At 43.7% G+C, this 144,179-nt stretch overlaps 2 protein-coding genes, 1 non-coding gene and 1 pseudogene across 6 annotated transcripts in view; 3 read left to right on the forward strand and 1 right to left on the reverse strand.

The window, feature by feature from the left end:
- Positions 1-279: 279 nt before the first annotated feature.
- Positions 280-73,948, forward strand: Ark2n (arkadia (RNF111) N-terminal like PKA signaling regulator 2N). 4 transcript variants are annotated; one of them, XM_075968218.1, is made up of 5 exons: positions 297-433; positions 32,238-33,022; positions 56,012-56,179; positions 65,711-65,837; positions 69,974-73,948. In XM_075968218.1, the coding sequence occupies exons 2-5, from the start codon at positions 32,308-32,310 to the stop codon at positions 70,161-70,163; spliced, it is 1,200 nt and encodes a 399-aa protein (XP_075824333.1). In that variant the 5' UTR covers positions 297-433; positions 32,238-32,307; the 3' UTR covers positions 70,164-73,948. The 4 variants fall into 4 exon arrangements, with proteins under 4 accessions (XP_075824335.1, XP_075824333.1, XP_075824332.1 ...); XM_075968217.1 differs by lacking the exon at positions 297-433 and adding an exon at positions 770-1,043; XM_075968220.1 differs by lacking the exon at positions 56,012-56,179 and having other exon boundaries at positions 280-433.
- Positions 73,949-79,206: 5,258 nt separating this feature from the next.
- On the forward strand, positions 79,207-79,299 carry LOC142849171 (U6 spliceosomal RNA; annotated as a pseudogene).
- Positions 79,300-82,320: 3,021 nt separating this feature from the next.
- On the reverse strand, positions 82,321-82,422 carry LOC142849169 (U6 spliceosomal RNA). The gene has a single exon (XR_012910561.1). It is a non-coding gene; the product is annotated as a U6 spliceosomal RNA (small nuclear RNA).
- Positions 82,423-128,798: 46,376 nt separating this feature from the next.
- Positions 128,799-144,179, forward strand: part of Ark2c (arkadia (RNF111) C-terminal like ring finger ubiquitin ligase 2C) — a 98,553-nt gene continuing 83,172 nt past the window's right edge. Inside the window, exon 1 of the mRNA XM_075968222.1 lies at positions 128,799-129,197. Coding sequence (XP_075824337.1) covers positions 129,137-129,197 — 61 coding nt within the window. The 5' untranslated portion in view covers positions 128,799-129,136. The remainder of the gene's footprint in view (positions 129,198-144,179) is intronic.

Genomic DNA, 144,179 nt, shown 5'->3' on the forward strand with positions numbered 1-144,179 from the left:
GAGTTCTCTTCCCTTGCCAAGTGGAAACCCATCCTATTCTCTCTGGGTCCCGAGGCCCGCACGTGCCCTGCGCCCATTTTAAGGACAGGTTTGCCAAACTCACAGCGGAGTGTGTCACCCTTCCCAGGGCGCGCCAAACCCCGGAGTGACTCTGCAGAGGTGGAATTTTGGGCGTCGGAAGCGTGTGGGGGCCGAGCGGGGCCCCTGGAGGACGGTCCCGCCAGCAGGTGGCGCGCTAGCCGCCAGCCCCGCGCCGTTCCCGAGCCGAAACTTGAACAAGACGTTAGTGCGGGTGTCGGAGCCGAGCGGTTCCCGGAGCCGAGCTGTTGGCTCCCGTGGGAGAGGAGTGACCAGAGAAGGGAGCGGACACCCTGCCGGAGTGACTCTACGGTTCGGACATCGTGCGCTTCCTTCGGAAAAGCTTCGCGAGCGGGTGAGTAACTGGGGAGCGCTCGGGAAGCGGATTCCCGTGCTCTTAAGGCGTTGACCTTGGTTTGCATTGCCTGGCATTTTGGCTCATCGAGACCGACGTTTCTGGATGGAGGTGGCGGGCACAGCAGCAGGGGGTCCGCGCGAAAAGCCGGGAAAGCGGGCGCGCCGCAACCCGCGCTCACCGGAGGGCTGGCGCGCGTCCGTCCCCGTCGCCAGATGGCGCTGCGCGGCTTGCTCCCGGCCGCCCGCCAGGCACTACGAGTTCCCGCCGCCGCAGCGGCCGCTCTAGCCGGCCGGCGCTGCTCTGTGGTTCCGGGCGGAAGTGAGGCGCAGAGCGGAACGGCCTCTGGTGACATTTTCTTGGGGCGGCGCGGACGCCTGAAGGGAATTGGTTTTGGAGGCTGCGGAGGCGGCGAGCTTTACTCTGCCCCCTCCCCCCTGCCGGGCCTCCAGCCGCGCTCCTCTGCTCGCCGCTGGGAGTTGTCTGAGGAGGAAGGGGGCGGCAGGGCCGCCGCGGCCCGAGTCAGCGGCCCGTCTGCGTCGCCCGGGGTGGGCGCGTGCCCCGTCGGGGCGCGCGGGGCCCGCTAGGAGGCACGGACGGCGGGGCGCAGGTGAGGCACGGAGGGGCGCGGGGTAGCGGCCTCGGCCGCCGGGCGGAGGCTGCGTGCCGATCCTGCGAGGCGCTTGCGGAGGCTGAGGGGAGCTGGCCGGGCTGAGAGGGCTCTGCGGCGTCCGAGCGTAGGGTCGCGACGGCGGAGGCGCGGCCGGGACCCCTCGCTCGCCCCGCCGCGGGTGACCCTCGCGTCCTCTACCCGCCGAAGTGCCCTCCCCCCCCGGCCGCTGGCCCCGAGAGGACGGCGGCTTGGAGGGACCGCAGCCCCCAGGCCGCAGAGTTGGCTTGGAACAACTTTCCTGAGCCCGGGCCCGGGAGGAGCGGCGGAGGCAACAGCCCCGCCAGCTCGGCAGCGGACGCCGGCGGGGACCCGAACCGCGGAGAGCCCCCTCCGGCGGTGGCCTTGGGGGAGCGAGAAACGGCTTCCCTGGCTTGGTACCGGCCTCTGGCCGCTCCCGCGACTGGCGGTCCCCAGATGCCCCGAATCAGTGCGCATGGGTCTGCGACACCGACCTGCGAGTTTGTCAACTTTAGTTGAAGGCCAGCGCAGACGTCATCTGACGACCCCCGGATTAAGGACTCTTGCCTTCCCAGACTTCCCAGATTATTAGTCCTCCGCTTCCAGTATAATTTCTCACCGTTTACCTTAAAGCACTCAATTTTATAGCGTATTGTGTTTTTTTATGGAGCGGTCCGTCCCGTCCCCCTCCCCCATCCGATGGTATGCCATTCATTCTCACCTTTAACTACCCCGTCGTTATCACAACCTAGAGGCTCAGCGGTTGAAGGGATGGACCCGTGCAGCCTTTCCAGATCCTTTACGGACCGCTTAGGCAGTTTGTGCTTGCAGTTCTCCGTTTGCGCTTTTTTGTATCTGAGTCTTTGCATCCATTTGGGTGAAAGTCTTACTGATGACGCTTTGTAAAGGTTGAACTACTTAATTATTAATGCATCTGGCCGTTTGCTTAGGTTATTACTGTGTAGTATCGTTAGGCGCATGCTAACCGTTTGAATCACTCTTTTCTCCTCTGGGATATTTTAAGGATGTAAGCTATTAACCTTGTGATGTAGTTTTGCTGATTCTGGCGATCTGGATTTGTCCAGTAATCAGAGCCTTTTGGTTTAACTAGCAGTTTAGACTTACACTTGATGTGTATCTTCTGCTATCTTGAAGAATTATAGTAGTGACCTTTTTTTTCTTTCTGTTTTGGAGACCATATTTATATGCTAATACAATATTAAGTAGAGTGCATTGTGCATAGTAGATTGTCGATAAATGTGTAATTACTAATTAAATTGGAATTAAGGAAGCCAAATTGGACTTGACTTCAGTGACCCACATACTTTCAAAATAATTTGAATGAAATTTTAATTCATTTTTATTACATGAGAAAGAAAAATATTTTAACCTATAAATTGATTTTTTTTTTTTAGAGTGCTTCTCAGTGATGCTGTTGTTTTGGTTTTTCAAGACCCGGTTTCGCTATGTAGCTCTGGCTGTCTCTGTCTTCCAAGTGTTGGGATTAGAGGCATATGCCACCACTACTGTGTAATATTGTATTCTTAATATGATAGCCTACACTCTGTTTCTGTCTCATCCCCTGGCAAACACCGAGAGTGTGTGTGTGTGACAGGATCTTGTGTAACACAGGCTGTATTTTTTTTTTTTCGAGACAGGGTTTCTCCGTAGCTTTTTTGGTTTCTGTCCTGGAACTAGCTCTTCTAGAGCAGGCTGGCCTCGAACTCACAGAGATCCGCCTGCCTCTGCCGAGTGCTGGGATTAAAGGCGTGCGCCATCACTGCCCGGCCACAGGCTGGTTTTGAACTCCTGATTCTTCTTCTACCTTCCAAATGCTAGGGTTCGTCACCCTGCCCTGCTTCATGTTAACGTAGGTGTAAACACCAAAGTAAATGTATGAAATCTGAAAGATGAGAGGATGGAGTCTGGCAGACTTTTTAGAGTCTCACCTTGTAGCTCAGGCCAGTCTCAGTCCTCTTGCCTCAGCCTCCTGAGTGCTCGAATTTCTTTTCGATTTGAATGAAAGTTTTATGTTTGGGTGATGCATCGTTTCATTAAGTGGAGGTCAGAGGAGTCTGTGGGAGTTGGTTCTTTCCCAAGGATTGCTGGGAAGTCTCTTTAACCTGCAGAGCCATCTTGCAGGCTCCATAAGTAAGATTCTTAATGGGACGCACCTCAACTTTGTGGAAAGAGGATTGGATTTTGGAACAAGAAACTTGTCCATCATTTGCTTCATATTAAGTTCACAATTCAGCTTGTTCAACCTTTTTTGCTGTGTATGTGACAGGGAGGGGCAGGGTCCAGACTGGCCATGAATTTGTGGCAGTTCCTCTTCCTCTGCCTCTGAAGTGCTAGGATTGCAGGCATGTGCCATTGCTCTTGGCATTGTTCACTCTTCATGCATTCGTATGAGACTGTTTTATGTGACTAATTCAAGCCCTACATGATAAAGATAAGTTTAACTTTGAAATATAATGCAGTTCTGCTGGAGCTCTGTGCTCAGTGTATGGCCTTTAAAGAATTTGCTCATAGTATTTGTGTTGACATTGATACTTCTGAATTTCTTTATATTTATATTTCTGGTATTGATACTTTAAATCTCTTTACTGAGCCAAGTGTGATGACTTAATGCCTGTAATCCGAACTGAGGCAAGAAGATTGCTTTGAGTTCAAGGCCAACATGGGAGACACAGTGAGATTCAGGACTGCCTGGGTTATAGTGTGGGACTGAACTTCAAAAATAAATCTGTTTACCACATAACTAATAATTTCTGTGAGCTTGTGTAGTTACTCATTATTCAAGAAATTGTTTTGCTGGGATCCCTAACTGTACAGTTTTGCTCCAACATGTGCATAAATATACAGGCTGGATGGACAAGTTGAGCGTTTTTCTCCCATTTTAAAGCTTGGATATAGTAGCAAACCAATCCTTATTTTGGTAATTTTAATAATTATCTCAGACTTTTATTTTCCTGCGTGTAACTAGGCATACACTTGAAACTCTGCAAAAGCTAAAAATATATTGTTAATGTGTGTTCTCTTGAAGCATACTGATTTTAGTATATTACTTTCTTATTTTATAAATTTGTTTTTTGAGACAAGGTTTCTTTATATAGCTGTGGCTGGTCTAGAATTCACTATGTAGACACCAGGCTGGCTTTGAATTCATAGAGATCTACCTGACTCTGTCTCCTGACCACACCCAGTGATTTATACTACTTTAATAAAGATTTAGGGCTCAGTTTTTTTTTGTTAACTATAATTATGTAGACAAAATGAAATAGAGATAATAACATGAGTAAAATGGTGATATCTAGAGAGATATGGAGAAAAAGAAAATATTCATGTGGAACGTACGTGTGTGTGTGTGTGTGTGTGTGTGTGTGAGAGAGAGAGAGAGAGAGAGAGAGAGACAGAGACAGAGACAGAGAGAGAAAAAAATCCACTTTGTAATCTTGGCTGACCTGCTTCTGCCTTCCCAGTGCTGGGATTAAAGGTATGTACCGCCACTCTCTGGCCTTACATGTCACCTCTTTATCCTTAGCCTGAAACTTTTGATTGTTAGCGCGTGCCAGCAGTTCCATAGAGCTTGTGATGGAACAAGCTCAAGAAGCCTCAAGTTTTTTGTACTTAAAAGTCTGAGATAAGTTTCCAGAAAAGCTTCCTAAAAGGGACCAGCCTAAGTGGAATCATGATTATCAAATTCTGAGTTGCTCAGTGTAGCCAGAGCCTTGAACAGAGGGGTGGCTGTGGTAAATAGAGATAGGGCCAAGTTGTGAAGGTTTCTTAGTTTGCTAATGGGTTGTGAATTTTCCTTTAAGATGTCCCTTCCCACCTCAGTTGTAATAAAAACTCAATTAAAGACAGAGTCATCTAGCCCAGGCTGGCCTGGGATTTGTGATCCTCTACTTAGTGTTCAGAGTGTGGGAATTACTGGTAGAAACTACTATACGTCTGATGAAGTAGGAATTCTTTGGTGTATTTATTTTTCCTTTCTGTTTCCTTGTGTGTCATAGTGCTTGAATGGAAAGCAGGGACAACCATGTTGGTTGGTTCCAGGGATGAAATTCTTCAGGATTGGTACCAAGTTCCTTTACCCACTAAGCCTTCTTACTAGCCTAGGAAGTCTTTGGTCTTGTTTTCAGTTTTCTCCCCAGTGCTGGGGATTGAACCCAGGTATTGTGTATGCTAGGAAAGCAAACTGTCACTGAGCTCTCACTGCCCTGCTCCTACTAAATTTGCTTTGATCCTTGATTATCAGGCTAAAGAAATTTGATAGATTTTTTTAATTTAAAAACTTTTTTAGCTCTTTACTTTGTGTGTGTGTGTCTGTCTGTCTGTCTGTCTGTGTCTGACGAGTGGGGAGGTAAGAATCTGTTCTTTCCTTCTACCATGTGAGCTCCTGGATCACAGTCAGGTTGTCAGGTTTGGTTGCTGTATTAGTCACTGTTCTATTGGTGTGAAGAGACATCATGACGAAGGCAGTTTATAGAGGAAAGCAGTGTTTAATGGAGACTTGCTTACAGTTTCAGAGGGAAGTCCATGATCATCATAATGGGGAGCATGGTGGAAGGCAGGCAGGCTCTGGAGCAGTGGCTAAGATAGTGCATCCTGATTTACAAGCAGGAGCCAGAGAAGGGGACGGGAGATTGGGACTGGTGCTGGCCTTGGCTTTTGAAACCTCAAAACCCACTCCCAGTGACACACCTGCCCCAACAAGACCACAGCTTTTAATCCTTCCCCAGACAGTTTCACCAACTAGGTACCAAGTGATCAGTATATGAGCGTTGGGGTCGCTACCACAGGGACAGAGTGTCTGCTGAGCTGACGCCCTGGCCCTGGTAGTTATTTTTTCTTTAGTTGCTTTGAATTTGACTGTTGTCATGAAACTTTATAAAAAGTTTTTGTTAGTCTTTGTCTTTTAAATATACCTACTTTAATTCTTTCAGAACTCATTACTGAACTTAAGGGAAGTGTGGGCAGCATCTCAGAAGAGTGGGATTGCTGTTCATTCGGGTTTCACACTCAGCCTACAGGGCCTTGTAAAAGGAAGGAACAGGGCGAGCTAAGAAACTATCTTCTTTTCAGTGTTTCTGCACTACTAGAAGAGGAAACATGAGAAACATATACATACGTACACACATGTATGCATACACACATATGTACAGACTTTTTGAGAAGTAGTAAGAGCAGCTGACAGTTTCTAATGTGATTTTAAAATACTTTAGCCTATATGACAGATTTGGTCAGTTCTATTCAGGGATTTCTGGATTTGATTTGGCTTCTGTAAATGTAACTCTGTTCTTTTTCATGTCTTTATTTAAAATAAGGAATTTGTCTTTACTCAGCCAATAGGTAGGTATTGTAGATTCATAAAGTATGAACCTGGCTTTATTTACACATTTACCTGAAATTTTTTTCATAGTTATTAGATGAAGATTAATGAAAAGTAAGTCTTATCAGCAAATCCTACTTGGTGTGAATATGGGTGAATTTTACAAAGCAGTTAACTTAAAACCCCATTTACTGAATGCTGAAGTGCTGGTGGGGATGGGTATGTAGATAAAGAAATTGTTTCTAGCTAATGAAATGATTCTAGTGAACCAGATGATTCCTAAGTCCCCTTCCTGCCTTAGAATGTGAGCAGAGGAAGTATACTGTAAGGGGCAGCACTCACAGCAATTGTAGGCCAAAGCTGTTCTTTCCCTCTCTGAGCCAGTCTTCAGTAGGGTGTTGAAAGCAGCATCTTTCTTAGAGACCCTAAGCTTTAAACAAATGACTGGGTACCTTTTTAAATGTACAGCCAGTTGCTGTGCAAACTGCATTTCCTCCACCTGAATTCAGGTCTGTGTATTAATTAATTAGTTTAGGTGGTTGTTCAAAGAGCATCAATGGTAAACCTGTTAATATTTTGGAGTAGCTATATTAATTTGGAGGGGGGCAGTTTGAGACAAGGTTTCTCTGGTAACAGCCCTGAACGTCCTGGAACTCACTTCATAGACCAGGCTGGCCTTGAACTCACAGAGATCCGCCTTAGTTAAAGGCACGTGCCACTATGCCCACTGCTGTATTGAAAAATTTAAAAATGATTTTATTATTCTTTTTATATGTATGTGTGTGTTTATTTGTGTAAATGTGTGCCGCCAGTTTGTATTTTCTCAAGGAGGACCAGAAGAAGGTGTTGGGTTTGCTGGAATTGAAGCTATAGGCAGTTGTAAAATGCCACGTGGGTGCTGGGGGCTGAACTGGAGTCCTGTGGAAGAGCAGTCAGCACTCTGAGCTGCGGAGCCATCCCTCCAGCCCTGGAGCCCTGGAGCAGCTGTTTCTAAGAATGCGTTTAGAATTGTGGTTAGTCAGTAAATTGAGTGTTTATTGGCATGGCTGACATTATAGAACTAAGATCACTGACATTAGAATTTTTTTGTAAATGGAGTTGTCAGATTTTTAGAAACTATTTATTTATTTATTTATTTATTTATTTATTTATTTATTTATTTATTTATTATGTATTCAACATTCTGCCTCCATGTATGCCCACATGCCAGAAGAGGGCACCAGATCTCATTACAGATGGTTGTAAGCCACCATGTGGTTGCTGGTAATTGAACTCAGAACCTCTGGAAGAACAGCCATCGCTCTTAATCATTGAGCCATCTCTCCAGCCCCTAGAAATAACTTAATGATGTTTAGATTCAGTATTTTGTTAGCTGCTTTAAAATTAGATAAAGGTATTAGGGATAGAGAAGTTGGGTGTGGAGTATAAAACTCTAGGAGAACAAGGTTGTTTTCCTTTCCGTGTTAAGAACAAAATCCTCATCTAGTTGATTTTAAAGTGTGTTTTCTGACTGCCTTAGTTTTTTTAAAATAAATTTTTTATTGATATTTATTGAGCTCTACATTTTTCTCTGCTCCCCTCCCTGCCATTCCCCTCCCCCCTTCAATCCTCCCCCAGTGTCCCCATGCTCCCAATTTACCCAGGAGATCTTGTCTTTTTCTACTTTCTACTTCCCATGTAGATTAGATCTCTCTTAGTGCCCGCGTTGTTGTCTAAATTCTCTGGGATTGTGGTTTGTAGGCTTTCTTTGCTTTATGTTTAAAAACCACCCATGAATGACTTCATGTGATAATTGTCTTTTTGTGTCTGGGTTACCTCACTCAAAATAATGTTTTCTAGCTCCATCCATTTTCCTGCAAAATTCCAGCTGTTGTTATTTTTTTCTGCATTGTGTAAATGTACCAGTTTTTCCTTATCCATTCTTCAGTCGAGGGGCATTTAGGTTGTTTCCAGGTTCTGGCTATGACAAACAAAGCTGCTATGAACATAGTTGAGCACATGTCCTTGTGGCACGATTGAGCATCCTTTGGATATATACCCAAAAGTGGTATTACTGGGTCGTGAGGAAAGTTGTTTCCTAATTTTCTGAGAAATTGCCACACTGACATCCAAAGGGGTTGTACCAGCTTGCATTCCTACCAGCAGTGCAGAAGTGTTCCCTTTTCCCCACAACCTCTCCAGCATAAGTTGTCATCAGTGTTTTTGATCTTGGCCATTATTACAGGTGTAAGATGGAATCTCAGAGTTGTTTTGATTTGCACTTCTGTGATGACTAAGGATGTTGAACATTTCCTTAAGTGTCTTTCAGCCATTTTAGATTCCTCTGTTGAGAGTTCGCTGTTTAGGTCTGTACTCCATTTTTTTTTTAATTGGATTATGTGTTCTTTTGGTGTCCAATTTCTTGAGTTCTTCGTATATTTTGGAGATGAGACCTCTGTACAGGAGGTCCCATTTATTAATTGTTTCTCTCAGTGTCTGTGCTGCTGGGGTTCTATTTAGGAAGTGGTTCCCTGTGCCAATGCGTTCAAGTGTACTTCCCACTTTCTCTTCTATACGGTTCAGTATGGCTGGCTTTATGTTGAGGTGTCTTAGTTTTATCCTAGTATAGAAACTTTTTTTGTGTGCCAAGTATTGTACACACCTGTAATCCCATTACTTGGAAGATAGAAGTTTGAGAGTTTAAGGTCATCCTCAGTTGCTAGGTGAGTTTGAGCCAGCTTTGTGTTTGTGAGACCCTGCTCCCCCTAACAAATAAAGAGGCTGTGAGGTGGCTCAGAAGATAGAGGCTCCAATCATGACACTTGACTATCTGAGTTTGATCCCGGGGACTCACATGGTGAAAGGAGAGAATGTACTCCGGCGAGTTGTCTTCTGACTGCCTGTGAGCATGTAGATGCTGTGGTGCTCAAACCCACACATGCACAGCATAAAGTAAAACAGGGTTTATTGAGGAAGGTTGGGTGTTTTTGTTTTGTGTTATTTTCATATAGGATCTCACTTTGTACCCCCCAAGCTGGCCTTGAACTCCAGGCAGTCTGCTGCATCAGGGATACTAGAATACTGGAATGAATCACCATGCGCATCTGATAAAAAGGATTAATTTTTTTTAAATGAATGTGTGTGTGTGTGTGTGTGGTGTCTAAAATAGCTCAGGATGAACTCTAACTATAGAACTGAAGCTAGTCTTGAATTTATGATCTTCCAGCCTCTACTCCCAAGTGCTTGATTTATAGGCCTGCACTTCCATTCCTAGGTGAGAGGCATATTCTTCTTATTTTTTTTCTGAGGTGAAGTCACACTATGTAGCCTTTGCTGACCTGGAACTTTCTTTGCAGCTTTCCTAGTGCTAAAAGGTGTCTGCCACCATGCCTTTAGTTTTTACTTTAAAAGAAATTTTAATTACTTTTTAAAAAATATATGTGTGCGTGAATGTAAGGTATGTAAGTGCAGTTGCCTGAGGTCAGAAGAGGTTGCTGCGTGCCCTAGAACTTGAGCTGGAGGTAGTTGTGAGCATCCTGATAATAGGTGCTGGAACCAAACTCTGTGCAAGAGCCCTAACCACTGTGCCATCTCTCCAACACCAAGAAGCGTATTCTTAAATCGCATTTAATCATCAAGTATTGTTTGTTTTTCCCTGCTGCAAATACAGAACAACTTGCTATTAGCCTGATTTTTGGCAGCATTTTTTTCATTTCTCTTAGGGACCTGAGGCCCAGCATAAGTGCTTATATGGTGACCCATCTTTTTGAACCATCTTCTGGCAAAGCTAGAAAATGGCAAGAGCAAAAATCTTAAATCAAGAAATGTAAAGCTTGTGTCTTAAATTATTTTTGATTTATGGTAATGGTGCTTTAGAATGAGTGCTTTAGGATTTCTCTCATCAGCTGCAGTGCCTTTTGCAGTTGGTAACTTCCTTCGCCTCCTACCTGATGCTGGTTTGTTCACAGTCCTGGTGGAGGGCCAGGTACATGCTAGAAGCGGTAGTATCTACAGTAGAAAGTGATTTGAGCAGCTATTATCACTCTTGACCTATTTATAGGGCTTGTGTCAGTGGAGAAAAGGTTGGCTGGCAGGCATGAAAAGTTGCCTTCGTGGTTGCTGTCTGACAGTTTATATTTCCAGGCTTGTTAGGGCAGATCCAGCATGTTACTGATAACTCCATTCATCTTTATTAATTTTAGTGTTTCTTTTATGTACTCCAGCCATTTGGCACTCATTTCCCAGTCACCTTCACCCTCACAGTAAGAAAGACCAAACAACTGTTAATCACAGTGAAGGATAAGTTTAATACTTTCTAGTGTCATATGGGAGCATTCAGGGTTCTTCATTATTTCATAAGCATATTGTTATTTAGACCAAGTGCCAAATGCAGTCTTCGTATTGTAGTACTCTCTAGTTCCTCTCTTTTTCTTTACACATCATTTCTGAAGAAACTGAAACTTCCCTGTAGTCTGAATTTGTTGGTTCTATTCCTGAACTGGTGGTAAGCATGCTCTTCTGGCTTGTGCGTTGCTAACTGATGTCTTCTGTTTAGAGAGCAGATCTGGTTCAGTTTCTGTGATGTATAGTCTTTGTCAGTTTTTTTTTCTTGGATGGCTAGGAGACTTTATAGTTAACGTTGAGTTAACTACACTGCTCTAAATGACCTAGAACTTGCTATGTAGTTAGGTTAGTCTTTTGGCTCTTGGTTCCAGCTATTAGAGAAATATGTGTATAAGACAGAGGACAGTGTGTAGGAATCAGGTCTTTTCCTCCATTCTCTGGGCCCAAGAGATCAAACTTAGATTTCCAAGCTTGGCAATAGGTGTCTTCACCTGCTGAGCCATCTTGCCATCCCAAAGGTGTTTGTTTTTGTTTATATTTTTATACCATTTTTTCAGTATAGTATTAAAGTATGCAAGGGATTAATTTTCCCCAATCAGTTAAGACAGTGGTGGTTTTATGTTTTTACAGGAATGTTATCAAAAACAGTATTTACAGTCATAAAGTAGTATAGTATTTGTTTATAGTAATAGTCTGTACTAATTGGGCCATAAATCTAGACAAGGGTATTACATACTGCTTACACATCCTGTAGCTGCTGTTTTGAAAAAGTAATTTATTTCTAAAGCCTTGTGTTGTTATGTTATAGGAAAGTCAGTGCTCAGAGAAAATAAGCCAGAATATTAAGATTCTATTTTAATACTTTAAAAAGGGTATTTTAAGAATATATTTTTATTTATATGTATGCGTGTTTGCCTGCTTGTCTGTGTGCAGTGTGTGTGCACATGTGCATGTGTGAATGTATGTATGTAGGTGCTTTGGGGGCCAGGAGAGGGCATGGGAACCCCTTGGGACTGGCGTTACAGTTGGTCAAGAGCTGCTTAATGTAGGTGCTGGGGACTGAACCCAGGTTCTCTGCAAGACCAGCAAATGCTCTTACCCACTGAGTTCCCTCTCCATACCCATTAGTACTTTTGTGTGTGCTCAAACAAGCTCTCCTGTAGCCCAGGCTGGCCTTAAGCTCCTGATCTTTCTGCCTCTATAGATATGTACCACCATGCCAAGTCTCTGTCTTGGTAAAAGAACCCAGGGCATGTTAGGCAAGCACTCTCTACCAGCTGAGCCCTATCCCCAATTCTTGCCTCCGCCTCTTGACTATGTCCTGCCATGATGCTCAGTTGCACTAGTTTTCCATTTGTTTTATATATTAAGAGTGTGAATGAGAGAAGTCATTTAGTGCATTTGATGAAAGCCTTTTGTTATGGTCTTAATTTTTGTCATCCCCAATTTTTTATGTTGAAGTCTTAACCCCCAATGCTGATATTAGAAAGGTGAGGCCTCTGGGAAGTGATTAGGTCATGAGGGATCAGCTAGAATGAGTGGGATTAGTGCCTTTATAAAGAGGCCAGAGAAAGATTAGATGAGATCAGGGGTGTTTAGAATAGATTGGCTATGGGCATTGGAGAAGTGCAGATTGCTTGCTCCCTCCACCACTGAGGATTCAGGAGGAACATTTTGTGAGCCAGGAAACAGACCCTCGCTAGATATTAGATCTGCCAGAATTATCAGAACCTTGATACTGGGCTTTCTAGCTGCTATAACTGGGAGAAATGCTCTGCTGTTTAAGCCATCTAGTCTGATATGTTATAGAGACGGCTTGGATGTACTAAGGAAACCTTTCTTCAAGAAATATTTAAAGAAAACTCTGTTGTGTGTGTATGTATGTGTTTATACACATGTATGTACATATAGGGTGTGTGTGCCTGTGAGCATGCGTACTCCAGTCGACAGTATGCTTGTGGAGGTCAAGACAGCTTTGTGGAGTCGGGGTCTGGGATTGAACTCGGGTGGTCAGGTGTGTGTAGTAAGCACCTTTGCTTACTGAACCATCCCGCCTGCCTAAGGAAACTTTTAAGAATAAATTTAAATTGGACTGAAAATTTAAGAAGGAACCACCTTTAGAAAGAACTAGTTTTAAGCCAGGTAGTGGTGGCCCATACCTTAGATTCCACTTGAGTGGGGGTGGGCAGAGGCAGGTGGAGCTCTGAGTTTAAGGTCAGCCTGCTTTTCAGAGCAAGTTCCAGGACAAACAGGGCCACACAGAGAAACCCTGTCTTGAAATACAAAAAAAAAAAAAAAAAAAAAAAACTAAACAAAGAAAGAGCTAGTTTTAAGCTAGCAAAGTTTAAAACACTACATCATAAAAGATTTTGGAGCCTCAAAAATGAATTCAATGTTGAAAATAAGATTTCAGCAATCCATGTTTGTGAGCCATTAGAAAACCTTATTTTTTTTGTATTACTCTTCTTGCTGTATAGTGCTGGGGATTGAATACAAGACTTTGTACATACCATCTAAATATTCTATCAATAAGCCATATTCCCAGCTCTTCAGATTTTATTTAATTTTTTTTCTTACATTGTGTGTCTGTGTCTTTCGATCTGTGAAAGCATGCCATGACACTAATGAGGAGGTCAAAGGACAGTTTGGGAGTCAGTTTTCCCCTTATACCTTGTGGAATCTGGGTATGAAACTCAGATAGTCTGACTCAGTGGCAGGCAACTTTACCTTATCTTACTGGCTCTTAAATTTTGTTTTATTTGGAAACATATAGAGAAACTGTAGGTCTGGGTAAATGTTGTGTACACAGCTTTTTCTGGGAAGATGATACCCATACATCTACTTAGCCCAGATAGGGAATTCATGACAGAACAAAGTATGGATACCACCAAAGTACAACTTGGTGAATCATGAATTTTATTGGGGTCGCTTATAGGAGTATAGAGAATGATTACTTAAAGAAGCAGAAATAACTGTTTGGTGGTGGCACATGCCTTTAATCCCAGCACTCAGGAGTCAGAGGCGGGAGGATCTCTGAGTTTGAGGCCAGCTTGGTCTTTAGAGTGAGTTCCAGGACAGTCAGGGCCACACAGAGAAATCCTGTATTGAAAAACAAACAAACAAACAAACAGAAAGACAGAAAGAAAGAAAACAAGCAGAAATTACCCAAAGATAGCTGCATCACCAAAGCTCATCTAACACAAAAGCTGGGAACCTGGAGCACACTGCACAGCCTGCAAGCAGCTCAACAGGTTGGGCAGTGTCCTTTCCAAGTGCCTCAGGTGTCCTAACCTCTTACAGGCAGCTCAGCTGGTTTCTGCTTCCTCCAGGCAGTTGATCTGGTCTCAGCTTTTACTGCTTATTCTGGCAAGGAGGAACTAGGGAATCTGGTTGGTTTTAGGGACTTCCTGAAGCTGTTTTGAGTTGCTGCTTAAGGTGCTTCCTTGCAGGATGAAATGTTTCAATCTCAGAGGAAACTGTTACAAAACAAAAAAGAGCAGTCAGTCCTCTTTAGTCTTTTAAGTATATCTACTATACTTAGGTGAAGTGTAGATATTTTCTTACACAAAAGATGTGTTCTGTATTTGTGGACATCCATACTCTAAATAGTGACCTTCAAATAAGTTAGAAAAGCTTATTTTGTGTGTGTGTGTGTTGGGTATTTTGCATGCATGTATGTTTGTACATTACATGTTTATGTGTTCTAGAACAGGAGTTTGTATCCCCTGGAATTAGTTACAGATAGTTTTCAGCTGCTATGCAGATGCTGGGAATCGAACCTGGGTCCCCTGAAAGAGCAACCAGTGTTCTTAATTGCTGAGCCATCTCCTCAGTCTTTGGGTGTACTTCTGGCAATTTGTTAGGTTCTTGCCCCCCCCCCCCCCGTGTGTGTGTGTGTGTGTGTGTGTGTGTGTGTGTGTGTGTGTGTGTAGGGGTTGAGAATTTATACAAAATAACCCTTGGCTTACTTATTTATTTAAGACAGGATCTTGTTTTAAAACTCTGGCTGGCCTTGAACTTCTCATCTTCCTGCTTTAGTTTCTTAAAGGAGTCTGTGGCTGAAGGAAGTTTCATTCTAAAGAACTCTGTTTTAAGCCTTGTGGAATGTAGTTGTGTATTTGTCATCTTCAGGGAAAGTTGATGCAGAAGTCTTGTGAGTTGAAGGCCAACCTGAATAATTGAACCAAACCCTGTCTCAAAATAAAATTAAAAAGGGATTGGTAACGTAGCCCAGTGGTACAACACTTGCCTGGCATGCATGAGTGAGTCTTTGTTTCAGTCCTCAGTAATATAAAAACTTTTATTAATTTCATTTGAAGCAGAGTTGGGTTAATTAAACATTTTTTCTTTCCTTTTTTTACTATGTAGCCCTAGCTGGCCTAGAACTTGATATGTATGTAGACCATATGGCCTGGTACTAGGTGGATCCATTTCTACCTCTGCTTCTGGAGTTCTGGGAATAAAGGTGTGTGCCACCATGCTTTGCTCTATTATGACTGTTTTAACACTGATCCTACCCCAGAAGGTTAAGAGTAAGAGAAGCACTGAGCAAGAAGACAGATAAACCCAGGGTGTGTTGAGTGTGGGCTTCTCATAGAAGAGTAGACTTATTTTTGAGACAGGGTATATTATAGGCATGCCCTAACATACTCAGTTTATGTGGTGCTGGACATCAAACCCGGAGCTTTGTGTATGGGATGCAAGCACTATACCAAGTGAGCTCCAGCCCTAGCCTGAGCCCAAAATTCTTGTCTTTAAAGCATTACAGTCTAATTCATCTTTTGTAGAAGTCCAGATGTTTAGAATGCTTGTGTTTGGTTACAGGAGGGTGCTAGTGTAGCATGGTTCAGGCTTGAATGAAGCAGGGTAGAAATTCAGAAAGTATTCTAAATATATCTTTCTAAATATATCTTGGCCATTGACCTACATATTCTTTTCTTAGAAATGAGTATTTATTTCAGGTTAGTTATGATCAGTAATAAGAATAAATGGATCTCAAAACCCAAATGGAGTTATTTAAAGATAGTTGTCAGTGTAGGTACATTTTGTTTTTTATGTGGTAGACATTAAATCTAAGATATCATGCTCTTCTACAGGGAATCTACTACACTTGAAGCCCCATATTACAACTTTTTAAAAAGCATAAAAATAAGGAACAATGTATCATCATTTTAAATAGAAAAACTGTGTGTGGTGTATCTCTAATCCCAGCACACTAGGAAGGTAGAGGCGAGAAGACTAATAGTTGAAACTAACCTTTAGTTCAAGGCCAGTCTGGGATACATACAACTCTGTCTCAAAATGAGTCCTTAAATCCAAATCAGCAACAAATTGTCAAAAACTAGCCATGAATTTGTGATCCTTTTGCTATAACTTTCACAGTGTTGGGGTTTATAAAGACTTGTGCCACCCTAGCTTGGAAGTATCTTGAATATTGATTCCATTTTCTGTATACCTGCAGGACTTTTCAGAGAATTTGTTTTTCTTTATTTATGAATTTACCAGTTTTGTAGAGGAAGTGGATACATGGTAGGCTTCACATATTATTCTAGAATTGGAACTCATAGTACTAATCTTTTAAAAAAGTTTTTTAAATGTCATCAAGATGTCTACCATACTATATAATTTACCATTCTAAACATTAAAAAATATATGAGTATTGATATTATATATCTGATCTCTAAGAACTTTTCAATTAAAATTTTTATTTAGTTTGTGTTGGGGCATGGACTTGTGAAAGTCAACGGAAAACTTGCTGGAGTTGTTCCTGGGGCTCAAACGCAGGAAGTTTGGTAGCAGGCTTATTTGAGACATCTTACCAGTTCTTGCATTTCTATGATGTCAGGCTCTGGGTATTAAGTAGGTTTTTGTTGTTTTGTTTGTTTGGTCTATTTTGATTTTATCTTTTTTTTTGTCTTCTCCCTCCTTTTTCATTTTTCTTCCCTTATACAGGTTTAAAGAAACTGTAGAATAGTTCTTTGGGAGTTTGAATATGTGTTTGTAATTTGATTTGATATTCTGTGAATTGATTCTGTTTCTGTGTGAACCCAGAGCCTCACACATTGGTGGTAAGAACTCTTATCACTGAGCTACATCTCCAGTTTTGTTTAAAGATGGTGTCTTTTTTGTAGCCTGGTCTTCAGTTTTTGGTCCTCCTTTCCCAGCCTCCCAGCACAAGGATTATAGGCCCATGTTACCATGCCTGGTTTCCTTTGTATGTTTTTAAATTCCCTTGTTAGAAGTTCCTACTTGGTTAAACTTGGGTAGTGAAAACCCTAAGTTGGCAATCTTTTGCTTGCTTTTCTGCTTGCTTTTTCAGGATTTCTTTTTATTTATTTATTTATTAATTTTTTTTTTTTTTTTTGCTTTTTCGAGACAGGGTTTCTCTGTAGCTTTGGAGCCTGTCCTGGAACTAGCTCTGTAGACCAGGCTGGTCTCGAACTCACAGAGATCCGCCTGCCTCTGCCTCCCGAGTGCTGGGACAGGATTTCTTGACCACATAGAGATATACATTTGAATTTTTGAAGACCCTCCCCCCCCATAGGCTTATGTATTTGAATGCTTAGTCATCAGGGAGTGAGTGGCACTGTTGAGAGTTAGGAGGTGTGGCCTTGTTTGAGGAAGTGTGTCGCTGGGTTGAGCCGTGCCATTCTTGCTGCCATGTTCCCTCCATGATAATAATGGACTAAACCTCTGGAACTGTAAGCAGGCCTGCAATTGAATTATTTTATGAGATATCCTTGGTACTGGAATCTCTTCACTTCAGTAGAACAATGACTGAGCTATCTAGACAAGCAGGAGTCAGGCAGTGGCATCTAATTCTCTGGATACTGATCTCCCTGTCTCTGCCTGAAAGCTTCCTGGTAGACCTGTTGGGTGTTATTTTTACCTGGCTCTTTTAGCTAATGGTAGAAACCACTGTGATGGTCCCAGCTCAATAGTATCACATCTGACCATACCACTTTGCCCTGTACTAAGGCAGCTTTCCTTCAGAGTTTTAGCCTTCTTTTTAATGTGTATATGTGTGTGTGTATGTATGTGGTGCTGAGATTAAGGGTGTGCACTACTACTCCCAGCTTTTAAAACTGTTTTTTTCTTTGTGTGTGTGTGTTTAAATTGAAAATTCATAGAATATATTCTGATCATGGTTTCCTCTCCCCATCTCCTCCCAGATCCTCCCCACCCATCCAACCCCACACCTTCTTTCTCTGTATAAAATAGAGCCAAAATGAAAACAACAAAACAAACAAAAAAATAAAAAAGCAGATTTAAAAAAAGAAAATACATGAGAAACTCAGACACACAAAACAAAAACCAGAAACCATAATATACAAACAAAAGACCTGTAAGATTTATTTTTAAAAAAAGCTGAAACAAAGCAATTTGAGACAGAAAATCTACAAAAACACCATTTTGTTTGTGTTGGCTGTCTACTGCTGGGCCTGGAGCCTACCCTTAAATGTGGTTTATATGCCCAGTGGACTCCATTGGAGAAAACTGATATTTTTCATCCCAAGCAGTTATTAGTTGGAGATAGATTATTGATTAGGGATGGGAGTTTGTATCTACTTCTCCTTAGCACTGGGACCCTGTCTGGCATGAGCCTGTGCAAACCCTATCCATGCTGCCATAGTCTCTGAGTTCGTCTTTGTATTAGTCTGTAGCGAGCTGCGTGAAGCCACAACTGATCGAGATGTATATTCAACTCCTGAGATGGCTAAGGCCTGACTTATGCTATTATCATGCAATGATCATCAGCTGCTTGCATATGCGTGGGCCTATGGGCAATGCCCACCTGGCAATCTGGGATTGGCAGCCCATGCCTACTTAAGGGCTGGGAGAGGTTTACCCGGAGAGAGAGAGAGAGGAAAGAAGAGAGAGGAAGGAGATGAAGGAGGAGAGAGAGGAAGAGAGAGAGAGAGAAAGTGAATAAAGTCCTGGAATAAACTGCAGTGAGAAGAGCTCCGATGTGTCGCGCGTCATCCTTGCTGGACGAGGGCGGTATGTGACATTAGTCCTGTTGTGTTTGGAAGATACCTCTCCTGTATAGCTCCTTGAACCCTGAGGAGAGGAGTTTGACGAAGACCTTTCTTCATTTAAGACTGAGTGTAACAAAAGTCTCCCACTCTCTGCACTTACCCAGTTGTCGGTCTCTGAATTGGTTCCAACCTATGGCAAGAGGAAACTTCTCTGATAATGGCTGAGCAAAACACTGATCTATAGATATATCAGAATATCATTAGGAACCATTTTATTGCTGTGTTATTTAGCAGGACAATAGTATTTGGGTTTCTCCTAGACCCGTGTTCTGTCTAATCTCAAGTTCTTGGCCACCTAAGCAGTGTCAGGTATCCATCTTGTGGAGTGGGCCTTAAATCTAACCAAATAGTGATTGATTCTTACCACAACGTTCTGTGCCACCAGAGTATCATGTAGGCAGGATAACACTGGTACTCTGCTATTCCCTTTACTTTCTACCACCTTCTGTGTTTGCCTCCCTCCCTCTCCAGAAAGAGTCCTGTAGTATGAGCTGCGGGCCTCTTCCCACAGCCTGGCTCCTGGCTGCCTTGCTAGCTTATGCCCCGAAATAACAACACACAAATTGTATTCTTTTAAACACTGCCTGGCCCATTATATCTAACCTCTTCTAGGCTAATTCTCACATATTAATTTTGCCCATTTCTAATAATCTGTGTAGCACCACTAGGTGCACTTACCGGGAAAGATTCAGCATGTCTGACCTGCCTGCTTGCTTCATCACTTCTGTCCTGGAGAAGAGCAGCATCGCGTCTGAGCTCACTTCCTCTTCCTCCCAGCATTCTGTTCTGTTTACTCCACCTACCTATGTTCTAACCTATGAGGCCAAGCAGTTTTTTTTATTAATTAACCAATGACCTTCCTCCATCAGAGTCCCCTCTTCCTATTTCCCTAATCAGACCATTTGTACCCTGCTATTCCCCTCTTATTGTTCCTTAGTCCTGGCAGTGGGCCCATTTTACTTGCCTGGTTTCTGCAGTTGCATTAAGCTATGTGCTTATATATGAAGATTTGAAGCAAGGAGTTTCTAGTGAGAGATAACATGTGATGTTTGTCTTTCTGGGGCTGTGTTTTCTTACTCAATATGATTTTAAAAGAATCCATCCATTTATTTGCAAAGTTCATGGTTTCATTTTTTCCTTACAGCTAAATAGTATTCCTTAGTGCACATATACTACACTTTATTTATTATCTATTTGTTGATTGGAAGACATTTTAGGTTCTTTCCATTTCCAAGACATTTAGATTCTAGGGAGCAGCAATAAACATATCTGGGCAAGTATCTGGAGTAGGATGTTGAACCCTTTTGGCATTTGTGAAGGAGTAGTATAGCTGGGTCATATAGTAGATATATATGTAGCTTTTTGAGAATTTTCTGCACCAATTTCGGTAGTAGATACACCAGTGTGCAATCCCACTGACAGGAAACAGGCTTCTCTTTTCCTGGCATCCCTCCAGTATACAGAATACAGTATTCTTTCAAAGGAGATTGATGAAAGCACTATCCAATTGGTATTGGAACTAGATTACTTAAAATAACAGGTATATTATTTGACCCCGTTGTATGTTGCAAGGGAATAGAATTACCTCACCTCTAAGGCCTTTTCTCCCTTCAGATTTCTGTGACAGGGAAAATTTCATATACTCTTAGTGAACAGAAGCTTTCTTATTTTATCAGTAAACTGTGACTCTAAAAATTTGGAGTCCCTTTTTAAAACTAGAAATCCATTTTTATTTTATACGTTTTGTATAAGACAATACAGTTAGAATTAATAAGTTATCTAACACTGGAGCATACATATGGACCAGAAGAGTAAGCTAACTGGTTTATGCGGATCCTGTTTGAGGTATTAGTTGCTTGTTTTTTTTTTTTTCCGGATTTAGGGGATGATTAAGTAGTTGTAGCAGTGCTAGCAATTAGAGTGCCTTGTTCTGTGGAGCAAAATCTTGACTTAAAGTATCCTGTTTATGTAATTAAATGAATTATTATAGTCCTGGAGATAGAACCTGGGTCTAGTACATGGATGCTCCACTGATCTATATTTCTAGCCTAGGAAAAATGCCATTTAATGGGCATTTTTGTCAGCTTACAACATCAATTTGTGGTTTCAACTGAAAAGTCTTTTTGGCAGCAATAAACTTGTAACATCGAATGACTTCAGTTTATATTTTGTCACAAGGGTAAAGGATAGCACAGTTTAAGTTTGTTTTTGCACAAATGTGTTATCATTATAGTGGTGTAAGCGATAGTTAATGATTGCTTAAAAAGGTATGTAGTTGAAAAGGTAAGGTAGGGGGGGCTGGAGAGATGGCTCAGTGGTTAAGAGCATCGCCTGCTCTTCCAAAGGTCCTGAGTTCAATTCCCAGCAACCACATGGTGGCTCACAACCATCTGTAATGAGGTCTGGCGCCCTCTTCTGGCCTGCAGGCATACAGACAGAACATTGTATAAATAAATAAATAAATAAATAAATAAATAAATAAATAAATAAATAAATAAATAAATAAATAAATATAAAAAAAAAAGAAAAGGTAAGGTAGGACATGCTGGGTCCTCAGGGGGTTCATACATTGCTATATTTCCTTTTCTCTCTTTTTCCCCTTTTGTCTTTTTGCCTTTCTGTCTTTCTGTCTCTGTCTCTCCCCCGCCCTCCACCCCTTTGACAGGATCTTACTGTGTAGCTTAGACTGGCCTGGAACTCACTGTAGTCTAATAAATTCAGAGGACTGGGATTATAGACATGTGCCACCACATTTTATCCACGTATTTTTTGTTTGTTTGAGGGTTTATTCTTGTGCTAATCCATACATACTCAAGTTGATTACTTTTCTACTGCCTGTTTTATCCTTTCTATAGTCTACTTTTGTCATCTAAAAATGTTCTTCAAGCCCATTTTTCCTCTCTGAAAGAACTTTCCAGATCTGTCTTGAAGCCTTGTTTCTATTAAGTAACTCTCAAATCTGTCTTTACTGAAGCCACTATTTTCTCATTTAGGAATAACTTTTAAAAAATACTAATTTTATTTAACTCTATGTGTATGTTGTAAGCCTTTGTACCACATATGTGCCTGGGTCCAGAAGAGGCCATAAGAGACATCAGAGCCTCTGGAACTGGAATTGCAGATGGTTTTGGGCTGTTACATGAGTACTGGGAACTGAATCTGGGACTTCTACAAGAGCAGTAAGCACTTTTAACTGCCGAGCCATCTCTCCAGCCCATTACTTATGGGTAGCTAAATAATCCATTTGCTAGAAGCAGCAAGAGATGTAACTCAAATTATCAGCTTTGTTGCCTGAAGAGTTCTTCTCAGGACTCTCCACTTAAGTATTTGGTGAATCTTGACTTAGATCTCAGAAAAAAAAAAATTTGAGGATGAATCAGAATGAAGCAAAGTTGGTGTTTATTGAGGAAAGAACAGTATAGACCCAAGGGGTGGATTAGTGTCTTCAGTGTGTGTGTGTGTGTGTGTTACTTTGAAATTACTTTTTATTTATTTATGTATTTATTTATTTTTGTTTTTTTCGAGACAGGGTTTCTCTGTAGCTTTGGAGCCTGTCCTGGAACTAGCTCTTGTAGACCAGGCTGGCCTCCAACTCACAGAGATCTGCCTGCCTCTGCCTCCCAAGTGCTGGGATTAAAGGTGGTGCGCAGAAATTACATATTTCAAAGACTTACCTATTAATCCATCTCTGGAAGGGAAGAAAGTATGTAGGTTCTTGTAGATTCTCTCAGCACATTTTCCACTATTTGTTGTCATTCATTTTTTTAAGGTTCAAGGCGTATGGTTGAAGATCCTTTTGAATTTCTTGTTTTCATTTTGAAAGAATAGTTTTGTTGGAATTATAGTTTTTGATTTGACAGTTTTCTGCCCCAGCACTTGGAATATGTGGGTCTGGCTTCTGTTTCAAAGAAGAAATAAAACTGAAGTATAGGGTTCCTTTGCATTTGATGTGTTATTTTACCTGATTTCAGTATTTTCTATTTATCTATCTATCTATCTATCTATCTATCTATCTATCTATCTATCTATCTATCTATCTATCTATTATGTATACAATGTTCTGTCTGTGTGTATGCCTGCAGGCCAGAAGAGGGCACCAGACCTCATTACAGATGGTTGTGAGCCAGCATGTGGTTGCTGGGAATTGAACTCAGGACCTTTGGAAGAGCAGGAAATGCTCTTAACCGCTGAACCATCTCTCCAGCCCCTCTGATTTCAGTATTTTCCTCTTGTCTTTTGCTTATCTATGATGTGAATATGTGGATAACTGTGCATTTATCTTACTTGAGGTATTTTTGAGCCTCTTAGATTTTTTTCAATCAAATTTAGAGTATGTGTTAATTATTAATTTCTGTCTGTCTTTCTGTCTTTGACGGCCTTATGTGGCTTAGTCTGGCCTTGAAATTGCTATGTAACTGAGAGAGTCATTGAGCTCCTGATTCTGTACCTAACCTTCCAAGACTTGGATTACGAATGAATGCTGCCGTGGCTTTTGGAATACTTCCCCCCCCTCATTTTTTTCTTGTGTCTTATTCTCTTTTGAGGATTACCATTAAGTGTATGATGGTATTTGCTATTTTGTCCATTCTGTAAACCTTCAAAGTGTGATTCTTCATTTTTCTTGTTTTTAAATGTGTGTTTGTGTGCACATGCATGTGTATGTGTGTGTGTGTGTGTGTGTTTGTGTGTTTTGCTGAGAATCAAGATCAGGGTTTTGTTTTGTGTATGTCAGGGAAGCTCTCTTTATCACTGAGATTGCACACCAAGCCCCTTCCTTAAGTGTTTTGAACATATTTAAAATAGCTCCTTTGAAGTCTTTGCTAAGTCTAACATCTGAAAATTTTTCCTAGTGACTACTTTTTTCTCCTATGTATGAGTCACAGTTTCCTGTTTCTTTTGGGAGTTTTTTTTTTGTTGTTGTTGAAATTAGACCTCTCAGACAAATGTTGTTCCAATTTTGGATTTTGATCTTTGTCATTTTGAAGATGTTACACTTTCTTTGTTTAGGTAACAGATCTGTGAAATGCCTTCACTCCAGTGTATAGCTACTAGTTTCTTTGCTCAATATTTTTTCTTCCTTTTTTAAAATTTTAAGCTTTTTTGTGGTTGCTTTTGTCATTTCTGTTCCTGTTTACTGATCTACAGCCAGTGATTAGACAGTGGTTGTCCATAAACATCTGAGGCTAATAAAACTTCATTCTCTCCTAGTAGAGATTATCTTCTAGAGTAGATATGGGAATACATTTTAAAGCTGAAGTCTTTTCAGAATATAGCCACCACTATTATTTTCTAAGATACATTGATGACAAAGTTCAGCATCATCTGTTTCAGTTACCTTTCTGTTGCAGTGATAAAGTATTGTAAACAGAGACTGCGCTTTATAGTTTCCTGGCCGCCCAGACCCAGATAATCACACAGAAACTGTATTAATTACAACACTGCTTGGCCAATGACTCAGGCGTATTTCGAGCTAGCTCTTACATCTTGAATTAACCCATTTCTATTAATGTGTGTATCACTATGAGACTGTGACCTACGGGTAAGGTTCTGGCATCTGTCTCCTTTGGTAGCTACATGGCCGCTCCCTGACTCCACCTATTCTCTATGTCTCTGTTCGGATTTCCTGCTTGGCTTTACTCTGCTAAGCCATTGGCCAAAACAGCTTTATTCATTAGCCAATAAAAGCAACCCATATACAGAAGGACATCCCACATCAAAATACCATGACCTATTTTGGTTGTTCTGAACCCACATGATAAGAAAACGACTAGCAACAAGGAGTTGATACTACCATGCATAGCAGTGCTGGAGAGCTGTTGATTCAGTAGTTAACATCACTTGCTGCTCTCGCTCATTACTGCATTCAGCTCCTAGCATCCACATCAGGTGGCCCTCTGTCTTTTAAGAGGACCTACATACATGGTGTGCACATAAACTCATACAGATGAATACATGTATACACACATAAACAATAACATCTTGAAACAAATACAGCACCTGAATAGTCATATTGTTAAGCATGGTTGACAGAAGGAGAGACTTTCGGGGTTTCTTTTTTCTTTAATTTGTGTGTGTATGTGTGTGTGTGTACACGTGTGCTTGTGTATGTATGAATTCAGGTATATATGCTATGTTGTGCAGATGAAAGTCAGAGGACAACTTTTAGGGGTTTCTTCTTTCCATTTGTAGTTCCAGGGATGAAACTCAGGTTATTTGGCGTGCTTGACAAGTGCTTTGACTCATAGAGCCAAGTGTTCAAGGTTTCACTCTCATTCAGTTTTGTCTGTCCTACAGGTTTGGCTGTCTATTACCTCAAAGCATTGGGTCAGCATTATTTTGTTAGTACATCTGTCTCTCTGTGTGTGTGTATATGTATGTATCCTGCCTGTAGTTTATCACATAGGTACTCATGCATGTATGTGAGTGCACATGTGTTGTAAAAAGAGCGACGGGGCTGCGTCCCCAGCACCCCCACCACCTGGCTAGCTTATGCCCCGAAATAACAACACACAAACTGTATTCATTTAAACACTGCTTGGCCCATATCTATCTAGCCTCTTCTAGGCTAATTCTCACATATTAATTTAGCCCATTTCTAATCATCTGTGTAGCACAGATAGGTGCGCTTACCGGGAAGATTCTATCCTACGTCCATCCTAGGTCGGAGCTTCATTGCGTGTGTCTCAGAGAGCAGAGCTATCGCATCTGGAGAGGGGAGCATGGCGTCTCTCTGAGCTCACTTCCTCTTCCTCCCAGCATTCTGTTCTGTTTACTCCTCCCACCTACGTTTTAAACTATCAGGGCCAAGCAGTTTCTTTATTGCTTAACCAATGAAACCAACAGATTGATATATGACACTCCCACATCACACATGGTCAGGACAACTTGCAGCAGTTGGTTTTCTCTTTCAAATATGGGTCCTGGGAGTTGAACTCAGGTATTTTGGGCTTGGTTGTAAGTGCCTTTACCTACTGAGATAGATGACTGACTTCTGGTATTTATATTTCTTTAGAAACTGACAGGCAACAGATCCAAAATTTGAAAAGGATAATATAGAGCAAAATTAAGAATATATGATAGCCCCAGTTTTCAAAATTATTTTGTTTCTAAAAACCCAAGCTTCAAAGCAGCCAGTTAAACAAATGACCAAAGAAACTGGGGTGAGACTAATAAACATGGCTTATTCCTTTATCATGTATAATTGGATCTCAGCTTCCTCAAAGAAATTTGTTGAAGTATAGCATGCAGTGTTAACAGTATCACAGACTTCTTGTTTAGCCAATTAGTAATCATAAAATATTTTATTGTTCAGAACTATTCTGGCAAGCGAATTTAAAGGGTGCTTCTGTGCAGCAGTATTACCCTTGGTAGTGCAGTTTCTGAAGTAACAAATGGGGTTCTTACTAGTTCTTTGATAGTAGCTGATTACACCATACCAAAAATTCTGGAATCTCATGTTCTGTTAGATAACTCACTTGACCCAATGATACAGCAGTATACATGGCTGTCTTAGTGATTGGATCTGCTATTCCCTGACAGCAAAGTGAAGTATCCTATGAAAGAACACAGGAGCCAGAAGTGGTGTTGCCTTTGGTTCTATATCCAGGAGGCAGAGGCAGGTGGATCTCTGTGTTTCAGGCCATTCTGGTCTACATAGTCAGTTTCAAGCCAGCCAAGATTACATAGAGAGATCCTGTCTTAAAAGAGAGAAAAGTGAAGTTGAGGTGCTAAATAGAAAATTTGTATTTATTTATGTTTATTTTTAAGACATATTTTTAGTGTATACACAGGGTGTGCGCACCTGCAGAGGTTAGAAGAGGACGTCAGATCCCCTAGTTTACTTAGAGGATGTTGTGGGTGACGTGGAACTAAACTCTAGTCTTTTGAAAGAGCAAGTACTCTTAACCACTGAGCCATCTTTTCAGCCCCTTGTCTTTTGTGATGATCTTTTATGTAACCCCGGCCTGACCTCCAAAACTCATCTGTCCTCTGCCTCTTGAGTATTGGGATTACATGTTGGGATTACAGGCATGAGCTACCACAGTGGGCAGGATTTTAGAAATGAATAGGTGAATGAATGTATAAATGAATGGATGAGCTGATGAGCATCAAAGAATAGTCAGTTTTGCCTGGTCATAGGGAGAACAGACAGGATGAGATCTAACAGCCACACAGGAGAAGCCTGCCTTTAATTTGGAAGGAAGAACATGGATGAGATGGTTCTAACAAATGATGGTGCATATTTATACTCATTGTACATTGTGAACATTAAATCCCGGAAGGTTAATGGTTTTTATCCCATTTAAATGATATAGATCCCACTGGATACCTTTTTTAAAACATCTTTTTAAAAATCACATTTATTTGTGTGTGTGTGTGCCCATGTAGTAGTGTGTATGTGTAGGTCAGAGACACATTCTAGGAGTCAGTTCTCTCCTTCCAGCACGTGAGTCTGGGCATTGAACCCAGGTTGTCAGGCTTTGCTATAAGTGCATTTCTTTTCCAAACTGTCTCTCTGGTCCTAACCCTTTTAAACTTCGTCATTTATTAATTTGTCATGTCTGTGTGTGTGTGTGTGTGTGTGTGTGTGTGTGTGTGTGTGTGTGTGTGTGTAAGCGAGAACAGGCATGCGTGCATATGGAGGTCAGAGGACAAGAAGTTCTATCTACCATGTGGATCCCAGAAATCAAACTCAGGTTGTCAGGCTTAGCGGCAGGTGCCTTTATCTGTGGAACCATTTTGCCAGCTCTAGCTTCACGTGTTAAGAAAATCATTTTCTACTTCCAGCTAATTGATTATCCCTAGAAAAAAATAAAATCTGCCTTTTGAACAGGGGAAGCCCATGAGACTTCTACCCTACACTAGGAACTACAGGCAACTAAATAATACTAAGAGCTGGAGAAATAACCTTCCTCAGGGAAAAAGCACACCAATTGATTATATAACACTAAGTGGGCATCCCGGAAAACATGCATAAAAGTAAAAGTAACACTCCAGACTGAGCAGGTTGCACTTATGTATTTAGGAGCACACACTCACGCATGGGAAGGTCTGGAGGGAGGAAAGGGAAGAGGGAAATGATATAATTCTATTATAATCCCCAAAATAATTAAAAAAGATAATTTGGTTGTTTGGCATGATTAAACTTTATGTATGATATCTTTCCTATTGTGTTCAGAGAGCTTTATTTTAATTCCATTATAATGAAGCAAATTCCATTATAAGTAGCAAAGAAGATAATTTTATGGTTGGGGTCACCACAAAATGAGGAACTGTATTAAAGGGTTGGAGCATTAGGAAAGTTGACCACTGTTTCCAGAGGGAAAGCTTTATGGAATTTATTGATGAAAAATGACCCAAATGACAGAGTGTCATGTCCAGAAAAAAAGCACTACTCTTTCAGAAGACTTTTATGCTAGACCTTTGAAAGAAAGATAATTGTTGTATATGATACAAAATTTAATAGGTACCAAACTGCATATAATAGCATCTTTTCTTTTACCCTCTCTTTTTTTTTTTAAGGTAGCTGGTGGCATTACCATTTTATAACAAGAATACTTACTGAGATTCTTTGCCCTATAGACAAAGTCATAAATCATTGCTTGTACTTAAACAGATAGCATAATTACTTTTTCTTTGAGATTCATTTTTATTTGTGTGTTTGTGTGAGAGATACAGAAAATATGAATATGAGAATTATGGCAGCATGTGTGTGTGTGTGTGTGTGTGTGTGTGTGTGTGCGCGCGCGCGTCCCCCTGAAGAAGACAGAAAAATGCTTTGGGATTTTTACAGCTGGAACTACCTGCAGTTGTGAGCTTTCCATTGTGAATGCTAGGAACTGACTGAACTCAGGTCCCCTGGAAGAGCAGCAAGTGTTCTTAATCACTGAGCCTTCTCACCTCAGCTGCCCACTCTCGATTCTTGTTTCTTGCTTTCTCTTGTTCTGATGACAGCAGTGGGCAGAGCTCCTACTAGTGTGACACCAGGTGCCTGAGCAGGTCCAGCAGCCCCTGTGTTGTACGTAAGACTCCCAGTGTTGATTGACATTGACTGAGACTTTGCAAATAAGTCATAACAAAAAGTTCAAAATATACACCAGCTGCTTTTAATGAGAGCATTGATCTTTCAGTGCAGGTTACCTCATCTTGCAGGATGAGAGCAGAGTAGATGTAGGCAAACATGGAGATAAGCCATGGGGGACAGTGGGGATGGTGCTGGGGAAACTGCCTTTGCTGGGTGATGTGCTAGTTAGTCAATAGATGGCATGAGGCCCTCATCTGATGCAGCTTTAGCTTTTTTAGAAGACCATACACCTTGGCAGCACTGAAGGAAGAGGCAATAAATTATTTTCAGTCTGATGATGCTATATTGTAATACTTTGAAAAGGTCTAGTGCTTCCTTCTTTCAAAAGAAGGCTTTGTGTTTACTTTACCTTCATTTTAGTATATTTTAGATATTTTACTTTAAAAAAATCTTTATTTTTAGAGTGTATGAGTGGATTCTCAACAGAGAATCAATTGAGATTCTCTTGCTCTTTCAAGTCTCATATAGCTCTAGCTAGCATTGATCTTGTTACGTGGTCAAGGATGATCTTGAATTTTTGTTCCTCCTACGATCACCTCCTGATTAGAATTACACACATACTTAGCCATGCCTTGTTTGTGTAGTGTTTGGGTTTGAACCCAGGACTTTTACAAACGCCAAGCCCACCAACTCCCACCTAAGCTTTCCCCAAACTTATTTATTTATTTATTTGAGGGTGGGGCACACACATGTGATACAGTGTGTATATAGTGATCAAAGGACAGCTTATAGGCTTTTCCACCCTATGGATCCCAGGGCTGAATCAGGCCATAGGCTAGGTGGCAAGTGCCTTTATGTTACCCGTTAAACCATCTTGCCAGTCCCAACTCTTGCTGCTTTTATTTTTATCAGAAAAATTTGGCTTATTTTTTTAGTCCAAGAGTTTTTTATATAGACATACAAATATTTCATGTTGTTAGCATACTTTATTTGTGATATTTTCTTTATTGATTTAGCCTATACTCCCTCTGTTGGCTTTCAGGAGTGTTACATTTCTTTTAGAACTGTAAAATTTCTATGCTTATTTTCATTTAGTTAAGAAATTAGTCATATTATGAATATGTTTATGAAGTAGTACATACAAGAGTCTCAAATTAGTAAATGCTCTAGTAAGAATATTTTAGTATTCTTGTTTGTTAAGTTTGTTAACATTTTAACATTGTTAACATTTGTTAAGTTTGCCCATTTTATTGGAGAGTAGAGCTATGCAAAGCAAAAAATGATACATAAAATACCATGTTTGTATTAATTAAAAATGGTGTTTCGAATGTAAGAGCAATAAAAGGATTTTTCTGATATTTTCTGGTTTCCATCATGAAATGAACTGATACTTGATAGACTAAAGTAATGGAGGTACTGTATTATACTTCACTAGCATGCCATCATGATGAACGAACATTTGCACCCGTGGCCTATGGGGCATCATGGTCCTTGCCTTCTCTATTCTGTGTACAAGTTGAGGGAGTGGCTTGCCTTGCTCCTTCTTACTATGCTCTGGAAAACCATCGATTAATGAAATTTTCCTTGTAAAAGGTTGCAGAGTGGTAGTTAAAGATTATGTTCTGCTCATGATTGATTAGAGTTGTGTCCTTTATGGTAGTGATTAGAACATTGGGTGCTAAATTTAGCAAATAAAGCTGTAAAATGTGCAGGGAGTTTTTCTTAAACCTGAACCTAGTCAGAGGATTCCTTGGGTTCACAAAGTAACTGAACTGTATTGTAGTGGCTATTTGTTTTCGAAGCAAAACATCTGACATGAGACTTCACTTAGTAGATGGGCTGAGGACCTTTGAGACAGGCTCTCAGTATGTAGCCTAGGTTGATGTCCAACTCTCAGTCCAGAGTCAGCCCTTGCAAGTGCCACATTACACAGGTATGCTATCATGCCCAGCTGGCCTTGTCTCTTAATCCTCCTTTGGCACAGCTTCTATTGAGGGGAATACAGACAGGTTTGATGCATAATTAATTATACTTCTGTTGTTCATTTTGATTTTTTGCTTTTCTTTCTTTCTTCCTCTTCCTCTTCCTCCTCCTCCTCCTCCTCCTCCTCCTCCTCCTCCTCCTCCTCCTCCTCCTCCTCCTCCTCCTCCTCCTCCTCCTCCTCCTCTTTTTAAAGGAAACGGTGAAGAGATAGCTCTTTCAGAAGACCTGACTTTGACACCTAGAACCCATGTTAAAAATTCAGGTGCAGGAGTGGCAAAGACAGGCTTCCCTACAATTCAGTGACCAGCCAGCATAGTGGAATTGGCCATCTCCAGGCCACTGAAGGATCCTGTCTCACAAACAGGTGGATGGCTTTTGAGGAATGACACAGGAGGTTTTTTCATCTACCCCCCACATGCACCTGCACACATACATGCATAAAAAACGCATCACCAACCCCTAACAATTCATACGTGTACATAGATAGTTCTCCTTTTTCTTTGGGGAATTGAGTATAAAACCATCGTTTTAATTATAATGATTCCCAGGCTACTGCTGTGTTTAGTTGTACTGGGCCATTAAACATGTTAGGCAAACACTATGCTATTAAGCTACATCCCAGCCCTTCCTCCTTTATACCTATTTACTTTTTAAAAATTATTTTATATGTGTAGAAGTATTTGCCTGCATGTGTATGTACAGGGGTGTATGATCCCCTGGAACTGGAGTTATAGAAAGGAGCAGCTGTGTAGGTTCTGGGAACCAAACCAGGGTATGCTGCAAGAACAGGAAGTACTCTTAACCTCTGAGCCATCCATCTTTCTGCCCCCTTTGTTTTAATTTTGAGACAGAGTCTTCCAAGTTGTCAAAAGTTTTTCCAAAGTCAAGTAGGCCTTGACTTTGGGAGCCGCATACCTCAGCCTGTCAAGTAGCTAGAATTATAGGCCTGTGCTACCACTACCATGTCCAGGTCAGACTACTCTTTTTTTTTTTAGTAGGGTCTCAGTTTTAGGTAGTGGTGAGGATTGAACCCACCTTCATATATATGAGTTAAACACTCTACCAACTGAACTCCACCTCCAGACTCAGAATAGTTGTATTTTAAACCATTCTTTTCATTTGTAATAAAGTCAGATAAACATTAATTATATTAAAGATTTTCTAAGATTCTTTCTTGAATGTTTTTAAGTCTTTCTTATTTTGTTGCTACACTACTTTCCCAACCCTATCTAAAGTTCTAAACTTAATTCTTTGGTTACGTACTGTAATTACAGCAATAGGGGATTAGTGTTCTGCTTTTAGTAGATAAAGACTGCTAGGATTGTGCTGCTGTTAACGAACTAAGTATGGATACATAATATCTTAAGGGTCTGCCTAAGTAGTAACTTTTGACACTTAGAAAAATAGCATACTGTATAGGTTAAATAATCTTTCATTTCTAGTCACTGATTTTATGTATTTTCATACAGGCTGCTTTCCTGTTGCATCTTTGATATCGTTTCCTAGTCTCTGCTCCATGATTTAATTTGGAATTCTGAAATGAAGATGGAGGAGACAGTGGGAAAAGTAGAAGACCTCATTGAGTCTGCAGCCCCACCAAAAACCTCCGAACAAGAGACAGTCAAGGAGGAAGATGGTTCTGTAGAACTGGAATCTCAAGTTCCGAAGGATGGTGTAGCTGACTCTACAGTTCTTTCTTCAATGCCGTGTTTGTTGATGGAACTGCGAAGGGACTCTTCAGAGTCTCAGTTAGCATCCACAGAGAGTGACAAGCCCACAACTGGCCGAGTCTATGAGAGTGACTCCTCTAATCATTGCATGCTTTCCCCTTCCTCTAGTGGTCACTTGGCTGATTCAGACACGTTGTCTTCTGTAGAAGAGAATGAACCCTCTCAAGCAGAAACAACAGTAGAAGGAGATACATCAGGAGTGTCTGGTGCCACTGTTGGGCGCAAGTCTAGGCGATCCCGTTCTGAAAGTGAAACATCTACTATGGCTGCCAAGAAAAACCGGCAATCGAGTGATAAGCAGAATGGCCGAGTCACCAAGGTTAAAGGTCATCGGAGCCAAAAGCACAAGGAAAGGATCAGACTACTGAGGCAAAAACGGGAGGCTGCTGCAAGGAAGAAGTACAACCTGCTACAGGACAGTAGTACCAGTGATAGTGACCTGACTTGTGACTCAAGCACGAGCTCGTCAGATGATGATGAAGAAGTTTCAGGGAGCAGCAAGACAATCACTGCAGAGATACCAGGTAGAGGATGTTTTTTAAACTGACTGTAAAGCACCTGATGGCCTTTCTCAGCTGTCAGACTCATTTAGATGAGTGACACTTGAAAAAATCCAGGAGACCTGCAGCTCTGTATAAATGTGAAGACTGCAGTCTATTAACAAGACATGGCCAGCTTAAAACACAAACAAACCTGTTCTGAGTTGCCAGTGCACTTTAGCACATCAGCAGAAACATTAAGTGGTTAATGACAGGGACAGGTTTAATTTTTAAGCAATGGAATTCTTACAGGTCTTTCTCTGTTACATGCTATCTGAACTTCCATCATTGCCTTTTTAGCACTCCATAGATTTACTACTCACTGTTCAGCATTATCACTAAGTACATTTTCCTCAGGAATAGGCACCTTGCTTTATTATCTAGTCTCTGCACTTGAGCTTATGGTGTCTGGAATAATACATTCTTTCGTTGAAACTTTCTAATTACTGTTCCTCCTAAAATAATAGTTTTGTGTGTTTTCCTACCAGGCTTAGTGGATGATAAACTAGTTACCCATAATTGCACATTTTTTTATCCTGTTTTGTCACTCAAATTGTAAAGAATTTTTTAAAAAAAACTTTCCCCTTGATCTCCCAGGGTTTAAAAAGTTACTTGGAAATTGGCTTCTCTCAGCTCTCATAGAGAAAAGGGCCTGCAGTTCATTACATTTTTAACATGTCTAATTTTCCTGTATTGTCACATCTCATACTGTGTGCTACAGAGGCAGTCTTGAGATTGCATAGAGGAAGAATGATGATGTCTGAATGGTTCTTAAGTGAAGAATTCTCATTATTGAAGAGAATTATATGGCTAGCAGTATTTTGTAAAGTAACATACTTAATAGGTCATGACAGCTTTTGTTTATTCCTGCATTACAGAGGGGAAAGTTTTGGTTTTTCTAAAGTTTTATAGGTGATTTTTTTTCTTTTTAGTTTTCTGTTTTATGCATAAGGCAACATATTGCTAGTGTATAAAATATATTTCAGTAAAAATTATATTGATCATCTAAATTTATACCTAATCATGTAAACTCAATAACAAGAATGATTTAGAAAGCACTTTATAGGTGTGAACTCTAACAATAAGCCTTTCATATAGCATATTAAATATGAGTTTAAACAGTCCTGAGATGCTTTTTCCTGTGATAATATCTTGATTGAATTCCTTTACTACTTCCTTATATTAAAACTAATGGGAAAAGATTTAAATGAAGTTCATGAAAGAAGCAGACTTTTGGGTTGTTCTAAAGCATGTTCTAGGTATATTTCAGTTTTTCATTTAATAATACTCTAAAGGAAGCCTTTAAATACCTATAAAATTGTTTGTGTATTCTTATATTCTGTTCTAATCTCTTAATTAAGTTATAATGGATCTCCTGAAACAGTACTTAATTCCAGTTATAAACAGATTTTCTTTTAACCACCTCAGCACTTTGCCTTTTTTATGGAAAGGGAGAAGGTGGGTGAATAAAATTCTTTTTAAAGCTGGAATCCCATTGTAGAGGTGAAATGAGTAATATCTAATGAACACTCTTTATTTCCTTAAATATATATAGACTTGTTGTTTGTTTATTTCTGACTGTCATAACCTTTTTAAGACTTCTGAAATACTGATATTCTTTCTGTTTGACATCTATTCTGAATTGTATACCAATCAAACATTGAAGTAAATTAATATTTACTATAGTTTCTATTTTTTTATACAACTTGGTAAGTTTTTGGCCTTTGAGAAGAAGCAATAGTTTCTAAGGTAATTGTGGGAAATGAATTGATAGCTGAAGATGGAGCCACTGTAAGACTGTGATGTACACTGCTAATGTTTTTGGAGTTGAAAGTGGCTGGCCCTATTCACACATAGAACAGGTATAAATGGTCTTTTTTGGTAATTGTGCAAAGCAGAAAACAATGAACTAGTGTTTAAACATAAGGAACTTCAGGTCAACCATATTGTTATCTCTGAAAAACTGTGACCTTGTCCATTTCTACTGTGACAGACATATATTTTTTAATTTCCTGAGTCACATTATGACTGGTTCAGAAGGGAGGCACACTCAACCTTTAGCAAGAGTAGTTGTTAAAAAATGCTGTGAACCAACTTCAGTGCAGCAACATGGACATTCGGGTGAACTTACATTGGATGTGCCTAAGAGAATCTTTGGATGCTGAAATTTGAATCCAGCTGTTTACACAGAATGGAAAGCAATTGGAACAGTAAAATTTCCTACTATGTGATTTTTGTCAAGATACAAGCAGTTTAGTAATTCAGAAAATGCTTTATTATAAACTTTCGTTTATAATTCTTAAAAATTGATTGTACTATATGTCAAGTAATTTAACAGTATATTTCCTTTTAAAGAATGTAGATAATGGTGAAGACCAGTACAGTCTTACTGAATTAGTTTGATGTCTTGGGAAGAGATATTTATGAAGTTTTTTTTTTTTTTTAAATCAGTTAACTGATAGGCTACTTAGTATTGCATTGTACCATTTTCTTGAAGTTTTTAGAAATATGGATGCTTTAAATACCTGTTTGGAAGAACATGATAAAGATAATCTGGCAGTGCTTTCATTTGGAGAACTTAGAGCTTTTACGATAAATTTATAGTATTCTATAGTAAACTAATGTAAAAATGCTATGTAATAGTTACCTTGAGTAGTTAAGGCTTTTATCAAATGCCTGACTTATCTCTAGAGTTTTTGGTATGCTTTATATATTATCTTTGCAGTTTTATAATTGGAACATTTATGGTTTTTGTTTTCTTTACAGTTTATGACTGAACATTTTTTCATGGGGGGGTACAGTTTCTCTGTAAAACATTCTAGCTCTGTAAAGTTTGTTGGAAGGGTTTTGGTTTTAGTCAAGAATAATGGGCATTAGACTTCATTTCTAGGAATTTCCTGAGTTCACACTTGTATCAGTGTATATGTGGGCATCCAGAAAACATTGTTTTTTTCTGGCCCTGCCTTTTCATTAACAGTTAGCATAGAGTGAGCTTTAGGGTGGCTTTGTCTCATCTTGGCTCTTATGACCTACTTTTGTGTGGTCTTAAAATGCTTTTTCAGAACGAGGTTCCAGAAGGGAACCCATTGTGTCAGGTAAGAGGCAGTTGTCTCAGCTGGTTTACCTTTTTTTGGAGTAGGTGAGGATGTTTAGTGAGAACAGATATGTACAATCACCTGAATTCTTAATTCATGTGACGCTCTCAGACCAGCTCAACCCTACTGAAGCCAGCAACTTTATACCTAATATCCGCCACAAATATTGATATACTCACATGTATCATGACAAATTGGTCTAGCAAGTTTTTCTGATTATTATACTTAATCAAGTAATTCTTGGCTAGAATTAAACATTCTTGAAAAGTGACAAATTTGGGGTTGAGAGATAGCTCAGTGGTTAAGCATGAGTACTGCTCTTTTAGAGGTTCAGTTCCTAGTGTCCACATGGATAACCTTAGTCCTAGGGGATCTGATGCCTCTGGCCTTCATGCACATATGTGTGTGCACACGCCTGCTCATAGATACATACACAACACACAATTAAAAATATAGTAGTAAATGTTTAAGTTACCCATAATTTCACTTTTTAAAAATGACTTTTAAGCTTTCTTATTTAAAAAAAAAATTTTTCCTGTGTACAGTTGTTTGCTTGAATGCATGTATGTGGCCATATGTGTGCCTGGTGCTTGTGGAAGTCAGAAGAGGGCTTTTGATCCCCTGGAACTAGAGTTATGGATTGCTGTGAGCCACCATGTGGGTGCCTGGAATTGAACTCAGGTCTTCTGCAAGAGCAACATGTGCTCTTAACTGCTGAATCATCTCTCCAGCCTCCGATAATTTCACTTTTGTTGATATTTGAGTATGCTGTCTTTTTGTTTTTTGTTTGTTGTTTGTTTTGTTTTAATTGATTTTATTGAGCTCTAGATTTTTCTCTGTTCCCTTCCGTTTCTCTCCCCTCCCCTTCTACCCTCTCCCATGGTCCCCATGCTCCCAATTTACTCAGGAGATATTGTCTTTTTCTACTTCCCATGTAGATCAGATCCATGTATGTCTCTCTTAGTGTCCTCATTGTTGTCTAAGGAGTATGTTGTCTTCTATAATACCTAACAAAATTTGTCACACTGGGTAAACCTTCTTTATAACATTGCATTTTGAACCTTTAACTAATACATTATCCTCTATATTATTTGGATTTTGAATAATTTAGTTAACTATAAAAATAACTTCTAATGTTTGCCATTTGGGCCATTTTTATATTTTGCTGTTATAAATTAAAGAGTATGAGCACTTAGGGCTTCTGACCATATAGTCTAAAATGATCTTTAAAAATACATTGTTTACTTTATCTTAGAGTTTGAGTGTTTATGTATTGTATTCTTTTTATGGATAAATATTTATTTATTCTTGTTGATTTAGTGAAGAATTGGAGCTTCAGGTTAATTTGTGTTACGTTGCTGTTTAGTGAAGTTGAAAAACTACCTTTGCCACTTGTTTCTTTTGGTAAATAATTTTCATGTTCTTCATACGTTTTCTTCTTGGGACATGTGCTTTTTTTCTTCTTAATCTGTAGTGGTTCTTAACCTATTGGGTATTGCTTGGAAAGATTTTGGTATTAATCCAAGCAGTAGGGACTCATAGTAGAAGACTTTTAGACTCCTAAGGATCCCCATGAAGCATTCTCTCCTTGCTTGACTATGAAGTGTCCCCCAGTGGCTGAAAGCCTCATATAGTTAATGTAAGTACGTTTTCCATAATCTGGAGTTAGTTTGGCAGCTGTTTAGAACCTTCAGGTAAAAACTGTTCTGAGTTTAGTAAATGCAGACTAGGCTAAAAGAGTCATGCAGCTTTTAACCTAGCGATGTATTTTAATAGCCACTTAAAACTTTTGGTGCCCAGGCCACACTCCAGCCAATCAAATCAGAATCTTCTGGGGTCTGATCATGGGTACCAGTGCCTTTACAACTCTGCAGGTGAACTGTTCAGTTAGCCAGGAGTTGTGGCTTGATCCAGATTGTGGTGAGAGTGACTCCTGGAAAACTGGTAGTCTGGTCACCGGAGTTGCCAGTGGGTGTGAGGTTCTAAAAAATGATGTCTGATTATTGGAAATTAGAGTTGTATACTGTACACAATTCTTTGGGGGCACCTCTTTCTCCATTTAAGTGAAATGTTTTTTTTTTTTTTGGTTTTTTTTTTTTTTTGGTTTTTTCGAGACAAGGTTTCTCTGTGGTTTTGGAGCCTGTCCTGGAACTAGCTCTTGTAGACCAGGCTGGTCTCGAACTCACAGAGATCCGCCTGCCTCTGCCTCCCGAGTGCTGGGATTACAGGCGTGCGCCACCACCGCCCGGCGAAATGTTTGTTTTTTAACACAGTATTTGATGAGGTAACTGGCCTCGACTAGTGATTCTCCTGCTTCCACTTCATTTACCACCACACCCACCCTAAGTGTTTTTAAAGCATATGTTGTTTAAGGATGTTATCTGGATGTTACAATGCCTGCATGTTAAATTTATAGGCTTTGAAGTAGATATCCTTTGGCAACCTTTCATGTTGAAACACAAAGATACATTATTCTCATCCTTCTGGTCTAAAATGAGTGTCTACACTAACTTTGTATTTACAACACAGACTATACCTTAGTGTTAATAAGACCATAGTTACTTAAGATGAGACTATCATCTCTGTTTTTTAATTTTTTTTAACAAACTACTTTTTAGTAGTTTTCAATTCACAGCAAATTTGAACAGAGTTTTTCTAATTCCTTCCTTCACATTCAGCCTCCGTATTGTCAGCAACCCAATTAGAGTGTACATTAAAAAAAATGATAAGCCTACATTGACCTTCTGTTATCACCTAAAGTTCTTCCTGTACTGTTTGGGATTCACTTCGTTTTTCTAAGTTCTGTGGAGTTTTAGTTCTTGAAATTTATATCTGTTAGTGTTTATGGCTGGCAGTCATCTTTTTGAGGCTAGGGCTTCTGTTACTGTTCTTAGTATAAGTGTCCTCTCACCATTTCCTGAATTCAAGTTTTAAATACTCGTTTATATATATCAAGAAATAGGTAATGTCAGTATCTAACAGATCGTTTCTGCTTTCTGATTTCCTTTCTTTTTTTAAAATATTTATTTATTTATTGTGTATACAGCATTCCTTCCATGTATGTGTGCAGGCCAGAAGAGGGCACCAGACCCCATTACAGATGGTTGTGAGCCACCATATGGTTGCTGGGAATTGAACTCAGGACCTTTGGAAGAGCAGGCTCTTAACCTCTGAGCCATCTCTCCAGCCCCTGATTTCCTTTCTTAACACTTATTTTTACCCAGCACATGCAGTGGGGCTAAAAGGAAAATGGTTACTCAAGGCAGGAGTTTAATGAAAGACTTGGCTATTTATCAAGTTCAAGGCTAGCCTAAGCCACCTAATGAGACCCTGTCTCAAAGACAGTATAGAGTTCAGGTACCCTGTAGTTACTCACAGCCCCAGGAGGCTGATGCAGAGTGACCGCAAGTTAGACCAGCATGGCTATGTAACGTGACACTGTCTCAAAACCACAAGGAGAATAAAGTGTCCATTCTATTTGATCTGATCTTCCTAAGCTGAATACACAAGAAGAGAAGGTACATACTTCTCAAAGAATCATGTAATACAGACAAAGCTTTTCTTTAAACAATTTTTTAAAAGTGGAAATAGTGGAGAAAGTAGTCAGAAGAAAAGTGGTAAGATGAAGTTAGAGGAAATGTAGGTAACAAACTTGAAGAGGTTTTTATTACTAAGTAGAAAAGGAGCTAAAAATTTGTTCAGTAGCATATAGGTATAGAAAAAAGGATGGCATGATTAAAAGTTCTTAGTGTCTGCAGTTACTCTTCATAATGAGGCATTCCTTTGCATCTTTGTAAAAAGCTACTAAATGATAAAATGAGCCATTCTTTCAGAAATAACCTGGAGGAAACATGATAGAACAGTTTATAAGATTGTGTTTCCAATTTTGTTTTGTTTTGTTTTGTTTTGTTTTTTTTCAGTGGTGCTGGGTATCAAATCCAACCAAGACTTTGCACATGCTAGGCAACCATCACTGAGCTGTATCCCAATCCCAGTACTGTTCATACAATTTCTTAATGTAGAGATTTTATAAGCCCAACATTGATTGCTCCCCTCAGTCATTTTATTAGCAAGTATTTGTGTACCTAATATACAGTGTTGGGGGCATAATAGTAAATGAAGTCTTTTCCCTCACGAAATGTACTCTTCCCAGAGGAGCCAGATAATAAATGCATTCATTGTTACTAGGTGGTTCTATACTATATAATAATAATAATAATATAGCATATATTATCAATACTAATAGTAACAATCACCACTACAACAATAATAAAGCATATAAAGGAGAAAGACTGAATGAGAATTAGATAGAAAAGCTATTGTAGATAGTATGGTCAAGAGTGGTGTGAGAAGGTAGCCTATTTAATATTGGTCCTAAAAATGAAGCGTTTAATACTGTTAGTTTTATTCAAGGCCTAAACCAAAACAGTCCAGCTCAAGGATGAACAGTTTGTGTAGGGCCAGTTTGTGAAGTTCAACTAGAATCTTATGAAGCTACTCTTCTACAGAATATCAATACTTATTTATATGTTCACATATTTGGAATATGCTAGATTATGTGAAAACAAGTTTCTTTACTACAGGACAACTTAAGACTATTAATAAAGCCTTTATAAGGGATAAATATAATTCTCACTATGCCTTATTTATTCAATTTATTTATTTTTCTATTTATTTATTTTTGCAACAGGGTCCCATTATAGCCCAGGTTGGCTTCCAGTTGAGGGTGACCTTGAACTTACAATCCCCCCCTACCTTCATCTTCCAAATACTGGTATTATAGGATTATAGGAATGTATCGCTGCATCTAGTTTCATGCAGTGTTGGAAATTGAACCCAGTCTTCATGCATGCTAGGCAAGTACTGTATATCCTACATACTTAGCCTGTGTACCCTAACCTTTAAACACAGGGCTCCTCTGCTACATACAGTCCTCTTAACACCCTGGCAGACACTATGGCTTTTATAAGACTGGCCCAGAAGTTCACATAGATTATGTACATCCTTTATGTGTTTCCCACACAATTTAAAAATAAATAAAAGCTTTCAGTCAGGTGAGAATTATGGGTCCACCTGACCAAGAATTACCTTTTAGAATTCTAAAAGCCAACACAGTCAACATAGTCAAATATAGTGGTTCTTCACTAAAGCTGTACATTAAAATTATCTTGAAAACTTAAAAAAATAAGCTTTATATATCTTGGAGCCATTGTGGTTTGTGGTATTGTAAAGCCACTCCAGGTTCTTACATTTATCAAAGGCTAAAAACCAGTTAACTGCAGGTAAAGACAGTTGTACAGTAAGAAAACCAATTTTCCCAGATAGATCACTGAAGCTATAATAAAAGGTAACATCATATGATATTGGTAATTTTATTAATTTGGCTTGGTTAGTGAATTCCAACACTGCTTATCAGTGGTATATCCATCAGGCTTAAAAACAAAACAGCGCTGTTGCCACTTTTCTGAGTTAAGTGTGTTTAAATAAAAATACACTTTTCTAAGTTATTAATGTGTTGTTAAGTGGCCTCTGTGTCTCAAAGCTGGCATCAGTTTTGCTGATATCATTCTATGAATGACATCACATCAGCTAAATGTGAGTGAGTGTCCAAGGAAATAGGAAATGCCAAAATTCCTTGTCGAGAGGTGTGGCGTATGAGAAACTGGATAGGCAGTGTTCTAGAAGATGCCAGTAACTGTTTTGCTGAGTTATAGAGATAGGCAGAAGTCCTCAATGTAGGTAGGTGGGAAACTAACTCACTTTGACATTGATGAAGACAGTGAGCAGCCCTTGAGCCCAGGGGACCCAAAACACAGCTGGTTACTCCAAGAATTCCCCCTCACCTCTTCAGGTGCTTAAATGCTGATCCCTACCCTTGCAAGTACTCACAATAATCCTTTGTCAGTTCTTATGTTCCTTACCCCTTTGAAGCTTCGCAGTATTTTACAATTCCCAAAGACATAATAGTTTTCTAGTTATCATTGCTAAAAATGGAAGCATTTCTAAATTATCTATGAATATCACTAAAGTGTGTTGTCCATTTTATGGATTAAGTAAACAGTATATTTGCCTATTAGAAGTTTCTTTTGATGGTATTTTAACAGGTTTGCTTTGATTTTTCTTTTTAAATTAGGTGAGCCTGGTGGCATATAACCATAATCCCAGCATTTGGGAGATAGGGAGGCAGGAATACCAGTAATTTCAAAGCCAGCTTTGGCTAATTTGCAAGTTCGAGGCTAACCTGAGCTGTTTGAAACCGTTTCAAGAAAAAAAAAAAGCAAAAGTATTAAAAACAGAAAGCAGAAGTTTGGTAAGTTTTAGCTTATGTTTTATTTTGTAGATTGGAACCTAAACCATATTTTTGCAACAATAGGAAGGAATGATTCTCCCTTTTATGTCTGTTCATGTAAAAAAGCTAAATAAAAACTTTAATAAAGGATAATTAGTAGAAACCCATGGGTAGTTTATAACTTGAGAATATCTTACCATTCTTTCCATAAACATTTGTCAACTCCTCTGATTCAAATCCTGTAATTTTTTATGAAGATTATGAAAGAATACACTACATGAGCCTTTTCATAGTCTTTGTTATTTAGTGAACTAATTTGTCAGTAGTCTTCATTAATTAATTTCTTGAGTAAATTTATTTTTGTACCAGCTATGCAACATACTGTATGGAATACCATAGCATGATGGTGCAGGCCTGTAATCCCAACATTTAAGAGGCTGAGGCTGGAGGAGTATGAGTTTGAGGTCAGTCTGTGTTATAGCAAAATCCTTCCTTCAGGGAAGGGGGACAGTATTGTAGGAAAGGCCATCTTACTTCAGGTTGACTTCCTGCATGAGGAAAAATAGTGCAGTAGTTCCCCTTCTGGGGAGAGGGTGTGTTCTAAGAATTCCAGTGGATGTTATACACTGCATATACCAAGCCCTGTATATACTGCTTTTTTCTTTATGTACATCTGCTATAAAGCTTAGTTTATAAAAATGGCACATTAAGGTTAATAGCAATAATAAAAATAGAAAAGTTTTAACAGTACACTAAAAAACTGTTGAATTAGTGTCTCAAAGCATTCTTTTGGACTGCATTTACCCTTACTGTGGTGTAGTAAGATGGCAGATACCTTGCCTTCATGGTGAAGTGAGTGCTATAAGACTTAGCCTGTTATATGCATAAGTTACTTCAACAAAAGTACTGCAATACTAAAACAGTTTGATAACTGAGATGGTGACTTTTTTTTTGTAGATTCTCTGGACAAAGGGATGGTTCAGAACCTGAGCTCAGGGCTGTGTAAAATTTCATCACACTACTCAGAACATTGTGCAAATTAAGATTTGTGAATTAGTCATTTCTGTGGTTTCCTCTTTTATTTCGGTCTTTTGCTAACTGTGGGATAACTGAAACCAAGGAAAATGAAAGTGTCTTTAGTCGTCAATACTCTGCTTTTCAGTGTTACACAGATAAACTTTAATCTTGAGCTTTGAATTAACCCTGGCAAATAGCAGTCAGTGGAATTGAATGGGTTTTTAAGTTGCTAGTGAAAAAGTTTTAGTTAATTTTGCTTTTAAAATAACTAGTTTAATTTTGTTTTCATTCCTTAGTCTGAAAATAGTCTTTGATAGTGTTAAAAGTCCCGTGGAGTGTAACAAAGAGAATAAATATGACAGGATTGACAGACTTGTTAGATTTGGTGGTGTGAGCCTCTAATCCCAGGATTGGGAAAGTGGAGGCTGGAGGACTAGGAGTTCAAAGTCGTTCTTGGCTATATGATAACCTCCTCTGCCCCTGAAACAAAAACAGAAGTTTTGCAGTGGGATAGATGTGCTTGAATGTGGGTTTCTTCTTTTTTAAATATTTTTGAGGATTTGTAGGAATGTGGTGAGAGACAGCTAAATTGAAGCATGAAAGTCTTCAATAAGGGATACATAATTTTGCTGTTTAACTGAGTTTTAGGTTATACTTTCTTTTAGAGAAAGTTGGCCTTCACGTCAATGAAAAAAATTAGTTTTATTTATTATGTATGCAACTTCATCAACTCCGGGAAAAGAACCAAATTCTATGTTTTGCAGACTAGGTAGTATATTTAGAAGTTTGCATGTAAGAAATTGAAACCTATAATTCATCTTAATATTTCTCAGTAATTTTATGTGAAAAAAACCTGTTACTTCTTTCCCAATGTATTTTGAGACAAGCTTTCTTATAGCACAGGCTGGTCTTGAACTAGTTGTGTAGCGGAGGATAACCTTGAACTTCTGATCCTCTTGTCTACCACACCCAGTTTATGAAGTGCTCAGGATCCAGCCTAAGGCTTTATGCATGCTAAGCAGGCATTCTGCCAACTGTGTTATGTTCCAGGCCCATTGTTTTTCCTTATGGGTGGTCTTGATTTAACCCAGGGCCTCACACATGCCAGGCAGGTATTACTGAGCATGCAAATATTTACAACTTTTAAATTAAGAGTAATAGACTCAGCCAAGGTTTTCCTTTTTCTTAGGAGGTTTGAATTAAATACTTGTAATTTTTTATGTTCAAAACATAATGTGTGAGAATTTTGAGTTAACTGTGGAAAGTTTAATATGTTCTTGCCTAAGAATATCTTTGTAGATTGATGTTCTCATTACTGTGTAATGAGTTGAAGGTTTATGAACTTCGTTTTTGATCAGTTGAGGTAAGGTTTGAACATCAAGATTTTTCCCTGTAAAAGATATAGGAGTTTATTATAACTGATATTTTCTCTGAAGTGAAAGTACAGTTACAGACTATGTCAGATCTTATAAATACATACATGTATAGATCTTCAGTTTATATCAGCAGAAAGAATGGCCTGCTTTTGAATAGCTAACTGAGCTTTGCTCAGTAATCTCTCCTTGAAATTGGGAAGTTTTTAGAGGAAATTAATTTTGTCTTTACTTTCATTCTGGAATCACAGATTTTCCTAGAAGTAGACTATAGACATAAACATAGTACTTTCGTGTCAGCATGTTGCTATGACTTTCTAATGCATGCATTAACTTAATGAGTTCTGTTTTGCTTTCTGATATTTAACATAGTAAACAAGTAATATATATAATTAAAATTTTTGTTTATTTTTAAAATAAAAAGACCAATTCTTTTAGAAATAACCTGTAAGAAAATTACACTGGTATTGATTATATTGGCTAGACATAGTCTTATTTTTGTTGTTAAGAACTCTATGGAGGTTTTTTTTTTTTTTTGAGACAGTGTCTTACTGTGTAGTCCTTACCAGGCCTAGAACTTACTATGTAGATTAGGCTGGCCTTGAAATTACAGAGATCCACCTGCCTCTACTTCCCAAGTACTGACTGAGATTAAAGGCATGTGCCACCACCCTGGATGGATATATATACATACACGCACATACACACACACATATACATCCCTCCCAAGAATTAAAAAGGAAAAATTCAACTAATTGGAATGTTTAAGTAATAGTTGATATTTTCAGGTAATAAAATACTGTTTTGAATATTGAAGATATGTTAATTACTTGTCATTTTGGGAGGTCTTCTCTGCAAAAGTTTGGGTAAAGATGTGGAAGAGGGTTTTGGTAGAAAGAAGAAACTCCATAACACACTGATTTAATTCAGAGAATATATACTAAATAATTAAGAATTTATCTTGAACTAAAACTTGGCATTCTATAGTTTTCAGAGTTTAGCCTTAAGAGTAATTTTGCAGTAGAAACATACAAAAATTTTACCCTGGTTTCTTTTTCACTCAGTGCCTTAAAGATAATACATTGTAACTGTCTTAAGGATTATTCTTTTGAGACTAGATTTCACTGGAACAGTAGCACCATTTCCAGATTGCACAGATTCAAAATCTTTCTTCAAAATATTTGAGTTTGTATTATGAACATTTAGAAAACTGGATTATTGAATTTGTCTTCAGTCAGGCAGATGCCAGTATTCTGAAAATCACAAGTGAGAATTGTTTCCAGATTAGTGATAACAGTTTAATGTAGCTGTTGTTTAAGTACCTAGTAGTCTACCCTTCCTTTTCCATGAATTTCTGTAGTTGTCCAGCAATTTAAAAATGATAGAACCTGTGTCTTGTTTGGATATACTTCTAAGTCTGTAAGGGTTAGTCCTGCCAGGAAGCATCTTTCTACCCACAATGCTAGTCCAGCCATTGCTGAAATGCTTTTATGTAAGAGTAACTTTAACAGGAGTGTTCCATCTCTTAATATCTGCATATAGAATTTTCTTTTATCTATTGAGTGATTGTTTTCATTTGTGGCTTTTTTCCCCATGGGATAGAGAATTAGACAGTCAAGTTGAAGACTTAACAAAAAGTTGTTCCTTCACTTAAATTATTTAGCAGGTGTTAGGGAGTGTGTTGAGTCATAACTCTTACTGAATTAGTTCATCACAGTGTTTCACTTTCATTTGTAGCATTTAAAGGGCCAAATCCCCTCATAAAGTTAAATAATACTTTCTAATAATGTTTCTGTATTCTGTTTTCTCCCTGATATTTACTAGTTTGACATTCTGAAATATTATATACTTATTCATTTGAAGAGACATTTGAAGTAACAGATTAAAGTAATTAGTTATTACAGCCACTTAGGAGATAGTAACAATTGTATTGACATATTTTATACACATTATTAAAATTGAGGTAACTTTTAAAAGTTCAAGTAAAATTTTAGTGTAGAATACATAAGAAATTAAAAACTTAAGATTTAATATTTTACATGAGTTTAAATTATTTTTATTTTATATGTTTAAGTGGTCTGCTCAAATGTGTGTATATGTACCACATGTGAGCCTGTTACCCTCTGAGGTCAGAAGAGGGCACTAGATACCCTTGAACTGGAGTTACAGATGGTTGTGAGCCATCGTATGAGTACTGAGGATAGAACCCTGATTCTCTGTAAGAACAGGTGCTCTTAACTGCAGAACCATCTCTCCAGCCTCTTGCATGAAGTTTTTTAAAGAAACTTATCTTTAATTTTCTCTTTTTTCTTCCTTCCTTCTTTCCTTTCTTTCCTCCCTCCTTTCTATTTTGTTTTTTTCCCCCCAAATCAGAAAAAGGAGTCTAATCTCGAGGGATGTGTATGCATACACATATATACCTATTACCTTAATTCCAAATTCATTAAAATTATTTGATGAGTGTCTAGAGGCAAATTCCTGTGTTGTAGTCTACAGTGATAGGAATGGATCCAGTCGTTAATACACTGTCCATTTTTTGCTTCCTAACATGCAGGGGAAAATGTCGTTCAATATAAACCTGGTTATGCTAATTAAATTGGAGAGAGGAAGGGCTTTTATTTTCAAACAGTATCTTTGGGCATAAATTATTGCTAACAGACTGAATAAAAAATATAAGATATCTAGCTTTGGCATGGTGGTGCATGCCTGTAATTCTAGCACAAGGAAAAATGGATCTCTGAGTTGAATGCCAGCCTGGTATGCTTTATGTAGCAAATTTCAGGCCTGTTTGTATTAATAGCAAGTTCCAGGCTATCGAGGGCTACATAATGAGATCGTTTCTTTAAAAAGCAAAACAAACCAAAAATGTGCACACACTCAAATGAATTTATTTTACTTATTGCTTTACTGTTATGTAGGTTTCAAGCAAGGGCCTCTGAGTATGCTTATGTCTAGGCTTATGAAAGCTTGTGTGGCTTGTACAAGTACACCGTGGCTGCTGATGAAAAAAATTATGTAGTAAGTCATTTTGTTCAGCAAGGCATCTTAAATTGATACTACTGATAAACTTGATTTGTCAATGACAAGGTCTTGCTATGTAGCTGCCCTTGACTCTGCAGTCTTGCTGGCCCAGCCTTATCTCACCCTGGATCACAGGTCTTGACTCTGCAGTTTTGCTGGCCCAGCCTTGCTTCATCCTGGATCACAGGCCTTTGTTGCCTTGCTCATCTACTGATTATTTCCCTTTTTTTCTTCCTCTTTCTTAAATTTTAATTTTATTTATTTTTAAGACAGGGACTCCTGTAATGCAGGTTGACCTGAATTTACTGTGTAGCCAAGGATGATCTTGAACTTGCGATTCTCTTGGCTCCACCGCTCAAGTTCTGGGATTACAGTTGTGTATCATCACACCAGGTCTTAAGATGCATTTTCAGTATTCAGTTGACTTTGCCTAATGGTAGTCACACTACAGGTATAGGAAAATGGTACATAGGCTTCTTGCTGTCTTTATACGTATATAATAAAAATTATGGACAGGCAGTCTTCTAAAAGTATTCTATTTAGTTTAAACCTTTTTATTCTTTTAAAATGATTTAAATAATCTATGGGTAGTGGTGAGATTTCGTGTAATGCCACATATCAAAAAATATAGTATCAAAAATAGTTCTACCAGATTTATTAAACTTGCCCATTAAATATATTTTATTGATTTGTTTTTGTAAAAGTCTTCTTAGATTCTTCTCAGATCCTCTTCAAAAATGGCATAAGTGCCTTTAATCATAGTAAAGACAAGAAATGTGTCAGTTTATCTAGAAGGTATGTGAATTTATAAACATAAATAACATTGAATACTACTTCACTTCTGTGTTTTTGGAGGGGTTTGTAATTTTTGTTCTTTGAAGCTGAGAGAAGTTAAGAGTCAGCAGCAGACTAGGTAGAGCACTGAGTATGGAGTAGATGGTCTCATTGCTGTGTTAGGTCACCACAGTATTATACAAAGGAATGGCCTCCATAAATGTATTCTGATTTCTATTAGAACCTTGAAGGTTTGAGAAGAATGTTATTAAATTGCTGTTTTTATTTTATTGCATTTTCTTTATATCCTTTATACATCTGTGCATCTGGAGTGTAACTAATAGATTAAATAAAAAATTTAAAAAGAAATGTTTCTTGTTACTCTATTGAGGACTCTGTTGTAATGTTAGTCATTCCCTACCAGCTAGTTCATTCTGTTCCTGAATCAAGAAATAATATTTCTACAATAAAATTAGCAGTGTTAGTTTATAGTTAGGATAATGGATTTTACACAGTATTTTTTAGGGTGATTTTCAGTTTTGGAATTGGTATATTGAAAAGGGAGATAAACACCAATATAAACCTAAAAGTCTGTCTTTTCCTTTAAACTATGTGTTTTACTGGTTATCATGTTAAAAATCACAGCATTTTGGAAAATGGCAAAATGTAGACCATGTCTGTTTAAAGAAGGAACTAAAATGGCGAGCGAGTGACTCCGTAGCGGGGAGCTAGACTTGGAGAGTTGTACTGGGTCTGCTCTCTGGCATCTGTAGCAGATGCTTTAGTCACTTTCTGCAGATCTCAGTCCTCAAGGCAGATGGCAACCTCTTCAGGTGCCCCTTGTCTGTATTTTTAGGTTCTTTTAAGTATCTCTATAAGGGATACTTGGTTATCTTTTGAATTAGTTCACTTGACTCAGCGCTTTCTTTTCTCTGTAAATAATGCTGAACTGTTAGGCTGTCTCTTGATCAGCTTTTCAGGTGTTCTGAGGATCTGGAAGCACTCACTCCTTTACCTCTTTGATCCTCTCAGAGTGACAAATGAAGCACTCGTATCCATCCTAGGTAACTTTGTTTCTGAACAAAATGACTGACTTTTTATCAGCTTGAAGAAAAGACACTATGATTCTTAAAACCATTTCCATGGTAGGAACTTCATGAAGTTTCTCAATTTTAATAATTGAAATGAGTACAGAGGAAAAAGTTTAGAGCAGACTTTATTTTAAAGATAACATAATTCCTAAACATAGAATGTAATGCATATTGCTGAATTGCATCTGTTTAATTCCCCCATTTAACATTTTTCTTTTTATTAAAATAGCTTTATGATGTTATTCTGAAGAAAAACATACTCACACAACTTTTGATATTAAGGTTACTTTTTCCAAAGATAGTGCTTTTTAAAATTTTTGTTTTCTGTTGATATAATTCTCTTCTAAGAGATGTTTGGGCTGCTTTCTTATTTATTCAAACGGTTCTGGATTTCTTTTTTTCCTTGATAGTAATGAAAGAACAAAATAAGTATTTTCAAGCATTTTTCCACTTACAAATATAAATTTGTAGTTTTGTATTCTAGAGTACAGCAAAACTAGTGTCTTTTAAAGGTGGGCTTTTCTAAAATTCAGTCTCCTTTCTGTATGTTGAAGTCTGACCCTTTCCTTCAGTTCCTCTACACTCTGTTACTATCCACCATGCACACAAGTGCACACATTTTATTTTCTGAGGTTCCTTGGCTAATTGATCCCTCAGAACCTTCCTTTCAGACTGCCTTCTTTCCTATCTCATTATCTGAGTGGCATCTGTCCCCTCATTCTCCTCCTGGTGTTTTGTGCTAATGGCACTGGGCATTGGCCTGATGGGGGTATGGGGGTCACTTAAGGTTCTTTAGTAGCAGCAGGACAGACATTCTTTTTGTTCGGGGATTGGAGAGATGAGGTGTAACAGATGAAAGGAATTTTTTTCTGGGCTTTGTTTTATATTACTGTAGTCATAGAAATACTCAAAGGAATAAACCATGTTTGGTGCATTGCCCAGCATGGTCTAAGTGAAGGTGAATCAAGAGTGATGCTAGGTGTCTAGCATGCATGAGGAAGTCCTATTCTAGACTTAATTAGCTTTTATAATGAGAAACTGGAAATGTAAGTTAGTGAAAGTGCACTGTAGGTAGGGATAATGCTGAGTGTGGACCAATCCAGAGTGATACTGAATGTGGACCAATCCAGAGTGATGCCAAATGTGGACCAATCCAAAGTGATGCTGAATGTGGACCAATCCAGAGTGATGCTGAATGTGGACCATTCCAGAGTGGTGCTGAATGTGGACCAATCCAGAGTGATGCTGAATGTGGACCAATCCAGAGTGATGCTGAATGTGGACCAGTCCAAAGTGATGCTGAATGTGGACCAATCCAAAGTGATGCTGAATGTGGACCAATCTGAAATAATCTTTGGTTTTCAGATGTTTTTATAAAAATATTTACAAACTAACATTTCACTTCTGTTTCTTGATTTTTCCTTTTTGGTGCTTTTGAAATGGGGTCTTGCTTTATAGCTAATTAGGCTAGCCTAGAACTTGCTGTGTAGTCTAAGTTGGCCTGGACTTTAAAACATTCTGTGTTAGTCTCTTAGGTACTGAGATTAGAGAATTAAACCTGCATTAATGATGACCTCATTTAACTTAATCTTAGCCTGACACTTAGCAGGTTTGTGTATAACCAATATAATAAACCAACTGGGGCATTGCTATTTCCCTAAAGCTTCTTGTCTATGAACTGTGTTCTACAGAGTGTACATGGAAAAAGAAGCAGACAGACAAAATAGGATAGCTCCTTCTGATGGAAAGATGGGCCAGAAGGCAAATGTTTTTCTTTTGTTTTGAGACAGGGTCTCACTATGTAACCATGGCTGGCTAAAGACATGCTGTGTATGTAGATCAGTGTCTTGAAGTCAGCTTGACAGGCTGTATTTTATTTTAACTCCTGTTGTATTGTGTCGGTGTCATCTTTTTAATAAAGTATGGTGTGTATATGAGCATGTCCCCATGTATGTTCACGTGTGTGCATATGTATGGAGGCCAGAAGACATGTTGTCATGCTCAGGAATGCCATTCACCTCATGTAAGTTTGGGTTCCTCATTGGTCTGGAGTATACCAGTTAGTCTAGATTGGCGAGCCAATGTGTTTCTATGTGGATTCTGAGGGATTGAATTCAGGTCCCGGTGCTTCTAAGTCAAGCACTTTACTGACTCAGCTGACCCTCAGCACCTGTTGGCTCTTGAACACCCAGCCTAACCAATGAAGAAACATTGGTAACGTAATTGACCAGAGTCCTAACAGCCAAGAGAGAGGAAGGAAGGCTTCAACTCTTGTATCTTCTGCCAAAATCTCAAGACCCACTCTCCGAATCTTCTCTTAATAGTTCTAATAGGGACTTAGGCTTTTCATCTGTACAGAAAGAAGCAGGTGGAGGGTAGATGCCTAGGCAGTGTAGCTAGACTGTGTCTTAAAATTTTAAAAAGGCTGTGGATGTAGCTTAATGGTAGTGCCTAGCATTAGTGAGATTCTGGTATTCTCAGTACTGGAAAAAGGGGGATGGTTCAATTGTGTAATTACCTTGTGTCGTTATAAAATGGTATGCTAACTGCCAAATTAAGGAAATCCATTATAGATAAGCATATTAAAGAAATATTTATTTTGTTTGTGTGTGTGTGTGACTTTGTTTTTTTTCCATTAAAATACATTTGAAAAAGAAACTAATTTTATTAAACATTTGCTATCAATAATGAAGAAAGTTGAAGATCATAAAGTAAATTTCAATTTATTAGGAATGAGTTGCAATACAGATTCACCAATATTTGTATTTGAGAAGTTAGAACTGGCTGGGAAGATGGATTACTTAGTAAAGTGCTTGCAGCATAAACATGAGGACCTGAGTTCAGTTCCAGAACCTATGTGAAAAAGCCAGATGTAATACTATAGATTCTGGTCCCAGTACTGGGGAGAGGAAGGCCCCTGGGCTCTATTAGGCAAGCTAGGTAGCATAGTATATTTGGAGAAATCCATGCCAGTGAGAGAGAGTTCCTGTTTCAAAACAACACAAAAGGTGAACGATGCCTGAGACTAGAAGGGATATTCAGGGTTGGTGCCTTCTCATGCTTTTGCACAGACAGACACACACACACACACATACGATATTAGAATCCATTCATATAAGATAGATGCTTAGTACAAATCTAGCACAGTGTATTAAGCCCAGGACCTAGTAAATGCTAGGACAGGGACTTGCCAACTGAGCTGCCTCTCCAGCTTTGTGTTCTTATATAAAAGGTAGTTGGTGGATTTCTTGATTTAAAGTTTTTACTTTTGTAATTGCAACAAATGATAAAGCATTCACAATGTTTCTGCTAACTGTACATAGTGGTGCATGTCTATGGTATATAAACTCAAGAGGATACCCTGGCTGGGTCCTACGAAAGCAATTAATGAGGGGGAAGTAGCACATGGGTAAACCACACGTTGATGTTACTAACTAATTGTATTCAGTTTGTCTTTATAAGGAGACGTTTTTAATGATTGTATAAAAACTAGCAAGTTTATTATTGTGTGCTGATTTTTATGGGTGTGATGGGTCTCAGCAGATGGGAGAATGCTGTGTGGGTAGCCTTATTTGTTGTCGCATGGAATATGTTTATGTAACAATTGAATCTTAAACTGTTAGTGTTTCCATGTAGACCTACCTAAAGCAACTATTTTGATGTTCTTGAAAGTTAAGAGAGTTTATTAATTAGGAATTCAGTAGTTCTAAAAGCATCTAGGAATCATCAGTGTTTACTCTGTGCAGCCTTGAAGTGACAACATGAATCTTTCTGTTAACACATCGAACCTTCATAGCTTCTCAGTGGTCTGATTGTTTTACTTGAAGATATATTTTAAAAAGTAAAGCAGATAAGTGATGGTTATGAAATGACCATTGGAGAAGGGTGCTTTCTGCCAAGCCTGACTGGTTTGATCTCAGAAGCCACATGGTGGAAGGAGCCAACTGGTTCTTGCAAGTTGTTCTCTGATCTCTACATGCAAATGGGTGCTTATATGCACACACACACTCTCCCATAGTAAATATAAAAATAATCAACCAAAAAAAATTCACACTTTAAAAACACTATAACAAATTGTCACCATTATTTAACTAATACCACATGTTTTTTCAGAGTTCAAACCTTATTGCCAGTGCCTTACACTTACTTAGTTTGGGCTTATTAATGATAGGTGTAAGATTATCTTGAAACTCAGGATCTTTAATAGTGCTTTCTCACTGAGAGTCAAAGCTGGAGACGTACTTTACTTTATTAATAAAGTTTGTATAGTTCTGAGTTGTCATTGTTTGAATTCAATGGGAATGAAAAATGACAGTAATCATAATATAACTGTTAAATATTATTAAAATATGAAATATTGCTGTCTTTGTTCATGATAAATACTAAATTTAAGCTAAGTTATAAGGTGTGCGGTTTGGAAATATGGAAGATACAAGAATGAAGCCAGATAACAAGTTTATGCTTGTATTTTCTCCTGATGAAGACTTTCAGACACGTTATTTCCATGGGTAGGTGACGTGACTCTGCATGTATACATACATTTATACTTATTTGCATGATTATACATGTAGGAGTAGTACAATTTTGACTTGACCTGTGACCTGTTTCTCAGTTTGGGGGCAAAGATGGGGAATATATTGGTAAGTGACTCAGAATTGGTATTGGCTATATAAATTTTAGAATAAATCAGTAAGCAATTCATTGCAAACAACTGAAGAAACCCACAAAACTCTTTCAAAATAGAACCTGTGGTCACATAGTCAACATTGTACTTGGTCTCTTTACCTCCTGTACCTAAGTATTTGGACATCACACAGTATCATGATTCCACAATAGTCATTTTCAACTCTGACGAAAATTCTATAGATTGCTGGACTTTTTCTTAAGAAAAACCTCAAACATGAACAGATTTTGCTGTTTGAACTAAAATCCATTATCATCTTGTTAATTTTTCTGGGCTTTGATGAACTTGATTTACCCCTGTAAGGAAACCGGAAATGATTTTAAGTAATTATCTAAAATTGCCACAATCGTCAGAATTTCATGTTGTGATGTGTCTTTCCTTTATATAGTGGCTTTTGTGTCTGATCACTTTTCTATTTTTAAAAAAGTGTTACCACATAAGACATGGCATAAATAGCCCATATGTATTCTGTGTTTTGTTCAGTGATAGTTTATACGATGGATGTATGTATTGAAACAATGAGCCTTCATTGTGTGTTATTTTTTGATTCACTCATACATATATTCATAGTCATAAATAGGTGTGTTTATACTCATTTGTTGGGTGATGTTAAAAGTCTATGTAGAGAAAGAGTTTGCTTGTTTTTCATAGCTAGTTCTTGGGAAGGACAGCATTCCCTTTAATTCTGTTCTAAAAGGGGGCGGGGCCGAGGGATTTCCTGAAAGAAAACAATTTCAAAATACTTTTTTTTCTACTGTGTTAGGAAGAGGGTGGCAATACCATCTTAAAGCATGTGTTCATTTTAGAAGCATGAATAGTGGGCTATTGTAGCATGAATTACTGTAGTATAATTACTTTGGTACTTACCTGCAGTTAGTCTTGGGATTTGGGCTTGGGAGCATGTTCTTATATTTTCAATAAGAACTTTCTCAACTTCTTTAAAAAACCTACTCACAAGGTTACTATCCTTTTCTTGAATGAACTTACCTTTCTCAGGGAAAAGAAAATATAAATATTCCTTGATTCTTATCCTTCATAAGATGCCCAAAGTAAAATCCTGACAGTGGGTTTTGTGGTATTGTCTTTTTGTAGAATGTTGTGAAGTGCGTAACATCCTGTTACTGTAGAAGGGTCTCGCTGGAGGTAAAGAAGTTAGTGCAGCAGAGCTCTCGTGCCAACTTTATTAATAAATAAGAAAGTGTACATGGGATTTTCCTCTTCAAGTCTATTAGGAATTTTTAATATTGGCTACTAAAAGAGCTAAACTCATTTTCGAAAGACATTAAGTTAGAGTCAACAGTTTCCTGCAGTCTCCCCCATATTTGTTGTGGAGTCATCATTGCCTTTTCTTAATTTGTTGCTCTGTAGGAATAATTCAGTGTTATGTTGTGCAGTATAGTCTTGTCTTCTGCTCTTTGTAGTAAGTAATGCCCTTTTCCTCTTTCCAAAACGTATCCCTCATCTTTGTATTCTTGGGTTATCTTTTCTACTTCAGTATCATGTTCAAAACACTAGATAGAAAGGGAACTCTAATCAGAAGTAGCTGGCATTTAGTGGGCTCTTAATTAGTTGGAGAGGTATTTCTTACCCCACAAGTTAGATACAAGTATACATTTTTTTTCCTCCCTAGATGGACCTCCAGTTGTAGCTCATTATGATATGTCTGACACCAGCTCTGACCCAGAAGTGGTAAATGTGGACAATTTATTGGCGGCTGCAGTAGTTCAAGAGCACAGTAATTCAGTAGGCGGCCAGAACACAGGAGCTACCTGGAGGACCAGCGAGCTTCTAGAGGCAGGTTGGTCTCCCCTACCCCTTTTTCTAATGACAATGTGCATGAGTCCTGCCAACCATTTCTTATGGTAATAGACCCTGCTGAGGAGAGCAGGCCATATACAGCCTAACTAAATTGAATGCCTTATTGAATGCTTGTGACTTTCCAGGCTGCCCTATATAACCGAAGATTTGAGTAGTATGCCATTTCTTCATTAGAAGGAAGCAAATAAAAATATATGAGCATGTAGGCATCAAGTTTCAGGAAGCATACTCTTGGGTTAAAATGCTTTTATGAAAGTAACCAAGATGTCCTCAGACGCCTCCGCCAGGCTCTGGATAGCCACCTTGTAGCTTCAGGAGGGTCTGTGGATGCTCTCCGCGTGTGTTGCTTCATCTGCAGTGCTGTCCTTGTTTCCTTGTGGTCTCTCTCTGTTAATTCCTCCCCAGTAAGCTCTCCTCCTCTTTCCTAAGGCCTTTCTTTCACCCCTGCTTCCATCATTTCAGAGAGAATCTCCTTTGTTGCGTCCCATTCTTTTAGATCTCTGACATTCTTAAAGTGATACTTAGAAAGAACCTCACTGCATATTGGAAACTTCTTAGCATGCCTCCAGCTTCCCTTCAATCTGTTCCTCAAATATTCTTTTTTATTTGAACTTTAAATAAAAAAAATAGTACTTAAAGTTTAAGAGGAAAGGGGAGGAAACTTAAACTCTTATGCAGTCTATATTTTCTTTGTAGCTTTCGAAGGATTATGTTCACTGCTCTAATGCATTGGTCATTAGCCATTATTTCATTAATTCATTACTTTTATGGGAAGTTTTATTACATAATTTTGTTTTTTGCATTAAAACCCAGTGCCAGTGGTGGTTGTCCTGAATTCTATCACTGTCTTTAACACTGAAGAATAACTTACTGATCTTCTAAGATTGTGTCTGATTTGGAAATTGGATTTGGTTTTGATCATGGATCAGTTGTTTTTCTTTTGGATTTTCATTTCATTTTTATTTGTATAAATATTTGCCTAACAAGAATCTTTTAAGGATTTTTTAGTATTCTACGTCAATACTTTGAAAAGAAGTAACACTTTAAAGTTAAAGATGATAATAACCACAGAATTGTTTAACACATTTCCAAGCTGTGTGATTTAGTTTGTTCTATTACTAGATGTGTTTTTCTTTGATTCCTACCCATGGATGAAGAAGTAGTCTTTCTGTCTCAATTTTACTTTCCTGTTTCCCCAACCATGTCATTACATACAGACCACTTTTTAGTAAATTCTTAGGAATAAAAATGAACAATTTTTAGCATGTTATTTTTTTTCTTAAAAAATAATGAAATCTTTAATTTGTGTGTGTGCATATATGAGTGTACGAACACCTGCTTGTCTGCATGTGCACCGTGTGCATGCAGTATCCATGGAGTTCACAATAGGTTGTCATTCCTTGGAACTGGAGGTCATGAGCCTCTGTGTAGGTGTTAGGAGATTCACCTGTGCTCTCTGCAAGAAAATGCTCTTAACCTTGGAGCTGTCTCTCTAGCCCACATGTTATTTGCTTATTTTTAAAATTTATTTTGTATGTATGGGTGCTCACCTACATGTCTGTCTGCACACTACTTGTATGCCTGGTTCCATAAGATGGCATTAGATTCCTTTGTAACTGGTGTTACAGGTGCTTGTGAACCACCATGTAGGTGCTGGAAATTAAACTTGGATCCTCTGAAAGGGGAGCCAGTGCTCTTAGCTGTCTCTCTAGTCCATGTAATTATTAATATAGAGAATCCCTTTGCTTCTTTTGAGACTGGGTTTCTTTATGTAACAGCCCTGGTTGTCCTGGAACTCACTTTGCAGATCAGGCTGGGCTTGGACTCACAGAGATCCGCCTCTGCTTCATGAGTGCTGGGATTAAAGGTGTGTGTCACCTCCGCCTGGCACTTACCATAGAGAATTTTTACCAGTATGTTGACTCATGTAGAATTGTTAATGTTTTTCTTTGAGCTACAGAATACCTAGCAGTTCTATCCAGGATTTAATATTTACATTTTTAGGTTCTGGTATAGTCATATCTTAGTGTCTGTGGAGGATTTCCAGAACCTCTGAATTATGAAACAAAATAAAACCAAAAACCCCAGAGGGACTGGATCCATAATCCCAGCACTTGGCAGGCTGAATTAGGATAATCACTCTGAGTTTAAGGACATTATGGGCTCCAGAGTATAAATGAGTCAACTTGGGATAGAGTAAGATTCTGTTTGAAAAAGAACAAACCAAAATCCATAGGAAAGAACAAATCTCGGTTATAAATGGTGTGGTATTTGCATATAATTTACACCCGTCTTTCTATTTCAGTCGTCCTCCGATCACTTCTAAGCCCTCACTGTATTTGGGGGGGATGCCGACAAAAAGATCCTGCGTGTTCAGTTCAAGTGCAGTCTCTCCTCAGTATTTTCCATTCACAGTTGGTGGGGATGGAGAGCTCACTGTTTATTCAACTTGTTTATTTAAAACATCATGATTGCTGTGTACCTACCACCCTTCTTTTTTAAGAAATAGAACATGTTGAAAGGGTGTGAGGAGGTCAGTACCAGGCAGCTTTCTCCCTTACTCTGAAAGCTGTTCTAAATTTTTGTGTTATTCCTTTATGTTCTTAATTTGTTTACTAGTAATTAGTTTAAAAACACCTACCTACTTTTGAATTAATTGCATTGCAGACAATCATTTGTAGTTTTGTTCTTAAACATTTTGTGAGTTGTGTGCTTGCTTATCACAGCTTCCTCTCACTGAATGTTGAGGGTGCTGTTAGCATGTTTTGAATATACGCATATAATTTTTCTATATATGCACATATAATTTTGTATGTATATACATACATGTATATGTAATTTTGTATATATGTATATATTTAAGTTATAATACAAAGTATGTGTGCACATTGGGCCATAAATTATGATAGGTTAATCTTTATGATACAATTACCACTGTTTAGTAGCACCCATGGTATTTTCTTGTGAGAATGTCTCTCTTTCAAAGTCATTTTCCCTAGATATGAAAATGTAGCACTATTTAGTATCTTTAGTTTTGAACTGGTAAAAGAGTTGGGTAACAGGCAGATTTTAAAGACTAGTTTGGAATCAGGAAAGACACTGATCAGCAAAGATGTACATTTTAGCTTTTGCCATGTTTCCTTGCCATGTTACTTTTTCTTATGTGATGTTTGAATTGTTGTATAGATGTATAGATTGATGTTCAATCAGTAGCCACAGGTCAGTTATGTAAAGCCTCAGTTTTCTCTATCTATAAAACTAGTATCTGCCTCAGCAAATGTTATTGTTACTGTTAATGTACAGCACAAAGCAGGAATGCCCCCAACCATTGTGTTACATAATAGTGATAATGCTGAAGTAGATTAAGGAGGAAGATTAATATTGTTATGAGTTTGAGACCTTCCTTGGCTACATAGTGAGTTTCAGCCACTTGGGTTAGAGAGTGAGGTCCTATTTCAAAACAACAAAACAACAATAATTATAGTTGGAGTTCAAAGAAACAGAAGTCTGAGATGCTCTTGGATATAGGACAAGAACATCCTTACTTGCAGTCCTCCTCATCAGAACCCAAATCCTAGGACCATAAGCATTGTTACCAGGTAGCTTGCTTTTGAACTGCACGTTTGGATGTTTGTGTTTGAGGCAAGGTTTTGTTTAGTCCAAGCTGGCCTTGAACTTATGATCCTTTTACCTCAATCTCCCAAATACTGGAATTAGACCCACATATCCACTATATATGGCTTACATTGCAATTTTTATGGCCACAGTTGTACTGTTTAAATTGTTTGAGTCTAATAATCTGAAAGTAGTATATAAATTATTGACTTTTAGATTTATGAGGAATAAAGTTAGAATAATCTGAAATACTAGTGATTTTTTAAAAAAAGATATTCTAAAAATAACATGTGGCTTAGTGGTTTCTTCAAAACAATTTTTTTTTTAAAGAAAAAAATACCCACTAGTATAATATCACATTGCTGGCTCTGATAGGTCTTTGGGCACAGGTCAGGGTGAAGGGCCTGCCTAGTAAAGGCTGGTATTCAAGAATACAAGAATGTCTGAGATGGAGCACAGATTCCTATAAAGTTAAACCGTGGGTCAGAAGGATGGTGGTAAGCTGGACACAGAAGTAGTAAGGTTCGGTGGGTTGTGTTTGGGTGATGGAGGAACAGTTTGACAGCTGCACTGACTTAAAATGTTCTTTTAAGTTAGGCTTCATACAGTTTACGTACATATTTTGGGGAGCTTCACAGACTGAGAATCTTGTTGTAAGTCTGTCACATGTGGCTTTAAGTGCCTCCTGGAGCACAATTCCTTATTTCTTAGTAAGTTGACACTGTTTTAAGATGGCTGTGAACACAGATGAGCATTCATGAGAGCTGATGTACAAATGGAAAGAGAGGAGAGAGACTCCAGTCATGATTCAGGAATGAATGAATGAATCTGTCAGGGGTCAGCGTGTGAAGGTAGGAAAGTTCCCTGGAAGAAAGACACTGCTGGTATTGGAGGATGAAGGACTGTTTAGCCAGTCCCCAAACTGGGGCACAGGTTAGGAGCTGGACTGGGGTGGGCAGCATTTTCAGGAAAGCCTGTTCCATAAGGAAGTGGAAGGAAAGTTCAGCACAGTTTACTCTGAACTGACATTCCAGAAGACAGTAGAAAAGTTGTTGACAGGTGAGTTGTGGGTGGCACAAAGCCAGTAGAACAAGACTGTAGGGTGAGCCCGGAGAAGAGGAATGGGCCAGGGGCTTCGCATTTATGTGTAGGTGGAAGATTAAGTGGCAGTGTGTTACTCTCCTGACTGCTGGCTCTCTGCCTGCTCCTGTTCTCTCCTTTTACAACCAGGGCCCTTGCTTGTTTTGTCAGTTTTGTGGCCTCCTTTCTGACTCAGCCTTTCTAGGCTGAGATCACAGCTGCCACTCTGGCTTTGCACTGAGGACTTTACTCTTGATACTATTCGCTTGTTGGGTCTAGTTCCAGGGCTCCTTGGCGAGTGTCCTCAGCTTTTGAGTGTAGTTGAATGTTTAGCTATACTCACCTGGCATACCGTAGTTAGCCTGTGTTTACACTGCTAAACCCAAACGGAGACAGTTACCTGGTTGGATTAAGGGTCACTGTATTTCCCTCATCTGCAATTTCACCTGTCTCTCAGGCTGTGCTTTCCTTAGGAGTATCTTTTCTTTTCTTAGAACACCTGCAGTACTTCCACTTCCAACTTCCCTGTTCACGTCCAGTAAAGATCACTTCAGCTGCCTGCCATGGCTCTGTTGCTTCCCTTTTCCTAATATAACCTGATCTAGCACATCTTTAAAAATCTCTAAAAACACATATACACTCATCTTTCTCCCTCATTTACCTTCTTTTGTCCACATTCCGCCTTTTGTAGTTTGTTCTTGTTTCCCCTCAGTCTTTTTGATGTTTTGGTTCCATCATTCCTGAGACCCTGCTTTCTAAGGTCATCTTGTTGTTGACTCTAGAAGTCTCTACTTATTTTCATATTTTTGTTTATTCTTCAGCAGTGAGCACAGATTTATTGAGAAAAATTGAGAAAGAGCTCCCAAGAGCAGGAGGGGTTCCAAGTAGGTAATCCCCCCTTCTCAGTTCTTACCTGACCATGTCTTGGGCTTTTGTTTTTGTTTTCCCATGGATTCCCCTTTCTGTGCCATCTCTTAATTAGTGGTGGTCATCAGGGTTCTTTCCTGTGCTCCCTTCACTGCTGTGACCCTTCTCTCGGGGATGGGAAGGATTTATCAAGTCTGTTTTGCTCAAAAGTGTTTTTGGATAGTACTTCCAACTATCTGTTGGAAAGCTATCCTCAGCCGTCATTGTCTCCTTCAAGCTGCCTAAGTCACCAGCACACACCATTTTCACTCCTCATCCTTTGGTTTATCTGACCCAGCATCACATGAGCAGTCCCCATTTGGTACCTTCCCCAGAAAGTGCAACAGTGTAACTGGTTCCTTTGCCTGCAGTTTTCTGGCCCTGCTGCCAGTTTGACTTCTTTACCTCAAAAGGAAGCCTTTAGAATACAGAGCTCAATTATGTCACTCTGCAGGTCTTTCAGTGGTTTCTCACCTTTCAAAATCAAGTCCAGGTTCCAACCTGAGATTTCACCTTTGCCAGTGTTGCCAGCAGTGTTCGTCATGACTTTTTCTATTCTAACTCTCAATCCACTGTTAGACCCTAAGGGTACTTCCCCTTTCACTGTACCCGGTCTTCCCTGGGAGCTCAGCTTCCCTGGTCAGAGTCTGGGGAATGTGCCTGTTCTCTCTCCTTGTACAACTTGATACGTAACCCAGCCTGGCTCCAGATGCTAGGATCACAGATGTATACCATTGTTCATGTTTCCAGGCTGCTTCCTACCAAAAAACATGGAGCAGTTTTTTGAGCTGTGGGTAATGGATTGTTTTTTTTTCTATTGCTGATTTATTACAGATTTATTGCGGATAGTGTCTGTACTTGCCCTCTGTCAAATAGTGTTCCTACCACCCAGTATAATGTATACCACATCACAAGTAATATACTTATTGTAAGAACACACAGATAAACAATAAAGTCTACTTGAGATATCAATTACAGACTTGTTGAAACTTGAAAAGAGCAAGGCTGTCAATCTGTCTTACCCTGCGGTGCAGGTGGAGCAGTGTGTGTAGTGAAGGTACAGATGCATGAAATGCTTGACTAAAGCAAGGTGGTAGACAGAATAAGGATCTGCGTTTACCAGTTCTAGACTTTTCCAAATCCCATCTAAACAACATTTCTGACTTAACAAAACTGGGTGCCATGTAGAGAATATTTGTGCATTTTGGTTTTAAAGATTGGTCGCTACTGCCAGTGTTACCACATGAAATCCAAATCATATTACAAACTCATGCAGACTGTAATATAGTCTCAGTCACCTTGTTTCTAGTCATTAAAAATTAGTTCTATGTGGGCACACATGTGCTATAGTGCACATGTGGAGGTCAGAGAACAACTTTGAGAGTAGGTTCTCTTCTTCCACCATGTGGATCCTGGGATCACACTCACTCAGGTAGTCCCACTTGTCCCACCGACCCATCTCACCAACTCTCGGTTGTTTTAAACTTCCCATATAGGTGAAAATAGCATTAAACAGTAAGCACTAACAGTCTCATCAAACTTGATTACTTTCCACAGCTTTACTTACCGTCTACACATTTTATAATGGTATGAATTATACTTTAATGTTGAGTGTCTGCTTTCCCAAGTCTCTGTTAACACTGTCGTGCCCATCTTTGACTGTTGTAACGTCTCGCTTATATAAGGCTTTTCCTCATAGGGTGAACTCTCCAAAGTGAGTTTGCAAGGGTAGAGGATGCAAACACTATGAAGTTTAAATTTGGAGCTGCCTGTGCTTTTCCAAAAGGGTTATGTTGAACAGCTGACAGGGAAAATACGAAATCTCTCAGTGATGCTGATGCATTGGAGCCAGTGAGAGAGAGGATGATTCATGCCTGTAAGATCTTCCTCTCATTGGTTTCATTTGTATGAGCTTTCGTAAACATTTTTGTTCAATATGGAGAAAAAAATTTGTATTAGATAACATATTTAAATGCAAACTTTTTTAATGAGTAAATGAAAATTTGTGTTGACTACAACTAAGTTAATTTGTAGGAATTAATTTGTTAGTTAAAATTTGTTAGAAACAGGCTGTGGTGGCGCACACCCTTAATCTCAGCACTTGGGAGGCAGAGGCAAGCAGATCCCTGAGTTTAAGGTCAGCCTGGTCTACAACAGCCTGGTCTACCAGAGCTAGTTCCAGAACAGGCCCTAAAGCTACAGAGAAACCCTGTCTTGAAAAACAAAACTCACCAAAAAACCAAAAACCAAAAAAAAAAAAAAAAAAAGTGGGAGACAGTGTGTGTGTGTGTGTGTGTGTGTGTGTGTGTGTGTGTGTGTGTGTTTGTGTTTAGTTCAGAGGACAACTTTGGGGAGTCTATTTCCTCCGTCTATTGTGTGTCTGGGGATTGAACTCGGGTTGTCTGGCTTGAGGTACAAATGATTTTACCACTGAACTTTATTGCTGGCCATGTAGGAATTTACAATTCATTTAAGATTGTATATTTAAGATTGGTACACATAGCTGAATTCTCTTACTCATGTTTGGATTATGTTTTGATTTGATGTTGTACCGTTACATGGACGGTCAGGTCCGTGACAGTCTGGCTCACTGTGACACTGCAGGCATTTCATCGCACCATGTAACGAGTAGTTTAGGAAGATGCCTGTGCAGTGATCCTTTGTGTCTCAGTGCGCTGAACTGGGTACGCCCCAGGCTCTCGTGCTTTGTTCATGTCTGTTGGGAGTTGTCAGTCGTGTGCAGCGTATGTTTCAGTCATGTGCATCCCAAAGCTCCATCTGCTTCTTGTCTTTGCTTTTTCATGGATTTTAGGATTAGACTCTGCCAGATTATCACTCCTTGATAGGAAAAAGCATTTTGGTATAAATACAGCATTAATTGTCACTTTGATTCTGCAAATGCCTTTACAGATTTCTGATTTAGAATTTTGTTCTGTGATGATAAGCGGTAGAGAGCTACCCTATTGACCTCAAGGGGGTTGTGCAGGTCATTAATAGTAGACTAGAGTTGAATGCAAAAAGCACTACAGAATAAAATATAGAGTGTTATAGTATATCTATAAATATATTTAGGTAGAGTGCTAGTCAAAGTATTTTGTTTTTCTCCTAAGAGACAGAAATATAGAATAAGGAACTTTTCCTGGAAAGCCCTGGTGTGCTACTTGGATACATGCCATGTCCAGACATTATATTTGTTTAAAAGGATATTTTTGTTTTTCATTATGTGTGTGGGTGCCCATGGAGGCCAGAGGAGGATGTCAGATCCCTTGGAGCTGTGAGCTGCCTGATGTGGGTGTTGGGAATTGAACTTGGGTCCCCTAGAGGAGCTGCACATGCTGCGCTCTCCAGCCCTTTCTATTTCTTTTTAAAAGACAGTTTATTTGTTTTCAAGTGGCAGAGCATCTTGGGAGATGGTTCTGGTTAAAGTGCTTACCATGCAATTGTGAGGAGTGGAATTCAGAAACCCATGCAAATGCCAGGGGCCTTGTTAACCTGCCTGTACTTCCTGCCTGAAGATGGGCCATGTCAGGGAGCTCTGAGGTGAGCCTGTTAGAGTGAGTATGGTAGAGACGATGAAAGATGATTCTGGATATCAACCTTGTATCTCCATATGCATGCCACACATGTGCACCTATATATGTGCAAAAAAAGGTTATCAGTGTACACACATGCATGACAAACACACAGACACATACACACATGCACACAAAAAATGGAAAAAGGAAGAAAAAACCAACAAACACAGGGTTGTGCCCCTGTTTATATGACAGTGGTAACAGTTTTGCTGTGGCTAATAGAGCCTGAATAGAGTTACTTATTTCTGTAATTAGTTTAGATGAGTAATCTATCACTGAGTTTTTGCTTAAAGGAATCAATCTGTATTGCTTGCTTTTCTCCCCTTCTCTCTCAGGTCATTTGGATCCAGGATTCCTAGCAAGTGACAAAACATCTGTTGGCAATGCACCACTTAATGAAGAAATTAATATTGCCTCTTCAGATAGCGAAGTGGAGATTGTGGGTGTTCAGGAGCATGCCAGGTAGGCGAGTACCTGGGGGTATTCTGATACTTTACATTGTGACTCTCTTTAAACCAAAAGATAAGTCATAGATCAGGGCTGGAGAGATGGCTCAGCCCTTAAAAGCACAAGTGCTCCTCCAGAGGTCCTGAGTTCAATTCCCAGCAACAACATGGTGACTTACAGCCATTTATAGTGGGATCTGATGCTCTCTTCTGGCATGAAGGTGTACACACAGATAGAACACTCATAAAATAAAATAAATAAAATCTTAAAGGAAAGAAAATGATAGACCTCATCCTGGTTGGCATGAAGGTGTAGGCTATCCCATGCCTTCCATAATATAGGAAAGTGCATGGGTTAATGCATGAAAATTGTTTATTTTTATTTTAATGCCTTGAAATTCCGAGCCTCAAGAACAACTCTGTGGGGCTCATAAAAACCATTGTAGTCTTACTACATGAAAATTTCCATCCCTATCATTATAAACTATAAATTATTTCTGTAATGGACTTTATTTTACAAAGTAGTTGAAACATTTCTCCAACACTGGCTTGCTTTATGCGCTTTAGAAAAGTTCTTGGCCCAGGAGGTGACTTTATTGGTAAAGTGCCTGTGGCACAAAACATGAGGACCTGATTTCTGATCCACAGCTCTTAGGGCAGCTGTATCTATAACCCCAGTTCTGACAGAGCCTTAAAGCCCCTTGGCCAGCCAGTCTAGCAGGATTGATGAGCCTCGGGTTCATTGTCTTGGGGTGGGGATGGGGGGCGGGAAAGAAGCAGTTGAGGAAGATTGCTGAAGTTGTCTGTAGGCCTCCATATGTGGGTATGCGCACACAAAATGGGTGCATATACCACACACATTTGCACATGTGCATATATCCACATGAACACATACATTAACTCCTGCCCCTAAAAGTTCTTTTTCTGTGATGTGGGAAGTCCTTCTGTATATGTGTTGCTTTTATTGGTTAATGAATAAAGAAACTTCTTTGAGCCTATAGCAGGGCAGAACAGAACTAGGTGGGGAAAACTAAACTGAATGCTGGGAGAAAGAAGGCGGAATCAGGGAGATGTCACCACCGGAGACAGATGAACTGGAACCTTGCCGTTAAGCCACAGCCACACAGCGATATACAGATTAATAGAAATGGGTTAAATTAAGGTGTAAGAGCTAGCTAATTAGAAGCTAGAGCTAATAGGCCAAGCAGTGGTTTAAATTATATAGTTATATATTGGGGCTGTAGGACCGTGTTTTCATGATGAAGAAGAAAAAATCCTCAGTGTGTCATTCATTTCCTGCCTATCATTCTATTTAAGATGTTTGAGGTACTTAAACCATAAAAAATGAATGCTTTACTGCGTATAACACACAAAACAAGTCATATTGTACACCTTAATATTTGCAAACTGTTTATTTTTAAAGTATCCAGCACACAGATCAAAGCACAGACAGATACTCTCTTGTGACTACACTCTGTATTCTTGATTAGTGATTTTGATCCTGACTTCGAACAAATCCTAGTCACTGATGACCTTGGAGGTCATGTTAGTATCTTCTTTAATGCCCAGCTTGACTCTTTTAAAAATTGTTTATTTTTTCATTGTTTGTGGGGATACGGGCACATGAGTGAGTTCAGGTGCTGTCAGCTCCTCGGAAGCTGGAGTTGTAGATGGTTGTGAATTTCCCATGGTGGGTGCTAGTAACTGAACTCGGGGTCTCTGCAAGAGTAGTAAGTTCTCTTAACCCCCAACTTGAATCTTAATGGGCAGTTTATTGTGTTCTGTGGTGGCTGAATTGTGTAGATGTGATCACCCAAGAATTGTCCTTTGGTAGCTGATCTGTGTCACTTATCTTTGAAATCTCCAAGGGGCTCTACAGTTTATAGTGGTTCTCTTTGGAAGCTAACCACCTGGCTACAGCTGTCTAGAGCCAGAAAAGCTTTGGGCCAGAGAGGTATGATCACCATGTCCTCTAGAGAATTATGAAGACAAACTCAGGTGGTCAGGCTTGTTCTTATCCTTAGGTCTTTTAGGTGTTCCAGTGTCCTAACTGCCCCTTTTGCTTCTGGTCATTAGAACTGCTTGCAACACAGTGCAGAAGTGACCACTTAGCTAAATATGCGCTTCATCTGTCCACTGTGGCTGTTCACGCTTCAGTAGTAAATGCAGACTTTAAACTCTCGCTCGCACTTCCTGCTCCTACAACAAATACTTTTCTGGAATCTGTTTTCATGTTTAACAAATACCTTTGGGACCAAGCAACAGTCCTCTGGACCAAACAGTAGTATTTCAGCTGTCGTTTGAGGAAGCATAGTTACTTAGAGGAAGATAAACCTTAATGGAAGTGTGACTTTACTGTAGTTCTGAATGTAAGTTGCATTTCATCCTTGGTCCATCTCTTCCATAAAATACAGATTAGATTAGATCCCTTTAAAACCACTGCCTGGGATTCCTTGGGAAGAGTAACAGTGGGACTTTCTATCCCTTTGTTTAGATGATATAGGAATTCTGCCAAAGATTACATTGACTGCCTTGGTGGCTCCTTAGTCCCTGAATTCTTTTTGACTTTCTAGTCAGCTTTACTTAAATTAGAATCCTTGTGCAAATGAGCTTTTGAACTTTTAGAGAACTTCATACTTGAATATGATTCATTTCATTTATGCCGATTTAAAGTAGACTTGTCTCAAAGTTCCTTGAAGAGTTCTATGACCAAGTAAACCCTGTCACCTGTTTAAGCCTGTTTCTGTCTGTAGACAGGGTAATGACTTCCATTCCACCTCATAGGATTATTTGAAAAGGCCAGTGAGGTAATATATATGAAACTGCATAAGTATCCCATCAAAATAATTTCTGTCAGTGTTCCACTTCCATGGCCATTTCCCTTCACTTAGTCTGTGTTTACTTAACAGACTGGAGGGTTTGGGATTAGACACTGTGCTGTGAGTTTCTTATTTTAATACTTTTGCTAGAAAGTCTTTGAATATATTGTATTAGCCTCTGGCTTAGTGGGTATTTGGCCCATTTCTTGAACAGATTCTCTGGTACTTAGGAAATCTGTGTTCTCAGTCAGGTGTGATGGCCCACACCTGTAATTCTAGCATTCAGGATGCTGAGGTAGGTGGATTAGTGCGAGTTCAAGGTGAGTTTTGATACCTAGTCAGTTTAAGGCTATCTGGGATACATAGCAAAACCTTGTCTCAAAAAAAAAAAAAAAAAAAAGAAAAGAAAGCCCAAAAAATACAACAACAAAATACAAAAATACATATGCCCTGTGCCTTGGCCCCAGTGGCTCTATTCTTCCATAGTTCTCTTAGTTGTTGGCAGGTTAACAGGTAGATATTTTTTTTTCCAGGCAATGTATGGTTTAAAAGCTAGTTCTAGGAAAGCCAGGGCTACACAGAGAAATCCTGGGGGGGGGGGGGGATCACAGCTTCACAGAGTTAAACAAATGCAATATAAACAAAAGCCACACATCTTTGCATCATTAAACAAATGTTCCGCAGCAGAAACAAAAGTAACACACCTTAAAATAATATTCTGCAACAGAACTCGCACCTTTGCCTCCTGAGTGCTGGGATTACAGGCGTGCACCACCAACAGCCTAGTTCGTCTTCATTGTTCTTAACATGGTTATTTGTGTCACAAAACTTACTTTACAAGTAGATTTTTTCTGTTTTTCTTGTTGTTTCAACTAAGATTGTTCATTTTTTTGAGGAATTTCTATGTCCGTATCATAGAAATGAGAGATTTAAGTGAGTTCATAGAAAACCATCTTCCCTGTTGTCAGTAACTGACCCTGGTACAACTCAGGAGCTGACAAACCCTTGGTCTTGTAAAATAAACCTTTTTTATATATAAATTTTTAAAACAGTCTTATTTTAAATCCCAATCCCAGCTCCCTCTCCCTCCTGTCCTCCCAGTCTCCCCATCTTCTCCCCACCCCACCCCCAACCATTCCTCAGGGTGAGACCATCCTATGAGGAGTCAACAAAGTCTGTCACAGCACTGAGGCAGGACCAAGCCCCCCCCCCATGTAGACTGAGCAAAGTGTGCATAATGGGATTGGTAGTGTTGATGAGTGCAGCTGGAGTCACAGCATCTCAGCTTCCTAACAGTAAGTAACTGGGCTCTCTATTCTTTACACAATTGCAGGTGTGCTCACCCCCGAGGAGGTGTGATACAGAGTGTCTCTTCCTGGAAGCATGGCTCTGGCACGCAGTATGGTGGCTCCCGGCAAACACAGTCATGGACTGCTGTGACTCCCCAGCAGACGTGGGCTTCCCCAGCAGAAGTTGTTGACCTCACCTTGGATGAGGATAGCAGGCGTAAATACCTACTGTAATGCAATGTCACTGTTTCTCTGCACTGTTTCCCTCCACCTCCTCCTCTTTGTGACATGGAAGTTCATTGTCATAGCTTCAGCTTCAGAAGCTGTTTGTGGCATTTGTGGAACTGAAATTCATGGTAACCTCCCCCACTTTTTATTAAAACAATTCACTTAGGAAAATAACACAGAGAAAATAATTTTTTTTCTCAGTAAGAACATGAGAATGGTGGATTTTATTAGAGAACTTCATTTTGCTTAGTGACTTATCTTAAAAGTCACTCTCCATTTAGAATAATATTTTACTTACTAGTCAAAATGGATTTCAGGTTTTGAATCTTATATTTATTTTTCTGTATAATGAAATTAATATCTAGATATGACCACCCTCCGTCTGCCTCATTGTCACTCCTATCCTAGGGCATTTGCATACATATCAGTCAGGGCCTTCTCGTTGGCACCTGGTAGGGCATGTGCATTTCGAAAACCCTTCCTGCAAAGTGGAAGACAGAAGTATTATAAAATATATTTTTCTTTAGCTTACGTCTTCTGCCTTCTTTCCTGACATAGCTCCTTGTCAATTTGCCATAACACAGGTATTTGAAATGCCTCCCACCCTTTATTTCCAGATACTATTAAAGGGACTCAGTTGGTCTCCTTGTCGCAATAATTAATTCTTGAGAGTTTCTGGATGTCTGAAGAGTGCATTGAGAGATCAGTGGGAAATCTTTCTCTCTCTCTCTCAGCTTCCCCCCTTCCCCGGTTTATTCAAATAGGAAGGCAAACAGGGAAACCTGTTACTTGAGTAGGAAGAGCATAAGAGGCTGTGTAGCATCTAAGTCTGTAGGCACTTGCAAATCTGAGAGGGAGGCGCCTTTTCTTACAGCTTGTTGTTCCATAGAGGGTGTGTAACAACTGTTTAACTGGACCTCACGCTGTGTTTGGGTAGTTTTCTTTGCCTTCTAAAATACATACACAAGGGAAATGAAGATATACCATAAGAAATCAAATGCAAAGCACATTGATAAGTACTCTAAGTCTTACAGTATCTAAAAGGATTAGTAAAGGGTAATAGAAACTTCAGGGAATTTAGGAAATGCCAGCAGAGGAATTTTGTGGCATTAGTTACTACCTTTTTCCTATAACGTTGTAGTTACTAGTGAAGAACTTTTAAAAAGCAATACCTAGAATTAGAACACTATGTATTGTGCCCAGGGGGAGTGAAGTAATACTGGCTCAGAAGGTTTCACGTTTGGTTTTTGTTTGCTTTGTTACATGTGGGGTTGCCATGTCCTTTTGCTTCCCTCCTTATGCCTTGGTGGTTCTTCCTGATCGTAGGATGAGACCTGCCATTTTCATTCAGTGCACACACATTGACCAAGGACCCATTCTGCATAAAGCAGTGTGCAGGGTGGATGCTGTGGAGGCCCTAAGAGGAATGAGACACAGTTTGCACGCTCATGCATGAGTCAGCCTGACGTTTTCTCCTTTCTTATGTAAAGACAAGTTTATTCATTAATTTTCTTTCTTGTTACTTCAGTTCTTCTGTGGGTTCCTTCAGTAGCTTATATTTGAGCATGTGGCTTTCTTTTTTTTCTTTTTTGGTCTTATCTGGTGGTAGTTATTTGATCTGCCCTCTGCTCATCAACTTTTCAGTTTTTTTTCTTTAGTCTACTACTAATTAGACTTTAAAAATTATGACTCTCCAGTTTCAGTCCGTCATTTACTGCTCTCACCTGCCACAGTCCTAGACAGAAACCAAAGACCCAGAGGCCAGACCGAAATAGAACTTTGAAAATTCACTGCTGGTATATCTTTGGGCCTTCACCTCTTGCTTTAGGATTAATTTATTGAGTTTTACTGTTACACATTTTTTTTACTTGAATTAAAATGCTCAACAAAGGAGAAATATATAATTTCTGGTCTTTGCTTTCCAGAAAATCATTGATAAGAGAATATAGTGGAGTGTATGACTTGAAGTTTTCACAGCTTTTATCTATCTCCCCCAGTATCAGGGCACAGCCCCATTTAAAGAATGTTTTTGCATGGCTTGTTTTCATGTTACTAATGTTTTGTTCAAGTCTATACTACAGGCGATTTACCCCTGACAGTTTCTTTAGTCCTTGTTAGCCATCCCCTAACTTTGGGTGCACTGTGGATTGGGGACAGAATGGAGTGCTCCACGCTCTTTTCTGGCCTTTTGCCTTTGTCTTAGGTTGCACAGACAGATCCTTACTCCTGATACAGGTCCCTACTACTTGACTCCCTGCATCAGAGTAGAGATGTAGGCATTAATATGCAAAGAGTGAGGGGATGCTTGAGGCAGTCGGCTCTCTGTAAAACGCATGGGACTTTCCCATCAAATAACTAATTAAGAGGGCATTTGAACTCCTCTTCAGCTCTCTCTATTGCTACATCCAGGAGAGTGGAAATATGGTTTCTGGTGAGGTGTTAATCAAATTCTGTGACATAAATCTCATAATATTTGAAATTGTCTTTAAAAGTATTATTTTCTAATTAAAGTTTTATGTTTGGTAACATAAGTAGTTCTTTATGCTTTGCCAAGATACTGTTTGGGTTACAGTGGGATCACAGATTGGTTTATGCCATTAATGTGGTTAATTCCTTTCCCCTCCAATTTGAAAAACCAGAGGAGCAGAAACCTGGCTATTTGCCACTGTGACTGCTCTGTAAGGCAACTGCTGCTCTTTGTAGACCAGTGGTTCTCAACCTGTGGGTCACGACCGCTTTGAGGAGTGGACAGCCCTTTCACAGGGGTCTCCTAAGACCATCTGTATATCAGATATTTCCACTACAATTCACAACAGTAGCAAAATTACAGTTATGAAGTAGCAATGAAAATAGTTTTATGGTTGTGGATTAGCAATAGGACAGTTGAGAACCACTCCTGTGGACTAACTGGATGCTGTCAGTGGTGAGAGAGCGGCCGTTGCATGTGCTTGTCAGCACGGTTACGCGCATGGCCTGCCCGGTTTGCTAGTTTAGCTATTTGTCCATCCACTATTAGAGATTAACACCATGACTAACTTAAGACAGATTCATTGCCTGCTTTTTTGTTTGTGTCCCAAGGCTTGCCAAAGCCTGGGGCATGACTTTGTTTTAGTTTTGACAGTCACCCCCCCCCCTTAAGGCAAAGCGCTGAGCCCCAATTCCTGCTCTCCCATATGTGTGTGATGTGACTTCCATGTGTATATAAAACTGCTGCACCCTAACCAACTCCCTCAGATTGTGCACTGTTTGTTTAAAATAATCACGTATTTTAGTCCAATGCTGTTGTATTTTTTCTTTTTATTTAAAACACTACTTATTCTCTAACAAATTTCAAAGGGTAGTGATCTTAAAAAATCACTGGAAACTAGGAAATGTTTTTGTTGTTGCTTTGTTCTTTAAAGAGTGCGAAGGTCATTGAATCCTTTGCTCTTCTTACCTTGAACATGAATTGTCAGCCATTGTATGGCTAGGAACCAGTGCACTTGGCGTTAACAGATCTGCTGTTGCTGGGGACTGAGCGTGGACTTGACGCAGTGACTACAGATCATTGCGTAGAAGTAATGTTTCCCAAATGTGCAACTCGAGTTTGTAAAATGAATTTGGTTCTTTACATCATTATTTAGTTTTTGTTTCCATTTAGTATTTAATGGTCTTTGGAGAAAAAAAATAAACAGAGTGTTATATATATATTTTTTGGTGCAAGATAAGATTTTGTTTTTTGAAATAAGTCTGTAGCATAAAGGTTAAACTATTTTAAGACAAAATAAAAATAGAGTGTATTTAAACAATGATACTTGGTGAGAATTTTTTTTTCCTGCCTTAGTTAATAAGGTAGTGCCTGGAACCGTCCCCCAGCTTTGGAGGAAAAAATGTTCTATTTTGTTAATAGACCATTTTAAGACACCATGTGAGCTAACCCATAGATGTATCCTATTTCCAAGATGTGTTGTAAGTAGCCTGTGTCAGATCTAGGCAAAAATAGTTTCATGGCACTAAGAGGTTGGCTCAGTTGGTAAAGTGTTTGCCAAACATGAGGACCTGGGTTTGATCTTCAGTACCCATGTAAAAAGCTGAAGGTGGAACAGGCTTGGAATCTCAGCCCTGGGGAGGTGTGAGACAAGAGGATCCATGGAGCAGAATGCCCAGACAACCTGTCATTTGTAAGCCCCAGGCCATCAGAAGACCGCCTCAGGGAGCGGGATGGTAATCCTCCACACCCCCAGTATACACTTGCATGTACACCCTGACACACACAATGTAAAAGCACTTAAAAAAGAACGGTAGTTTTACATTAGTTTCTCTGTAGCCTGAATCTTTCTCCTTAGCTAGGATCAGTGATTTTTGGCACAATCTGAGGTACGTTTGCTCCCAGGAACAAAACTCCATTCAGGACTAATCACTTTCCAGAAAGCACCATGCCAGGGTCTGACTGCCGTGACTGCACGTTGATTTAACACTGTATTTTACAAAGAACCTCACAAACTATTTCCCTAGTTTGGTTCTGCTTTCAGAATTGTATTTGGTTACCAAAATGGTAGAAGCCGTGTTTGAACACCTTATGACTTTTGTAAAGTGCATGAAGAAGAATAAGGATCTAGAGGGAATGAGGCCTAGCCCCTAAATCTGTCACTCAACTCCAGGTCCTCTCAGCCAAGAAGCAGGGCTGTTTCCAGTTTGTTTGAAACGCCTACTTCATACTGCCTTGTATCTGAAACCTGTATGTGATAGCTCCCACCAAGAGTTTGTGGGGGCACACCCTGACTCTAGAGGTGACCTCATTTCCTGACCTTTTGCCTTTTGCAGAATAGACACAAGTAAATAAAATAATACTAATACAAAATAATACTAATACGTGGTTGGTGCTTGCCCCATTTGTGCTTCTTCCTTATAAAAGTCCTTGCTGGACTTTGCTTTTCTTTGCCCTTATTGCAGTGGTTCTCATCATGTTTATTGTGATGTGAGTTGCACATCAGGTATTATATTATAGTTCATAACAGTGGCAAAATTACAGTTAAGAAGTAACAATAAAAATAATTTTATGGTTGGAGTCTCTACAACATGAAGAACTATATTAAAGGATTACAACACTAGGAACGTTGAGAACCACTGCCCTTTTTTTGTTGTTGTTTTTCAAGACAGTTTCTCTGTGTAATTCTGGCTGTCCTGGAACTCACTCTGTAGACCAGGCTGGCCTCAAACTCACAGATCCACCCGCCTCTGCTTCCCGGGTGCTGAGAAGCACCACTAGGCAAGAATTGCTGGTTTTTTTTTTTTTTTTTTTTTTTTTTTTACTGTAGACACCACCTCATTGTAACTTCAATCTAAAAAGGAAAAAATTATGGAGCAGTCATACACGGCACACACACACACACGCGTTAGTTTCATTTTAGTTATATTACTGCTCTGGAAGGAGTAGTCCTCTGAGATCTGTGGTAAGTATGATTCTTTTTTCTGGCTCTATTATTCCCCTCCCCCCACCCCTGCCCCAGACAGGATTTTACTATGTAGCTCTGGCTGGCCTGGAACTCACAGAGATCCGCCTGCTTCTGCCTCCCAAGGGCTGGGATTAAAGGCGTGCGCCGTCATAGTCAGCTTTCTATCATCCTCATCATTTGCATTTTGAAACATGGGATCTGGAGAGATGGCTCCGGTTAATAGCACTGGCCGCTCTTGTAGAGGACCCAGGCTAAATCCCTAGCACCTACATGGTAGTTTATAACTGACGGTAATTCCAGTTCTAGAGGATATGATGTCCTCCTCTGCCCTCTGAGGGTACCAGGCACAGGCAAAGCATTCCTACACAGAAATTAAATAAATCTAAATTTTAAAACATTTATTCTCTCCTTTGCTGCCCACGTGTGCTTGTGTGTACTCACGCATGGAGGGCAGAGGACGCCTTACAGGAGTCAGTTCTCTCCTTCCATATGGGTGCCAGGGGTCGGAAGGACCGATACACAGGGAAGTTCCTGGGCTGCAGCGGAAGGAACTCTGGCTCAGAGACGCTGGCTCTGGACGCAGCAGCAAGAGGTGTGAGCTCAGAGGGCAGGCAATGATCCTGAGTAGCAGAGACGTACAGAAGAAATGCCTGCTTACCCAGGAGAACATGGTGCTTCTGCCGCTGCAGCAGGGCTTTGGGCAGGGATCCCTGCTTTCAAGTCTTGCGGAGTCCTGAATTATTTATTTTTTTTGATGGACCTTGCTGTTTCATTTGATGGGTGAAGGATGGGCACGGGTGCCAGTGGCTAAGTCAACTCTGCAAAGACGTGTGGCACAAAGAGGTGGAGTCTAGACTTGGCATGCTGCCTGGTCACCAACCTTAGCTGCTAGTTCTATCTGTGTAACTTCGTACTCTTTGCTGAAAGAAGCTCCTTGGGGACCCTCCACCCTCTGGGCTTTGGTAATTGACATCTTGAAGGAGTTAAAACTGTAGTGATATTTCATCTGTATTTTAATAAATAAAGCTTGCCTGAAGATCAGAGAGTAAAGCAGCCTCCCTGGCCAACCTTACAGACCAGGCGGTGGTGACACATACCTTTTATCATAGAAACCTGGTAGAAGTGGAGCACGTCTTTAATCCCAGCACTAGAGAGGAATGTAAGATGGTATGAAATAAACCCTATAAGTACAAACAAGGAGCTAAAGTAGAAACCATATGAAACAAGAAATGAAATGGAGCACATAGAAATATTACGCATGGTCTACGTAAAACAAAATTAGAATCAAAATTTAAGACGGTAGAGGTGGTGTTTTCACATGTGTGTACTATTCTCCAAACCCATCGAGATGGAAATATTAAATATCACTTGTTATATGTCAAAAAAAAAAGATGGAAGGAGACAACTCTCAGGCAGTCTCATGCTGAGGATTACTGGAGGCAGGATCTCCATTTCGGACAGAGGTAGAGGTAAGAGCCAGTGAGTGGCTGGCTGTTTTGCTTTTCTGACCTTTAGGTTGAACTCTGATATCTGTCTCTGGGTTTTTATTAATTTTGCTACATGGAACTGTTCCCTTCTGGTTACATTTCCGTCTCCAGAGTGAGAAGGTGACGTGAGGTAGACTGTTGAGTATTGCTAATACTGAAGCCCGTTTGACATGGCGGTGAATTGTGAATTGCTGTTCTGTGGCGGAGGTTGTCAGGCCGGTGGACAGGTGAGAACCTCAGAAAACTAAGGGTGCTAAAAGGGCTTGAGGGGGTTTGGTGTTTTGTTTGTTTGTTTTTGTGTGCCCTGGGGAACTGAAATTTGCTTCAAGAAATAGAGAAGACTGTTCACCCAATAAAAGAAAGTGCTTAGAGGCCTCAACTAAGAGACTTGTGTCTGTATCTACTCTTACAAGCCAATTTTAAAAACACAGAAATGGACAAAGGCCAGTGGCAGTGGTACACACCTTTAATCCTAGCACGTGGGAGGCTGAGGTGGGCACGTGTCTGAGTTCAGATCTACATAGTGAGACTATGGTGTGTGTGTGTGTGTGTGTGTGTGTGTGTGTGTGTGTGTGTGTGTGTGTGTGTGTGTGAAGGGGAAAAAAGGGATGGGCAAAGGATCTGGATAATTCTACCTGGAAAACAGACAAATTTTCAGTAATAGCACCATCAGAAAGATGTCAAATACGTGATGCCCTCACTGCTGCTTCAGTCGTTAAGATCTGTTAGTTGCTTTTCTCATTCATTTTGATCAGCCAGCTGAAAAAGCATCTTAAGGGTGGCTACGTTCCTGTCTGTCAGAGTAGAAGGCATGGCAGTAGGGGACATCTCCGTCTGTGGTGTGGCCCTGGGAAGCAGCAGCCTGTTTACACTGTGGTAGGGCAGAACCAGAAGCCAGTATAGCCTTTAAAGACCTGCGGCTTTTCTACAAGTCTAACACTGCACAGCCTTCAGAACAGGCCCAGAAGCCGGGAAATAGCTCAAAGCTTGAGAGCCCAGGGGACGCGTGAAGAGGACTGTCTGCGGGAGTCAGCCCTCGACTTCCAGCATGTGGTGTGAAGAGGACTGTCTGCGGGAGTCAGCCCTCGACTTCCAGCATGTGGTGTGAAGAGGACCGTCTGCGGGAGTCAGCCCTCGACTTCCAGCATGTGGTGTGAAGAGGACCGTCTGCGGGAGTCAGCCCTCGACTTCCAGGATGTAGTTTCTGGGAACTGAGCTTAGCTCTTTAGATTTGAGAGCAAGTGCCTTCCCCCGCTGATCCATCTCACCAGCACTTTATCTGAATTTTTTCAACCGGAAGCTCATTGATCAGTGTAGTGACTAGCCAGCAAGCTCCAGGCATCCTCCTGTCTCTACACCATCCCAGTCTGGGATACAGCTTTTCCTTTTTCCTTTTGCATGGGTGTGGGGGTTGAGACCTGTTCATCGTGGCCTTTATCAACTGAGCCATCTCCTTAGGATTTTATACTTTAGCTCTTTTTTTGTTTTGTTTTGTGTTTTGAAGCTTTTGTGGTTTTATTTTTTTCAATCATGTAATATTTTTATTGATTATTTGGGAATTTCATATCATTCTGATCACACTCATCTCCCAGTCCTCCCAGGTCTGCCCCAAAAAAGGAGAAGAGGAGAAAGAGAGAAAAAGTTCAACTTGTGTTACCCATATATTCATTGGAGCATGATCAAACTCCCAGAGACCAGCCCCTTAAACAGTCCTTCCCCACCCGTATCCCGCCAGAAGCCATTGGTTGTGGAGAGCTACGCTTCAGCATCCTTACCACATTTTTAAGGGTTCTCTTTGATGGCTGTCTGTCTAGGCTGTTATTTTGTAGGGGTGGGGATGGGGTGAGAGTATGGGTTGTCATAGAAGCTTTCTGTATTCTTTTTCAACTGTGAGTCCACAGTCATCAATACCACTGCAAGGAGCTAAAGAGATGGCTTGTAGGTTAAGAGCACTGGTTGCTCTTCCAGAGGGCTTAAATTCAATTCCCAGCAAACCACGTGGTGGCTCACAACCATCTATAATGAGATCCAGTGCCCTCTTCTGGCATGCAGACATACATACAGGCAGACCATGGTATACATAATAAATAAATAAATCTTTTTTTTTTTAAATGCCACTGCAAAACCTTGCTTCCGAAGCACATATACTAAAATTGGTGCAATACAGAGAAGTTTAGCATGGCCTCTGTACAAAGTTTTAATTACATTTAAAAGATTTTTTTGGTTATGAATTCTCTCATTATTGGTAATGTTCTCTTGCTTTTAACCCCTTCTCTTCAGGACATTCTTTTCATACCTCCCTTTCCTTTTTGAGACAGGATCTCACTATGTTAATATATCCCTGATTGATTGGCATGGAGCTTCCTGTATAGGCCAGTGTAATCTTGAATTTACAGAGATCGCCTGCCTCTGCCTCCTGAGTGCTGGGATTAAGGACCTAGTAACCATGCCTGGCCTTTCTTCCTTTTATTTATATGCCCTTCTTTGTTTTCCCCCTACTCCCTTCCTTAATTTTATTCATTTTCTATTTCTGTATTTACTCAAAGTACTTTTTACCTTGATAGCGTACACCCTGTTGCTGTTTCCGGCCTATAGTCATCGTGGCGTGTAAATGGACTTTGAGTGGTTTTAAGCGTATTTCTGCGTCTTACTCTGGTTATTCTTGTTGCTGTTGTCGTGGTTAATTTCCTCTTCAGCGAGTGGACCCTCAAAAGCGTGTTGCTTACTGAGAAGATACTGAAATACAACTAGGAAGCGTCCAGACCAGTGGATGTTCAGATTGATACGCAGAAGCATTAGAAACAGGAATCACCAAAGCTACATGGCTGCCCACAAGCTCCCGTGTAAGAAAGGGCACTGTCAAAGAACCACAGACAGCTGACGAGTGCCGAGACCAGGAGAAACAGTCTTCCCCAGGGAAGAGTACCCAGATCGGTTATCCAGTACCAAATGGTCAGCCCTGGAAACGTACATACAAGTAACATTATATAGGCTGAGCAAGTTGTACTTACATCTTAGTAACACACATGCAATCACCACCACCAACAAAGCAAAAGAGGCCGTGAATTTGGGGGGTGGGATGTACATGCAAGGGGTTGGAGGGAGGAAAGCTAAGGGGGAATGTAGGCAGAGGCTGCTTGTTCATTCTGTGCCACCCAGACCTGAAATAGCCATATAGAAACTGTATTGTTACAACGCTGCTTGGCCTATTAGCTTATGCTTCTCATTGGCTAACTCTTATACCTTAAATTAGCTTATTTCTATTCTGTATTTTACCAGGAGGCTCATGGTTTACCAGTAAGGTTCCGGGTGACAGCTCCATGGCTTCTCTTTGACTCTGCCTACTCTCTCCTCTGTGTGCTTGGAATTACCACCTTGCCTTATTCTGCACTGCTATAGGCTCAAAGCACTTCTTTATTAGCCAATAGTATTCACAGAATACAAAGGGGAATCCCACATAAGGGGAAACGATACCAGAATCTCAGCTTTAGAAAAGAACAAAAGCTTTAGAATGAGCCTTGAAGCAGCATCCTTCCATGCTTGACTTCTGCTTTGGTTCCTTCACTGACCCCCCCCCCCCCCCAAGATAGACTGTGACCTGAATGTTTAAGTCAAACCAAATGAACTCTTTTCTCCCTGGTTGCTTTTGTTCATGGTGTTTGTCACAGCCGCAGAAAAATGAGGACAAGCGTGACCGCAACTTCCAGGAACCAAGGGACACAATTAAGGGATACAACAGGCCTAAGGAGCCACTGCCTGGGAAGAGGAGCTGCGAAAACCCAAGCGCAGAAATCTATGCATGAAATTATAGCAGAAAACTTTCCAAATCTAAACAGAGATGCATGTACAAGGAGGAGAGTCATTTAAAGTCCTAAATGGACATGGCTGGAGAAGAACCCAGCCTTGGCACATTTCAGCTGGAACCACGTTAAAAGATCCAAGTAAAAAACACACCAATACACTGTAGGCATGTGACACATCAGAGTACTGTCAGAATTTTTTAAAAATTTATTTATTTTTTTTAAACAATCTTTTCTCATTTTACATACCTATTCCAGTTCTCACTCTCTCCCCTCCCCTCCCCTTCCCTATCCCCAATCCACTCCTCAGAGAGGGTAAAGCTTCCCACAGGGAGTCAACAAAGTCTGACACATCACTTTGAGGCAGGACCAAGGCCCTCCCCCCTATATCTAGGCTGAGCCCTCCCTCCAAAGAGAATGGGCTCCAAAAAGTCAGTTCAAGCACTGGGGATAAATCCTGGTCCCATTGACAGTGGCCTCATAGACTGCCCAAGCCACACAACTGTCACCCAAATTCAGAGGGCCTAATTTGGGCCTATGCAGATTTCCCCCACTATCAGTCCAGAGTTGATAAGCTCCTGCTAGCTCAGGTCAGCTGTTTCTGTGGGTATCCATCATGGTCTTGACCCAATTGCTCATATTGTGAGCCTTCTTAACCCAAACTATTAGAGCCAGGAAAGTGTGAAATGATCATTGTTGTTGTTTTTTTTCCCCTCCTTGAGGGTTTTGTTTGTTTTCAGGGATTGATTTATTTTACCCAGTGGTTTGAGGGTATTGTCCAGTTTGAGGACCATCTGGATCAGGAAACAGCCTGGAGTAGAAAGTGATAGCCAAGTCCCTACCCCAGCAGCCTACTCCAAAGGCCTCCTTCCTCCAGCTTGGCCCTACCTACTGTCTGCAAACTTCGAAAACCCCACCACCACCTGCTAGGAAACAAGTGTTGGAGAGATTGACACTAAACCATAACATTCTGCCCATGGTTCCTGTACGCACATAGCCATGTCATAATGCCAAATCAACTTAAAAAATCTCCATAGTCTTAGAATTCCAACTCTTCAAGGTAGTCTCTTTTCTTTTTTCTTCTCCTCCTCCTCTTCTCCTTTCTTCCTTTTTCACATTGCAGTAGGTACCCTTATTTGTTCAAGAGCTCATACTGTAAGCACCAAACAGGCCTGGGCTTTGGTCTGTGAGTACATATCACATCGGGGGAGAAGCAGACTGACCCATGAACAAAGCTGAAGATTGAAGGTTCACGGCTATCACACTGTAGATTCGGGATTTCTCTAGACTAGGATCTAGCAGTCACAGGTTTTCTAGGTACTTCTGAATGTCCCACAGGGTGTCTGCATTCTTCTTGAGCTGAGTGACATTATTATCCTTCAGCTTCTGTTTGATGACACTGGTTAATCCCTGAGTGTTAAGGATGCATAGGAGACAGAGAAAGCAAAGAATGAACTTCACAAATCTGTGAGTCATCCTTGCTCAGGGCCATGCTGATCTTCTCTGTATCAAGGCAGTCTTTACCTGAGTCCCTGGAAAAAACAAGTTATCGGTTACTTATTTTCAGTATAAAATGGTACAGAGTAAGTATTGCCCTTCCAAAAAGGAATATGGACCGCGAGGATGGATCAGACCAGGGCGTGGCCAATAGAGCCAGGCGACCGAATCTGACAACTCCAGGCCCAACATCTGAGGCTCCTGGTGCTGTCTGCTGAGTTTCAGTGGGCTCTGTGGCCTTGTCACTGTGACCACGCCTCCTGTGGCATGTGAGACCTCTTTCTTGGCTGGCTCCACCATGTGCCTGTAGAGCTGCTTGGCAGATATCCATATTCTTAGTGCTTCTAATAGCATGGGGTATCTGTTTGCAGTTTTCTGAACAGCTCAATCGGGCTGCATGCTGGGAATGCAACTCAGGTACACGGTACCTGTCCTTAAAAGCTTCTGAAAGCTTGATACAAATCCCCATGACCCTCTAAGTCTTCTGACTTGCATGACCTCAAAACCAGTACCATATGAATGATGAAACCTTCCACTGCTGGTTCTGAATGGAGCCTGACCCGGGGTGGCAGAGCCTGGAAAAACATTTCCCTAAGAAAATTTTTTGAGCATGAGGCCTTTGAGACACTCTGTTTAGGAGCTCTCCTTTGAAATAAATGTTTTTCAAGAGGGTTTTCAGTTTTATTCCTGGGAATGGGGTCTTGCCCTCATGGCATCATTCTCTTGTCCCAGAACAAAGTTTCTGGCTTGTCCTTAGCTGCACCCGTCTCTGTTAACAGCCACAGCTGCTCTACACACATCTGCCTTGTCTCCTCTGTCTGCGACTTGGTGTTCACGTTCCTCTCCTGAAAAATCTGTATATTTGCCACATCTTACCTACTTCCTGCTCACTCTCGTTTGAAGCCTAGCTGAAGAAAGTGAGCCACAGCCATGCCACAGCCTGGATGCCTTGAAATTTCTCCCACCAAGCAGATCAGTCCATCACGGTTCAATTTAGCCTCACTCAGTTCTTTAGGACACAGAGAGAACATACATGCATGGCCAGAATGTCACAGTGACCGCACTCCAGTTCCCTTTACAACCTTTATGCCCACCCTGAAACCCAGCAAGCCTGACTTCACTGTGCATCCCCATCAGGACGGTGGCCTTCTGAACTCCCACCGAAAAAACCCAGTTAAGTCCGTGTATGGTGTTCTAGGGTTTTTCTAGCCTGCAACTCCAGACTCCCATTCTCCCACAGTCTGGTCCAAAGGGCTGCAACTAATATGGGTAGGTTTCTCACAAGAACCTTCTTGGCACCAGTATTTTGTGTTAGGTACATTTCTCATCTCTGTGACCAAATACTTAATAAAAAGCAACTTTAGGACTGAGGAGATTGCACAGTGGGTAAGAGTGTAAGCAAAAGGACCCGTGTCTGAATCTCTGGCACCAACGTAAGAGTGGGACATGCCTGTACATACCTATACCTGTAGCAGTATGGAGTGGACACGGGCTTTTCCCAGGGGCTCACTGACCAGACAGCATAGCCAAAATAGTAAGCTTCAGATTCAATGAGAGACCCTCTATGCTGGCTAGTTTTATGTCTGGTGATGGAATCACTGGAGATGAGGGAGAAAATACCTCCATAAGACGGGGCTATAGGCAGCTCTGTAGAGCATTCTCCTAATAAATGATTGATGGGGGAGGACCCAGCCCATGGTCGGCGGTGCTACCCCTGACCTGGTGGTCCTGGGTTCCATAAGGAAGCCATGGGGAGCAAGCCAGGAGGCAACACCCCTCCATGGCCTCTGCATCAGCTCTGTCCTCCAGGTTCCTGCTGCGTTTGAGTTCCTGGCCTGACTTCTTTCAGTAATGAACTGTGATGTAGATGTGTAAGCCGAATAAAGCCTTTCCTCCCCGTGCTGCTTTGGTCACAGAGTGTCACCACAGCAATGGTGACCCTGAGTAGGGCCCTCTCAGGAAATAACGTGGCAGCACTAGAGTGAGACACCCGATGCTCTCCAGCTTCAACGCCCATCCATGGATGTGCACACGTACACACACACACATGTGCATACACCACACATACACACAATTTGAGGAACCAGTCTATGGCAGGGAAGTAAGTCATGGCAGGAGGAGCTGGAGGTGGTTGGTGGACATCTCAGCAGATCAGGAAGCAAAGCCCTGAACATAACTTCCAACCAAGATTGCTATGTACAGCAAAAGTGTTTTTTAAATTTGATGAAGACACTTAGACATTTCAAGAAAGCCATTGACTAATTCACAACTTTCAAAGTAGCACTGCGGGAACACGTACGGGACCTTCTGAGGATTACTGTGGTCGCTCACTAAATGATTACAGAATTCGACAAATGAGATGAAAATAATGGAATTCATTACAGCATTTCAAATGTTGCTGTTCGTAAGATGCCGTGTTTGCTCTTATTTGTTCCAACTCATCTGTGTCTTAGTTTGCTTTCTGTTGCCGTGATTAAACACCATGACTCTTGCTGGGTTCTAACGCCCCCCTCGAGGGAGGGGGTGAGAAGACGCAGTGTCAATGGCATAGACATCACAAGTCAGGTAAAGGCAAACAGCCATGGGCAGAGCCTAGTATACCTTCTCTCAGCACCTAGGCTGCACTCCAATCCGTTGACATCTTGCAGTTGCCCCTCATTGGCTAGGCTCTGACAGTGCCTGCTGCTAGGCCGTCAGGCAGACTCCAGGTTGGCTCATCTCTTGGCCTTGTAGGCCTTATCTTCCTACACATGACCAACGCAACTTGAGAAAGAAAGGGTTTGTTTGATATAACTACTGTGTTATCTAGCTATTCTACTCCTGGATGTAAATCAAAGGAGTCTAAGCACACTAAAGATACTTGTACATTTATGTTTATTGCTTCAGTAATCACAGCAGCCAGGTGATTTGAAAGAAAATGGCCCCCAAAGGGAGTGGCACTATTAGGAGGTGTGGCCTTGTTGGAGGAAGTGTGTCACTGTGGGGGTGGGCTTTGCAGTTTCTTTTGCTCAAGTTTCCCTCAGTGTGACAGTCAGTCAACTTCCTATTCCCTATAAGATTTGTACTCTCAGCTCCAGCACCACGTCTGCCTGCACACTGTCATGCTCTCCATCATAATAATGGACTGCACCTCTGAAACTCTAAGTGAGCCACCTCACTTAAATGTTTTCTTTATCAGAGTTGCTGTGGTCATGGTGTCTCTTCACAGCAATAGAAACCCAAACTAAAACATAAGGGCCCAATGCTAACATATCAGGGCTATCTTTGGGGATTATGGAAATGCTGCAAAATTATGTAGTGGTGGGGTTGGAGATGGCTCAGCAGTTAAGAGTGTGACTGCTCTTGCAGAGAACCTAAGTCTGGTTCCCAGTACCCATGTCAGACAGCTTGCAACTGCCTCCATCTCCACCTCTGAAGAATCCACTAGCATTCACACTTCCACATGTGTGTGCATAAAGACACACAAACACACCTTATTTTAAAGTTAAAAATACGATCATTTAAAAGAATTATGTGGAGGTGACGTCACACCCTTTGGAATCTACCAAACGCCACTGAATTACATGCCTTAGAATGTTTATTTCTGAGGCTGGAGCATTGGCTCTGTTACAAGCACTCGCTGCTCTTGCAAAGGTCTTGGGCTTAGTTCCCAGCACAAACACACGAGGACTCACAACTGTCTGTAACTCTAGTTCCTGTGGCTCTAATGCCCTCTTCTGGCTTCTGGGATACTACATGCATGTAGTGAATTTATCTATGTCTACCATGTCGTCTGTCTGTCTGTCTTTATCTATATATATGGGAAAACACTCACAAAAAAATAAATAAAACATTTTTAAATGATGATGTATGGTATGTAACTCTATTAGAAATATACCAACTACCGTTGGAATTGAGGGTAGTATGTTTTGAGATGTTAATAGCCACACACTTCTCTGAACTATTTTAAATAGCAGGGGCACGAAACATAGTTTATTACTTATGTGGGAAGTTATTACTTATGTGCAGGGGACCCAGAGGACAAAAATAGCCATAATTGAAGGCAAACATGACTGACTCCCTTCCCACCTACAGACTACCCCGACACTGAGAGACTTCAGAAGGACCCCCACCCCTTTGAGAAATACTGCTTCTCACTCTCCAAACTACAGATGATGTATTCCTAAATAAACCATCCATTATTCCCGCTGAGTGGGAGTGCTTATGGCTTTCCAGAGAGAGCCTAGGCAGGGTTTGTAAGGGAGGTGGGATAGAATGCCATGAGTTCTCAGGGTCCTGCTGATTGCCACCTCTTTCCCACAGCTGGCATCCCGCCAGTCTGGCCATGGCACTGGGTGGGATCTATATCTCGCTATAGATGCCCTTCTCTGTCCTAAGATCTGTTGCCAGGGTTCTCACTCTGTTTCTGGACTGCAGGCTTTCAGTCGCTATCACAGCAGAGACTTCGTGGTGTCGTTCAGGGATGCTGAGTGAGAACGTGTCAGCCCTTGGCTTCAGGTGGTGTTGACATTCTCCACGTCTTAGCTCTGTCGGTTAGCTCCCTGGCCCCTTGCCAGAGCACAGTTGTTGCTGCACTGAAAAATTCAAACCTTCCTCTTAGCAGTGAAATCTTCAAAATCCGCTGAGCATCAGCTCGGGCGCTAACTAACTGGAGCCCATAACACTGGAGGTGTGGCTGCCACAGTCTCTTAGGAACTCAGTCTGTTGATGTGTGAAAACCTGTTACTGTTACGTGGTGTGGGACCCGTGGTGATCGGAGTGGAGGCTGAGGCAGGAGGATCACTCCAAGTTTGAGGTTAGCTTGGTATACATAACAGGTTTCAGGGTTGGATTGTGAGACCCCACCTCAAAAACTAATAAGAATGAAACTGGCATGGTGGCACACACCTTTAGTCCCAGAATGTGGACGGCAGACGCTGACTTGAGGCCAACCCAGTCTACAAGGGTTCTAGGACAGCCAGAGCTACACAAAGAAACCCTGTCTTGGGAAAACAAGCAAAAAAAGGAAAATGAAAAGAGGTTATGCTTCCTAAAAATGAGTTTAAAAATGTAAGTTTCTTTCATTTCTATTTTATTTTAAAGTGTAGGTTTCTTTCTTTCTATTTTCTTTTGAAAAGTGTAAGTTTCTGACTTAGAAGTGTTCACATGTGGCCATAGTCAGGCCTGCTGGGTACAGACCTGTTGGTGCAGGAAGAAATAAAAGTCAGCCAAACCCATCACTAACGGGTCACCATCCCACACCCTCCCCTGTCTCTCCACTGTGAGCTGTGAGCCTGGGGGCACTGGTACTCTGACCTTCATGTTGTGCAGGCTACTAGGACTACAGGGAGCCACCACCATAAGTACAGAGTGTACTCAAGGAATGGTGGCTGGCCATTGGCATCCTCGGTCTGATAATTTCCTGGTACATTTCTGGCTTGCTAAATAGTCAACCAACAACCAAATCTATATCGCGAGTCTTGCCAACCTTATCACCTGGATCAATGCTCTTTGGCCTAGCCCAGCTTGGAGTTGTGGGGCCAAGTAAAACATTGCAGGTCAGAAATAGCCCCAGGCTGCTGATTTGCCATCTCTGGGCTGTGCATACTTCACGGGACCAGCCAAAAATTAAGTGTTTGCTAAGTGCTGGGCAGTGGGCCAGACTCTGGGGCCAGTCTTCATCCTCAAGTAGCCGGAGCTTTCTGGTGTAACAAAGTGTCGTCACAAATACCAATGCAAGACGATGAGGCAGCAAAACAAAGTCTACTAAACCGGCTGGCCGAATGGGATGAATGGCTGACGGGAGTTCCTGTGGAAGGATGAGACTCTTCCAGCAAAGGTTGAGGAATGGGTAAGAACAATGGTTTCCAGCAGAGTTCTACCTGGAGCTTAGATAACTCAATCAGCTTCTTCACCTGGTGGTACTGGAAAGCAGGTTCTGGCAACAGCTATGCCGTGACGTGGTATCTTTACTGGGACGTGGCAGCTATGCTGGGACATGGCAGGCTATGCCGTGACATGGTATCTATGCTGGGACATGGCAGGCTATGCCGTGACGTGGCAGGCTATGCCGTGACGTGGCAGGCTATGCCGTGACGTGGCAGGTCAGGGAGGACTCACATGCTACAGAGGGATAGCTGTCTGTCAAGCCCTCAGACTAAAGAGCTGTCTGTCGATGAGGAAATCTGGAGCAGATGTTAAAGGGAGATGACCAATGGCATTTCAGCCTCACAGCCAGCTTCAGCGGTGAACATGAATGCCGTTTGTCCTATCCACTTTCTGGCACAATGATTATGATTGTCTGCCACTTTGAAGACTCAGTGGCGAGATGGACTTCGTGTGGGGCATTAATTGGTCAGGTTGATGCAAGGAGGAGACCACCTGGGGAGCCTCATTGTGTGCCCTGTGCCATCCTGAGATTTCAGGGAAGGTGTGGTTCGCGGTTCTGTGTACACTCGGGCGCAGGCTGGCAGCACTTATTCTGTGTGTGCAGTCTGTTTGGCTCGTGTGCTTCCCGCACAGCCGAGAAGCAGGGGAGTTAATGGCCCTGGACCCAATAGCTGGCAAATGGAAAGCAGCTAGTAAGTGTACTCACCTCACACATCACAGCCAGGAGACAAATGCCCAAGATGTGTTTTGGTTCAACAGTTCTGGGCAGTCTCAGGAGATCTCAGTGGACCTGAGCGCTGATGGCCACGTCTGTGACGATGGACTGTGTGTTGGCTTTTCCCTTCACTTTTCCACTCCCCACGGTTTCTCATCTCCCATTTTCCCGAATCTGCTTTCTAGGAGAATTAAAACAAAAGGCAGAAGGAAACGGCCAGAGTTCACCCTGGTTTTGACATGCGGGAGAGATACCTGGTAGAAGCACCAGTAGGTGCTGGCCCCATGACATCCCCATGGAGATGGAGATTTCTTGTTAGCTTATGGTGGCTGCCGTTGCACAGGTTTAGGGAAAGCTTATCTAAAAGGAACCATGGAAGAAAGAAAGCCCTTCAAAGACAGCGCTTCTTAACTAGGGAGCATTTTATCACACCGAGTACAGGGGACAATGCCTGAAGCATTTTCGGTTGTGTGTGTGTGTGTGTGTGTGTGTGTGTGTGTGTATGTGTATGTGTGTGTGTGTGTTGGTGGTGGTGGTGGTGGTGACGGAGGTAGGTGCTCCTACTGGTACCTAGTGAATAGAAGCAGGGATACTGCCAGTAGCCAGAGACACTGATGAAGTAGAACTGCTCCAAGAGATTACAAGGGGCGGTAACTAACACCCCGTTTGCCAAGCCTTCTGAGCTCCCCACCCCAAGCAGGCTGGGCTCAAATCATCATGGTGTGAAGTTGACAAGATCCCCTTCTATTAGAGATGTGCTGTGACCGAAGGCACCATGGGTAACACAGTGAAAGTGTATTTTCTATTAGGCAACAGATTTTGTAGTGGAGTTTAGGGACCTGTAGGATTTATGCCCAGACACATTCAGACTACCCACCAAAGGCTCTGCTCTGCAAAGACCGCTGACTGGCCTCATCAGGACTTAGCTCCACCAAGTACAATGGGTAGAAAAGTTGAAAGGTAGACAGAGGAAGAGGTGAGAAAGAGGCCCAGTTGGTTCCTCCTTGCTCGACCTGCCTCTCCCTGTTTCCAGAGAGCTGGCTCAGGAGTCAGAAGGCCCAGCTCTGGAATTGGCCTAACTGCCTGTCAGTCTCTTAACACCAAGGATCTTAGGCCTTGGTGTTAAGCAAGGCTAGGGAGGGGGAGCAGAGAGTTAATGAAGCAGGCTGTGGTTGTCGGCCTCCCAGGAACTATTTAGTCTGCTCTACCCATCTCACGTCCTCCTTTGCCTTTGCGACATGAAACACAGCGCCTTGGCATTGCCTGCCTGGGTCTTCTGCAACACTCGTTACACGAGTCTGCTTACTCGGCGACCTCCAAACTGGTGTCGGCATGGGGGTCTGGATGAAGACAGAAATGGGAGCTCAGGAGCTCCACTCTATCTGGAAAGAAGAAACGACTGTGGCCCTATCGGCAGCTCACAGGGAAGACTTGAGTGTGGTGACCAGGGTGTTGGGGACTACCCTGCACAGGCACCCCTCAGGGGAGGGGATGAGAAGACGCAGAGTCGGTGATGTAGACTCTGGCAGTCAGCTGAAAGCAAAACCCGACTCATTTAGTTTCTCGAGTTCTTTATATATTTCGATTACCCTAATTGTCATAGAACCTACACCCAGTCACTGATGGAAGCGGATGCGGTGACCCGCAGCCAAGCTCTGGGCTGAGCTCCTGGAGTCCAGCTGAAGAGAGGGAGGAGGGATCATAAGAGTGAGTGGGGTCAAGATCGTGATTGGGAAAACCGCAGAGAAAGCTGACCTGAGTTGGTGGGAGCTCATGGACTCTGGACTGACAGCTGGGGCCCTGCATGGGACCTAACTAGGCCTTCTGAATATGAGTGACAGTTACATGGCTTGATCTGTTGGGGAGGGGGGTCTGGCAGTGGGACCAGAACTTATCCTGGGTGCATGAACTGGCTTTTTGGAATTCATTCCCTGTGGTGGGATATCTTGCTTAGCCTTGATACAGTGGAAAGGGGCTTGGTCCTGCCTCAACTTGGTATTCCAGATTTTGTTGACTTAGTCTTACCTCCTCTGAGGAGTGGAGTGGGGGAAAATGGGGGGGTCATGAGAATGGGAAGGAGGGGAAACTTGGGTTGGTGTGTAAAATGAAAAAAATTAAATTAAAAAAAATGCTCCACAGGCCTCCAGGCCAAACTGAAGGATTTATTTTCTCATTTGGTGTTCCGCTTCCATATGAGCCTTCCTGTGTCAAGTTGGAAAAAAACTGTCCGCGTACATTTTGTTTTAAAGTGTGTCTGTTTTTAGAAAAGCATCGATATTCTGGTTTGAAGAAATTGTAACTTTTTTCCTAAGCCCAGATGATCGGGGCTCTCCCATGGCACCGCTCTGCTGCAATGCTGCTGCTGCCCAGCAGAGGCCGACTTCGGTCTTCCCAGCTCCTGCATGGCGGGGAACCAGCCCCTTTCTATGGAGAATTGGAACCTTTTCTCGAAGCGACACTTGGGAACTTTTTGCCAGGGACCCACAGTAAGACATGCGCATCTCGATGCACTCTGGGCTTAAGCTTATGTGTGTTTGTCGAAACAATGCTGCTTAAGGTCCTCTGCGCCCGGATCTTTCTGAGACTAGGGTATTTCAAACAATACTGCTACAACGCACGCACGTGGCTGATGTGAGAGGGCGGAGACCTTGTTCTGAGACTCAGTGGGAATCTAGGCCGTGGAGGAGGGGGAGAGTTGCGCTTTGGGGTTACCTGGAAAAGGGCCTTCTGGTACAATGGCTATAATCCCACACTGCCGCATCCATCTGGGGCCTGACTGGATAAGTCACGGCATCTGCACCATACTCTAGTGTCCAGTGTCTGTGAAACAGTGATACCACCTGCGTACAAGGAACTTATGAGGACCAAAGAAGCCCTGTATGTGAAACCCTGAGGACATGGTTCAGGTTCCGGGGGCCCTCCAAAAAAAAACAGCTCTGGGGATCCTCACTGCTCCGTTTCTACGCCGACAGCCATAGTGTGGGGCGTGGGGCATGAAGCCTGTTGAAGTGCCCCGTGATTCGTTGAGCATGACCAAGCAAAGAGCTCTGGACTGGCAAGTGTGATGCTCTGGGAATACATGGACACCTGAACTCCAGGGCTCCTGGATCTGAAGCGACAGCAGCCGCATCTCAACCGGGGTACGTGTTAGAAATGTACATGCTGGGACTATGGCTCAGGGTAGGGAGTTGCTGTGCGTTCCTGTGGTCCCCCACCCCCTGCGATTCTGGTGCCATCTCCATTCTGAGCAGACTCTGCTGAACTTTAGAGTCACCTGGAGGAGACTTATAGTCAAGAGCACACATGGGAGGGATTTCAGTGCCAGGGTGTACCCCGTGGCTCCAGACATGGGAGCCATGCACAGCCACCGAGTTGTGCCCCCAGCCCTAAGCATCTGCATTTTTTTATTGAAAAAATTTCTGCCTCCTCCCCGCCTCCCATTTCCCTCCCTCCCCCTCCTTTCCCCTACCCCCACTCCTTTCCCCCTCCCCCCATTCCTTTCCCCCTCCCTCTCCAGTCCAAAGAGCAGTCAGGGTTCCCTGCCCTGTGGGAAGTCCAAGGTCCTCTCCCCTCCATCCAGGTCTAGGAAAGTGAGCATCCAAACAGGCTAGGTTCCCACAAAGCCAGTTCATGCAGTAGGATCAAAACCCAATGCCATTGTCTTTGGCTTCTCATCAGCCCTCATTGTCCGCCATGTTCAGAGAGTCCGTGGTTTTTTTTGTTTTTTGTTTTTTTGTTTTTTTTGAGTCAGGGTTTCTCCATAGACAGGAACCACATTGGAGCACGGGACTGAGCTCCCAAGGTCCAAATGAGGAGCAGAAGGAGGGAGAACATGAGCAAGGATGTCAGGAATGCGAGGGGTGCACCCACCCACTGAGACAGTGCATCTGCATTTTTTTAAAGATTCCCAAATGATGGCAGTGTGTAGAAAGACGGGGAATCCTCTGTCTTCAACCCAACCTGGAGCAGAGCAAGCTTTTGGGGTGGGAGTCGGGTATACTAACTGTAGGGGAGATTTGTGGGCAGATATGGGCGTGGGGGATGGGTGGCTGGAGACGAGATGCTGATACCCACAGAAGGCGCCGAAGAATCTCTAATCTAGATTGTGTTTAAGAAATCGGACGATGAGACCAGCCACCTGGATGCAAATCCTGATGCTTTCCTCACGAGAGGTGCAAACGCCAGCGAGGCTCTTACCCTCTTAGCTCTTCCTCCACACAGGCTTCTGTAGGAAGAGAAATTCAGAATAACCAGAGTGTGGGTTGCAATCTTGCGTTGAGGTAACAGGCCAGAAATGTTTGACTAGTGAGAGATGACACTGGAGAGGTGAGGGGTCAAAGTCACAGAGATCCCTGGACTTAAAGGGGCTTAAGAAGTCCCTGGAGAGTGACAGCTGCAGGGAGCCACGTGGGGCATGTGTGGAGAATTTGCCAGAGGAGTGTGAGCCAGGAAGGCTAGAGCAGCGCAGGTGTGACAACCTCCTACCATTCAGAGGGTGACGGAGGGGGGGGCTGCCAGTCAGAAGGTGACGGGGGGGGGCGGGGGCTGCCAGTCAGAGGGTGACGGGGGGGGGCTGCCAGTCACAGGGTGACCCGGGTTGCCAGTCAGAGGGTGATGGGGGCTGCTGAGATGGTGACGACACTGTCTGCTGTGGAGGGGGGAAAGAGAGGAAGGGGCACAGGTGATCTTATCCTCAGCCAGGGAGTACCCTGGGTGCCCAGTCCCAGGACCAGGCTTCCATTTTGGTCTTCCATTCCCATGAGCCATTCCCATGGGTCTAAGGCACACTGACACGGACCCCCTGCATTTCCATGATCCTGGGTCTAAGGCACACTGACACGGACTCCCCTGTCCCACTTCCTGGCAACCGAGTGTGACTTGGGGTTGGGAGTTGAAGGCCAAGAAGACCCATCCGGGCAGGATTACTTCTTGCCATTGGAGCACCACTTAGATCTGTGGATTCTCACCTCCAGGACGTCATCCCCACCTGACAGACTGCTGCTGTCAGTCACTCATCCCTCCACAGACAAGCCCATCTCACCTTGAAGCTCTCCTGGCTGGCGATTGTTCTAGAGGTGAAAGCAGCGGTAGAGGTGACATTTGAACATGTCTGTCCCGGAGTGGCTCCCAGAAGCTGGCAAGGAATGTCTAGGTCCCTGCCCTCCCTAAACGTTTGTCCCAGCATCGTGTCAAGGCAGAAACTGGCCGAGGCTCCCTGATTGGGCTGGGAAGGAAGCAGAATTCAATTACCAGCCTGGAAGGCCTTGGTGAGTATTAGATTAGCAGAATTGTCGGCTGGGTCTTGGTCCTCAGGGCTCTGCAGGAGGGACAGAAGGCAAAGTCTTTGCAGTGTCATCCTCCCGGGCCCCAGGGGTTGGGTACACCCCAACAGTTCCAATAACACAGTGAGAGGTGGAGGCTGCTGGGCCAGGTCTTCTCAGTCTCTTGAGTCAGTTTCTCCCAGGGCCAGAGTGAAGGTGAGGATGCTGCCAGCACCCACCAGAAGGCAGGATCAGAACCGATACTGAAGAAAAGCCACAGGGTATCCACTTCCTGTGGCCCGTGGCCTTGTTGGCCTGTATAGAACATACTAGAGATACGAAGCTGAGAACCCCAGAAGTGATGCATGTGGTGGCACATGCCTTTAATTCCAGCACTCGGGAGGCAGAGACAGGAGGATCTCTGTGTGATTGAGGTCAGCCTGGTCTATAGTGTGAGTTCCAGGGCAGCCAGGCCTACACTGAGAAACCTTGTCTGTAGGGGGAAAAAAAAGAAAGATAAAAAGAATAAAAAATGGGACTTTGCAGAGTAAAATCCAGGTTTGTAGTCAAGGCTCAGCAACTGTGTTCGGACTAGGGGTTGCTGGGCAATGCAGGGACCAGAACCTCTGGGAATCTGTCCCCCCTTAGCCCCGTGGAGACGGCAGTAGCAGCTGTTGTTCTAGTGACTGGAACTCTAGTTACCTACGTCACAGCAGTGCGTGAACAGCACTCCTGGCCACAGCAGCTCAGGTCTTGCAGGAATGCCCTTCTCCTGGCTGCTGCCATGGTTCAGTTCTGGTTGTGAGTTCCAGAAAGATGAGGCTATTGGCTGGTCCTGAAGGCACTGAAGAGAAAGTGCTTGGAGGATGGGCGGGAGAAAAGAGGAGGGACCAAACAGCCAGAGGGAGCAAAATGTCCTGGTTTTTCAAATGAGAAGGATCCAGCTTTGGCATCTGAGCTTAATGCCACTCAGCAGCACCCTGGAATTATTAAACAGATGGCCTGTGAGCTCACTACAAAGAACATGCTCGTTCCAGAATAGTTCATTAAGTCGTGGCAAGCCATACCCAGGGAGCTTTGTTACCAAAGCTTTCCCCGCATCTTTCTCAACATCCTATGGTCAGTCAGACAGGAAAAGCAATGACTCTGGCAAGCTTCCAGGCTGCCCTGTGTGCTCATGAGATAGAGTTTTGTGAGAGGGGAGGACACCATCGTAGCTGTGGCCTCGGAGTTTGGGTCCAGTTACCAGAGGACTGGAGGAAAACAGTGGATGCAGATGCCTCCGTGACACAGTAGGCAGTGGGGGCTCTGTCCACTGGAGATGCCTTCTGAGACCTCCAGTGGATGCCTGTGTAGTAACAAAGCTTGAACAGAATTCTTCCTTTTTCCAAGTACTTATGGTAGAGATTTTTCTCTCTCTTTTGGTGCAGGGGATTGAAGCTAGGGCCTTGCACACATCAAGTAAACATTTTTCCACTGAGCTGGACCCCCAGCCCTATGGCAAAGTTTATAAATTAGGTACAGTAATTAACAACAGATTAACAACAATTCTAATGATGAAATGGAACTATCGCAATTTATGGCAAGGAGAACTACTTATAGTTCATGAATTGTCGGTGCGTGCCTATCTCCACTAAATATTTCAGACTGAGGTCAGGTACATGTTGAGACCTTGGGTGTGGGTGACTGTTGTCACCACTGGTACTTATGAATTTACCTGTGTATTGCAGGTGTGGTGGCACCTGTCTATAATCCCAGTGCTCAGGAGGCTGGTGCAGGAGACTTTGAATTCAAGGCCAACCTGGGGCTACGTAATAAGACTTTGGCTCAGCAAAAAAGTTTTAAAGTATTTAAGAGAAAAGAATACTACAGTAGGAAAATAATACTTTTATTATTCATTAAGTAATAAAAGTAGTATAAAATTGTGACAACAAATTTGGAAACTAAAGATCATAAAGCAGTAAGTAAAAGACACCTGCAATTCTGCCCCAGCGGTACAGATTGATAGATATAGTGTGACCAAACGGGATAGGAGTGAGGGTGGATCAGATGATATTTAAGATGGTGGGGTCTGGGGTTATTAAACCTAGAAAGGAACTGTGACTCCCTGAGGGGCTGGCAGGGAGAAGCTGTAAGGCCAGTCTGTCCCCTTCAGAAGGACAGAACTAGAAGTTAGAGGCTCCCGGAGGGGCTAAATCCAGTTCACAGAAAAGGAAAAGAGATTTGCCAGCCAGTGGGAGGGGCGAGCTTGGTAAAGGGAGGGTAAGGCTGTTGGGTGCTCAAGCTGAAGTTAGTCCTTGTCCCTTGAAGTTAGAACCTTGTCCCAGGTTCTTAACCTGGGGGTCTTGAGTCCCTTGGGCTTGCATATTAGATATCCTACATTTCACATATTTACATTATAATTCGTAACAATAGCAAAATTAAAGTTATGAAGTAGCAATGAAGTACTTTTATGCTTGTGGGTCATTACAACATGAGGAACTGTATTAAAGGGTTTCAGCGTTAATGTGATAGTTTGTAAGAAAATGGCTCCCAAAGGGAGTATCACTATTAGGAGATGTGGTCTTATTGGAGGAAGTGTGTCACTGTGGAGGTGGGCTTTGAGGTCTCATATATGCTCAAGCCACACCTAGCCAGACAGACCACTTCCTGTTGCCTCTGAGGTAAGATGTAAGGACTCTCAGCTCCAGCACCATGTCCGCCTGCATACCACGGTGTTGCATGTGATGATAATAGATTAAACCTGTGAAAATGTAAGCCACCCCAATTAAATGTTTTTCCTTTATAAGAGTTGCTGTGGTCATGGTGTCTCTTCACAGGAATAGAAACCCTAAGACAGAAGTTGGTGCCAGGGACTGGGGTATTGCTGTGATAGGCCTGACCATGCTTTTGTTTGAAGGAATATGGACCTTTGGACAGTGGATTAGGAAAGCAGTGGAATGCTTTAAGCACTGCTGAATGGGCCATACTAGTAGGAGCATGGAAGACAGTGGTGCCAAGAGTGATTTGAACTGTGGGGGATGGCTCAAGAGGTGTTAGAGGAGAGGAACATAATACGTGGCCTAGAAACCAGGCTTGTGATATTTTGATGAAGAATGTGGCTGCCTTTTGCTCTCTTCCAAAGAGTCTGCCTGAAACTAAAGGGAAGAGTTTTGGATTAATTCTATTGGCAGAGGAAATCTTAAAGCAGCCTAGTATAGACTCTGTTGTGTGGTTATTAGTGGTAACTCTAATGAAGATTTATGGTGGAAAGGAGCAAGCTGAGCAGGGTAAATTACAAAATGTAAAATTTGAGGAGAAAAAGAGCACCAAGAAGTGGAATGGAGCTAAGCCCTAAATTCAAGAATATAAATAGATTAAGAAATGGAATAAAGGGGATGGTGACCTTGTGGCAAGATCCCACCCAGCCAGGTTTTCAACCTTTTCAGAAAAGCTTAGAGCAAGGTGTGGTGGTGCATGCCTTTAATCCCAGGTGTGGTGGTGCACACCTCTAATCCCAGGTGTGGTGGTGCACGCCTTTAATCCCAGTACTTGAGAGGCTGAGGCTGATGAGTCTGTGGTTTGAGGTCAGCCAGGTCTACAGAGAAAGTTCCAGAACAGCCAAGTTTAGGCAGGGAAGGAAACCATCTAAAACAGAAAGTTGGTGAAGATATAATTGAACAGGGGTGGTGGTGGTGGTGGAGGTTGTGTTTCAACCCCAGGAAGCAGCAGAATTTGGCAGCTTCAGCGCATGGTTCTGACTTCAGAGTAAAGGATAGAAGAAAGTTATGGAATCTCCCTCCTTGCCTAACGAAAGCCACTGAGGCCAGGCATGTGTCAGGGGTGTCCCTGAATGGAGGCCTAGAGAGGCCGTTGTGTGAAACTCTGAGGTGAAGCCTAGATTGCCTTGGAGACCCCAAGATGTTAGAGATGCCAGAACCATGGGACACCTGCTGAGGAGAGCTGCTAACAAGGAGTGGAGCCAGCCCAAGAGAGAGAAGGGTGTTGCAGCCAAGAAAGCTGAAAGGAGCTGGAGATCTGAAGAGCGTTTTGACATCAGACATGGAGATGCAGTTTGGAGTTTGCCCAGCTGATTTTCAGTCTTAGTTTGGTCCAATGTTTCCCCACTATGCTCTTGTCCTTACTTTTTGGAACAGTAAGGTATAGACTGTACCATTATATGTTGGAAGTATATGATTGATCTACGTTTTGATTTTGATTTTATAGGTGATTACAGTTAAAGAGATTGCATGAATCTCAGAAGAGACTTTGAACTTCAGATTTTTAAATAAGTTTGAGACTGTGATAGACTTCAGGGACTTTTGAAGTTGGACTAGATGCATTTCTTGCGTTATGATATGGCTATAAGCCTTTGGGAGCCAGGGAGTGGAATGTGGTGGTTTGGAAGAAAGTGTCCCTCAAAGGGAGTGTCACTATTAGGAGGTGTGGTCTAGTTGGAGGAAGTGTGTCACTGTGGAGTCTGGCTTTGAGGCCGCATATATGCTCAAGCCACGCCTGGTGAGACAGTCCACTTCCTGTTGCCTGAGTCAAGATGTGAGGACTCTCAGCTCCAGCACAATGCCACACCATGATGATGATGATGGTCTAAAGCCCTGAAAATGTAAGCTGCTCCAACTAATTGCTGCCGTGGTCATGGTATCGCTTCACAGCAATAGATACCCTAACTAAGACAGTTAGGAAGGTAGAGACCCACGGGGCTAAGATCTCTGTGTCTGTAGCTGAATCCATAGCGATGGAAAGAAGTTGCCACTGAGGCAGAGGAGCAGGCTGTAAAACTGTGTGCGCTGGTTTTCTTAGCAGCGCGCAGCTGAGTCTATTTGCATTGAAAAGAGATAGCAAGAAAATGGTTATTAAGGCTTGCACCGTGGCAGACGCTTTACGTCGTAGGACTGTTTTGATGTCTCCAACTTTCCTACTTTCAAATCCAATAAACGTCAAGTTAAAGAAGATGTGTCTCCCACTCGTGCAAGGATGCTTTCTTTGCTGACGGTCGGTTAGGGTGTGGAAGGAGGAAGAGTTTTCCAGGTAGCTCTTCTGAGATGGGATTGGCTGGGGGAGGTCACGAGAGGCAGGCAGGACTGTTTAGATTTGGTGAGCATTCCACCGGTAACAACCGACCTGACTGACTGAACCAAATTCAGGCCTGCAATCTAATAAACAGTAGTGTACTGACCAGGAGAGAAGTTTCCCGGAATACAGCCCTGGCACAAGTCAGTGTCCAGTGGGACCACAGCTATGTCCCTCTGCTCCTAGAGCACGGCCTTTCCTACTGCCTATTGCGCTGGTGGTCACCTGACTTACCTGTTCCTAAACCCTGACTTCTTTGTGAACAGCACCATGGCCCTTGGGAAGTGAGTGAAGTAGCGGGTAGAGAGGGAGGTATCTGTGGTCGAGGACAGGGAGGATGTGGGTCCAGTCATCTCAGACAACCGCATGTCCTGGGGTCTGGGACAGAACGCTAGAAGGGGTCCTGTTTGGCTTCTTGACAACGTGATCACAGGGCCTGCCTAGGTGGGGGACTCCCAAGGCCACCCAGTGCTGATTCTTGTGTGACACCGGAAGCACTGTCCCTGACTGCCTGGCTACAAGACAGTCTGTTTGGGGATATTTTAAAAAATGCCTTATAGGAGGTGGGAGGTCCTTGGACTCCCCACAGGGCAGGAAACCCTGACTGCTCTTCGGGCTGCCCAGAGAGGGGGAGTTGATTGAGGGAGGGGGAGGAAAATGGGAGGCGGTGGCAGGGAGGAGACAGAAATCTTTAATAAATAAATAAATAAATAAATAAAAATGCCTTATAAACAGAAGACCCTTTGGAAGTCATTTAACATAGCTACCCACTGGCTGATTAGCAGATTGGCACCTCTCAGGGGACCTCTCCCCACCCTCTTTGCTGGGGACATTCATGGCAAAGTAACTTGAGGAAGGAGGGACTGTTTGTCACAGCTTGAGCGTACAGCATGTTGGGGGGAGCGGCTGCAGGGCCTCGCAGCAGCTGATTCTTTTGTATCCACACTAGGGCAGCAGAGAGAGATGGAAGCTGCTGTCGGCTTACGGGATAGGGCTGCCCACATTTAGCACGGGTCTTCCCTTCTCATTTCCACCTTTCTGAAAACACTCTCACGCTAAGCACGTGGTGTCCACACCTTCCTGTGATCCTTACTGCAAGCTGTTGGGGAAACCGGCTTTTCATTGCAGCCATTTTCCAACGCTCAGCCTATGCTGCAGGCTGGACTTTGTGAGGTCCTGGGCACCAGGCTCAACAGCAGAGCTCAAAAGTTCAATCCTTGCTATCCTGTTCCTCTGTGTCTGCTGCCCCCACACAAGGGGCTTGGAATAATTTGTTGTGTGGCTACATTTAAGCTCTTCTCCTTGCCTTGGAAATGGAACTGATTGGGAGGGAAGCATCAGCCAGGGAACTGTCCCCAGCTGAGGAATAAGCAATTTCTGAATATGAGGGGAACTGAAGCTATTTCTCCTTGGGTCTGATGGGCAAGGCCTGGGGATGGCAGTCCTTGGGGGTGAGAGGGAGTGGCCTCAGAATATGAAGAATTCTTAGCATGTATGAGCTATGCATTTTGGCTGCAATCTATGCTACTGGGGCAGTGAGAAGACAGGTAGGTAGGTGCCTTCTAGAAAGTTTCCCAGGCAAACCTGATACTACTCACGGATTGTCATGGGATGTCTGCAATGTCATGGGGTGAATGGAGCCCCTTGCTCTAGAGGTACATGGAGCCAGGGCTGGGGGCCAGGCCACGTGAGCTGAGTCCCCACCACTCCTCACAGCTGACTTGATTGCACAAGTCACTTAACTCTGCTTATCTACAAAGTGGAAATGAAGCCCTTGGCTTCAGTGTCGAAACGCACAGACATGCCACGTGCCACTCAGGAATGTGAGCTGCTGCTGCTGCTTCCCATGCTGGCCATCCAATCCACAAGGGGCGAGAGGAAGGGACATTGTCCGCTAGGTCTGTGTGGCTGGGGCGCCCTCCCTCCACTCAGTCAATGAATGGACAGAGGCTCCTCATGAAATCCAGCCTGGCCAGATCTCCTTTCAGCCCGAGCTGGGGACCACCCTCCTTTGTCTGGATCTGGGAGGATGGTTTGGGGAACTGGAGTGTATGGTGGCTCCGTGCCTAGCTGTCTGTTCATGGGGTTGCCCCCACACAGACTGCCTTTCCTTTTCAGGATAAACAGGTGGGAAACCTGCGTGAGCAGACAGCTGGGAGAGGTGAAGGGCGGGGCTTAATGAGGAGGAATACGGACGGCCTCCTCCTCTTCTCTCTTCTCTTCTCTCCTCTCCTCTCCTCTCCTCCCCTCCCCTCCCCTCCCCTCTCCTCTCCTCTCTTCTCCTCTCTCTGTCTCTCTTTTTTGTCTTATCAGCAGCCCCAATTCCTCTAAAGCTAAACCACTCCAACTTCAAAACCACCCCTACTCCCAAAGCGCCCGAAGTCCAGGCCACTTGAGTTAAATAAACTCCCTTTTACTGACGTGCCTAGGATGGAGTGATTTGAGTTTAACAGGGCAAGGCTTTGTGGTGGCCCTGACTGGAGAGTACAAGGAGCCTGGCATCCTCCTGTGGGCCCCTGAGGCTGAGTCAGTCACCAGAGGGAGGTCTGTGAGTCCATCGTCCTCATTCCATTTTTTACATTAGTGCCACGGCCTTCCCACTAGCCTGGAGCTAGGAAAGCTGGGCAGCATTTGAACTCAGATCTCTCCTCCCAAATTGCTGGTGGGCCCTGGGCAGTGGCTGTGGGATTAGGAAGGGGCCTTAGTTAGCTAGTTCTGTAGGTCTGCTTCCTGCCTTATGCTTGACATAGGCTTGGTGCCAAACCCTCTCTGCCCCAAGCCTAGAGTGTGTATTTTTCTGTATGGGTTTCTGTTCCTTCAACCTGGAGCTTGGGAAGAGAGGACAAAAATGAAGTTGTTTTTTTTTTTTTTCTGCATCTGGCTATCCAGCCCAGGTTGGCCTTTTGTAGCCCAGGCTGGCTTCAAACCACAGTGCTCTTGCTTCTGTCTCCCAAGTGCTGGGATTTCAGGCAAGTGCTACCACACCAGACAAAACTGAAGATCCCCCCCTTCCCAACACTGAAATAAGCAACCGTCCTATATTGTCTGTCCCCCTCTCTTATGAAAAGCGTGATGATTACCCCCTCCCAATCTTTATGGCCCCCAAAGGCTAAAGCCTCTGAAGTTGACTCTGCCAGACGAGATCAGTCCCTGTGTGGACATAACAGTCACAGCATCTGTTCCGTGTGTGACAAGGAGCAAGGACCGACTGTGCGTTGAGGGAAGCAGGTTTTAGGGCCTTGACTCCCTGTTCCAGAGAACTCAGCCCCTGTATCCTCACATGCTCTGTGCTGGACACCAGCCTCTGTGTTCTGTCCTCAGACTGCTGATGCAGAAGCTGGATCCTTCCTTCCCACACCCACGTCAGCAGTGACAGATCTGATGTATGCATGGCCACATGGAGTAGCTTAAAACAGAGTTGGGGAAGACACTCCAGGGGAGAGCCACAGCAACCCATTCATATTAATTAAGCAAGAATGTACATTTATAAAAAACACAAAAACTATTAGCAAGGTATCCAAGGAAGGAGAGAAGGGAGCAGGCAGGATGTCCACGAAATAGAGAAGGAGAAGGACAGGGAGAGAGGGGGTCTCACAAGCCATGTCAGAACTGCGTCTGGAATAAAATTTGGATTTATTCACTGTATGTAGATAAGCACAAAGTCTATATGGTTTGCAAAAAGGGGAAATTATAGCTAGATGTGGTAGTGTACACCTGTATATACCCAGAACCCAAGAGGGCGAGGCTAAAGGATCACAAGTTAGAGGCCAGCCTGGGGTACAGGACAAAACTTTATTTCAAAAAAGGTGTGGGAGGGGGCTATAGAGAAGGTAGAGTGGTCAGAATAAGTGTGGGAGATTATACTGGCTAAGATACTTTTTAAGCCAGGATTTTTCTTGGCTTGGTTATTATTGACTGATTGATACATGTAGCCAAACCTAATTCCAATCTCGCTGTAAAGCCAAGATAGACCTTGAACTCCTGATCTTCTTGCCTACTCCTCCTAAGTGCTGTGGTTAAAGGTATGTGCCACCATACCTGGTTAGCCCTCTTTGTCATAAAGATCATCTCAAGGTTTACACCATAAAGGACAAAGACAGATGCAATAGTCTCTCTAAACCATGAGAGAACCAGGGGGCTGGAGAGATGGCTCCGTAGTTAAGAGTGCTTGTTCTTGCAGAGGGCTCGGGTTGATAGCAGCATCCACATGGCAGCTAACTCCTGTCTGTTATTCCAGTTCCAGGGAATCTAATGCCTTCTTCTGACTTACAGGTACCAGGCAGGCATGTACTGCACATACATGTATGTAGACAAAGCACTCACACACATAAAATAAAATAAATCTTTAAAAAAATGACAGAAACACAAAAATAAGTGTCTCCAAGAAGGAAAGAAGGGAGGAATAGAGAGAGGAAGAAGGAAGGGGTTGGGTGGGGAAGCAGAAAGGAAGTACTGAGAGTCAAGCCCCACGACCCCTGAGTTTATGACTGGATGCCTTAGACTGTGTGTTGTTCCTTGTCTGTCTTTTCTGGGCGATGACCATGCCAGGCATTGCATCTACAGGATGGTTTCAAGTTGGTCCTTGCACAGTTCATAACAAAAATAAGTATGAGATAACAGGGCCTGAAGAGATGGACCAGTGATTAAGAGTGCATACGGGATTTGTAGAAAACCCAGGTTTAGTTCCCAGCACCTATATGAAGTAGCCCTTAGCTATACACCTATATGTTGTAACTCCCAGTCCAGGGGATTTGATGCCTTGAGCCTCTAGGGGTAATGTCTTTGTTAGGGTTTCTATTGCTGTGAAGAGACACAATGACCACAGCAACAGGAAAACATTTATTTGAGGTGGCTCACTTACAGTTCAGAGGTTCAGTACATTATCGTCATGGCAGGTGGCAAGCAGACAGACTTGGTGCTGGAGAAGGAGCTGAGAGTCCTACATCTTGACCCACAGGCAACAGGAAGTGGTCTGAGATACTAGGTGTGGCTTGAGCATATATGAGTCCTCAAAGCCCACCCCCTACAGTGACACACTTCCTTCAAAAAGGCTTTACCTATTGCAACAAAGCTATACCTCCAAACAGTGCCACTCTCTATGAGCTTATGGGGGTTAATTATATTCAAACTACCACAGGTACCTATACTCATGTACACATACCGACACAGATACCCATACACACACATAATTTAAGAATATAAAAGAAGTCTTTAAGAATAAAACTAGATAGTTACTGGTTGGTTTTTTGTCAGTTTGACCCAAAATATAGTCACTTGGAAAGAGGAAACCTCAAGCGAGGAACTACTTCCATCACACTGACCTGTGGCAAATCTTCTTGATTACTGTTTGAGTAAGCCCAGCCCACTGTGGGCAGTGTCATGCCTGGGGTGGTATTCCTTGGCTCTATAAGAAAGCAGGCTGAGCAAACCACAGGAATAAGCCAGTAAACAGCACCCCTATTCGGCCTCCGCATTAGTTCCTGCCTTTAGGTTCCTGCTCTGACTTCTCTCAGTGATGGATTGTTACCAGGAAGTGTAAGCTGAAATATATCCTTCCTTCCATAAATTATGTTTGGTCAGCATTTTATCCTAGCAACAGAGAAGCAAATGAGGACAGACTCCTATGCAAAAATATGCAAAAGATATGAACAGATAATTCACCCAAACATAAAACTAGCATAAAAATAGCCCTCAAACTGCTGAGAAGTCAAGAACAAGGGCACTGGGTTTTAATCCTACTGCACGTACTGGCTTTGGGGGAGCCTAGACTGTTTGGATGTTCACCTTACTAGACCTGGAAAGAGGTGGGAGGTCCTTGGACTTCCCACAGGGCAGGGAACCCTGACTGCTTTTCAGGCTGATGAGAGAGGGGGAGTTGATTGGGGGAGGGGGAGGGATATGGGAGGCGGTGGCAGGGAAGAGACAGAAATCTTTAATAAATAAATAAAATAGCCCTCAAGTAAAGGAAAAGAAGCTCAACTTTACCAATGTTAAGAGAAATCAACTATAAGAGCCAGATGTGGAGGCAATTTGAGAAGTTTGAGGCACAGGGGTTTGGAACTTGAATACTCTGGACGGCTTGGGGAAGTTATGTTACAACTACAGCTGCTTGCTGCTGAAATGTAACCCTGACTCCCAAGGCACTGGCCCAGCCAAAACTGTTTCAAACAGCTTGTGCCTGGATTTTCCATCACAAGAGGGAGGCTCTTCCCCTGTTTACCCAGCAGAAGGGCTGTGATTGGTGCAGACACAATCCTTCATTTGCATGAAGAGCTATGTATACTAATTGGTGTAATCACCAACTGCCCCCCTCGCCTCCTGTTGTGGTTAATGTTAATTATCAGTTTAAGAGAGCCTAAAACCATCTGGGAGAAGGGGCTCAGGTGATTATTTTAAATTAACTGAAGTGGGAGGACCGACCCATTATGGGAAGGGAATCCTAGACCACATGAAATAGAGAAAGCTGAGCATGCGTCCATCCCATTCTGGTTCCTGACTGCAGGTGCTGGGAGACCAGCTCCCTCAGGCTTGTGCCACTTGATGTCCCTGCCATGGTGGACTGTACCCTGGTACTGGAAGCCAGAGCAAACCCTTTCTACCATAAGTTGGTTTTGTCTGAGTGTTTTATCACAGAAAAGTACCCAAGACACCTTCCTTTCTGACGAGCTGTTGGGCTCACTTTTTGAGTCAGCCAGAAGATACTCTCTTGTGTCACACAACATTAAACCTGGTCAAGAAGTGACTCCCCGGTGACATCATCATTGGTGGAATGGGTTGAGCAAACAGGTGGTAGGAGGAGGGGACAGCAGAAGCAGTGGTGGGTTGGGCAGAGAATCACCCAGCCTTAAGGGCAGAGGGTTCCTAACCAAGGGCTGTCCACAGCTGCTGTGCCAGGTGCCAGGGCTGCTGGAGTTGAGATCCAGAGCGATAAGCTTCCAGCCCCTCGGGCCATATGCCTCCAGTGTGTAAAGTCTGGAGCAATAAGCCTCCAGTTCTCAGGGCTTAGAACTGCACAGCCTCTGGACCGGCCAGACCTCCCCCTAGGCCTTGGGAACTCAAGATCCAGGGACTTGCTGAGCCTAGAGTGGCCTCCTTGCCTACTCATGATTTTGGTCTGGTAGAGTGAAAAGCCTCCACCACCCGATGGGTGCCACTTGGAGGAACTACAGGAAGCGATGACCAAGAGATTGTGAGGTGGCCATGGGACTTGGTGAGGACGGTAGAGTGAGGGCCCCTTAAGAGATGGTCTCAAAACCCAAACAAAAAAATGTCTCTGTAGACCTGACAAAACTAAAGATGATGTCATCCTGGATTTCCCAAGCAGGCTCTGAAAAATCTGATGACAACTGTCCTTACAGAGATAAAAGAAAATAGATTTTCCAGGGGCACAATAAGACATGTGACCGCTAAGGTAGAGTTTAGGGTGATGTGGCCACAAACTTGAGAATGCCTGGAGCCGCTAGAAGCTGGAAGAGATTACAGAGGTGCTGACTTAGATCCCTGGCAAAAATAGAAGCACACAAAAACCACACACACAACAAAAACAAAAACACAAACGAACCAACAAAAACAAATATCCCCCTGCCCCCAGCTTTCTGACTGTGAGGAGCAGGGACGTTTTGGGTCAGAGCCAACTATCCTGGGCTATCTATCTACTTTCCCTTCTAGTTGTTCACGCTCACTTCTGTCTCTGACCTAATATCCTCGTGACTCTGGCCTGAAACCTTTTGGGCTGTGTTGGCCAATCTATAGCGTCCACGGACCCCGAAGACTATCATCTTGTAGCATTTGCGACCTGCAGCAGAGATGGCCCCACATTGCTATAACCTACCTGGTGTTCCCACCAGTGTTTTTGAAAAGGGTCTTGGTTTCTGACTTTCTTTGTTCTGCAACGAAAAACTTGATGAAACTTAACGCATCGGAACGTGTGTTTAGGATAGTTTCTTCCAAGTCCATGCCACTCATTTTTGGGTCCAGATTAAACTCTCTCTTATTTTCATTTTGAGATGAGAATGGTGTGTGTGTGTGTTTTGTGTGCCGACAACACACAAGAAGTATAGCAGAGACATTGTTATGAGAGTTTTAAAGGATTTTGACAAATGCCTACAATCAGGTACCCCCTACACATAGTCAATACAAATGCCTACAATCAGGTTCCCCCCACATAGTCAATACTAACATAGACAGACATCTGGTTCAGAGACATCCAAAGAGTGTTGCTTCAAGCTTTTCTTTCTTGGTGGGGGGGGGGGCGGCTCTGGAACAAAGCCTTGGACAGAGTTGTGTAGACCGTAGCAAGCAAAGCCAGAGGATTTGGGGTCTGGTTGTTTGATTATTATTATTATTATTATTATTATTATTATTATTATTATTAGCAGCTGCAGCAGCAATTGAGCTGCATCCCTGTGTAGGATCTGGCTTCTTTAATTCAGTAGGATGAAGCTGGGATTCCCTCACGTCCTAATTTAAGTGTGAGTTGTATTATTATACAACAATAGTCCATTATACAATGCAACAGTTTGCTTCCCAGTAGAAGGAAGTTGTTTCCAGTTTCCAGCTATAAGCATTTGTATACAGATCTTGTATGAATAAAAGTTTTTCTCTTTCTTGGATAATACCTAGGGGTGGAGCTGATGCACCAGATGATAGGAAATAGAAATTGTATAAGAAATTGATGATTTCACCCCTGAAGGGCCTGTATCATTTTTTATTCCCCCATTTTGTCTAATTGTTCTGGGAATGGAAGAGACCTCTCTCACCCTTGCATTATCCCTTCCGGCCCAGCATATGGTTGTGGGGCAGATTCGGATCCCCCTGTCATTTGGTTGTTGCACTTGGCCATTCTTTTGCCTGTTCCACGTTGCTATAGCTAAATCACTTCTTTAGTTACTTAACTAATCAATTAGTTAATTTAGACAGGATTCCATAACCCAAGCTGGCCTCAGGCTAGCCTCAAACTCCTCAACCTCTTGTCTCCACCTCCCAATCTGGGTTTACACGTACGCACTCTCAAGCCTGAGTATGCCCTGCTGAGGACCAAAGCCGGGGCTTCACGTGTGCTAGGCCATCACCTTGCCAGCCCATTACCGTTGCTCAATGGTGAATCTTTAAAAAGTTTTTTTAATGTGTATGAATGCTTTGCCTTCATATACCGTGAGTACCAAAGTTATGTTTTAAGTTTTAAGTACTGTGACTAAGAGATCCAAAACATAAAAGCGTCTCTAGCCTGTAAGCCCCTTGCCCAAGGACAGATACTTCCTGAAATGCTGGAGGCTGTTGTTTATGGGAGATCACATACTTTTGCTCCTATAAACAAGTTTGCGCCAACTACACCACATATGCCTGATCACCTGTGGAGGGAGGTACATAGTCAGGAAATATGTCAGGTTGTGTGCTTGTCCCTGATGATTGGAAATATGGTGGCCTTGTGGTTTGCTTTTTTAAGCCTCTGCAAAAATCTGACTCGTGGCCATTTTCTGGGAACCCAGGAATTAACCTGGCCAGAGTCCATCATCTTGGCCAGTATTTAATTAACGCTTGCTTCAAATTTGGCTCAAAACTGCAGCAGCGATTTTATTCTTGTCTGGTGAGATTAACATTTTCTGGAGGCCCCAGTGAGATTCAAACTACCCACCCAGCCGGGCGATGGTGGCGCACGCCTTTAATCCCAGCACTCGGGAGGCAGAGACAGGCGGATCTCTGTGAGTTCGAGACCAGCCTGATCTACAGAGCTAGTTCTAGGACAGGCTCCAAAGCCACAGAGAAACCCTGTCTAGAAAAACAAACAAACAAAAAAAAATGTCAAACTACCCACCCAAATTCTAAAGCTGGACCCTTCACTCCAGAACTCCTAGGCTGAGAGTCACGTCTCAGTTAGGGTTTCTATTGATGAGATGAAGCACCATGACCAAAAAGCAAGTTGGGGAGGAAAGGGTTTATTTAGCTTACACTTCCACGTTACTGTTCAGCATTGTAGGAAGTCAGGACAGGAACTCAAGCAGGGCAGAATCCCAGAGGCAGAAGCTGGTGCAGAGGCCATGGAGGGGTGCTGCTTACTGGCTTGCTCTGCATGGCTTGCTCAGTCTGCTTTCTTAAAGAACCCAGGACCACCAGCCCAGGGATGACACCACCCACCATGGGCTAGACCCTCCCCTATTGATCACTAATTGAGAAAATGCCTTACAGCTGGATCTCATGGAGGCCTCTCCTCAACTGAGGGTCCTTCTCTCTGATGACTCTAGCTTGTGTCAAGTTGACACACAAAGCCAGCTAGTACAGACCATTTCTGGAGGCATGTGTCTTGAGACTTTCCAAGGCTGCAGGCTACGTTTGTTTCACAGTGAATTGCCAGTGTTGAGAAACTCAGCAAGCATCTGTGTAGGCCTCCTGGTGAGGCATAGTCTGGTTCTGTTTTGTGGGATTCTAATCTGGGACATGGAAGGGGTTCAATGAGACCCCAATATTCTCCCATCCAGGGTAAATAGTGCGATGTTGCCAGCCCACCTGGTTCTGGTTGGTTGAAAAGTTTTGCTTGTTTTGTTTGAAAAGTTTTGTCTGTCCATTTCTTCCATGGATACTTTCCAGCAAAACGATTAGTATCTAAGTATGGCATTGTGTTAGTGCTGCTGTAGATACAATAATTAGAATAACTGAATTCTAATTGTTCATAGCTCAGCTGTAGAAATGCAACTGATTTTGCTTGCTTCTCCTGAATCCTGAAGCCGTGTGAAAGGTTCCAGGAGCCTTTTGCAGCTACCTAGGTAAAAAATATCAAATATGAGTCTTTTCTCTCAAATACTATAAATTTGTGTTTAGTACAAGGAATTCAAATCATTTGTCTTCTCAACTTTGCAGACTTTTATGCAAATGTTTTAATCTACTCCCACCCACTTTGTTTAGATAAAGGTCCTAGGCTGTTTTCCAGCCACTGATTTCTTGGATTTTCTAGTGTTGAGGCAGTCTTGAATCCTTGCAATACAACTCACTCGAGCCTGGTGGAGCTATTTCAGACAGCTCTAGATTTTGCCTGCTAATATTTTATTAAGGACTGCTGGATTTGTGTTCCCAAGGAATGGGTATTAATCCATTCTTACTGGGGGAGAAGGGGTTCAGTTATACACAGCTGAGGGCAGTCCTGGGTTTGAAAGCTAAGGGGGAAGGGAATAGGTGTTCACCAAGGGCTGGGGAATGCTTGTGAAAGCCAGGATAGAGATAGAGAGGGCTGTGCCGGGAAGGGGAGTTTTAGAGGAGCCCCTGTCTTTGGCTGTGCCTTTTTTTCTGGTCTGCTTCCTCACTCATGATATAGGAGGGTTTATTGGGATCAAAAGCTTTTGATTGGAAGCTTTTAATCCAAAGTTCCTGGACAGATTTTGTTAGGGTCAAAATTACATTTTATCTCTGTGTGTACTTTTCTAGAGAGAGTCCTACAACTTGCATAAGATTCTCTGAAAGGTTTATAGCTGCCAAAGAGTTAAGAATAACAGCTTCTGGCAGGAGAAATTTCTCAGACTTTATTGTATTGGCTAGAAAGAGCTTTTGGCGTTTTTATGGGCAAGAAAGAGAACACAATAAATTAAAGTTTTAGATAACCGAAAAATAAATTTAATCTAATAATAAATACTTAAACTAATGTGTTTTAAGAAGGCAAAAAAATGTACAAAAAGAATGAAATGTTCTTACAACTACTCTGCCCTCTGAGCATCATAACATAATATTTATATAATATTATATAACATTTATAATATAAAACATATCAGATGAACCTACCTACCACATTGTAACCTGGCATTTCCACTCATTATAAAGTCAACAGAGGTTGGGGAGAGAACTCAGTGGGTCCCCGTGCTAGCATGATGCTCTGTTCGGAACCCCAGTACTCACATAGAAAGCCAGGTTTGGCAGTGAACTGTTTCTCCAGTACTGGGGAGGCAGGGACAGGAGGATCCTTGGGGCTTCCTGGCCAGCCAGTCTAGAAAATTGGTAAGAGAGACCCTATTTCAAAAAACAAAGTAGAGAGCAATTGAAGAAGACACCCAACATTGACCTTTGACCTCCATACAAACATGTATGCTTGCACATACAGACATATAAAATGAAAATAAAAAAATAACCCTTAACATGAAGGGAAATGAGCACCTCCCTTGCACTATCAAGCAAGCATTTTCCTGGGATGTCTGTTTTCATGGCTGCAAAGCCTCCTGGTTAGGACCTTCTGGGTGCTTTCCTTGCCGGAAACAGAGGTTTTGAGACTATGTGCAGTGTGGTCACCAGGTCAGTGAGAACTGGGCCCTCTGAAAAATGCTAGGGAGACCTGCATTCCCAGCCTGGTTGGAGTCAGAGAGAGAGAAGTGATGGGTAAGTCACCCCCCCACACACACACACACCCAACATTGAATTAATTTCCAGAATTGGGACTTGATGGGGCGGGACATCCTAAGCACAGTGACGAACCCAAAGGATTCCAAATAGGCCCGAACAGGGAGCCAGAGACAAATTCTGAAGCAAAGCCCATGGGAAAATGGCAGCCGTCCCCCACGGGTGGACTAAGGGAGGATGGAGCCACTGGACTCCCTAGGAAATGCTGCTGATTTCCCCAGCCCCTCTCCTACGCTCTGCCAGGACTCCCTCGAGCAAAGCTGTTGGAGAGTGTGCCCTGTGTGGAGGACCCGGGCTCTCAGAGCTTCACCGTCCCAGGAGGTCCTGGGCTGCTTTCAAATTTGCTGAGCCCTAGGTGTTATCCTCCCATCCTTTGAGTGTGGAAACACCGGCCCAGAGGGGTCACTTAATCTGCCAGGATTGCCCAGTAAAGGCCCAGTGTGAAGGAACTGAAGAGAGTGGGGAGCAGAAGGGGCCCCCAGAGAGAGCCTAAAGGCTAAGAGTGTCACGAGCCTCCCTGGAGGTGGTCGCAAAAGTGGTCTGTGGGGAGCCTGACCTGTGCCAATAGAACGCCGTTAGAAAGACACGGTTCAAACCGGGAGCTATGAATACTGTTGAAAAGATCGCTGGCTCCAGAAGCCACCACAGGATCCTGAATGAAGGTTGGGGCTTCTTTAGGATAAGGCCTGTCTTGAGGTATCAGGGGACTCTAGAAGGCGACACTGTGGTCTTTTAGGTAGAAGAGGAAGGGCTAGGAGTGCAGAAAGAGGAGCTTTTGTTGTCTGGAGGTAGGGAGACCTGGGGTGGGGTTTTGAGGTTTTAGGTCTGGAACTAGGCTGGTCCATGTTGTAGAATGCACCTGGGAGTGGCTAGAGCCTCCTCTCTCTCCAAGGTAGAGCTCAGCTAGGGTTATTTCCACAGTTCCTTCTGGGGGTTCTTAACCTGGTCATTCTCTCCTCTTTTCCTTGGGGGCTGCCTTTCTCCACCAGGGCTGAGATGCTTTCCCCACCCCCATCCGGCACAGCGGCTGTGCTCTGGCTATAGATGGCCAACAGACGTGCTTCTGTGTAGGCTGCAAGGCTCAGAGGCCCCAGACAGGCCGGGGCGTGTACCTAAGAGCAGTGACCATCTTGGCTTTGGAAGTCTATAAGCAGAGAGTGCCAGCATTGTTACCCTGATGACCATAGGTATTCTGTAGTGTCTCCTTCAGCTCTAGGTCACTTTCAGTTTCAACTTCCAGAAGGATGAGGGTGGAGTACAATTCACGAGATTCCCCAGAACATTCCATGGCTTCCTCAGAGCCCTCCGTTAACTAGCTACAGTGACCACGTTAATTGGGTATACCGAGAAGCCACCTACAGCTCTTAATGCGGCGACTAGGCTGTGTTCCAGAAATCTCTATGTGAACCAGTTTTTGGAATTCCGAATGCATTTCCCCATAGAAACCAAGTTATAAATGGTGGTTGGTTTTTCAGGCCAGTCCACACATTTCTATTTAACTCATAATATTCTTGCAGTTTATTGGGGAGAGAGCAACGTTAACTTAGGATGTGGGGAAATGCATTTCAGGTTTCAGTTTGGTTATAGGAATATGTATTAGTTTGTTTTCTCATTGCTACAACAGTTCACCTGACAAACAGGACTTAAAGAAGTGCTCATTGTGTCCCACAGTGTGAGGGTATCGTCCCTCATGGTGGGGAAGCCACAGAAGCTGGCCACATGGCATCTGCAGTCAGGAAGCCAAGAAATATGGCTGACTGGTACTCAGCTAGTTCTCTTTTGGGGAGTCCAGGAATCCATCCCATGGCTCACATTTAGGACCAGACTTTCTATCTCAATGTACCTAGTTTAGAAACTGTTATAGACATACCTAGAGGTGTGTTTCTATGCTGGTTCTAATCACATCAAGTAGTGGATCAACCATCCTGGCATGCATCTCACTTCTAAGTGATGTCAAGGGCCTGGGAGCTCCTTGGAATGGAGGGTGGGTCAGTATTTTGGGGTACCAAGACACACACACACACACACACACACAAATGCACAATGTGGATTCTATGCTACTGTAATCCTAAATTGGGAACGAGTGTCAAAATCCCACACTGAGCTGTGGCAGGGGCACAAACCCAGACAACAAACATTTCTTTCCAACCTCCTTGGGCAAATCAGTCATGTGCCTGCATACACGATCTTGCTTGTACAAGTACCTGGACCCAGACTAGCCAAGCTAGTCCCTGATTGCAGGCAGGCTCCATGCAGACCACCTGGAGACTATCTGGTTGAGAGAGGCATTGGGGAAGAGAGGAATGCAGAGCTAATTTTCCTAAGTGCTCCACGTTTGGATGGAGAGATAGAGAAGGACTAGATCAGCTGGGAGCCAGGAAAGCCAGGGATGGAAAAGACACAGGTTTACAGGAGGCAAGGGTAGGCACTGAGCCTTGTCCATCAGACAGAAAAGATGCTTCAGAAAACAACCTGGGTCTGAAGCAGCCTGACAGTGCCACGTGAAGAGTCTTGCACTGCCCACTGTCAGGACAGTTCCTGGCTAGTGTACGGGGGCAAGATGGAAGAGTTAGATTTGACAGCAATGGAAAAGAAGCTTTCATCCAATGATGGGAGGAGAGTCCATCTTATTTTTTTTTTATTTTATTTTTTTGGTTTTTCGAGACAGGGTTTCTCTGTGGCTTTGGAGCCTGTCCTGGAACTAGCTCTGTAGACCAGGCTGGTCTCGAACTCACAGAGATCCGCCTGCCTCTGCCTCCCGAGTGCTGGGATTAAAGGCGTGCGCCACCACCGCCCGGCGAGAGTCCATCTTATTGACCAACACAAGATCAACGCTCCCCTTGATCAACCGTATGGAGGAGAACACTCCATCCTGGATGGGAAGAGCTGCAACATTTCCTTACCAAAGAAAGGTGTGCTGGATGCTATGGTGGGGAGATAAAGCCCATTTAACAATCTATCACACATTTCCTTCCCTGTCTCTCTTCCCTACTCTCTTGGCAATGTCTTCTTGGGGTCACCTCTGGAATAAATACTTAAGCTGGAATATTGGAATCAGGGTCTGCTTCTGAGAAAACCTAAACCATGATCCACACAGCATCACAGGAGACTGGGAACCAGCCAGAGACTTAGTTCCTAGGCAGAGCAGCTCAGGACAGGCCCCAGGAGAAACCTATCTGTCATCTCCAGTTCTTTTCTGATAGACCCTGGCCTCGCTTTCTCTTTCTTCAGCAAAGCCCAGTTTAGTGAGATGCTGGAGAATTTTCCATGAACCCAGGTATGGGCCAGAAGAGAAGATGCAGATGACGGGCCCATTTTTAATAACAGTTCTGTACCTCAGATTTTTTCAGATATGGAAATATTCCTGCATTATTTTGAGGAAGTGTTCATATTTCCAGTTTTCTATATTCAACACACACATACAATGGCACATGTGTGGTGGTCAGAGGGGAGTCTGGGCTGGAGGTGGATGGTGGCGGTGGAGCAAGATGGTCATCTTTGGAAGCAGTGAGAGACAGACATTCCTTCTTTCCTCCTCTGTCTGATTGTGAGGCTACTACATGTAGTAATAAGAGCTGCGGAGCTGCATCCCCAACACCCCAGCCGCCTGCTCGGCTAGCTTATGCCCCGAAATAATTACACAGACACTGTATTCTTTTAATCACTGCTTGGCCCTTAGCTCTAGCCCTTACTGGCTAATTCTGATATCCCAATCAACCCATCTCTAATAATCTGTGAGCACCGGTCCTACCGGGAAGATTCTAGGTCAGAGCTTCATTGCGTGTGTCTGCCCAGGAGCTGGGCATGGCGTCTCTCTCTGAGGTGTCTGCTCCCGAGAGGAGAGCTGTGGAGTCTGACTTCACTTCCTCTTCCTCCCAGCGTTTTGTTCTGTTTACTCCTCCCACCTATCTCCTAACCAATGAGAGCCAAGCAGTTTCTTTTTATTTAACCAATGACCTTCCTCCATCAACTACATGAAGATGCAACGACAAGGCTGGGTAACCATTCTGCAATCGTGATGATAAACTGGAAAACGAGAACCCAAACACTGGCAATTAGGGTGAGAAGATTGGAAAAACAAACCACCACCAGCAGCAGAAAACACAAAAAACCACAGGGCCTTGATTACCTGAGCCTCTACACCTAGCTTGCTCTCGTGGCTCCTCCCACAGTGGGCCGTAGCAAGTCAGTAATGCATGGATTTGTGGTTTAAGCCTCGAGTACAAGATTTCCTGCTCATCACAGTTGATAGTGGCCTGACGAACAGCACTCTCAAACCATGTTTCTGCTCTCTGAGTCCTCTGGTGCCTGCAATGAAAGCTATGACTCACTGCGGTTGAGGACAACTAGCAGTTTGCTCATGCTGTGTTTATTGCGTGTGTCTGTACACCAGGCACTTATTTAGGTTCGAGATTGGAAGTCCAAGACCAAACTAGGAATCTGTGGGAGGCAGAAACTGGAAAGAGACTAAAGAGGTTTTCTCTCAGTGCTGTGTGGAAACTGGGGTGCTGGGAGTCTAACTACGTGCACAGAAACTGGGTTGTTGGAGAGCTGTGCTAGTATTCCCCTTTCAGTGGCTCGCCAGCTTCTAGTGGGAGGCAGTAGCACAACACTTGGGGTGCACATGAAGAGACCAAGGCTCCAGGAGGCTTCTCCATGGCAGCTTGACGAGTACGGGTTAAATCTCTGGCCCCACACTTGATCCCATTTCCAGGCAGAAGGAAAAGAACATGCCTCAGTAGAGAGAACAGGAGGAAGCGCCCTGTTTGTTCCATCAGCGTGCCTACCAGGTGGCTGGGCAGTCCAAGGGAGCAACAGACTGACTGGTCAATTAACAAAGGGGATCCACTTAATCATGCATGAGGTCTACCACGTGCATGGTCAGCGATGGGAGGTGCAGGGGACACGAGGGTGGAGCCGGTCCCATCTGTGCCTGTGAGGCACTGGCGGCTAGACACCAGCCTGGTCAGAGGAGGATGTGAGGGGCTGTGCTCTTTGTGTGCTCAAGAGGCTCCAGAGCACAGGGGAGAGCCCCTGGGACGTTTCACAGTGGAGTTGATGTTTTCCCAGCATTTAAAAGCAAGACTCAGGAAAACAGTTTGAAGGTTCCTTTAAAAAGTTAAGCATGAAATTACCATATGACCCAGAAACCCTTCTCTTAGATATACATCAAAAATAACTTGGTTCTGGGAGCTAGATATTAAGCTCTGGTGCTCACACGCCCCTGACCTGACAGTGGCTGCCGGGTAGGAGCAACCCGGGGTTACAGAAGGACGAGGACATAAGCAACACGTGATGCATCTGTGCAATGGCATGACAACCAGTTTATGGGATGTGTGTAAAATTCCATCAGTGCTTCAACATGTGAAGGCATTATATCAAGCCGGAAACAAAAGAATGCATGTTTTATGACTACTACCAGAGTTAACCCCAAATAGGCAAATTCACAAAAGTGATACATTATCTGTGTTCTACCATTTTCTCTTTTTTATGATTTATTTTATTTTGTGTGTATGAATGTTTTGTCTGCACATCTATCTATGTACCACATGCATTCCTAGTGTCTGAAGAAGTGATGAGTCTCCATGTGGGTGTTGGAAATTGAACCCGGGTCTTCTGCAAGAACAGCGAGTTCTCTTAACCACTAAACCAACTCTCCAGCTCCATGCTCCACTATTTTCAATACCAACCAACCAACCAACCAACCAACCAACCAACCAACCAACCAAATAAATGAGATTCAGGTTTGGCTTAAACTTTGTCCAGTTTGAGACATGTTGCACTTCCCCCAAGCACAGCAGAGAAACAAAAATGACATGCCGTGTCAATCCAGGTCCCAGACCTCGGAGCAGAAGAAGGAATTTGTGAGCAAACAGACTAGCAATTCAGGCTGCTTGGCCTCCTGCTGGAGTTGGAGGAGGGCAAGTGTGACCTGGGGATGGATAAACTCTGGAGGATGCAGATGCCTAAGTCTTCAGGAGGATGTAGATACCTAAGTCTTCTGGAGGATGCAGATGCCTAGGTGTTCTGGAGGATGCAGATGCCTAGGTCTTCTGGAGGATGTAGATACCTAAGTCTTCTGGAGGATGCAGATGCCTAGGTCTTCTGGAGGATGTAGATACCTAAGTCTTCTGGAGGATGCAGATGCCTAGATCTTCAGGAGGACGTAGATACCTAAGTCTTCTGGAGGATGTAGATACCTAAGTCTTCTGGAGGATGCAGATGCCTAGGTGTTCTGGAGGATGCAGATGCCTAGGTGTTCTGGAGGATGCAGATGCCTAGGTCTTCTGGAGGATGCAGATGCCTAGGTCTTCTGGAGGATGCAGATGCCTAGGTCTTCTGGAGGATGCAGATGCCTAGGTCTTCAGGAGGATGCAGATACCTAAGTCTTCTGGAGGATGCAGATGTTCAAGTCTTCTGGAGGATGCAGATGTTCAAGTCTTCTGGAGGATGCAGGTGTTCAAGTCTTCTGGAGGATGCAGACATCTATGTCTTCTGGAGGATGCAGATGCCTAGGTCTTCAGGAGGATGCAGATACCTATGTCTTCTGGAGGATGCAGACACCTATGTCTTCTGGAGGATGCAGATACCTAAGTCTTCTGGAGGATGCAGATGTTCAAGTCTTCTGGAGGATGCAGATGCCTAGGTCTTCAGGAGGATGCAGATACCTATGTCTTCTGGAGGATGCAGACACCTATGTCTTCTGGAGGATGCAGATGCCTAAGTCTTCTGGAGGATGCAGATGCCTAGGTCTTCAGGACAGGCAGATGATGAGACAGGAGTGTTGCCAGGGAGTGGGATGGCTTTGAGGAGAAAAGGCCTTAGCCACTCCACCCCTGCTGGAGTGCTAGGGTTGTGATACAGGTGTGGCCTGCCAGGAGATGACTACATGTCCCTCGTACTCTTTGCTCAGGGAGTCTCCAGGTATCTCAGAATCATTTGATTCCCAGCTTGTGAAGGAACCTAACAGCAAACAGTCCTTCCTGTGACCAAATTCACTAAGCCCCTCCCTGCCAGAGTAAGCAATGAAAACTGGGAGCCCCTAATCATATCAGCCAAGCTGCAGAGAGGACTCTCTGCAGACAAGTCAAGCTTTGAAGAAAACCCTTAGACCAGCAAGCTACGCATAATAGGCCTTGAGATGAATGTGCCGCCAACACTTGCCAGACTTTCCCTTCAGACATTACTGCCATCTCACTGATGAATCCTCTGAGCTTAAGAATTTTTGAGTTGGGGCTAGAGTGGCTAGAGAGATGGTTCAGTGGTTAAGAGCACCGACTACTTTCACAGAGGGCCTTGGTTCAAATCCCAGCACCCACAGGGCAGCTCTCAACCATCTGCCACTTCAATTCCAGGGAGTTTGATCCCCTTTTCTGGCCTCCACGGGCACTGCATGTATATAGTATGCTGTTACACATGCAGGCAAACACTCATACACATCAAATAATAGAAATAATAAAATCTTTTAAAAAGACTCTGAGAGTCCTTGGGGACGGTAACTCACACCTGTTAAAAATGGTTAGTGATGCAGCTTCGTGGCAGAGCAGAGCTGGCACAGGCAGAGGCTTTGGTGCACAAGGCACGAGCCCCTGGACTGATGGGATAGGTGGAGTCAGAAAGCAAAAAGTCCCTAGTCACCAGAAGCCTTGCAAAGATCTTTTGCAACCGGACCCTCCCCTTCCCGGCAGCCTTCAACTGCAGTAGCTCTTCCCCTAGGGATGGGGAGCTGTGAGCTCTTCTGATGCATGCAGAAATGTTGACTGGCTAGGTACTGTGTGGGTCTCCGTAGGCAGCTACAATAGCTGGCTCCATGGGTAGGGTAGCCGTGTAATGCCCAGAGGGCACTGTTTTGCAATGGCTCTCTCTGTGCTCTGGCTTTCTCTATCTTTCTGTCTGCTCTTCCATAATGGTTCCTGAGCCTCGGGGAGGGGAAGGGGTGTGACATAGATGCTTACTGATGGTTGAGCACACCACAGACATGGATTCTCTCCACGTTGACCTGTGGTGTCTCTGTATTAACTGTCATCCCCTGACAATTACAAGCTTCTCTGATGGGGATTTTCAGCAGCCCAGGCCTCGTCTCTGAAGGATGACTCAGAAACAACTCGGTTCACTGAGGGTCATGCAGATGGTGAAGCAGAAAGCAGGCTGAACCACCCGAGGCTCAAACACTGGCCTGGGAATCCAGTGTCAGAAAAAGAGAAAATCTGTATTTCCTGTCGCGTTAGAATTTCTTTGGGTTTTTCCTCCAGGTGAGGCACGGTGCTCTTCAGGTCACTCTGATCAAGGACACCCAAGGATCTTCATTGCCGCAGATCAGTGCTGGACCGTGGTGTCCGCATGGTGTCGAGTGCTGGGCATTCGATGCAGAGCAAAGCTGGGACAGAGCAGCTCCATTTTGAGCTGAAGGGTAGCGTTCAGAGCTATGCTTTCCTAAGAGGGGCCCTGATCATCTGCATGATGGAGGTGGTACTTATTAAAATACGCAGGTCCAGGAGCTGAGGATGCAGCTCAGTGGAAAAGCGCTTGCCCAGGTTCAATCCCCACTACTGTCAAATAGCAAAGATACCAGAAAAAAAAGATATTCAGGTTCTAGGGTCCTGTCCTGGATGTCCTGAGTCTCGAGGTCTGAGATCCAGAGACACTTCTGTTAAATAGGATGACTGGTATGTGTGTGTGATGAATGCATGTGTATGTTTGTGTGCATGTGTGCATGCGGGTGTGCTTAAATGTGCACATGGAGGTCAGAAGTTGGTTTGGGGCTCCATTGTGCTCTGTCTTATTTTCTGAGACAAAGACTGAGAACTCACTGATTAGATATACTGGTTGCCCAGTGAGCTCCAGGGATCTCTCTGCATTTGCCTTCTTAGTGCTGGGATTTTGCACCAGGCCATGGTGCAAAACTTTCTGCGTTGGTGCAGGAGATTCGAATTCAGACCCCATGCTTGCAAGGTAAGCACTTCGCTAACATAGCCCTCTCCCAGCCCCTCCACCTGATTCCTATGTACACCACAGTGTGAGCGGTGGCTCCTGAGAATGGTACATCTGTGGATCGCCCTGTGCTGTCTGTCTCTGTGTGTTTCCACCCCACATCCACCCAGCAGCCAAGAAAGAGGCACTGAGGGAATAAAGAATCAAGATGAGGTCATACTGTCTCTGTTAGCTGCAGGGAAATTTAAGTAATCCTTCCATTCTCTCAGAGCTGGTTTCTTCATTATACCTTTAATGTTTACTTAATACTTCAGGTCTGTAGGCAGAGGCTGCTCATTCATTCCTGGCTACCCATCCCGAATAATCACACAGAAACTATATTAATTACAACACTGCTTGGCCAATAGCTTAGGCATATTCCTGGCTAACTCTTATATCTTAAATTAATCCACTTCTGTTCATCTGGCTATGGCTTACCCAATAAAGTTCCAGCATCTGTCTCCTTCAGCAGCTACATGGCTTCTCTCTGACTCCGCCTTCTTTTCTCCTCTATCTGCTTGGAATTCCCACTTTGCTCTATTCTGCACTGCCATAGGCCCAAAGCAGATTCTTTATTAACCAATGGTAATAAAGCATATTCACAGCGTACTGAGGGGAATTTCACATCACTGGCCACTCCCTCTGCTTTCCTTGGTGAACTCTCCATGTGCATTTTAAAGCATGCAAATTTGCAATTTTCCATTTCAGCAAGCCTGAATTTGGTCTTGCATCATTGTCAGAGCATGTCACTTCTGCCTAGTGCACACATGGGGAAGAACAGTTATGGGATGTTTGGATACCTGGTTGTAAGCTATGACTTGAATGAGACAGAAGTTTAATTTTTCTCCCTGTATTTAAGAAACTGTAGGAGTACTGTCCTGGGGTTGGTGTGAAATCACCCAGTGTGGTCCTTTGAATTTAATTGGCACCCATAAACTGATAGGGAGTGGCACTGCTTTGGAGTAGGTGTGGCCTTGTTGGAGGAAGTATGTCACTGTGGGGGCGGGCTTTGAGGTCTCCTATGCTCAAGCTTCGCCCAGTGGGGAGGCAGTTTACTTCCTGTGGCCTGTGGGTCAAGATGTGTCTCCTTCTCCATCCTCAGCTCTTTCTCCAGCACCATGTCTGCCTGTATGCTGCTATGTCCTGCTATAATAAAAATGGACTAAACCTCTGAAACTGTAAGCCACCTAATTAAATGTTTTCCTCTATAAGAGTTGCCATGGTCGTGGTATCTCTTCACATCATGACTAAGACCCTAACTAAGACACTCAGTATCTAAGACATTTCAAATTGCCCCTTCAGCATCTCCAGCCTGTCCTTTCCACTTTATTGTGTATGGATGCTCCAGTCCTAGCCTTTATACCCACCTTCCAGTTAGTACAAATGATACCAAAAAGAAGAAAGGCATAACTCTCTGCCTTGACGAGCATTTGTTATAAGTCCCACATACAGTTCTGCTTGCATCTCATTGGTCAGAAGTGAGCCAAGAGCCATGCTTGACTGCAATGGAATCTGGGAAATGTAGTCATTATATTCAAGTAAGAATAAGAGGTTACCTCATCAACAAAGAAGAGCAGAGCAGATGCCGGGGCTGCTAGCAGGTCCTCAGCATCACTTTGGTTGTCTTCTTGTCCAGTCAGAACATGCTGAGAGCCAAACCACTGTATGGGTAACAAGGAGAAAGCTTGCTCTTCAGAGCTGAGTCTGAGAGGCCTTTGAGTGGTGCCACTCTGGGTTTGGGGACAGATGGATTTGGCACGGCTTTTGGAATCTCATGTGTCATAGGAAAGCTGTCGGTAGAACATTCTTTTCCCTGGTTAGGAATGTTCGGTGTGTTCTCCTCCACCCTTGCACTTGTGTTCAGACTCAACATGATGTTCTGGTACCTGTGTTTTCAAACCCACCTAACTGATGTCCGGGCCCTGTTTACTGCCCTGCTTACTTTGTGTATGGACGCATTATTTGTCTTAACCCTGCACACCAACTCTCACAGTGCTGTTGCTCCCTGCTGCCTACCAAATACAAGCTTTAGATCCTTGCCAGGTGCGTGAATGCATACATGCACACACACATGCAATACACACATGCACATACACACAGACACACACATGCACACACATAGGCACACATGCATATACACAGACACACACACACATGCACACACACAAAGACACACAGAGATACACACAGAGACACAGATACACCATCATATTTCCTTGGCCCTCTGCATAAGCTATAACCAACAGCATGCAGGTGTTCCCTTGCCACCATTGGAGGGCGTGCTGTAAGCAGCTAAAGGAGGCGAAGACAGGAGGAGTAGAGTGACCATAGCAATGCTATCACAACAGGGGCTGACCCAATACCATCAGAAGCAAGAGCCACAGGATGGCTACTAGGTAAGATGGCTACTAGCTACTTTGTTTTGCTTTCTTTTACTTTTGAAAATAATTCAAAGACAAATGTAGGAAAAACACATAATGGACCTTCATGTATTTTCCCAATTACTAACTCAAAGCCTGTCTGCAAGGGTATGGTTTCATTTATATGCATCTGTCCTCCTTCTGCTGAGCAGTAAGAACCTTCCAGACCAGTGGTTCTCAACCAGTGGGTTGTGACCTCTTCGACAAACCTCTATCTCCAAAAAGTATTTACATTACAATTCATAACAGTAGCAAAACTGCAGTTGTGATGTAGCAATGAAGTAATTTTATGGTTGGGGTCACCACAACATGAGGAACTGTGTTAAAGGGCCGCAGCATTCGGAAGATGAGAAAACTTCTGCTCTAGATAGCTTCATATATATCATCAGGTAGGGGAAAGATTGTGCAGACACCACTGCAACACCACTGTCTGTTCTGAAACACAGCAATCCTCAGAATCCCAAAGGCCAGCTACCGCCTTTCCCAAATTACACAAGTTACGTTTCACAAAAGCCTAGATACCGCGTGGATGACTGATCTTTTGTGCCTCTGCAGGCTTCCCCTCCGTCACCCCTTTTCTTCTGATAATTTAGTTTTGATAGGAATGGTTGGCGTGTCCCGTTGAGCCTTTGACCTGCGCATCATTGATTTTATCTCCAAAGGATTTTCATTACGTTTCCATTTCCTATTGATTGATACTCTCTGAGGTGTTTGATCAGAGTCTTTCTGATCAAACTTTCCGATTCACTTTCTGGAAAGACTAAGGTGGTGGTGTGTCCTCAGCTGGTAACTGGTTTTGAGCAGTGACATGATGTCCCATTGCCTTTCTTTTGCTGATAATGGCAGTCAATCGAGGTAACTGCCTGGAAGTATGACGTCATGTGGGTGACACTATAAATTCCTTCTTCATTATTTCCTATTAAATCCACATCTTAGCAGCCTGCAGTCAGGAGAGGAAAGGGAAGGTTCTAGCCTCTCTCCAAAAGGAGCGGTGTCCTCTGAGAAATCCACCCCAAGACATCTCTGAGTTGCACTGCTAGGGACTTAAGGATCTTTAGCGTCTCATCTGGACAGTCAGGGGCTAGGATCATTTCCTTGTGGCACTGGAGAGGGGCACTGTACACGTGGGGACTTGGCTAGAGCGGAACTACCTCATTCTGCTCCAGCATTTGCTGGCACCCAAGCTCTGTTGTGACTGCGTGCGGAGTACGAATGGGGAATCCGGTCCCGTCTGTTCTTACGCGTAGCTCAGCCCAGCCTATCAGATCAGCCTGCACACAGAGCTACATCCCAAATGGCTGAGGGTCCCCTCCACCTCCCTCGCCTTCCTCCCCGGCCCCCAGCCCCCCAGCACCTCCTCTTTCTTTCTTTGAAATTCCTTCTGAGACTTGACCCCAGTGTCAAATCAAGCTTCTCAGCCTGTTCAGATGGATCCAAACTTTAAGGTCTTCATCTCAGCCTGACCCACTAAGAGAATTTCTTGATTATTCAATCCCACCACACCCTCTCCCTGGCCTGTGTGAGAGGTTCTTCTTGACCACTTCTTTTTCTTTTCTTCACATAGCCCTGATGGTCCTGGAACTTGCTTTGTAGACCAGGCTGGCCTCACATGTACTGAAATCCGCCTGCCTCTGCCTCCCAAGAACTGGGATTAAAGGCATGCATCACCACTGCCTGGAGATTCTTGAGTTTATGACCTGACCCTCAGGAGTTGAGGCGCTTTCTGCAGCTGACTGCCTCTATAAGCCCAATCATGCTCAACACGGGGGCACCAGTCTGAGGGGCAGGAGAGTGTTCACTCAGAGAAGTACCACTGCTTTGTGCAGACTTTGATACCAGCACGGCATGGAGATGAGGAGGGGATTTTTCATCATTAGGCTCGGACATTTTTCTATCTCCTTGACTCCTGTGGTGGACTGTTTTCATCTGTGGATTCAAGAGCAACGATTGTTCACAGCTTGGATCAGTGCTGGGCTCTGTGTTAGCTTTGCATCTCTGTGAAAAATACTTGAGAAAACCAACCAAAGATCAATTCTGGCTGCAGTGCTTTAGGGCCCAGAATAAGACGGAGCATCATGGGGATGAGCGTGGAGGGGTAGAGTAGTGGGGATCGCCTCACAGTATCCAGAAAGCAAACCGAGAGGAAGGGGCCAGGGGCCAGGTTCACCCTTGCAATAGTCTCCCTCCCCCTAGACCCCTCCTTTTAATAGTGCACACAGCTACAGATTAATCTATTGATTAGGAAATGCCTTTGTTCAATTACTGCTCAGTAACTCCCCCAGCTGAAGACCAAACCTCAACACATGAGCCACTGGGAATATTTTGTATCCAAACCGAACAAGCTCTGAGGCTGTTCTCAAAACAGATGCTCTAGGCTCCAGAAACATGTTGAGCTGTAGAAATTATTTTTTTCCGTGGGTGGCCACAGTGGAGCAGGAAGAGAGGACTGGAAGTGTGGGTCTGGGACAAAAGATAGCATTGACTCTGTTCAATCTCTGCCTTTTCTCTATAAATTAATTAATTTTATGTGTATGGGTATTTTGCTTGCATGTAAGTCTGTGTACCACGTGCATGTCGGGTGCCTGCAGAGGCCAGAAGAGGGAATCAGATCTCAGATGACAGAGTGTTGTGAGGTACCAGGTCAGCTCTGGTAATCAAAGCCAAGTCCTCTGGAAGAGCAGCACATGCCCTTAACCAGAGCCTTCTCTCTGCAGCCCTCATTTATTTGTTTTTGCTGTCATGGGGATTGGCTTTAGGATCACATGCATGTCAGGGAGGGGCTTTGCCACTGGGCTGGACCCCTGTCCCTGACACTGCTGCCTCTAAAGGACCATGTTTTCCGTCTTAGCTCAGCAAGTACAAACGGGCCTTCACTGTTTGTTTCGTAGACTTGCTGAGACTCACGCTAAGCCTGCAAGCAAGCAGTGCATGACTTTGGGCGATGGAAGGAAACAATCTGAGAAGAAGCTACCGCCTTTCCTCAAGAAGTAGAAAATGTTCACAGAACCATTTCATAATGGGAATATGCTTTAGTGGACTTTCAGTAGATTTTAACTAATGGGAGGGAGAGTTGAAAACACTTATCCCAACATTATGGGTTTAAAAACGAGAGAGAAATGAGTTATACCTAGACTCTACCTAAGGAGCTATGGGTTCAGGCTCTAACTCAGCCGGGAATGATGGCTGCCTTGTTCACACTCTGTCTCTGAGCCCGTTTCCTCATCTATAAAGCCTATGTGGGCAAAATAACAACCACGCTTCATTCTTGGAGCCCTATTGCATTTATGCTTTTGTATTCCTCTGCATTATTTTCAGTTACTCCTCATGGCAAACCCATGGTGATGTAGATGTGTGGCAGGAGATATTGTGCCCATTTAGACACTTGGGTATGTTGAGGCTGAGAACTATTAGATGCTGAGTCAAGGTTTTGTTAACATTGAAACTCCTCTTCCTACTCCACAATAGTTCCTTCTTCACAGACCTGTGCTGTGGTGGATGTTGGTATAAGGAGCAGCGGGCACTTGGTGCTTGAATTCAAAGTATGCAGTTCTTAGGTGTAGTCATGATTGCTGCTCTGTCATTGATTACTTTTGCCTGCTGGACCCTGAATGCATTAAACAGGCAGTCATAAGTGGTACTGGATGGAAGAAGGTGATGGGTCAGGAGAGAAGGACAGGTTGGAGAAAAAGCCTGTGTACTCTCCTGGCCCCAATACACTCGCTCAGATTAATTCTAGGGCAAAGCTGCCGTCTTTACCCCCATTTTCCAGACCTAGGGTTGAAAATTTGTCAGAGTCAGGTCGGGAAGCCAGTCAGGCAATCTGGTGTCAGAGTTTGCACTCTTACCACACTGATGCCAAGACTGAACTAGATAATAAGAACCCCTGTGAGCTGCTGTAACTGAATGTGTGATTAAAAACAAAATGCCTCCCTAAGGCTAGCAACTTGACATTGGAGCGGACATAATGTATGTTGTTGTAGTACTGACGAGTAGGTTTTATTATTTTTTTAATGCAGTATGTGGCAAGATCTGCAAAACCTTGCCTTCTAGGACTAAAGAATGCCGGGCCCAGGAGTTTAGTCAGTTTATGGTTCAGCCAATGCAGGGGGCCATGTTCTATAATAATGGAAAACTGGGAACAAGTCAGTAGCCTAAGTAACTCATGACTAAGTAATTTCGTACCACACTCACTAGCTGGACTATTAAAGGGCAGGAAAACGAGCCACGTGTTTAAATGTAAAAATATGTAGATTATGACAACAGCGGGAACATTTGCACGTGCACGTGGCAGGCAAGGCCTGGAGGAGGACAGAGGAAATTCTCGTAGTTCGGGGTTGGTTAAAGTCTTTGTTCTTGGACTTTTTTAGTGGTGGCATGTTTAACAGATAACAAAACAGGACAGAATGGCTGGCAGGCTCGCTTGAGGTGATTACGTGAGGGCGGGGCATGGGGCTTTGCTAGGTTTCCCTGACTGCCTTCATCCGCAGTTCGCTGGGGCTCGCCAGTCTCAGGAATGTCCGAGGACATTTTGCTGGAGTCCTTTCAACTGCTCCGCTAGCTCCTACCCCTCTCCAGGGTAGCTACCTCCCTTTCAGAGCATGCACCCGGTGGCGCGTCTGTGGCTCGCAGTGGTAGTGAGGCTCAATGGGATTTCCTCTTGGCACTACTGAGGCATTCTGGGCTTTGGGGTTTGAGTTCTCAAGCTTGTGTGCACCAGCTCTCAGTGCCGTGACTGAGCACAGATGGATGTCCTGAGTGGGGTGAGATTCCTTCCACTTGCATATGTGGTTTCCCAGCTAGTCCATACTAGATGAATTAAAGTAGTCACTGGCTTTGCTATGGACTGGGAAGCCTTCACTCTGTCTTTCTACCAGGTAGGCCAAATGTGCTGGAGGCAGTCTGGGCTGTCTACTCTGTCTACAGAGTTTTAGAAGGTGTTTTGATATCCACATATCTAGCTGGCTGGCCAAGGGTCACACATGACATGGTACCTGGGCTTTCACGTGCAAATCTGCACCTATTTGCCTGTGAATGTGGAAGTGGGCGTGCCTGTGAAATGGCTGGAGATGCCCGGAGTCAGAGCAGGTGAAAGGTGAAGGCAGCTTGGGTTTCTGGACAGTGTGTTATTGCACTGGTCGTGTGCACATCTCAGGGAATGTGTGCTTTTCAGTTAAGCAAATTTTGGGGAGCTTTGTGCTCTGCAAGAGCAAGATTGCAGTGTGTCGGGCAGAGAGCTAGGAGTGTGCAGTCTTACCCGCGACTGCATTGTGTGTCCCCATCTGTGTGTCTTTGGGAATGCGTTTTCGGCACGCATCCTGCTTTCACAAGGCATTTGTTCGTTGTTGTGTGCAAATGTGTCTGTGCGGCAGTACCCGGGTGCTGTTTGAGGCTGCTTGCTGGCTTTCCAGCTTCACTTGCGCCTGCAGTCAGGCTCTGCACGTGCGCCAGCCTCTGTGCGCACGTCCCCGAGTGACCCGTGTGCGGTGCCCGGGGACCTCTGGGTCGTGTGCACTCGCTGCCTGTCACGGCGCTGACGAACGCACCTCCACATGTCCGAGAGCACGTCTCCCGGCGTGTGCATGCTCCGTGTGCACGCAGCCCGTGTGTGTGTGTGTGTGTGTGTGTGTGTGTGTGCAGAGCGCCGTGCGCTGCGGCCGGAGGACCGCGCCAGGCTCCACGCGCCCCGCGGCCGTCCCCCCTCCCCCGCGCGCACCGCAGCGGGCCCCGCGATTGGCCGCCCGCTCCTCTAGCCGTCACCTCCTCCCCCGCCCCGCGCGCCCGCGGTCCCCGCTGTCCCCCGCGGTTCCGGCGAGGCCGCGCCGCGCTGCGCTCCGCTCCCATTGGCTGCGCGCGCCTTTGTGTGGCGGCAGCTGCGGCCCCAGCGCCTTTGAATGTCGAGAGGGGCCGGGAAGGGAGCCTTTCCATGGGCCATCTGTCTCCCCGCCAGCCGCCGCCCCGCCGCCTGCGCCCCGCGCTCCGCCTCCCGCCCCGGCGGCTCCCGCAGCCCCGCCGCCCGCGCCCCGGAGCCGCGCCACAAAGGGCCCGCGCGCAGCCGCCGCCGCCGCCGCCGCGCGAGGAGCCAGGATGGTCCTGGTCCACGTCGGCTATCTCGTGCTTCCAGTGTTTGGCTCTGTGCGAAACAGAGGTATCGCTTTTTCCTTTCGGGGGTCTGCTTCCTTCCGAGCGCGGATCGCCGCAGGCACCGGGCGGGGGCGGGGGCGGGCGCGGCGGGCGGGGGCGCAGGCACAGCCGCCGGGCGAGGCAAGCAGTGCTACTTCCCACCCCTTTCTGGGGAGACCCCCGAGTGTGGGGTGGCACCCTCGCGGGAGCTTTTATAGTGAAGTTAGGGTTTGGTGAATTTGGGTCCCTTCTTCCCCAGCCCCATATTTTTTTATTATTATTTGCGGCGGACGTGGTTCCTCCAAATCACAGCCCCTTCCCCTACCTAGCCCTGTGTGACCGAAGGGAGATGCATGCTCTGTGTGTGTGTGTGTGTGTGTGTGTGTGTGTGTGTGTGTGTGTGTGTGTGTGGAGAGAGAGAGAGAGAGAGAGAGAGAGAGAGAGAGAGAGAGAGAGAGAGAGAGAGAGATGGTGGTGGTGGTGGTGGTGGTGAATAGATTTAATTTTCTGTGATTTGCTTTTTTTTTTTAAAGGGCATATGTGTGTTTCGTTCTGTTTTGTAATTTTTATTTTGGGAGCCTTAAGGCCAATGGCCAGTGAGCTGGGATCAGCCCTATCCCATGCTCCAAGCTCTTCCCTCTCATGGGTACTTATACCTTCTTGTCCCTTCCTTTTCTCTCATTTAATCCTTTTTTTCCATTGCCCTTATTCTGTGGCCCTGCATACCTCCCTCCCCGCAACTGTCTTTGTATGACAGTTGCAGTTACAGGTTCAAAATGCTTGTATGTATGCGTGTGCATGTGTCTGTGTGTGTATGCATGTATACATGTGTGCGCGCGTGCTTACGCGCTTCGGAAATCAGACGTGCGCTGCCTTGCACCCCTGGGCCCGTCCGGAGCGGGTTGTCTGTTTCTTGGGTGTTGAGCTGTGAGTGAGAATGAGGTGGGAAGCTGCCCCACGCCAGGCCTTAGCCCGGGGCAGGGGTTGACCAAGCAGCAGGCTGGCGATGTCTTTGTTTTTAACTGTGGTATATGGGGTGTGTTTGCACGGTCCCCTTTCCCACACCCCCTTTTCCTTACATTCCCCTGCAACAATAGCTTGGTTTCCCCCTATCTTCCCCCCACTCCACATTTCTTCCATTTTCTTTTAATCAAAATTCCCACCACCCAAAGCAAATCTGAGATACATCAATTCATTTTTTCCCCTTCTTTTTGTATTCTGCCTCTGGACTCACATTTCTCTTGGAAATGTTTCTTCTCTCCCACTCCACGTTTGCATAAATTCCCACTGGCTGAGCACCCCCTCCCTCTCCAAGAATGATGTCTTTCCTTCGCGGATCCCCTCTGGTCTTCCGAGTCAGAGCGGGGGAGGGGGTCGTAGAGCCAGCGCTTTAGTGCGCCCCAGGGGCCAGACTGCACCAGGCTAGGAAAGCCCAGCCCTCTTTCATTCAAACTGTCCCCAACCCCACGCCTCTCCCCAGAAACCTAAAGGCAAGGTTGGTCCCGTAGGCCTGTTTGAACTGCAGTTTTTTTTGTGTGTGATGATAGAATGATGACATTCTGCATTTATCAAATCTTTTTTTTTCTTCATTGTGTAGCTCAGTGAATGGTCAACTCGCTGCTGTGTGCGCTGTGACCCTTCTGCCTCCGCATTTAGCTGTATTGTGACACCCTCTTAACCATTTCCTGTCTCCATCCGAGGAAGGCATTGCTATTTAAGCGGCAGTATCCCCTATCTCAGGCCAGTGTGGTGATGGTTGGGGGCGAGTAGGAGGTCAGACTAGATCATGAAATGCCACCCCACCTCCCCAATACACAATTATCTCTTATTACTTGGCATTTCCTCTTAAAACGGGTGTGGAACATTACACTCGGCAGAAATTCAAAAATGATTAAGAAGGGTGTTGAGCCTGAAAGTATAATTATCCTGATTAAATCATTATCATCCTCATTAATACCACCAATCTCTAAATACCATTGCAGCATGCTGGTTCCAGGTTTTGAAATTCAAATTGTTCAGCTGCCTTTAAAATTTATTTTTAATAACCCTCCCCTCCACCAACAAAACCAATTCTGCCCCGTCAGAATTGCAATGGCAAACTTTCACGGTAAACACACCCACTGGAAATTTTAGGGTCTGAGGGGTGAGTTGGGCTGTGGGTAAAATTCAGCACAATGTGCTAAGAGCTCATGACCTTCTGATAGAGGATACTAATGCTTAATTCAAAGGTCCTAAACCACAATTTTCTTGTAAAACTATTAGATAGTCTGCTAGCTGAAGCCTGTTCTTTGAGTTTCCATTGTAGTAGTATAGGCCATTCCAGAATAGATGTAGAGAAATAACCATTTTTGTATCTTCATCTTGTTTAGCTGAGTACATTGCACTGTAAATCCCTGTTAAGTGGATTCCTTTTGCCTTGGCTTGGAGGCTGTAGCAGCCCATTTTCCACTTGTCTGGGTGACCATCAGCTGGCCTCCTGGCAGCACCCAGGCATAAAATTTAGTTGGAGGCAAAATTTATTAAATATATAAAAGAAAATCTATGATGAGAATGACAGTTGCTGCTATTTCAGCCTCTGAAAAAATTGGTGCACCAAGGTCCCTGGCTTAAGGGCAGCCACCGTGGCCATAGGGTCCTAATTGTTTAATTGTACAATGTCAAGAGCATCTTTGGACATCTGCCCTGGCCCTCAGGGCTGCCCCTTTAACAGCCGGCTCCCTCTGCTGCCTGGCCAGCCAGACCTGCTTGAAAACGGAGAACAGCAGCAGTCATGAAAAAGAAGAAGGCGCCTACTTTGAGGGCCCTTCCAAAATAGTCATAAGTAGCCTCCCCAGAACGCTGTTTGGCAATCTGAACAGAAAAAGAAAAGCACAAAAACAAAACAAAATAACGCAAAACAAAACAAAAACCTCAGCAAAATGGTTTTCCATTAAACAGGGGTAGCGTGTTCCGCTGTGCTGAATTACTTCCTGTTCTTATTTTGTGGGTAATTTTTTATGTATCAAATATCCTTTTGGTTGTGTATCTTTTCACCTTTTCTTGTACTAAAACTAAAGCATGATCTGTATTTTTTTACATCCCCCAGTTGACAATGTACAGCGCTCGGTTAGAGACGTTCCCCTGCTGAACCGTACTGTGGTCGTGTAGCCCGGCCATCTGCTCATTGTACGCTGCTTTTGTTCTGTTACCCTTCCGAAGCATGGTGGGCCCAGCCTTTTCTTTTTCTTTCTTTTTTTTTCTTTTTTTCTTTTTTTTTTTTGTATCGTGTGCATGACGACATTGTTACACACAGAATCCACTAATACTAATATACAATCTCAATAAAGAACTAGTTTTCCTATATTAACCTAGTGTGCTTTTTCTCTTGCTGTTTTCCCATTTATTGTCGTCCCCTGCTGTTTAGAACCTCCTTGCTTCTCTGTCCTCAACCTCGCCCACCCACCACCCCCACCTCCCATTGTAAGATTTGAGTGAATGCCTTTTCTTTTACTTTCCTTTTTTTCTTTCCTCTCTCTCGCCCTCTTTTCCTTTCCCCTTTTTGTGGTATAGATATGGTGACTCTAATCTCATGTAGCCCATATCTTATAACAATAGAAGCCTGGGGCCATGGGAAGGGTCAGTTGTCACACTGAAACAGCCCAACTGCATAGAGATCCTCTATCTTTGGCCACCTGTGTCCTCAATACCATCCACTTGGCATCTTAGTGTCCAAGCTACAAGGCATTGGAAAGAAAGGAGAAATCACACTGGGGCTGAGAAAAGGGGTACTGTACTTAACTAGCAATCTTGTAGTATTGACTCACCTGAAAAACCCATTTTGAGTTGTGTTTTAACTTTTTGTTCACTGTCTCATTGATTTACTGTCCTTATAAATCATTCTGGGGGTGACACGTGACATGTAGCTGAAGCCATGATCCAAAGTGCTAAAACATCCCTCTCTGTGTGTATTGACATCCTGGAGACCTACAATTGTAAGTTTGTCATTTGGATCCCTGGTAAGGAAGATGCTTGGGACAGAAGCCCCTGAGGTCCCTCCCCATCCCAGGGCTGTCAGCCCCACCTGGGACTGTTGGAATAAGAATCTGGTCTTTCTGTGGGCTGTGAGCCAGTTAAAGCTGATTATAGCCTGCTAGCCTGACAGCTGCTTCATCTGTGGCCCCAGGGCCTCTCTGGGGAGAAAGCAAACCAGATCTGGCCATTGTCTCAGACTGTGTGCTCCGTGGAGTGGGGGTTGGGAGGTCAGGAGGAAAGTCAGGACCTGTGTCCAAATTGAATCGCAAGAACCCTTCCAAGTGTCTTTACCCCCTTCCTATAATTGCTCTGGAAAAGCCAACAGAGAGTGTTTTCCCCGCCCCCCAGAGTGGAACCCAAATTCAAGCGTTTGTCAATTACATCTATTCAGTTTCAGCCCAGAACAAGCCTTGTTAAATGAGGCGTTTTAGACACCAGAGGAAATCAGTTGATTAAAGAAATTCATGGTTCCTTCAAGGGGTCATCATTTTGAGGCCGTTTCTCTTGGCGGATGTTCTCAGTCCGTGCTTTCTAGGCAGTCTCGGGGCGGGCCTCAGTCCCCTCAGGGAGGATGGCCTGCTACCTCACTGCTGCCTGACCACAGCGCTTCCTTGCCTTCTTTGTGGCCTCGAGAGACACTCCCCACCCCCGAGAGCTGCCCTCTTGGCTCTGGCTCTTTGTTCTTTTCTTCCCAGCCTGGGTGGAAAAGCTGAAGTGATTTACTGTGACACATGGACACACACGGATGTTCTTGGCGGAGGCTTGTGCTATGTGGTGTGTGTAAAGGGAGACATGCAGGTCTACAAGGCCAGACCCTTGAAGGGCTTCTGGGTTTTCTTTAATTGATTTTCTTTTGGTTTATTTGAGACCTAAGTTGGGTAAAGCAAAATAACACTTCCATCCAACCTCAGTAACAATTAAAACAAACTGGGTGGCCACTTTTCATTTCTCCCTAAAGATAGATCAATATTAATCAACTCTAATATTTTATTTTTTTTAAGTTAATATTCAGTATTTCAGAATTCTCCAGCTAGCAGTACATCTCAAGGATAGTTTTCAATAATCCAAAATAGTACAGAATGCAATTGGCTTAATGGCCTTTGTGCCTTAGCAATACCCACGACCTGGGTTATCAGAACTAAATATCTAACGTGTTCCGAAGAATTCTCCCCCAACTTAAGACCCAATGGCTACAAAGTCAATGCACGCTGTCTTTATTCTCTCAGCCATCCATCCGCTGTAGGCACACTGACTTCAGGATCTTGCACAAGTCGCCTGTAAATGGATCAGGTACCCCACGGCCCCCTAGAAGTTGGAGTATCGCTCTTGTTCCAGTTTTCTCTGGATTTCTCTTCTGACCAGCATTTGATAAGCCCCACTAGTTAACAAGTCTTCTTAAGTAAAAATTGCCCACAAAGCAACAAATACTATTGTACTTTCCAGATGGAGGGGGAAGGCCGCCCAGACTGGTACTCATGTGTGCAGATGCCAGCCCAGCAACCTCTTTTTCCATTTTCTCACCTTCCTTTCCCCATGTCCTTTTTCTCTTTAAATAAACATCTTGAAGTTTCTCTTTGGAACTTCAATGGCTTCCTTGGGAGGCGAAGCCACGGCTTTGGGCTGAATCTGGTGTTAGGTGGAGGCCAGAAGACAATCGGCTCTTGACTCTCACCCATGACTGTGGGTGTCTCAGTTCTATTCGGGCCACAGCTGCCCAGATGTCTAGAATACTTTCACATTAGTTTCTCCATGGATGTAAATAGCTTTCAAAAAACTCCCGGCTTAGCATAGTGTGAAGCAAATTAGCGTCAGCTTCTGGTATGGTTCAGCCACACCGGGGCTCTCCCTCGGAGCGGCTTGGGTCAGGTGATTGACGAAGCGCTGGCAATGCCTGTTCCTCATGTGTTCACCCATCCAACCCACCACTCGCTTACTTGTTCATTCATTTGAGTTAATGAATATTCATTAGATACCTGCTTGGACCAAACACTGCACTAAGAGGTGCCAAAGAGAGACCCACTAAGACTTAGGCTCCCCGAGACATCTGAGCAGATGGCCCACAGGGGTGGCAGAGTGGCCTCAGTTGGAGTAGTCTAGAACTTGAGTCCTGGCTGTCTTGACCTGGAAGGGGAATTTAGGGACCGTTATGAGCATCATCTGGATAATGACCATCTTAAAACCTACCTCCTAGGGTGTGTAAAAACTATGCAAATGTAGTATGTGCACATGGGTGATGACGGAGAGACCTGTGTGGAACTGTTGCTTTCTACAGTTTCATCATGGCCCTGTGTTTGAACAAGTCTCTCTAAGTCCTAACTCCAGGGCTGCATAGCACAAGGTCTCTAGAATGTAGAACCTAGTCTGGAAGGGGGAGACCAGTTTCTGAGGCCTTTGGGATAGATGGTCTTGCTTCTTTGGCCACTGGAACTCACGAGACAAACAGAGGTGTTCATGCAACTTATTCTGAAACCGGTGTCTGAGAGCTGATACTAAGGGACTGAGGCCAGGGGGAGGCCATGCAGCCTTCTAGGTGTGCTAAAGGACTGAGAGGAAGGCTTCCATCATGGGCCTTGCCATGAAGAGGGGGATGACCAGGATCAAGTCGATGTGGAGGACCGAGAGACAGTAGGTCTTCAGTGTGTCTTGGACAGTGTAAGATCACAAAGACAGAGACAAGGGGAACAGCCAGCTTTGGGGAACTATGAGCAGCCCAGCATGTGGACAAACATGGAATTCGGCAGAGGGAAGGGGACTTTGACAATGTCTGGGAGCAGAGACCTCTGGGATTCTTTTGTAGTCTTAGCGGGAGCAGGACACAAGCTTCACTAGTAAGAGTTGCCCATACTGTCTTGATGCTCTCTCCACATCTGGACAGGTATCCCCTATCCACTAGGCTCGCCCTGTGAGCTGCCTGTCTCAAAACCTCAGCTCCTCTGGCAGCTGTGCCAGTCTGTCCAGATGTCACAGTCTGAAGTTTCAACCCTTAAGGAAAGAGACTCCAGAGCATCTGAATGCCAGGGCCCTAGCTGGGTTTGCAGAGAGGTGAGGGAGAAGAAGCTAGAAGGAACCAATCTTGGGGAATAAAGTTGGAGAATCAAAGGCTTGGGTGTGGCAATGAGACCAAGAAGGGGTGTGTGTTTCATGTGAGGTGTAAGCTCAGGGTTGGTCCATTGTCATCTCATTTCCTCCAGGTATAACTATAGCCTGTGACGAGAAATTGAGAACCTGGAAGGAAATTGAGGCCCAAAGTGCCAAAAGCCTTTGCCACCCTTTCCTTGTTGATACAAGTGATTGATCCAAGGTGGCCACCCAGTCTTGATCCCCCTGTGTCTTCTGTAGTTTGTAGACTGTCTGGAACCTCTTCCACCCCACCGCCACCCCTAACACTGAGGTAAGCATATGCAAGGAGTATTTGCTTGGCGTTTGTATCTGTTAGGAGCAACTCCAGAAAGCCAGGCTCCGAGTCCATATGGAGATGTCAGGCTACGAGGAGGTTTCTGTTCTCAGCAGGGAGCCAGTGTCCCCACAAGGGAACTGCAATACAGGGTTAGAATGCCTGGAGGACTGTCCCCATGACTCCAGCTGGGAGCTGTGTCCTGGGATGGTAAGTTCTTTACCTTTAGATGCTTACCCAGAGGCAGCTGCCAGAGGTCTGAGAGGTGCAGCCTGTGCCCTGATTTCCACAGACAGACGAGCGATGCCTCTCACGCCGGGAGTCTGTGTTGCAGTGTTTCTTAGAGCACCTTGGCGGCATCACAGAGGACATGCGTTACATCACAGAGATGACGGAATCCGGATCTGGAAAGTCTAGAAAGTAAAGTGAGGGCATTCACTCTGGTGTGATCCAGTGAGCATGTGCACGTGATGCCTTCCACATCCATACTGGTGTAATCCAGTGAGCACATGCACGTGATGCCTTCCACATCCATACTGGTGTAATCCAGTGAGCACATGCACGTGATGCCTTCCACATCCATACTGGTGTAATCCAGTGAGCACATGCACGTGATGCCTTCCACACTCACCCTGGTGTGATCCAGTGAGCATGTGCAGGAGACGCCTTCCAAACTCACCCTGGAGTGATCCAGTGAGCACGTGCAGGAGACGCCTTCCAATTTTTTTTTTCAAGACAGGGTTTCTCTGTAGCTTTGGAGCCTGCCCTGGAACTTACTCTGTAGACCAGGCTGACCTCGAACTCAAAGAGATCCACCCACCTCTGCCTCCTGAGTGCTGGGATTAAAGGCGTGCATCACCACTGCCTGGCTCCTTCCCGATTACCTGTATATGCACTTGGTGTGCGCCTAGAGTTGGCATATAAACAATGTATGTCTCTAGTACTGGAGATGGAATCAGGTCTCATGCATACGAGGCAAGTGTTCACTCTTGAGTTCATCCCGGCCTTTAAAAATTCCACCCCCCTATTTTTTTGCTTTTTGTTTTTAAAGTTTTGAGAGTCTTCCCAAGTTGTCTAGACCAGCCTCAAACTTCCTGCCTCAGAGTATAGCTGGGACTGGAGGCTTTCACCACTAGACCCAGCTACACTCTCCATTTTTATTTAACATCGTAACATGAGCAGCTCCGCAGTTTTCTATGCTGTCCTCAGAGGCATTCACTTTTAGGGACTGTGTAACATTTCCCTAGAAACGTTCCTGGTGCACCACGTGTGTCATGAACTGCGTGCCTCTCCAGGTCGGCCCACCGCAGTTAAGGGTTACTGTGGGAGTCCCTGCCCTCTACCACGCCCTTCTGTCTTCACGCTCGATGAGGGTACAGGCGAGGGGCTAGAGCTGGGATAAACTCAGCAGCAGCCCAGGGACTGGTCCTTCTTCCGCCAGGAGGGAGCATGTCTTCCCATCAGTTCTGGGACTCTGCTCAGCAGATGGCGACTCGGGAGTTTGTGCTTTCTGGGGTCTGTCACATGAAGCACGCAGAAAAGCCAGCCAGAGGCAAGAGTAATATAAAGGCCCTTGTAGAGCTCAGTGGAAGCAGCCCTGGCTTCCTCTCTGTCACTTACCGCCCTGTGAGCCTGGCCAAAGCTGAGGCCTCTCCGACTTCACTTCCTGTCTGCCAAGGAGATAATTGGCGTAATTACCCTTCCTGCTCTAAAAAGCCATGATTTCCTCTTGGTGTGAACTTGCACTTCCTCTGCCCTTTTTGCCTTTTCTCTGGGAGGCAGCCACTTGTGCCTTGGCACCTGGTGGGTAAGTGCCCTTCTGTTGGCAGGTTACAGGGTGCTGCAGGCAGGGAAGGAGTGGTGCTGGGCAGGAGGCGACTTTCCTTGAAACATGAATGAGGTGTGCTGCCTAGGGCATGGTCTCTTGGGCATGGCGATGCCAACATGTGCTTCCTAATGCTTAGGGCTGGCCTCCCCAGTTCAGGAGAGGAAGTGTCAGAGATGAGGTGGAGGGGCAGGAGCCTCAGACTGGAGGGAGCAAGGCTCAGCTAGCACCTGTCTCGAGGATGGAAGAAACCTGAACAGCGGCTGCTTCTCTCCCCTCTGATGCAGGAGCTGAGGGTTTGCCTTGCTCCCTCTCTCACCAGACAGCTCAAGTTGCTCTAGTTTTCCTCCTCAGCTTCCAGAATCCCCCTTTGCCCCCTTCCTGAGAACTCGGGGCACCTTCTGGGCTGCCTGCCTTTCTGGCCCACCCCTATCCCAGAGCGACAGCTTTGGCTCCTGAGCTCTGTGGGAACATGGATTAATGTGACCTTTCCCACTCTGGGCTGTCCTAACCAAAAGACCTCAGCCTACTTGACAGGGCGCATTCCCTGGAGTGAAAAGCCCCAAGTCCTCCCACTACCTGTCTCTTTACCGCGGAAGTCTTGGCCCTCTGACCAGAGCTGAATGAAGAAGGCCCTGTTCCCCAGAAAGAGGAGAGAGATGGAAGACAGGTCTGGACATCTCACATCTCCCTGTACTACTGTTTTCATCCCACAACCCAAACTGTATCCAGCTTCTGCCAGGGGAGGGTGACCACAAGGGTGTGGGGACAGGCCTCAGTCTTGGCCCAGTCAGCGCTCCCCAGAGCCCCTCACCTTGGATGCCAGAGTGAGCAAGCGACAGCCTAGGCCTCACCTTGTGGGCAGAGGAAGAAGTCAGCCCAGGTCAGGAGGGAGGCACCCTGCGCTAGGGAACTGAGGGATGCTGCAGTGGCCCCGCTGCAGGGTGTTGCCTGCTGCAGAACCGCAGGGGACGGATGCATGGGTGAGAAGATAGGCCAGCCGCAGTGCGAGGCCCTCGGCTTGGGTGCCGACCTGGGGTGGTGCTTCTTCTGGAGGGTCCCCCAGCCTCCCCAGAGAGATACGGGAGCAAGCCAAAACAGACAGGACAAGAGGCAAGAGGGGTGACAGAGACCAGCTCCATTGTTGCTGCCCTCAGGCTCCCCCAACAGGGGCATTTATCAATTCCATGGATTCCAGGTCTGTGGGCCCCCTGGCAAGTGGGTGTCTGCCTCTAGACAGCAGGGAATCTAGATATGTGCTTGGAAGAACCCAGAACTCTGAGTCTGGGGCCAGAAAAGGGCCTGGAGTTAAGGCGGGGCAAACTGCAGTTTCCAGTTCTGAATTTGTAGAAAAAGTGATTTTTAGATAGATTAAGCAAGGAATTCTACCTTACATGAACTTGAGGGAAAAGCTAGAATTTTGCAGTATATCCATTCTAGGCCATGCCCGATTGTGGGGTTGCATCATGCCCCTTCTAAATGGGAGCGCTTAAGGGGACGAATACTTGGTTGACCCAAGGCCTCATCTTTCCTGTGCTGGAGACCCCAGCTATCTAGTGGCTGGAGGTGGGACTCTGTTCTCCAAAGTCCCCGTAAGGATGAGAGCCAGGTCTTTTGACTCTGAGGGCCAGTGGGCTCTTGGGTCTTGACCTAAGACGGTGTAGAAGTGCCACACATCCCCTCCCTCTAGGTGGGGCAGTTGAGGGCGGCTCTAGGGAAGATGGGCCTGAGTGAGTCTTGAAGACAACAGGGCTGTAACTGGGCCGAAGGGGTCAGAGCTTGAGGATGAATCCACGGTTGGGACCTGAGAGAGGCCTCCTGAGGAGACAGTGGGAGCTGTCCCTGGTGCCCTGAGATATCTAAAGGACTCTCTTCTTCCTTTGGTAAAATACATATCGCATAACATTTGCCTTTTAAATCAGCGGTATTACATATACCCACACACAGTTTGTGCAGCCCTCACTGTTTGCTGTCTCCAAGCCTTTCTAATCACGGCAAACTAAGGTTTCTTTAGTTTTTCTCAATTCCCAGGTAGGGCTGGGGCTACATTTGCTGAGTGTCCTTCAGAAAGGCATGGTGTAGTGGTGGTGGTGTGTGTCTGTGGGGGCGGGGGTAGGAGAGAGCAGAAGAGAGGGACACACACACACACACACACACACACACACACACACACACAGTGATAGCAAAGAATGCATAGCTATTGCCCTCAGGTAATCTGGCTTACTATTTGCCAGTAGGGCAACTTGGTTGTCTTCTCTGAATCTTGCTGTCCCCTTCTGAAAAGTTGGGATAGAGTTGCTTTAATCCCAGCATCATGAGAAGACAGACGCCAACTATGATGCCTATAGAGTGTGAGATGCGCAAAGGCCTGGAAGTACTTAGCCAAAGATGGTCATTTTCTGAGCCTCACCGGTGTGCTCCCTGCCCTCCTGCAAGCACTGCCTGCCTGTCGGGGTCAGAAACGGTCCCGAGGATACTGGGAGGTCCGTATGGGATCTAGGCAGACAGGAAACGGCCAGGCTTGGCGCATGTAGCTTACTTGTCTAAGCAGTTAATGAGCCTCCATTTTGGGTTGTGGGTGGCAGAGACACAGATGGCCCTTAGCCACAGCCTCCCTGGGGACACCTCTGAACACCCCTGAAGCGGGTAGAGAATGCATCACCAGACTCCATAACCAGAACTAAGCCCGTGGTCTGTCTGGGCATCAGCGGACCAGTCTTTTGCCACATGGGATGGGGAGAGGCCACACAACCCCACAGAAGTCTGGGGGTCCTCTAAGGGAGGGAGGTCTGGATTCTGTAGCTGTCAGGCCAGTTCTGGCCCCACCCCGCCCGCCATGGGCCCATATCCAATCCAAGAGGTAAATGTCAGAGTCCTGTGGCTGTCACCTCTGTCTGAGTTTTCTTTTTCTGGAGTATTGGGTCCCCCTCGCCTCATCGTCATCCCACCCATTCCACCCACTTCCTCCTGCCTTCCTGCTGGTCCTGTCATTTCTGCTGTCTCTCTGCTTCCTCTCCTGTCCCTCCCCTCTGCTGGTCTGAACCTGCCCCAGTGCCCTGGTGGGGGCTTCCCTGACTTCAGAAGAGCCGGGTGAGGGGTGACGGGATGTCCGAGGTCTCCTGTGGTCAACCCTTCCGGGCCATTGGTTCTAGTCTCTGACGATAGGGTTCTCATTCTCGCCTGCCACGATGATGTAAGCTGGGGATGTCCTGCACCTGCGGTGAGGCCTGGTGTGCAGCAGGACGCCTCACAGTTACATGTGGCTGCCGGCTGGGAGTTGCCATGTGCAGACATCCTCTGCTGCCTCCTACCACCTTGAATATGGTAAGAAGAAGAAAGTTGAGCCTCCACACATTCATCTGTGAAATGGGAACCATCACAGCGACCTCCCAATAGGTCATAAGGTTATAAGGAGGCCCTGATTAAGTAGGTGTGAGTTTGTTCAACTCATCTAGCAGATGCACACTGAGCACAGGTCTCTGCCTTCGGCCCAGGACCCCATGCCAGGTTCTAGGGACAGAAAGATGGCATCAACACAAGAGCATCAGCAGACATCCGTGTAATGTTCACTCTGTGCCCATGCGTGGTCCCAGTCCCTTACCTGCCCTGAAGAAATTGAACTCTGTGGGAAACGGTTCTCTGAGTCTGGGGAGGAGATGATGGGGGAGGAGGTGCTGAGGCTGAACAAGGGTTAAAGGATGCTCCTTGAGCTGGCCGGGGGTGGGGGTTCATGCTGCAGGGAAGGCAGGGATGGCGGGGCAGGAGCTCTGTTGAGAGTGAGGTGACTTGGGCCTTCGCCAGTCCTCACAGTCAACCCTAACAGACAGAACAACATTGCCTGGTGCCCAGGGATCAAGCATCCATAGTCTACTCCGAGCCCAGGCTTGTGAGCGAGGTGTTGTTCTAGAAGACCATGACAACACACAAGGATCTCCGCAGTCTCCCAGAAAGCAGTGATGGGCGGTGCTCTCATTAAAGGGTTAGCTAGCATGCTTCTAGGGCATGGGGACTGGGAGGAGGAGAAGCAGTGGTGTGTGTCCTAGAGACTTCTAGAAGACGTAGATGGGAGTGAACTTGACATAGGAGCTTGGAGTGCAGTCTCATGCCTTTCTACCAGATGCCAGGGCCCTTTACTGCTAAGTGGCTTTCCCGTGGGAAGGTTACAGATGCTCACAGTCCTGCAGGGTTGTAATATGCCCCTGGCATGAAGAGTTTAATCTTGTGTTCATTCGGAGCTTGGCAAGGGCCTGCCATAAGAAGAGATCTTTGGTTTTCCTTCACTAACATTTCCCAAACTGTCCAACCACAGACATTTGTGTTCTGTATGTGCGCACATATGTGAATCAGGGTGTATGACTTCTAGAAACATCCATTAAACTTGATGTCTGCAACACGACATGGGAAGGATTAGCCTGGGAACCCAGGTCAAGGCTGGTCAAAGGCAGCTTCCCCATATTGAAGGGGGGCGGTGTGTTGACTGGGGACACCTGGATCTTCCTCTAAGTCCTTAGGACTATTTGAGTCTATTCCAGTTGAAATAACAAACACAGAAGTTCATTTCTTATTGTTCTGGAACCTTGGAAGTCCCGGATCTAGATGTCAACAGATTTGGGGCGTGGAGAGGGTCCACTTCCCGACAGCTGTCTGTTTACTGTGACTTCACATGGATGAAGAAGGAGGATCTCTCTTGTTTGAGTCATGCGCACTTAGCACTTACTGCTTCCGTGTGTGCATGCACACATACACGTTATTCACAGGAACTCAAGCTTTAGTGTCTTGTCACTGGGTTTTCGCCTTCTTTTCTCCCACCTGTCCCCTGAGCCCCATGATACCCTCACACTGCCATCACCAAATTCCCAAGATAACTATCGCAACATAGAGACAGAAGTCATTAGGTTCATCTCCAGGCCTAGCCAGGCTGACTGTGCTAATGAACCCAGGCTAGCCTCAGAGCGTGGATGTACATACCTATTTAATCACTGTCCTCAGGGCTCTGCTGCCTCCACGAACCCTTGTGAAACACAGGTGGAGAGAGGAGGCCACCGCCTCCAAACATGGTGGCCTTGCTGATTTGGTGTGGTCTCTATCATTTTTGGTAAAGCGGACATCCCAAGGGCCCTGAGTGACGGTGAGTGGCCTGGGAGGGCACCCGGAGAAGGCGGATCTTGAGCTGGGACAGAGTGGGAGAAAGGAGGCACTGGGGTGTAGACAGCACACAGAGGGCACTGGGAAGAGTTACTGGTTGTCCCGGTCCTAAGGTTTGAGCATCAGGTATGGGCACAGTCCACGGAGGTTGAACCATGGCTGGTGTTTCCCCTATTGCCCCAGGCATTGGTCCTGACCCCGGCTGAGGTGGCCACTCACCTCTGCCACCCCTGCTGTGGAGTCCAAGAGGCTGGATGATACTAATGCTGCTGCCTTGTTTTATGAAGTGCCCTAACGAGCCGGAGAGCCAGACACACTCAGTCTTCTTTACTGCCGCTATGATTTCTCCAACATCGAGATTAATTTGATGATAGCTGTTTATAAGCTCTTCCATCATCAGATGTGCCCGGTACCTGGGAGGAGAGGAAGACTGGGTTAAGTTTGTGAGCATCCTTCCAGGTCTCTCTGTGCACGAGCCCCAGCCATCAATCATGGCTGACGCTGGTACCACTGAGACCAGAGGGCGGGAGCTCCTGCTAGGCAAACCCCAGCACTCACGTGCCAAGGAGAAGTCCTGGCAGGCAGACTGCTCTGCAGATAGATCAGGACAGGCAGGGACACTCCGCCATCCA

Source organism: Microtus pennsylvanicus, chromosome 4 (assembly GCF_037038515.1).
Source record: "Microtus pennsylvanicus isolate mMicPen1 chromosome 4, mMicPen1.hap1, whole genome shotgun sequence".
Classification (NCBI taxonomy): domain Eukaryota; kingdom Metazoa; phylum Chordata; class Mammalia; order Rodentia; family Cricetidae; genus Microtus; species Microtus pennsylvanicus.

What these genes read in the sequence shown, in the direction of transcription:
- Ark2n (XM_075968218.1), top strand. Translation starts at nt 32,308, where the DNA reads ATGAAGATGGAGGAGACAGTGGGAAAAGTAGAAGACCTCATTGAGTCT. An exon ending in CAGCGAGCTTCTAGAGGCAG is followed by an intron (nt 56,180 to 65,710) that starts GTTGGTCTCCCC and finishes CTTCTCTCTCAG; the next exon opens with GTCATTTGGATCCAGGATTC. An exon ending in GGTGTTCAGGAGCATGCCAG is followed by an intron (nt 65,838 to 69,973) that starts GTAGGCGAGTAC and finishes ACACAATTGCAG; the next exon opens with GTGTGCTCACCCCCGAGGAG.